The sequence below is a fragment of the Pogona vitticeps genome, chromosome 1 (assembly GCF_051106095.1).
Source record: "Pogona vitticeps strain Pit_001003342236 chromosome 1, PviZW2.1, whole genome shotgun sequence".
NCBI lineage: Eukaryota > Metazoa > Chordata > Lepidosauria > Squamata > Agamidae > Pogona > Pogona vitticeps.
In genome coordinates this window covers 308668606-308776975 of record NC_135783.1, presented here as the reverse complement: position 1 = coordinate 308776975, position 108370 = coordinate 308668606, and the positions used below count along the sequence as shown (strand labels likewise).

Sequence of the window (108370 nt, the reverse complement as noted above, 5' to 3'; positions counted from 1 at the left end):
CCTGCATGGAATTAATAACTGTGCATGAAGAGCTGAGTTATATTTCAACAATAATTTTCTTCAGACTGGTGGGTTGGATGAAAAGGAAGCACGTGGTTGAAGAGAGGTTCAGCCAAAAGCTATTCAGCTCTACAGTATTCTGGACAAGGATTTGCACAAAGTCAAAATCCATGTATGCGAATGAGAGAGACCAAAAATAATAAAATGGGCATGCGAAATTGAGTAATCAGGTACAGAAAACAAAAAAGAAGATAGGAACATGGACTCAAAACCCTTTATGAAAAAGAAGGTCCATCAAAGCAAGATGAAATAGGGACAGTCACAGGACAATTTTTTTTTGCAAACTATTGGTGCCCTCTCCCCAAGAATCTGATTTTGTTCCTGTGAAATCTATTGCAAAATTTTGGTCTGGTGACATTTGCACAATCCTTTCCTTCCTATTGATAGGTGTGTGATGTGTTAAAAAATTAGACACATCCATTTTTGTTATGTCAGGACCTGAAATTCAGTGTTACCCCGTTTCCCTAAAAAGAAGACTTAACCTTAAAATAAGCCCTAGTATGATTTTTCAGGATGCTCGTAATATAAACCCTACCCCAAAAATAAGCCCCAGTTAAGTGAAACCTCCACCATTGTGCAGCAACCAGAGGAAGATAACATGACTGTATTTGAATCAATGTAGATAGTTGTACATGAAAAGTATAAAACATCCCATGAAAATAAGCCCTAATGCATTTTGGAGCAAAAATTAATATAAGACCTTGTCTTATTTTTTGGGGAAACAAAATAGTAACTCTCAAATAACTCTCAACATTTCCTCTTCCCTGTCCTGTCTCTTAATTCTGCAGAAGAGTTGTACAGTGGTCTTTTTGCCAGTAGTAGAAGAAAAACAGATTATAACATTCCAGTTAAACATTTTCCCTCTTTAAACCTTTCTATTTATGAACTGATGGTATCCTTGGTTATTCTCTCCACTCTCCATTACTATGGAGTAAAGCTTACGGGGCCACTTCTACACTCCGTTTCAAGTGTATATGTTTTTTTTTATGACAAGATTTTTCTGAGTGCATCCTCCATTAAAAATAAAAAGATGACATATAAAATATGTTGTTGTGTTGTTATGTGGTGTCATGTCACCTCCAACTTATAGAGATATTATGAATGAGCAACCTCTAAAATGTCCTATTGTTAACAGCTCTGTTCAACTCTTCCAAACTCAAGGCAGTGGTAAACCACTTCAGAATATTTATTACCCTGAAATCCCATTAATGACACAGTCTCTTATATTTTGCATGCCCCCTATAACCCTATTGTGGCTTAAAATGTGTGAGGTAAAAGGTTGCATTTGCCCTATTTCCCCTGTCATCTAATAAAATATGGAAACAACAGTATGAAGAGAAGAGGCTTCTACACCCAAGTAGACTCTATGTGAACCAATCACCCCCAACATCTGTTCCAGAGTTTTGAATTTCTGGTAAATTTATCCTTTTGCTATGCAGTAGAAGCACAGAGATCCACAGAGGAAAATAGCTACAAGTTCCACAGAGTCTATTCTTTTCTCATTAATTGGCACTTAAAGTCTCAATAACTTATTCTGAGACATTGTAGGAGAAACAATAAAAAGTACTTATTTACAGTTGCTTGAAATTACATGTTTGTTTATGCTGCTTTCTTTATAGCACACATACTTAGCAATCAACTGAACAGATCAACAGCAAACAACTGCCACCAATGGACGAAAAGACAAAAAAAGCACTCAGAACAGAGGTTCTTTGAAATCAATGTCTGGAAGGAACAATTAGTGCTGGATAGACAGTCAATCACCCCAGCCTAGAAAAGTACATCCCACCCAGTCTCATAAACCACAGACAGGATGTAAGATTGCAAACAAAAGACCAGCAACATTAGGCTCAGTTGGAGAGGCTATTTAGGCACAGAACTGCTGCTTCCTCAGATTGTCATGTTGCACAGTATTAAAGGAACCACAGGGGACAGGGTGAGTATGAGCCTCTCAAGGTATGAGGGCTCTACATGTTTTAAAACATACCCTAATAGGGCTACACTGTGAACGCCAAAGCAAGCCCTCTTTAGCTTCAGTTAGAGACCTCTTTTTATTTCTTTATGTCATATTATTACATTTGCTTTTGTAGTATTGAGGGACAAGCATATTTATGTCCATGATTGTCAAGTGCAAATTTATAGTCTGTTTTAAAATTCTCTAATTATAACACCCTCCAGAATTCTTAGATGCACCTCATTCAAATACAGAAATCATAATTCGGCGGAACATAAGTGTCCCAAACATCTAGATTCCACAGGACTTAAGTTCCATCTTTTTTCTTCCCATTCTGTTTAAGAAACTGCTTTCCAGCATCTTTTCTAAAGGCAAAAGGGATGAATTATGTGCCTTTTTTGTACTGCTTGTGAAGACATATAGATGCGAAGAAAGATGCCCCTCCAAGCTGTTAAAGAAACTATGAGCAACAATAATAAAAAATTCATTTCCCTTCAAATTCTTAGTAATTGTGTATTACCTTTGAACAATTATTATTTTCCAGTACTAAAATATGACTGACGGCCAAATTAAACTTTGTTACATCTATAGTAGGAGAATGTATGATTCTGAAATGTTAGATTCTGCAACTCAGGTTTTTTCTAAATACTTTCCTGAGCCTGCTTCTTGGGAATGGGGGGGGGGGGGGACTGCCATTTCTACCAATATCAGCTTCACTCCTACAGTAATAGGGAAAAACAGTCTTCACCAGGACCATGTTATGGGTGTAAATAGTAAAAATATCACAGATTTCTATGGACCTTTACCAAAGCACAGTGGGGCACGTAGCTCTGGGAGATACAACTAGACTTGATTTTTGTAGCTCCAGCAAATATTTATTTAATTTAATTTAATTATTTATTTGATTTATACCCCGCCCATTTGGCCTATAAGACCACTCTAGGCGGCTGTATTATATTTTCCTTATTCTCAGGCCTACGTAGGTATAGTAAAGGACTTCTGAGACAGACAGGTTGTTGTTTAATATTTCTCTTCCCCTCCCCTTTTCTTCTTAAAGAGGACCCAAGGTGGCTTGCATCATGGAATATAATGGAAAAACCTCCTAACAGCATCCCAGCCAATCGTATTGTAGCATAGCAATGCCCAATACAGTAAGACAGAGAGGTTTAGAATGCCAGAACTGACAGTTCAACTGCCATGTAGGGTTTCATTAACATAAAATGAAAGATAGGACAAGGTTATGAGAGGAGCTGGTTAGGGTTGAGCAGTGGTTTGGAGTGTGTTAGTCAGCCAGGGCTAATATTTGAATTTCTTCAGGTTGGAAAAGGAGACAATGGAAATGCTAAAGGTGCTTTAGGAAGTGAAATTCTAGGAAGGGCTACTGTTAAGAGCAGTATGTTGAGGCTTCGCATTGTGAGAACGATGGGACTGTGTAATCTTGTATGGTATCAGGGAAGGGTCAGTATAAGTGGTAGTAGCCTGTACTGATGATGTGGCCTCCTGTAGTACCACAGGTGTTGTAGATGGTTTAGAGCGCTTCAGTATCGGTGGTTGAAATAGGTCCTGTGCCAAGACTAGTTCCCTTTTATGATTTACGGTACTTCAGTACCGGTGGGGGGACCGGGGAGTCATCAGAAGTGGAATGCTGATCTCAAGGATGGTACTGAAATGAGTCAGAATCAGAATCTGAGTAATAATAAGAGTATCAAGGTCGTTTAGGTTTGACATAAACTTCCATATCAGGATGTCCGTAGTGGTGTCAGTGGTGTTGATATCATGATGATGGCATTTGATAATAAGTGGGCGGCTCATATAGAGTAACTCTTTTAGGACGACAGTATCGCATACGAGAATCATGCGATGCGAGAAGTCCTGTCGATCCTTGATGGTGAGGGGCATCAACATACAAGTGACCAGTCTCCAGTGTATGATGTGTCTTCCTGGACCGCTTGCACGGATCAGGCAAAGTAGATGTTGAATCCGACTGACACACGGAGATAGAACAACCTGAAGGGCTTGATTGGTCACATTTTGGGAGCATAGTAACGTTAGCCAAAGTATAGGCCCAAGACGGGGGCTGTGCCAACAGAGGTGATGGTGCTTGTCCTGATGGTGGAGATAAATAATCACTGTCGTCTATCGAAATGGAATCAAGGCACATAGTCTGCTGCTCATTAAGTGGTACCAAAGAGACCGGTCTGTCTTTTCTGATGTTTAATAGTCCATGCAGCAGAAGGTGACATTTTGGATTTCTTCAGTTTCGGCTGCTGTTCTGGTACCAAGAGAGATTTCAGTACCGGTGTATATTTGGGTATCGAACCACCAGACTATGTCTTGGCAGGCAGTTTAGCCTTGGACTTTACTGAGGAGGCCACAGAAGCATCTGGAGACGGTAACGGAGGTGGTGGTGGCTGTACGGATTCCATATTCGGTGAAGGGCGAAGAGAATGTTCCCACAAGTAAGAACAGAGACAATGCTGTCTTAATTTAAGAGTCTGCTTAGTAAACTTCTTGCAAATAGGGCAGGAAGCTGGCTGATGGGCCTCGCCGAGCCAGAGGAGACAAGAGTTGTGGCTGTCGGTCAAAGGAATTTTACTGGGGCACAAAGTGCACCTTTTGAAAGGCCCAGAAGAGGCCACAAACTATCAAAAAGGGATAATGAGAGTGAAAATACGGAAAAAGGACGGAGGGGAGCAGTGGAGAGGAGAAAAAAGCACAAAGTCTCTCACAAATTCCTTTTGAACGCAATAGCGAATGGAGCTCGTTGAAGAGAAGAAACCTCAGTGGTGGCAAAAAGGAACTGAAGCACTTGCCAGGATGGGCAGACCACGTGTACTAGAGGGGCGGTCCTAGTGAACAGAGTTAAGCTCTAGAAGATTCTGGAAACCTCTGCGCAAATGCAGATAAAACCCATTAGTGTACGTTAGTAAAGTAGTTTACGTTCTGATGAAACACACTTTGGTGATTCATTGAAATAGGGAAATTGTCAGATCATCATTGTAAGCTGAGAACAGTGGAATTCAGAATAAGAGATATATGAGACCATAATTCCCTGCCCAATAAATAAAAAAATGCCTCTTACTTATTTGGACAGACACAGGCATTAAAAGCATGCCTTGGATATAATCTATATTGTGCACATGAGAATCATCAGCATTAACTCCAGTGAAATTAACACTTTATTTAAGATATGTAGATGTTTCAAATTATTAGTAGTACATCTGCATGTCTTTGAAAACACAATTTTTAGAGTTGTTAATAATTCTGAATCAATAAACATTCTTACTTCATGTAATATATATGTATTAAAAAAGGTTACTTGTGGTAAGACAGAGACAGAAGATGAGTCATAAGGAGCAGCTGTCCTCAACGTCTCCTTTTATTGCATAGTTTAGTCTGACAGGATGCCAGTGGGTGAATGTTGTATGGGTAGGGAATAATTTAGGACAAATGGCTTACCGATGAAATTTGACCAGAGTTAATAATTGAGAAGCGATCTTCTTTGTGTCAGAAGCATCACAGTACAATTAATAAACATATCCTTTGGGGAGAAAGGCAGCATATACGTACATACGTACGTACGTACATACATACATACATGCATACATACATACATACATACAATCAGATAACTTTCGCTCAATAACAGGCAACATCCAGAGCATTTAGGCAGCTAACATCAAGTCTTTCATAATATATGGTCAGGGGTATAGAGTACACTGATGTATGTGTGAAGTTAGCTGCTGCTGTTTTTCCCCGCACTCACAAAGTACTGTTGGCTTGTCTGGTGTGGGCTAAATAGGGTTGCTTTAGAGAAGTCTTGTATGGTATTTGCTATGATCCTTTCTCCCAAATGTCATATGCACCTCAAACAATCTTTAAGAGAATAAGAGAAAAGAAAAATCTCTGTCCTTCCCCACCTCCTATCTCTTCCTGCTTCCAGGAGGAAGGTTTCTAAGTGGTGCAGCCATCAACACTGTCTTAATTTGCTGAAATAAAAATTTGAAAATGTTTCCTCCCTCTTCCCTGTGGAGTGGCCCGTATTTGTAGGTAAATTCAACTGTAGGCAGTTTCGTGATCCGAACCTCCAGGAAATTCACAGAAAAGTACCCACCACCTTGCCCTCTCCTTTCTCCTCCTGGTTCTGTGAGGAAATTTTCACTTTAAAAAAATAATTAAGTGGTGCAATGTGTTGTCTGTTAAGATACTTCCAAGTAACTGTTTTCTGTGTGACTGGAAGCTGGACTTTCTTAAATTTTCATTCATTTTAAGAGATGTTAGTTCTTTCCTCATTATAGTCTTGGCATTCTCTGCTGTTGCTTTGAGATTCAGATGTTCTGAAAAGAATCTTTATTTGATTTCAATCTGAGAGATGTGGGATAGTAGCCATTGATAAAACATGAAGACATAGCATACACAGTATTAAATATACAAAGGTAAGCTGGAGATAAAATAGGGAACATAAACTTAAAATAATTTGTTCAGAAACCAAATGCCCAGAATTTTGGAATGATGTGAATCATTAGCTATCACTGAGTATTTCAAGTCCACATTAAATAAAAGTTAAAATAAATGTTGAAATGAAAATTAAATTAAATAATAAATTTAAAAGACAACAGAGGTGATTGCCAACGTAGCTGTAATTTTTAATGTTATAATGAATCATGGCAGCACTTAAAAGGTCAGATTCACCTACTGTGGCAAACTGACCTCTTTGAAGGGTCTCAGGAAGAGTGAACAGTGATTAATTCATTTTTCCTGTACCTAGTATTTCAGTCAACTGGAATTTACACAAGTTCTACTGGGATCAAAGGAGTGCAGAAAGTTGAATAGAAGTATGTTACACTTTCTGTCATTTTAATTATGAGAATTTTAGGACAAATAAACAATATTTATATTCTTTGTATTGATTGGAATCACTAAGGAGAATACTGTATACAGAAAAAAATTTTTAGATATAGTTGATCGATACTTTTTATTAAAATCAACCAAAGTAGTGGTAGGTCTCCTGCACTTAAAAGGTATAGAAACATTGATGGGAGGAGAGAAGGTGAAATTGATCAACATCTACTTTGCCTCCTGCACAACACCTTCTTCTCCTTTCCTTTGCCAAAAGGACGTTCTGAAAACAGAATAAATGAGAGGTTCATTGCATTATAACATAAGTGAAGAGGTCATATGGGAACACCTAAATGTTCTAAATTATTTCAAGTCTGCAAGATGAACCACATGCAATGGTATCAAATAAACTTCCATATGTAATCTGAAATCCTCTGTCTATAAAAACTTACAGATTACTGCAGTTACTGACTGCTAGCATGGGTTTCTCAAAAAATGAACCATGCTAGGCTATTGACAGAGTGACCCGCTTTATAAATCACAGGAACGTTGTGGCTGTACCACATCTTGATTTTGGCAAGGTGTTTGACAGAGCCTCCCATAAGATTCTTGAGACAACTGAAGTAAAATATAGCCTTGATGATGGGGCCGTTACATGGATTTATCATAGCTTTTTGATGGGCTGTGTTCGAAGAGTGTTCACTGATAGATCAATGTCAGCCTTCAGAGAAGTGTCAAGTGAGGTGCTGCACAGTTCACCCCAATGTCACAAAACTTTTATTGTCATGAAGATCTCTTTAATATTTAGTCAAAATCTCTGCTCCGTAATTTGAATCAGTTACAGTGGTCCCTCAATTTACAACCATAATCAGTTCCAGAAGATGGACATAAGTCAAAATGGTCGTAAGTTGAAGCACCATTTCCCATTGAAATGCATGCGAATGCAATTAAAAAACAAATAAACAAATAAATAAATAAATACTGTAAAACACTGCAAGCTTACCTTACCAGTCCGAAGCCTCCTCTGATTGCACTCACTCACTCTGATCGCCAGCCATGGTGGAGGGCGAAGCCAAGGCGAGTGGCTGGAGCATCCTGGCCAGGCTCAGCCTCCCGGCACCGGGCCACTGCTGCCATCCCCGTAAGAACCTTGTATGAGTGGAAATGTATGTTCCAGTCATGTTAATGGTTGTCTGGATATAAACCACAGGACCCAAGCTTTTGAAGGCTTTAAAAGCCAACCATTATTTGGAATTGTATCCAGAACCGTGCAGTTCTGGATACAAATCCCAGACTGCTCAGCTAGACTAAACCTGAGCAGAATCATCCAAAAATAGCCCTAGGACCATCTGACAATTTGACTAAAGCCATACAACTGTTGAATACAGATAAGAATGTTATAAAACTATCATAGAACAGCTATGTTTTTGATAAACATAATTCTAGAATTGTAGAGATGGAAGGAACCCTATGGATCATCGAATCCATATTGTCAGGAAGGCAGAATGGAGAACTGAATTCTCAACCCAGATACCTAAACCACTAAGCTATCCAGCAGTTTATGTAGCAAGTCATTTTATACTTCTAAGTTGCTCACCTAAACGAATAATTGAAAACACTAGATTCAACAGACTTACTTCTAAGGACTTTATTTTTAATCAGAGCCCAAATCCTGTAGTGTAACTTACACATGAATAAAAGCAATGATACCACCAACATGCAGATTGCTGGTAATTAAAGAGTTCAGGGCTAGCAGGACCTGCCTCCAAGCAATCTCACTGTGTGAGTCTAGTGGACCATAGTTAAAATAGGCCTATTTGAATCAATTGGACTTCTTGAAGAAATTACGCATCAGATTCTCATTGATTAATGAGCTTACTCCAGTGTCATTTACAAAGCTAAGCAACAGATTATGGCCATTGTATACTAACAAAATGTTTATCATGGTGTTGGATAATAAGGAAAGCTTCAGAAGAGGCACAGCCAGTAGAGAAAAATTCAGGATAAAGGCCACATGATTGTGGAAACAATATAAATGCAGGAGCAAGTGATACTTTTAATTGACAATTAAGAATATAAAATAAAATAGTGAGCTTTCAATGATAAATCATCATCTTCAAGGCTGTGCATCAAGTTCTTGTGGACAGTTCCAAACTTAATGTACTGTTCCAAGTTCACATGACAGTGTAGAGGCCAGGTAAGCTTTTTAGACAGAAGCAGCTGCAGCGTCGTGTTGGTTTCAAACTCTTCTCAGCTAGCAATTTGGAATTTATGGCCCATCTCTTAGAACAGGCAGTCTGGGCCCCCTTCTCCCTTTTTGAAACTTGAAGAGTTTCTCTTTAGCTGGAGGAGGGAAGACAGTCCAGTTAACATGGCCTGCTTCTAACAGAGATGGGATTCGGAATTTAGTTAAATCACCAGGAACAGTCAATTAAAGCCAAATAGTTTTACCTGGTGGATGCTCTCTTTAGCATGCAGTACTGCTTCTTTGATGTCAAGAGTCCATGATGTCTAAGAATTCACATTGGTCTTCAGTTGATGTCCTGATTGTCCATTCTATGGCATCTTACAGTTCAGGAAAAGCCAGTACAGTTTATCTCCTTGATGAGATCAAGCTTCCCAGCCTCATTTCAACATCTGAACGGCCATTCAGTTAAACAGGAAAAATTAAAATAGTATGCTTGCAGTCTAAATCTGCTTCATGCCTACTGAAATGATGTACTACATACCTGTGTAAAGATTTGCCTGGTTCTTGTTTACGGTAAATGGGCAATTTTTAAAATACACAAACAAAGGAGGAAGAGGTGTGGGTACTCAGATACAGACATATAGAATTTACACATTCTTAACATCTAATATAACTGGCATTAGAATATTTGTTGCTTTATGCTAACACATTTGTGGCTGAAATCCAGCAGCAAACTGCAACAAGAGTAGTCCCACTGAATCAGTAGGGATTTGGTGATTCAAGACCCATGCAAGTTTCATTGATCAATGGGTCTATACTAGTTGTGATTTACTGCTGTGTATCTAAACCCGAGGCCTAAGTTCTGCACTGAAGAAATGTTTTGTAATTCACAAAGTTGGCACTGACATAAATTGGTTAGTTTTAAAGATGCCAATTTGTTTGTTTCTGATACAATAACATTGAAGGAACAGTCCCTTTAAGTTTGTCCTGCCAGTAGAACAGCATTTGAAACTCTAAACTGCAGCACCCTCCCTATAACCCATTCCTCTCCCTTTACAGCAATTATAAGCATTCTATGCCCCCAGACCATCAACCTAAAAATAGTTCTCTTGACAACAGAGATGTCAAATTTAAGCAGCAGGATACTGAAGCGCCTTGCGATGCATAGCAGGACTACCCTAATTCTGCAGCCTGGTAATTCAGGAATTCATAGCTGATAAATGGGCAAGCCCTGTCACATTTATCTTCAGTTAGGACTGAAGTGCCAAGGCTTTTATTATTAGACAGCTTTTCACCTGGACGCTGTTTAGTCCTCTACAATATGAACACCATGATGACAGACATCCAATCTAATAGCTCAGGATCCCTCTTCAGGTTCTTCCCACAGCAGCTGACACAGCTCCAAAATGTCTAATTGTCCTGAAATTCTCTCACTTGGCAGCATGGATGTTTTATATTCTTCACGATTGGTTCCCAGCCTGCCAAAGTCTGTGGAAGATTCTACAGCAAACATCAGTGAGTTCAACACCTCCATTTCAGTTTAGGTCCTCAAAGAGGTTGGCGAATATCTTCAGTGGCAGTTGCCCCATCAGATGCTAATAGGAAAAAAATGTTCTATAAACGTTCACCCCTTGCTTTGTGCACACATTCAGGCTATGTACTTTTGTTTTGAGACTTTCACCTAGCAATATATGAACATATACGACTAATCTACATATTTCAATTTGCTTCATTAAATACAAGTAACTTCCAGCAGCTTTCCTGCCAGTGTTTGATTTTAAAAACCCACAGAAATAAGTTTTTCGATACCAGAATATTTTTAGAAAATAGGTTAGAAAGCAGACAATTCTTAGCTAAGCTGGTCACATGTTGCCCAAAGGCCTTGTACCATTCATCCCTGATTAAACATTTGAATGTTAGTTTACAAAACTGTATTAAGCTCTCTATCTTTCAGTGATAAGTTAAAAAGCTCTAATTTGTTTCCTCCCATGATGGAACAAATGGAGCCATATACTTCTTAACTCTGTTTTAGTTTATCAAGGCAATCTGAGAACTTCCACACATGACTGAACTATCGAGGCCAAGTAGTATAAAACTTACAGAACAAAAGAATCTAAACTGATTCTGATTAATATCAGGCATCTTTATCCAAGGTCTGATGTTGCCATGAAAGCTTATGGTGTTTTCTACTTTTGAATGCATGTAACATCACTATTAACCCTACTATGAGGAAAAGCCAAAAGAATGTGAAGTAGTAAAGCTCTTTTAATAATAATTTTTGCCAAGCAATTCTGTTGGCTTTACCAGCAAGTATATATCCATGGCATAAATAATTTGAAGCTTTGTTGATAGTCAAGTTTAGATCATATTTCTGCATTTACTGTTATGAAATCACCTACGAAGTGGATGCTGATCAATTTTAAGTTTAGAATATATAAAAGGAGGTACATTCAAAAGTACTTAATGTTTTTGAACTTTTTCATATTGGTAGCCTGTGAAATTATTTAAGAAATCAGATTTAAAAGGATTTTTACTTCCCCCCCCGCCCCAAATTTACACTCATTCCCAATGGCTACAAACCAAAACCTTATAGAGATCTTATGATCATATAAACCCTGAATCCCATGTGCGCATCAGAGATAATGAATGAAGGCAAACATACCCTCTTCAAATGTTTTTAAGAATGTGCATTTCCATTTTTCTCTGTATATTGCATGACAATCACTTTCTACTTAGAAAGGTCAGCATGAAAACACAAGCAGTGCCTTTTTTTGTAGAACTGACTCAGCAGAGTAAATTACCATGAACTTTTTTCCTATAGAGGTTTATGACTTGATTCATATGCCTTCAGTTACAGAGGACCACGTCATAAACCCATTCCTGGAGCATACTACTTCAGACCACGGATACAAGATGACATGATTGAACAGATTTTCAAACAGAAAACTGGTAGAAAAGGAGATTACCCTTTTCTTTTCAAAATGCTGACTTTTGAAAACACAAAATTTAAAAACAAACATGAAAAGCATTCAAATTTGCCACTCCTATTGTTTGCAGTGACACAGTTAAGAAACAGTATTACCACTGGCTTGAATCCAGGCTATTTCATGTGCAAATGGGCTGGCATAAGAGGAAACCCCTCCCTTCACAGCAGCCACCTCTGAATGCTACACCAAGGGCTGAAGGACTTTGTTGAATGGAAAGATCTGTTACCAGGAAGATCTCTGAAACCCAGAAATGAGAGAGCCATGACTCATGGATCTAGAGCTTCAACCCCATTCCTAATGTTTGTGAAACCATATTTAGATATTTTCATTATTGATAACATCTGTATATTTAATGGGGATAAATGTTTATATACAAAAGACTCAAACAAATAGTCTAAAAATGTTTTACTAAATACAGCATATACAAGTAAAAAAAAGAGACACAATTCTGCCTATAGACTTCAATTGCAACCACATCAATGGCTCCTTATGTTTATGTTCAAGATTAGCTATTTAAAGATTGAATAAGAGAAATTGCAAAACTCTTAGTGCGCAAATTGCCAGACATTACCAAGCTGCTCGCTGTGCCGCTCATTAAGAAGCTGCTTGCACTTAACTCTGCAACCGGGTGTGTGATCCTAAGCACAACCAGCAACTGGTTAACGAGCAGCAATTTGCTAAGATTTACTTTTCCTTATGCAAACCGGGTAAATTGCGAATAGGATTCTGGCCAATACTTCAAGTATCATACTATTTACTTCTGTCAAGTAGAAGTTTGGCCCACTGCAAGAGTGGATATGTTAGCAACTTTATATGCAGGTGTTTTTTCAGGCTTGTGCTTGAAAGACAAAAGTTCATTTCTCAGCACCCTCCTCTGTTTCACTGTCTTCACTATCACTATCTCTCCCAGGATGTTCAGGCATTTTCCGATGCTCTTCCTCTCCCTCTCCTGCTTTTTGTTTCTCTTCCAAAGTATTCTCTTCTGCAGTTTCCAATGATGTGGTTCTGATTTCAGCTTCTGTTTCCATTTCAGCTTCCTTGCTCTGAATTATTTCACCTTTTTGAGACCGAAGTGTTTCACTTTCTTCAACAAATGCCGGAGGGGGCAAGAAATCCTGCTAACGAGAAAGAAAAATCCTATATAAAATGGTTTGACTTTTATTTAGGAATTATTTCCCACTGTAACAACCTTTGGGTTGAACTAGCCATACTAGATCAGAAGACTTCAATGCAAAGTCATGGCTGACTTTACAGTGGCTGACTTTATAGCCAATGCATGGCTGGAAAGTCAGATGTTGCTTCTAAGGAATTCCCTACGTATTGCTTGCTTACCAGTAATTATTACTGCTGATTTATATGACAGCCTCAGGAAAAAATTCTTTTGTGTGGAGTTCCACATGTCATTCAACAAGTCAGAGAATCCAAAATGAAAGATACTATCTACATGCCTTATGTTCAGTGTGACCCACTGCCTGGTACTTGTCCATCCTCTGGGTTAGGAGGGATGAAAAGTAACATGGAAAAGGCTCTTATATCAATTTTCAGAATGTTTTTGTTGTTGTTCCTAAAGAGAGCCTCTGACATACTAATCATCCATATGAATGGATGGGAGAAGCAAAGATCTTCCATTTTGACGTTTCCCTTATTTTTCACCTTTATTCCCCTCATGTATGTAAGATGGCCTCACAGTCACTGATATTCCAACCAGCAGCTCACTCACCCTGCTCTTCTCTTTCTCTCTCCTTGCTTCCTTGCTCGGCTAGCCCCCCCTTCCCCCTTTCTCTCCTTTCGCCCCACTTACTGGGAGCCTCCTTGCTCAGCTGAGCCAGCCCTGCTCTTTCACATCCTCTTTTTTTCTCCTTGTCACCACCACCTTTTTCCTGAGCCAGACTTGCTTCCTCTCCTCTGCCACTATTACTACATGAGGGAAAAAAACACAAAATAAACTGACCTGAAAGTGGGGGCCCTTTTGTGGTAAACAAAAAGAGCGGAGCACACAAAAAAAAGATTAAAAAGGCACCACACCTCCAAAGAATATGAGCCAAAAGGGAAGCAAACATATCTCCCATGCCCTAGTTGTGTACAAAATTGCAACATGAATCTTATTGGGACCCAAGGAGCCCATTAATATAAGCTCCCTCAAATATTAAACTTCCCACCCCCATTTATTATAGTGAGTTTGGGGGAAGATCCCTGGTGCCACAATTCCTCTCTCTTTAATGTTCATAGTATGCAAAATACCCAAACCAAGAATTTCCATGTGGATCTCTCACTCTAAGTGGCATCTTTAATGTAAACTGAAGGGAGCAAGAAAAAGGTAAGTGGAACCACAGCGACTAAGTTGCCCCTGGGACAAGAGAACATAACATTTTAAAATCACTTCGAAAAGAGGGATAAACATACTATTCAACTTGCTGACCCAAACTGAAAATAGTCTCAACTAGCAAAATATTAATATTATATTCTCACTTTTCCCCACTTTCCTCTTTCTGCCTCTTTACTGAGAATGTACAGTTTTATCAGTCTGGATACTTAAATGATAGCAGAAAGTCCTATCCTGAATCTCCCAAAGTAATCTGTTCCATTGTTTTAAGGGAGCTCTCTTCTACACTGACGTTAAGCAAGTGATCAAATATTCTAAACTCACATTTCTCACAGCCAAGGAAAGATTTGATTTTACACTGACCAATTTGGATAACAACAATCAAACTCTGAAATTACAGTATCTGGAACTTGTAATATGTGGCCAAACTGATTTTGGGGGAGACTAATTATAGGTATTCAGTAACTCTGAATCTCAAATTAGGGATTCCTTTGTCCTTGGCACAATGTATATTTCATGCTGTCGGAAACAAACTAGGACTCCTTCTGTGATGCAGCTGGGACAATTTTTATCCATGCATGATTACTGTCATTCAATTCTTTTTGTAAGCTTGGAATTAATATGATGCTAAAAATAACATCTTAAGAGTACCATGGAGAACACACTCCAAAGCATTTGCTGCAGGTCTATGGGAGAAAAGCATGAAGTTAGTCAATCACTCTATATTGTTAGCGACTGTTTAAACAGAAAATTCTCTTGCTACTTCATCTTCAGAGATATCAATCACTGGAGCTCCCATTCATAATAACAAGCCTGGCTCTAGCAGAACACTAGAATTATTTTGAAGTAAAGTAATAATAATAATAATAAAACAAAATATAGTACTATCAAAGGATAATAAAAGGCATTAAGTGGTTTTTTTTCCTTTGCAGAAACTTTTAAATCTCTTTCCCTCCAAAATCAACCCTGAAGCTTTAAAAATCAGAAGAAACCCCAAAATAATGGTTTGTGTGTTTGGCTCAATATGTAGGTTTTGAAGGGATCAAGACACTGGTGCAGCTGCGCTCACCTTTAATCCCATGTATCTTCTGTGCATGGGTAAAACGCATAAAGTTGTAGCTGCCATGGAATAGTTGTGTTCCTGCTAAACTGTAATTTAAAATGTGGACATGAATGAACCTAGCCTTTCCCTGGGATTCTGCACTCCCTTTGAGAAGGAGTCAGAAAAACGTTCATTTCCACTTTTGATTACATATAGGCTACCACAGAGATCTGGCTGCCCACTGTGGGACAAAGGGCCCATGGAACTCAGAAAAGCTGTTGGCCATGATGCCCCAAAGTTGCTTTCCTAAGATCTGAGGCTATTAGATTGGCCTTTGGGCAATAGGGCTCGTCTCATATTCTTGAACAAGAGCTTCACAGAATCAGAGCAAATCTTTCTTCACTCCAAAATCCTGCATCCCACAATGACCAACCAGATGAGCTGTTCATTCCATAAGAAAGACATCAAGGTATTTTCTAACGTGTCTCTAGATGTTATACAGAGGCATGCTACTCTTAACACAGAGCTTTTACTTAGGTACCACGTGCAGCAACCTCTTACAGACCTTCAGAATTTTTCTGTTTCCTTTTTAAAGCCATCTAAACTAGTGGCCATTATTTTATCATGATGTAAGTGCTTCCACATTGGAGGAATTCAAGAGAATATTGGACAATCATCTGTCAGATCTGCTTTGATTTGGATTCCTGCACTGAATAGCGTGTTGGACTTGATGGCCTTAAAGACCCCTTCCAACTCAATTATTCCATGATTCTATCTTGTGGCAACACATTCCATAAAGCAACTGTATGCTGGGGGAACCCACTTCTCTGTCACTGTCCTCATACTACTGACTACCAATCAGTTTCACTATATTTTAGTGTTATGGGAGATGCAAGAAATTCTTTCTAGCCAATTCAGACATAAGCTATAATTTTAACATCCCTCCCTCCCTCCCTCCCCTCCCACTCAACTAGTGAAGCCATTACTCTGTGGCTAACAGAACAAGATCAAATAGCAAGATCTCTTGTTTAAGAATCAGACATTTCTTGTATTAATATTAGCATTAGTATCCATGTTAATACTATTATTTATTATTAAAAAGGGTAACTACCTCTCAGCCAAGACTACTGGAACAGTCAATATAATGTAGCAAAAAGCACACAAATCTACCCATTTTTATTCACCCCATAAAAATCTGTAAAACAAAACTGTACTTGATTTTCCCAAGAGGTAATGACAAGCTAGAAGGAACAAAAATTAATGTATTCTTATGAGGAAGTACATGAGTAAGGCATGTAGAAATTATTCCAATTGCTACAAACTCCTGTTTTTATATACCAACGCCTTTCCTTGAGAATGTGAAGTGAAACAGAAAACCCACTGACCTGAATAAAAGGTACACAGATCAGGACTACCCCCTCTGTACTCTTTAGGAAATATTTTTACCCACTCTGTCCCCAGATCCATGGGGTGTTTACTTGCTTGAAATGTTGTGGATATGCTTTATTTGTTAGTTGCTGTTAGTGGCTTTATGACTTTTATTATCCTATTCTATAAAAGCAAATATGAAATTATGCTGAGTGATCTCTTACTGCTAAAGGTGCTGAGATAAGAGGCTTGCAAATTTGAAGAAAAAACAAAATGAAATACTCATCCAGGCCCTACTACATAGTCACGATTTTTTTAAAAAAATTTTCCTTATAAATTAATTTCATTATCAGAAACAACAGGAGTTTCCAATCAATGGCTGAAATCCATGGCTTACTCTAGTTGTGACCGACAATAGCTTAGTAAGTCACGAGTAGGCTTATTTGAATCATGGGAACTTACTGAGTAGTTGGCTCACCGAATCCTCACTGTTGTGCAACTTCCTACACTAAGCCAAAAGATTTCATTGATTGCATTTGTTGTCGAACAATATTTTCCCAACTTTCAATGGTCCTTACCTGTCTGTGTTGACGAGTAGTTTGTATCATATGCATATACATATTGTAGACGAAATTAGCCATTTGGGGCATATTCTTTATAATGTGCACTTGATGAGATGGATGTTCTCCATTCTAGGAAAGAAAAAAGTATTAATATTATCGGTGTAATTCTTTTCAAAATACTGTAATAACGTATTGAGCTTCTAATATTTGTTCTTTTCATACTGTAAGCTGGCTTGGATTCTTTTTAGGAGAGAGGCAGTATAAAATATTTTAGATAAAGAAATATTAAGACAGACCTAAAGCAAAAACCAACAACACAAGAGCTCTTCTGTATTGAAGTAAAAGAATTAATCTTTTCTAAAGAACATATACCATGGAAAAGAATTTCAGTCTTTACACAATAGTCAACAAATTTGAGATAGAGGGTCATACCTGCCGAGCTGTTGGAAAATACTCTGTGGGAATTATATGTAGTTGGAGAGGGCGAGCTGTGAGCTGGCTGAAAGCTGGGGTCAACTCAAAGCAGTTCTGGAACAGTGATACTCTTGCAAAGATATAAAGCCCAAGTCTGGCTCTTGACATAGCAACCACCAGACGCCGAACATCTCTTCAAGAGATAGAAAGGCAACCATTAGTAAAACTATTAAAACATGCTTATGGCTACCTGCAGCTACCAGCTACTTCAGCAAGAAAAACAGTGTATCTAAAGGTATACATTTCCACCTGTAAATACAAGAATTATTACTATTTGTGGATTACCACTATTAAAGAAAGGTATACAAAGCAAAGCTGGATCTTGTCTTACATTCAGTTTGACTATTCACAGAAATCAGGTTAGTACGATTTACTTTTAGATCTGTAAATACAGAGCTCTTCAGGTGTTATCTATTTGTGTATAATCATCATACACAGAAGAGAGTGCTCTCTCATCAGATAGGAAGTTATACTTCCTATCTATATCTAAAAGGTATCATCATATATCTCTAAGGTCCTAGTCAGACAATTCCTTTAATTTCAAGATCTAGTCAATATCTTACACTAATTATTATAGCAGCATTTTTATGCCTCTCACAACTAATGTAATCCCTGAAAGATTTATAAGTGTTTATTTTCATCCTTGAATATTACACAAAATTTCCTTGAATTACTAAGACAAGTCTGCCTTGATATGTTGGTGCTAAGGTTCACAACCGCCTTAAATACATGAAATTTCAGAACATGCACAAATGTATCCAGGTATCCAGAGAGAGTGCTTATAAAAATGGATGAAGCCACTTATGTCCTTAAAGATAATCACCATAATTTCAAACAGCAAAGACTTACAATTACAAAATTTAAATGCTTATGGAAAAAGAGAATGCTTTGACAAATTGAATAACAGATATTAAAATATTTGAGTGTTCAGACTGTGGAAGCACAGGACACTGCCATTGAGACTCAGAGCCCTGTTCTTCTCAGGAGCAGAGCAGAGAGAAAATTCTGAATGGAAATAAGGTAGGCATGCCTTTCCAATCTCCACAGTGGCTCAATGAAGGATAAAACAGGTTCTGTTAAGCTCTTGTGAATCTTCTGCTCATGAGCATACCAGTTATGGTGGGCTTGGGTTGCGGCCTGTAATGACGCTACAATATTACCCTACATACCTCAAATGTCCAACTGCTTTGGTTCGCACAAGGGAGAGGATTATATAATCATTTTGCTGACCTTGAAACCTGTCTACAGTTGTCACCTAGTGGAAAAATTAAGAGAGTGTTAATTCAGTGGCATCTGAATGAGATTTCATGAGAACTTTTGATAGAAACAAAGTGGCCTTTTAGAGCAAAATGTGTCAACCTGAAAAGCTGTTGAAGAGTACTTTGTTATAAACAAAAGGAGGCAAGGGTTCTATGTGATTCTATGAGCTTCCAAACCAACTCCCACAGACCACAGAAATGCATACTGTCTCACCATTAGAACTGATATATTAAAAATAATGTCTTTGTAACTGCATTACAAAAGGTTACCTAAAGGATCGCCTTCTTCCATATGAGCCTGCCCGTCCTCTAAGATCAGGCCAGGAGACACTTCTGAAGGTGCCATCCCTGAAAGAGGTGAGGGGGATGTCATGTTGAAATAGGGCCTTCTCGGCTGTTGCCCCCAACTTTGCAATGCCCTCCCTATGACACTCTTGGCTTTTCGGCGCCAGGCGAAGACCTTTCTGTTTAGTCAGCATTTTAATTAAACAGTATTCCCTAGTTGGCCACATGAGCAGCAAGACTTATTAATTTTAATGTTTTAAGAATTATTTTAATATATGATATTTTATATTGTCTTTTAAAATGTTTTTAATGTTTTTAAGTTTTAATGTTGTATGCCGCCCAGAAGCCACTGGTAATGGTGCGGCTAAAAAATATTGTAAATAAATAAATATAAATAAATTATGAAAAAGATCAAATGCTGTAAGTGGAATTTATAGATATTTGGTTATAAATAAATGTGTTGGTGTGGTCTAGTGCACTGGTTCTTAACCTTGGGTTACTCAGGAGTTTTGGATTGCAATTCCCAGAAGCCTTCACCACCTGCTGTGCTGACTGGGGTTTCTGGGAGTTGCAGTTCAAAAGCATCTGAGGAACAAAGGTTAAGAACCACTGGTCTAGTGGATAGCATCAGACTAGGACCCAGGACATTGTTGTTGTTTAGACCACTGGTTCTTAACCTTGGGTTACTCAGGAGTTTTGGACTGCAACTCCCAGAAGCCTTCACCACCAGCTGTCCTGACTGGGGTTTCTGGGAGTTGCAGTTCAAAAGCATCCGAGTAACAAAGGTTAAGAACCACTGGTTTAGACCAGTGGTTCTTAACCTTTGTTACTCGGATGCTTTTGAACTGCAACTCCCAGAAATCCCAGTCAGGACAGCTGGTGGCGAAGGCTTCTGGGAGCTGCGGTCCAAAACTCCTGAGTAACCCAAGGTTAAGAACCAGTGGTTTAGATGTTTAGTCGTGTCCGACTCTTCATAACCCCTTGGACCAGAGCACGCCAGGCCCTCCTGTCTTCCACTGCCTCCCGGAGTTTTGTCAAATTCATGCTGGTAGCTTCGATGACACTATCCAACCATCTCATCCTCTGTCATCCCCTTCTTCTCTTGCCTTCACACTTTCCCAACATCAGGGTCTTTTCCAGGGAGTCTTCTCTTCTCGTGAGATGGCCAAAGTATTGGGGCCTCAGCTTCAGGACTCAGAACACCTGGGTTCAAATTCTTGCTTAACCATGGAAACTCACTGGCAATGGTAAAACCACTCCTTAAATCTTTCACATATCTTGTAAACCCTATTATGGTTGCTACAGCTTGAATACAACTTGAAGGCATATAAACAATGGATGGAATATTGTTGCTTAGTGTAGTAAGCTACAATTAGAGTAGCCTGAGTGAACTAGTGGGGATTTGGTAAGTCACCTCTTCCATAGGTTCTGTCAATTTAATGGACCTATTCTAGTTGTGCCTTACTAAGCTAAGCAGCAGGACTTCAGGAAATACGCTTGTGTACATTCACATCAAAAGACTTCGATATGCATGTATTTAAAATATGAAAATAATATATACTGAGAATAGGGAAGTGGGTCTAGAATGTAAAAAAGTACTTATTTTTGCTTTACAGCTAATTTAAAGTTCTATTTAAAATACTGTTAAAATTTCACTATCTTCTCTCTTTTATAATAACTTGATTCCTGAAATGCAACCTTGTATTGTTATAGTTTCCTAATTTTAATTAATGTACTCATAAATAACAGCCTCAAGGCAGAAAATGGAACTAATGTGAAAGCCTAAGCAACGTAATGAGACATTATAATTTCCTGGATTAATTTCTCCCCCCCTATTGAATAATTCTTGAAAGATTTAAAAATAGTCCAAAATGCAAAGCTATCCCTTTTATAAACTAATGACTAAAAATATGTATTTGCATACAAAATCTTTTGATTTTGCCACATTATTTCATAGGGTAGACCTTTGGTCTAGATGGGTGGGATAGAAATCCAATGAAATACATAAATGAATAAAATAAAGAATGCAAGAGCTCTCATCTCAAAGCCTATTTTTTCATATCTGTCATTTGACAAGAATATTAAATCACATACCCGGCATAACAGCAGTTCCACCAGCTGCTAATCTAATACGGAGCACAATTCAAAGTGCTGGTTCTAACCTATAAAGCCCTAAACAGCTTGCATCCAAGCTATCTCAAGGACTGCACATACCTTTATGAGTCAACTCAATGTTAAGATCATCGGGAGAGGCCTTCCTCTCGGTCCCATCACCTTCACAGGTGCATTTGGTTAGGACACGGGAGAGGGTCTTCTCTGTTGCTGCTTCCAGACTTTGGAACTCCCCACTCCATCCCACCACAGGAAGACCCCATCTTTGCTGTCCTTCCACAAGTGGCAAAGACCTTTCTCTTCAGGCAAACTTTCCCTGAGTGACTGGCGGTCCGAGTACAGTTTCTAAATGGATTGTTGTACCTTATTGGTTTGAATGTGCTTTGGCGTTGCTTTTGCTTACTGTTTTTTAATGTGGTATTTGTTGATTAGTATTTTTTTAGTATTTGTATATTTACTGTTGTTAGCTTTAAATATTGTCTTTTAATGATGTAAATCACCCTGGGTTCTTTTTAAGAAGAAAGGCAAGGTTAAAATATTTAAAATTAATAAAAGTAATAATGTACAGAATGATATCCAGTATTTTTGATGAAACAAGAATTAAGTAGTTGATTAGTATCTGGAATGTTACCTTGTTTGGTCTTCCAATGATTGGATTATTCCCACAACGCTGATTAATTATATCCCGGATCAGGTGTTTCTGTCCATTGTATGTTGTCAAGATACTTATTTTTTCTGCAGGGTATCCAAGGAGGCACATATACATGAACAGTGCAACAACATATTCGGCCTCACCAAGATTCTGCAAAATTTTACAAGCATGGATTTGTTTAATATGTCTTCTTAGAGAACATTTGTATAGCTATTATGGGGAAAAATACCAAAGCAAGGACAATGAGCAGCCAAACTCCTGTATAGCAACTTTCCCAAGTGACTTGAGTGGGATCCTCTATTTCAAGAAAGGAAAATCAAAATAACAGAGAAAACTGTGCAGTCTGAATGACCTCAACACACTACGTTAATACACCTTGTCTTCCTTTATAGAGATAGATATCTATAACATCTTAACAATAGCTTGATTACTTCCTTAACATCAGCTTAAGCAAAAATAATTGGCTTGCAGTGCAAAAAGAAGTACCAAGTAAGATACTTAAAAGACAACCATCTCCTTCTTTCAATGGCAGAGAACATTATTAAGTGTTTGAATTGTCAAATAGAATTAGAGCTACATCTAGCAAAACACTTCCAAAAAGGAATAGTACCACTTTCAGCCAAGTTCTTTTATGTACAAACACTCTGTTACCTACAAAATTTCTTCTTCTATACAACAGCCAACATAGCTCCTCCTGTGCAATGAAGTGACGTCAGTGGCTGAAGCAGACTGTTAGCTGATAAACTCCTTTTTCAATTTCAGGGTGTGCACAACTTTGTATCATTGTGTGTGAGTTGTGCATACCCTGAAATTAAAAAAAAAGAACTCTGTAAATAGCTGTAATCTGTCAGAGCCAGTGATGTCACTTCCACTGTGGAGACAGAGTGACACAATGGGATACTGGCTATTTGTGTATCTGTGCATGGTGGTGGGGATATGTTGGGGTGGTCTGCTGCTTATTACTTCCAATTTTAACTAGTGTCAAAAAAAACACTATGCTTGGCATTGTTTTCACAATTAATGCTATGAAAAAATAACATCTTAAGGAAAATACATTTAGTATTCATGCCAGTGTAAAGTGGCCAGGAAACAGGGAACTGTGCTATGGAATTGTCCAATTAGTTCTGAGTCCCCGGTATGACCCAGTGTGGAACGCAACAGTAGAACTGCTTCAGGGACAGGACTTCCACCTTAGTGCTAGTACTATAACCTTGAGTTGTACACACATTTTGGGCAATAAGATTTTGTCCCATAGCGTGGACAATTACTCATATCTCTTACCTGATAGAAATAAGGATTGGGTTCTGATTCTCCAACACCATGGAAATCCTCTACATTTATCAGCTGGAAGTCATACAGGAAACCAGCATTTGCCGTTCTGAATTCAGGCAAGAGTTGTACATGGGGCAAGTTACCCAGGTTCTTGTAACGCCAGTTGTAAAGATTACATAGACTTTAAAGAGAAATAGAATGGAACATAGTTATTGATGGGTTCAGTTTTTAAGTACTCACACCCTTTAGTATCTTTGTGCTTCTTTTTAAATTAATTTAAAGATATGGCACTCGTCTAGTATCTCTAATGCATAAAAAGCAAACGCAGCAGTATAAAACAAGCCATTTTGCACTACAGTGACACAACAAGAATGAAGAACATACATTTTCAAAAATCCCAATAAGAGTAGTATATAGGTACCAGGAAAAATGTTAAGTAACAAAATGGAACCTTCTCATTATTTGTTTATAGGAGCTGAAACAGGTCACATTAGGGAGTGAGCAAATACCCTGGACAACATGGGCAGGCAAGTTGGAGCAGCAGATAGCCTGTGGTGGGAACTGTGCCAACAGCAAGGGGCTCAGTACAGTCGAGTGGGTGAGCACAATCCTGGAGTAGCACTTGGAGTAATGAAAGAGGCAGAAGGAGGGGGGCAGCGGACTGAAGCATGGCATACTTAATATGAGCTGTGTGCGCCATTTTCTCTTACTTAAAGGGGACTTCAGGGAAGCCCACCAATGGTAGCAATAATTATTACCTTCAGGAAAATATGTTTTTCTATAAATCCAGGCATGAGTGGTGTGGGCTGACAATTTCCCTCCCTGAGAACGATCTCTCATTGGCACATTAGTTGATGGGCAAGACAGCAGCTCCACTGATGTTTGCCCAGACCTCCCCAAACAGACCCGTCTCAGCCCGGTAAGACAAGGGACCCATCTCTTTTGTTTTGCAGGGCTCCTACATGTACACCTCCACCATGTCTTTCCTCTGGGGGTTGGTGTGCCATTCTTGTCAAGACAATGTTCCGAAAGCTTGCCCTGTTGTTGCAGGGGTGAGGTATTCTGGACTGTAAGCTGCTGCTGGTACTGTTGTTTGGGGGTACTATGAACACTGCTAGTTTCTTCTTGCTCTGTCACCCCTCAGTGCTAGCTGGACCTTCTTTGCTAGGCACTGCATGCATGTAATGGAAAGCTGGTTTGAATTGCATTGTAAAATGGATACATTTGCATGCAAAGATAAAAAGAACAACAAATAAAATCCATCTCAGGGCTAATGAGAAAGGTTAGAGCTACTGCATATATAGCCTTCAAGGCAGACTTTGATAATGGTAGGAATTTTCCTACCGCCATCCAAGAATTTCGCCTATAATCTAAATTTATCCTTACACATTCCCCCTACCTTGCTCTTGCTCTTCCTTGGGCATCCAAGTCAACAGTTGGCACTCCCACACGAACAAAACGAGTAAAAAGAGACTGTTCCATGTTGGAATATTTTTGAAAAGCCATGTTTTTAATGACTGGCGGCAACTGATGATGGTCCCCGATCATAATCCATCTTTTCAATCGGCTGAACCCGTCCTGTGGATTCTAGTAAATGCAACCAAGATGTAAATAAACCACTGCTGATCAACAATCAACCTTGCGTTACAATGACTGAACCAATCTGCTACAGCATGCTTGAGTTCTACATTTCAGCTATGTTAAATGCACTACAAAGACACTGACAGAAAAAATATATATATACTAAGTTTATGTGATCCATAGAAGCATTTCAAAAGTAAAAACATTTAGACCTTGATATCCAAATTTACTCTGACATGGCTGAAAATGTTATATAATCTCATACTGAAACTAACCTTTTCTGGGATAAATTTCAGCGATGATGGGCAACAGAATGAAACTATCAAAGAGTGTAAAGTTAAATAGCACTCTGATGTTATTGCTCAAGTATTATATATGTGACCTTGTCACCCAATGAAGAGCATCACAGATAGCTTACTATTAACTCAGATGTCAAATATGAGATGCATTTTAAACCTATACTGTTAGGTTCCCGTTATAAGGTTCGGAAGACTTCTCAATTTTATTTATAATTATCTCACAATTCCTCCAATAATCCAGGTGGTACTATGGCTTTGTTCCTCTTTGTGTTACTGACACTACAACCTTGTGAGGCAGGTCAAGTTGACAAAGTCTAACTTGCCCAAGATCATCCATGAGTCTTATGGCCAATTCCTAGCCTAATATTTTAACACCGCAACAGCTCATAGGCTAGCCCTACTTGTACATGTCTGTCAACCAGAACACATTTTTTTTCTTTTTACAATAAGTCTCCCTATTTTTATATGCTCCAAGACAACCTGAAATGCAAAGAATAACATAATTTAAATAAAATGACCATAAACTATAGGAATGTTTGTGTTCTCACCTGTAAGAGAAGTGGTATAAAAGTTTCAATCTCTAGTATCTGAGCAGCCTCTTCCATCAAGATGTTATCATACTAGGAAATTAAGAAGACACACATGAGTGTAAGAGCAGACACTATATATAGTGAAAATGGAAATAATTAATCTAGGAAGCTTGTAACCAGCTTACTAGTATACTGGGCATAGTAATGTATTAAAAGAAATATACGCATAATATGATCTGCGTACAGTAAACATGTAAGATCTGACTTTCTGGGTGGTATTGTTCCAATTTCTGACTTCCATAACCTAAGACCACAACTGAAACAAATGGATGTGTCTGGTTTATATAGTGAAGCTATATCTGCTACAAACCTAATGCAATATTCCATGGAACTACTTATTTTATTTATTTCTTGCATTTGTAGACTGCTTCATTACCCAATACGCTGAACAATTCCAATAAAGTTTTTGTATGTTTAGTATTTCTCTTCAATGACTGACAATTTATTTCCATAGATACTCTTAACCTAGCATGCCTGTATTCATACTTCACAATATACATTTCATCTGCTAAAAGATTTCAGAATTTTGCATGAAACAGAAATGGGCCCTTGAAAGCAATAGACTTGCAACAGTTGGAGGCAGCTCATAGGCTAGCTCCCGACCATCAAGAGTTAAACACAAGATTCTGAGATTGTTCTCAGCTTCTTAGCTAATGTAAGACTTGGATTAGAAGAACAATTCTGAATTAGTTAGCTCTGACAAACAGGTTCTATTGGAGATGGTAGAAGTGCTAGAAATGGGATCTCCCTCCACCTATCTGGATGTTGACTTAGGGTGGAGTGGGCATCTAGGGTTGCTTCTTCCTCACTTTCCACTGTTCAGACCTCAATGGACAAAGACGGTGCCACTGTCAGTTTGTTTTGGCTGGAGGTTATTTATTGAGAGAGAGGCAGTGGGGATTCCAAGATCAGTGCCCAACCTGTCATTGCCACTCCAAAAGGTACTCTTTATCATGTTGTTGCTTTTAAAGCCCCCTAAGAAGCTACACCCACTTCAAATCTTTGATACTGTAACTATCTGGGGGAAAGGAGGGGCAGAGAGAAGCTGATGTCCTTGATTCTCATATGGACAGCAGATGACTCTTAAGAAACAAATGGAAATCTCAACCTTCTCCACTGTGGCATTACCTTGAAACCCAACTCGACTAAATCATGACGTTTCAAAGCAGCATGCGTACAAGTCATTGCAATGATCTTTGCTTCTTTTACAAGCAGGTATTTGGATCTGTCCAGCCCACTGCGTAGTAGTTCGAATGCCCTGAATTCCTGCAGAAAATAGATGACACTCATAGTTCTGTTCCAGAATGCAGAACAATATGTAACTGTCAAATTACCGCCCAAAACAGCAGTTGTGATCCAGACAGCTGTGGCTGTTTTGATTGCATATCTGGGGCTCCCACATGAATGCTTCCCACTTCGATTTAACTTGTACAGAGACAAGATTTCTCTGTACAAAACTCTTTATTCATTCAAAAATCAACAGGGTTTCCCATAGATTATCTATGCCTACTGCTCTAATCAGCCCCTCTTGCAGTAGCATTTATATAGATTTACTATAAAAACAGGCATGTTTTGGAAGCATCTCTGACCAATGAAGAAAATATGTAGCTTCCTAATTAACAGACAAAGATTTGCAGCCATAAGGAACAACCACACAAATTCCCTTCTTTTTAAAAAGGCAGGCGTATCAAGTATTATTCCAAAATAAAAGGTTAATATTAGACATGAGATATTTGCATTTGTATCCCAGGGGGTACGAATACGAATATTGGCATCAGAGGTGCCTGGAAAGTCCAGTCCCTCCCCCACAATCTGTGAGGTCTAATTAGTTCTCATTGAACCAGCAGGTCTGGCATAGTTCTCCTTGTGCCAATCATGGAAGTAGCCTGGCTGGTGCTTCCCTGCCTCCCCATGTAGCCAACAGCTCAACAGCTGAGCGGGGAGAATCGTCAGCCCATCTCCTCACTGGAGCGGTCAGCTGTGCAGGGTGATGCCAGCCAAGCTACGTCTGAGATTGGTGCGACAAGAATGACGCTGGCCGTGTGTGCCGTGCAGCAACCAGTAATTGGATCTGTTTGGGGGGCAGGGACTGAAACAGTAAAATGCTGATATTTGTATCCCCAGTCTAGTATACCATGTCTAGTTAAAACACATAACACTGTAATACCTTTACTGTGCCAACTCAAAAACTGCAATACGGAAAATGGCCTTATATTTCACTCTCTCTCTCTCTCTCTCTCTCTCTCTCTCTTTCTCTCTCTGTGTGTGAGAGAGAGAGACAGAGAGAACCCCAACTGCTCCAAGAAAGCACTTAAGCTCCACAAAATCAGAAAATAATATTTATTAACATGGAAGAAGTAAAATTAACACCCATTAGATTAGTTCCAAAAGACTGTCTTGTACTCTTACAGTGTAAGAAAAGCCCAATAACTGTTGATTTATTTTTGCAGGGGATCTTTGAATTTTTTAATTAATATTCTAGTACTTGATCATATGATGTGTGGTCCATTAGGAATAATCAAAACACAGAAAAGGGAGAAATCCCAGAAGCCATAAACAACTTGTCTGACAAAATGATCTACACTAATTTTTTGCCTCCGATCATCACACCTTCCCTATAATTGAGCACTTCAATGCGGACACTGTTGCTTCATAGGTTTTTGCCTCATACATCTTTCTTATCCTCTTAAAATATTACTGATACAAACTTTAATAAGTAGTCTTCTTTATATATGGTGGTGGCGCTGTGGGCTAAACCGCAGAAGCCTGTGCTGCAGGGTCAGAAGATCCAGCAGTCGTAAGATCGAATCCACGCAACGGAATGAGCACCCGTTGCTTGTCCCAGCTCCCGCCAACCTAGCGGTTCGAAAGCATGCAAATGCGAGTAGATAAATAGGGACCACCTCGGTGGGAAGGTAAACAGCGTTCCGTGTCCAAATCACACTGGCCATGTGACCACGGAAAGATTGTCTTCGGACAAAACGCTGGCTCTATGGCTTGAAGAGCGGGATGAGCGCCGCCCCCTAGAGTCGGACACGACTGGACAAAAATTGTCAAGGGGAACCTTTACCTTTACCTTCTTTATATATGCACAGAAATAAAAGCTAGAGCCGTTTCTACATTTTTCGTCAGAAAACTGAGACTTCAAGATGGCATTTAATATCTTTTCTGAAGAGCTTTCAGTTCTTATTTACTATGATCCAATTTACAGGTACCTATGAAAATTCAGTATAGACAGTTATGTCATTTATTTCCATTAACAGAACCGTTTCCTGCTTCTGTAATTAAAAAGATGGGATGCAAGGGTATCCTGGTCTTAGAAACCTTACCTCGAGTTGAGTAAATATCTTCTTGATATGTCTAAAACACCCTTCTGCAATTTCCATGTCTTCAGTATAAGATCTACCTTTAAAAATTGGTTGAGGGGCATTTGCAAAATACTGGTGAAAAGGAAAGAAGCTGCTGATATCAGCCACACCTGGAGGTTTGCTGCCTTTAATTTTCACTTTGCTCATATATTCTTCCCAACGAGACATTACCTGAGGGAGAGAAGTAGGAAATACAATACATCACTGCATTTTGCTATCTTATGTTTCCTTTGACCAAAATCTAGTGAACTCTGTACTACATAAGTGCACTGTTACTTTTGTTCTTTGCACAAACAACACCAGTCTCTTGTGCCCTCTCTCTGCTTATCAGTTTCAGAGGATTTCAATATGGGTGGGATTCAATGCACAGGATAATAAAATTGTATTTATTTAATTAGGGGTCTCCAAACCTTTGAGCATGAGGGCCACATTGTATACTTTCAACATTTTTGAGGGCTGAAGGAACGTACACACGTGCAAGCATATGCACAGCTGCATGCACGCTCCCCCACACACATGCACCCCCAACAGATGCCCACACACCTACCTGCACTCCCTGTGCGTTTGCATGGGCTGAAGAGAATGGGCCAGATAAAACAGCAAGGCAGGCCGGATGTGGCCTGCGGGCCGTAGTTTGGAGACCCCTGATTTAGAAAGTTATAAAGACAGGGGATGTAGTTGAAAGGGAAAAGCTCAGACACCACTGTATAATTATGTCAGCATTTCCCCCTTGCATTGTAATTTCTTGTATTGGTATTCTCTGGACCCCAGGACAATGGGCATATCTTCTCTGTTATTTATTAACATGATTGCACTCTGTAAAATATCCACAAACATACTAGAGGAATATGTTTTGGTAAGCAACTGTGGACCTCTTAACTAGGATTCAAGGAAAAATATAAGAAAACAAAAGATTTTCTTTATTTCTTTCCAGAATGTGTTTTTCAGCATTCAAGGTGAATGAAATACATGATACTATATAATATATAACCAAGACAAAGAACTAAGTAGAAGTCAGTTCAGACTCCTCATCAACTTTCATATAAAATAAGAACACTGGCCTTTCTAATAATGACTCATCTTACACAGTGTGAAAACACTAACAGGAAAAACAAGACACAGTATAATAATACCTCCATTTGCCACTCTATCTTAAAATGAAACACATCTGATTTTCAGTCCAATTCTGAGAACTTCAGGCTAATTCCCATCTCCAGGATTCTTAGTATGTTGTGCTCACATCTGTTTGGGGAATGATTCTAGGTGTCCTGGAGAGCCATAAAGCTGCTAGATGTGGTCAGTGGAGAGGGAAACCCAGCTATGACAATCTTTCCTGGTTGGCAGCAGACAGCTCTGCTGTCCTGACTGTTCTGATAGTGCATTTCTCTAGTAGTGGTTCTACGTCTTCTTTATTGTCCAATTCTTCTAATATTCCACAATTTACACCAGTCCAAGAGCTAGTGTAGTACATTCCTTCTCAATGGAACCAATGGGTTGTACAGAACCAACTGTGTCCCATATCTACTGTTCTAGTAATTAACAGTGGTCTGGTGTTAGATATGGCAATGAACCACAGTGCATGTCTTTCATCCTAGCCTATAAAACTGTTCTATTAATGTCTTACTTGATATAAGAAGAAGTGGCCGGCTGTTTCACATGTATAGGAAACATCTCCTGGGACACCCAAACTCTCCTGTAATCGGCCAACTTCCCGCAGAAGCTCCAGTCTCCGAGCTAGGACATAGTTTACTCTTCCATATCTGCCAATCAGATTAATACACTAATACATGAGATATGTAGTTGAAACCACTTTCTTTGGCTACCAAACAAAGCATGAATTATGATAAAAGGGGAAAAAAGACCTGTGACCATCATGCGCTGAAGAGTTGGAATTTCTCAATTAGCTTTTCATATTGTTTCACAAACTGTTTCCCAGTTCCTCTTTAGCCTGTAGAGCTTCACTTTAACTTAAACTTTCTTTGTGAAGGAGTACGGTAAATAAAACTTCTATTGGATGTTTTTTAAAATATATTTATAAAACACACACATACACACATTCTGAGGAAGTTTCAAAAGCAGTGTGTGAAAAGGAATGGACATTTTCATTGCAATGTCAAAGAAACAACAAATACAGTGGTGCCTCGCATAGCGACGATAACCCGTGCAGCAAAAATAGCTGCAAAGTGATTTCGTCGCTATGCGATTTTAAAAAGCCCATAGGAATGCATTAAAACCCGTTTAATGCATTCCTATGGGATTAAAACTCACCTTAAAGCGAAAATCCTCCATACGGTGGCCATTTTCGCTGCCTGGTAAGCGAGGAATCAGCACGAAAACACAGCTGGTGGCCATTTTTTACCCGGTGGCCATTTTGGAACCGCCAATCAGCTGTTAAAAATCATCGCTTTGCGATGCTTGGTAAGCGAAACAGGGCACCGATCATCGCAAAGCAATTTTTCCCTATTTAAAACATTGCAATGCGATTGCTTTTGCGATTGCAAAATCTTCATCGCTATGCAATTTCATCATTAAACGGGGCACCCGTTAAGCGAGGCACCACTGTATACTGATTGGCTGCATGCCCATGAAACATCCAAGGTTATCGTACAGGTTTAGTTATAGAAGGTAAACTTAAGACAATTATGCAAAATCAGGCTTCTACTAAATGTACATATTGTGAGCACCCTACAGACTTGCATACAAACAATGGGTTTCTTTGTTTGGTTGCACTGAAGATACCCACTGTCCAGACTCAATATAGCCATGATAATTATATCAGTCCAGGAGAGGTAGAAGCAGGAGCAACAGTAGTAGTAGTTATGAGAAAGCTACTGAGATACAGAATTGATTCAACGGATCTAAGCAAATGATTCAAAATGTTAAAGAGGAAATAATGTTTTCAAACAATCGGGCTGAAATCAAAGAGAATCTTCAGCACTATTATTTTAAATTAGTATTTTATTGATATTATTGTTATTTATAGAACACCTTTCAAGATATAGCTCTTTCAAAGATTCTCCATGTAATCTTCCCATCCCCATGTTCTATTTTTCATTTTAGTTTATGCACAATTTGAAGCATATTCCCTTTTTAAAACTCAGAGTAAATAGTCAAACAAGCATCTAACTTGTGAGAGGTGAGGACAGGCTGTAATACCTAGCAATAAAGTGGTCTTAGCTGTACACAGAAATCAAAATTTGACACAACAGAAAATTGTTACTGTTGGAAAAAAGGGAGTTAACCAGTTTTCTATAACAATGTCTTGCTTACATGGAGTGTGTGCAAGAGTAGGTTAAATGTCATGTATTCAGTTTTTCTGTTTGCATAGTTTAGTTTTTTATTAGCTGTATTCTGACCTGCTGAAGTCTTTCTCTGTCTCCAGTTCTTCCTCTCCATGACCAAGACGCAGGAGGTGACGCTCATCAATGTCTAGAGCCATGATTTTTTCAAACAGCTGGTTCAAGGCCTAAAGATTGACAAGAGCAACAGAAGGGAAGATTTTAGAAATCCAGATGCTATTACAGGGAAACCCAGCATGCTGGCAGAACCATTCCTATTTTGGTAAGAAGCAAAACCAAATGAAGGGGATGTTTATACAGAGTCCTATTCAACATTGGAAAAGCCTGCTTTGTGATTCTATGGATCCTAATATTTCAATCTAATTCAGCACAAAATGAAAACAAACAAACAAACCACTACTCAATTAGACCAAAGGATTTTGTGGTCTATCATCTAGTTTTCAAGGGAAGTCAATTTCTCAGAAGCCCACAAGCAGGCCAGTAAGACAATAAGCCTTTTCTTCTTAAAAGCAGTAACTGATATTCAGAGACATATTATCTCTCAACATGCAAGTAACATTTAGATGAAGATGGAGGAACTGATAAGGAACTGATAAAAAACAAAGAGTCAACAAGAACCCGAAGAAAACAGCTGTAGAAGACATGACCTGGAAATAATGTGAAAGCAACTTCAGGAGGGAGGACTTTAAAGATTCAAAACCTTCCAAAAGGAGGGCTGCAGCCCACGGAGAGAGACACCCACACAGATGCATCTATGTTCCCTGTACCCCTTTTTGTGTGTGTGTGTGTGTGTGTGTGTGTGTGTGTGTGTGTGTGTGTGTGTGTGTGTGTGTGTGTGTGTGTACACTCACATACACACACAGATGCAAGTATGAATGAATGGACGTACTGATGTGATTTACTGAGAGCTCAATAAATATTAAGCTAGATAACATTAGAAATCCTACTGGTCTTCATCGCATTCTTTCTCTGATATACCATCCCATAAGCAGCTGTAAAGAACCTTAAAGAATCTGTAACAGAGTCAAGAGTGAAGAAAACAAATCTGAGGACACAGCATCTCCCTTAACATCTTGCTTAATTACTGAACTCTTTGAAGGAGATGTTCTTTGTAGTTTCACAAAGGTCTGAGATGCATCTGGAGTCCATCAGGAGAAGATCCATCAGGGCATCCACTCATCTGCCAGAATGCCCTTCCAAATGAGGTCAGCCATGCGCTTATACTGCCTTAGTTCTGCCTCTATTGAGGAGATTTCTTTTCATACAAGAATTTCCAAACTAACAAAAGCCAGTCACTGTTATATCAATGGAATGTTTTATGGCTGTTGTTTTGGCCAAATGCTACTTGTAAGGACATTTGCACAAGTGGCTGTCCATTTTCCTGGCTGTCTTTTGGCAACTCACATCATTTGCACGACTGTCCTTATATAACTACATAAGCAACAGGACTCCAACATTTGTATTTTTAAAAAACTACTGTACATTAGTTTAAAATCTTGGATATAGATTAGCATATAAATTTTATAAAGAAAGAAATAAGATAATGTCAAGTGAATTTACAGTTTATAAGATGCTGCTTTGAGATGGCAGCATTTTGAATGTGTAGTAGCATCCAGTTTTATAATCAGACTTCTAAGCAATAAGTGGGGTCTCAGGAATGCTATATTTATTTTTAATTACCATATTTACCAGTGTATAAGATGACTTTTTTGGCCCAAAAAACATGCCTCCAAGTGGGGGGGGGTCATCTTATACGTTGGGTGCACTTCAGTTGGGCCAGGAAGGAGCCGCCGCCACTGCCGTTGAGTGAGTGACACGGAGCCGCGCTGGTCGGGGAGGCAGGTGGGCGGGCAGGCAGGCGGTCTGTCCAGACGGAGGGAGGAAAACATAGCCGGCCATGCCTGAGCGGCCAGAGCCCGCCGCCCTGCGCCGCTGAGCCAGCTGCCCGCTCGCCGCCAGAGAGCCGCTTCCCCTCCTCCTTCTCCGCTGCCACCACCTGCCCGGCCGCTTCCCCTCCTCCTCGCCCTCCTCATTGCTGGCCATGAACTTCCAGGGCGGGCCCGGGCAGAGCCCAGGGCAGCTGCCACCAGCGCCGCAGCAGAGCCGTCCATTCTATAGAGTGGAAATGTTGGGGGGGGGGTCATCTTATAAGCCCAGTCGTCTTGTACGCCAGCAAATACGGTAAATGCTCCTTAAATTGTTTTTAAACTTGGTTGTAGTCTTGACAAATGTTTACTTGTTTTAAATATAGTTTTTGTGGTATCTTAAAACCGTGATCATTGTATAGTTTTAATTGTTCTGAGCCATTTTGGGTCCCCAATGACAAAGGCAGCATTTAAATCAAATCAAATTATATAAATCTGGTAGCTGATAAGATGCTAGTTAGTTACATCAAGGACCAGAAGCTTCCCGTTATGAACTACTACATCAGGAATTGGGGGGGGGGGGGAGTTCTGAAAGTCTCACTACCTGTACTGAAGTGGAAATGAAGGCCACTCCAAGGAATAAAGGTATGTAAATTTAGTTACCTGATTAGAATGTGTAACAATAAGAGTCCTCTGTTCAGGGAAATTATGATAGAGATTTGATATGATCTGCACTGCCACATCAGTTTTCCCAGTACCAGGTGGTCCCACAACCTACAAAACAAAGTAATAATTATGCACAATATTTTATGCACTTGAAGGGCAGACACTTGAGGAAACATAACTGAGCAGTAACAAAGCAAAACTGAAACATATGACTTTTCTAAACTGAGGTTCTTTGTAAAAAGAGGGACCTCCCACATAAGCATTTGGAAAGTAGAGAGAATAAACACACAGGCACACAGAGACAGTAAAAAACCAAGTGATGAAGGAAACCAGAGAACCTCAATACGAGGTCTGAGTAGAAATTTTGTCAGCTGGGCAGAGCTCCATCTCAAGACTTTAACGTTTCTGTTTAGGAGCTGAGTCTCCAAAAAGGAAAATGAAAGTGTAAACTGTACACTGGACAGTTTACACAAGATTAAAACTCACAAGCCCTTAGTACCCCACAATAACAAAATATACAATTGTGATACAAAGATATGCATCTCTTTCAAAATGTAGAACTGATTTTATTTAAAGTTATTAGCAGCATCCCAGAGATTCAGGCAGCTTTAAATAATTCGGTTGTTCCCATCTTTCCAACGTGAGGAAAGAAGAAGGCTGCCATATCTATGTCAGCATTTTATTCCAGAGAATAGGGGTTAAAACTGAAAAGGCACAATTCCTTGTATTCACCTTTTGGGCCTTCCTCAATGTAGCAACTTTTAAAAACATGAACTGAGAAGAGGAGGTGGAAGAGACAGCTGATTTCTGGGAGAGACACTCCAACAAATATTGAGGCCCTAAACCATTAAGGGCTTTATAGGTCACAACCGGCACCTTGAATTCAGCACAAAAACTAACAGGGAGCCAATGAAGGTGTGCCAAGACTGGAGACATATGATTAATTTACTAGTCCTGGTAATCATTCTGGCTGTCACATTCTGGACCTGCTAAATTTTCTTCACTGTTTTCAAGGGCAGCCCTATATAGAGAGCATTACAGTAGTCTATTTTTGAGATTATGAATTTGTGAACCACTGTTGCTAGGCATTTCCTATCAAGGCTGGGGTGCAGCTGAGCAATCAATCGAAGTTGATAATAGACACTCCTGACCACAGCAGATATTTTAGTCTCCATAGAGAGGGCTGAATCCAAGGGTACCCCAAGCTGCAGACCTGATCTTCAGGGGAGTGTAACCCCACTGAAGCCTGGTAAATTTCCCTCTTAACAAGTCAGGCAATCCAATTTGTAGAATCACCATCTTATCTGGATTCAGTTTTAGTTTATTGACCCTAGTCCAGTCTATTATCAAAAACAGGCAGAGCCCAAGGACGTGCAGAGCATTGCTTGCAAATGAAAAAAAGGAGAGACAGAGCTATGTATCATCACAATACTTTTGACACCAAACTCCAAATCTATGTATGATTTCTCTCAATGGCTTCATATAGATGTTAAAGGGAGACAGTCGCCTCCTCTGGGACCCTGTAACAGAGGTCCCAAGAGGTGGACATGGCATCCCAAAACTGTATGATCTGGGATCAGCCATCAAGAGAGGACTGGAACCAATGGAGAATGGAGCCCCCGATTCCTAAACTCTACAGCCATCCCAGAAGGACACTGTAGTTGGTGGTGTCAAATGCCACAGAAAGATCCAGAAGGATCAAGCAAGGTTACATTTCCCCTCTCTTCCCACCTTAGAAAATCGTCTTGGAAGGCAACCAATGCTGTTTCAGTACCATGCTACAGCCTAAACCTCACCTGAAATAGATCCAGACTATCAGTTTCTTCCAAGAATGCCTGCAACTTTGTAGTAGTTCTACAATTACTATTTTGGTTAATGAAACACATTGGCTCTTCATTTGGAACAAAAGACAGATCCTTCAGCCCATAAAAATTCATGTTTTGGCCAGTTGACACAACTATCCTTTTCATCAGGAAAAAGTCAAAACTATTTCTTCTTTCCTCCAATTTTAAGTCTTTAGAAAACTATGAAACTACTCAGTGTTTGAGATCACATCATGGATTTGGAACGCAGTGGTGCCTCACTTGACGATTACCTCGTCAGACGAGGAAATAGCTTGACGATGAAGTTTTTGCGATCGCTTTTGTGCTTGCAAAACAATGTTTTAATAGGCAAAAATTGCTTAACGACAATCGGTTCCCTGCTTCGGGAACTGATTTTTTGCTTAACGACGATCTTTACAGCTGATCGTCGGGTCTTCAAAATGGCCACCCGCTATTTAAAATGGCTCCCCGCTGTGTTTTAGGATGGATTCCTCACTTTATAGGCACCGAAAATGGCCGCCCTATGGAGGATCTTCGCTGGACGCTGAGGTATTTCGCCCACTGGAATGCATTGAACCAGTTTTCAATGCATTTCAATGGGCTTCTTCATTTCACTTGATGAGGATTTCGCTTAACAGCGATTTGAACGGAACGAATTCTCCTCGTCAAGTGAGGCACCACTGTAATCTAATTTTAAACATTGCATAGAATAAACTATATGACTTCCAAAGAACTTCTAACACCAAAGAAGATAATGTATCAATAAAGAGTAGTAAGCATGCAATAATGTAAGGCAGTACCATAGTCAACCCAGGCTGCATTCCTGCTCGTATAGCTTCAATCTGAGTGTGGGTGAATTGAATTGTATTGCTATAAATTGAATAAAAATACATTTGGTTAATCCAAGGCATGACACACTAGATCAACGTTATATAAATCTCTACAGACTAAGATCTGCCCATCCCTTCAGTTAGAGACTTGCTAATACAAAACTGTTTTCTTCAGGATTTGGAAAGATGAAAGAATTCACATACAGCAAGAAGAGTAAATTCCTGCCTTTAGGGCTGAGATGACATTACTGTACTCCAACTCATTACACAACCATTCCGAAATTATTAACTTACGGTTTATCATATGTAATTAGGATACCACAAAGCCATTGACCTAACAGGCAATTTAATCAATGTCAGAAATCATATGCTATCACCAAGCTTGAAAGGACAAATGTCTTTTACTGCCGAATGTCTCTTTAGAATGCATGAACAACATATCAGACAAAATTACCCCAACATTCTATCCCATTAAACCATGCAATACTAATTCTCTCCCCCCTCCAGTACTAATTGGGCTTTCCCCCCAATTAATTTATCACATATTTTTCTTCTTTATAAAATTGATACACATCAAGCTTATTTAAATACTTTATGTTGACTGATCATCACAATTTACTATCTACCATTATTGATAACTTAAATTTTGCTACACTAACATTACCACTAGCATTACCTATCCATTTTGAAAGAAATAAACCCTGAGTGCTCCCTGGAAGGACAGATCCTGAAGCTCAGGCTCCAATACTTTGGCCATCTCATGAGAAGAGAAGACTCCCTGGAAAAGACCCTGATGTTGGCAAGAGAAGTGTGAAGGCAAGAAGAAGTGTGAAGGCAAGAGGAGAAGGGCACGACAGAGGACGAGATGGCTGGACAGTGTCATCGAAGCGACCAACATGAATTTGACCCAACTCTGGGAGGCAGTGGAAGACAGGAGGGCCTGGTGTGCTCTGGTCCATGGGGTCATGAAGAGCCAGACACGACTTAATGACTAAGCAACAACATTACCGTTTGGGTTGATTGTATGGGTAAGGTCCTCTGTTGAGAATAACGTGTGGCTCAACAATTAAAGTTTTGGAATCTTCCACTTTTTCTCCATCATTCTCTTTGCGTTTCTTTCCAGCTTCACTTCTGACTGGGAATGTTATCCTATTGGAAGAAAATACTGTTTTTCAAATGCAGATATTTTCTCAGTAAAACTTTCTTTCCAACCAATTACTTGTAGACACTAAATGACCATATTTTTCCATGTATAAGACTATTTATTTATTTATTTATTAATATTTATATTTATATTTATATTTATATTTGTATATATATATATTTGTATATATATATATGTATATGTATATGTATATATATATATATATATATATATATATATATATATATATATATATATATATATATATATATCCCGCCCATTTAGTCAATTGACCACTATACTATTGTCTAAAATATTTAGGTTATAAATTGAGGGTCATCTTATACATGGAGGTAGGGAGGGAGGAAGAATCAAAGCCCTTTGATTCCTGCTTTCCCCATCCATTTTCTTACAAGGAAAGTGCTTTTCCCCTCCACTTTTTTCGCAAAAAAGTGCAAGAAAGTGGAGGGAGAAAGAAAGTGGAGGAGAAAAGCAGGAACCATCAAAGCACTTTGATTCCTGCTTTCCCTCTCCATTTGTAATCAATAAACCTGTTTCTGTTTAAAAGTTCAGTACTGAATGGACCTCAGTCTTTAATAGGAAATACAGTTTGATAAAGAGATCAACTGGTGGCAGCATGTTAAAGGGCGTCTTGGGATAGCCGCCTAGAGTGGTCTTAACCGACCAGATAGGCGGGATATAAAATAAATAAATAAATACTCGGGTGAGCTCTTTGTTTGGTGAAACAAGCAGGAGTCATGGGGTAAACGCCACACGTGTTACAAACAATTCTATTCACAAATAGTTATACACTTGAATAGAGATGAGCAGCTTTTAGTCACCTGAATGGAGGAATCTGCAACAGAGGATCTTCAACAGTTATTTTAATGTTGTATCCGGGAAAGCTGGCTTTCAAGTGATCGATGGAGAGGAAAGTATCATTAAAATCCAGGCAGCTGATCTGATTCGGCATTTTTGAATAATGAGCACTGCTGGGGTCTCCATAGCCAAGGATAATGTCATGCAACCAGTCAGGAACCACACAGTCTGTGTTCATCAAATTCCTTATTGTTTCCAGAACAGCCTATAAATATATATAACATGAATAAATGCCAGATCCCCATCACCACCGATTGTAAACCTAGTGCTACTTCAGTATTTTTGTGTGTTTTAGAGAAAATAGCATATCTCACACTGACAAGTGTTTAGTGTCTTACAGATGGAATCAGTCACTGTATTTTCTGCTGTGGCCACAGAGAACTTGTTTGGTAAAATTCAGCTGTATTCATACAAAGTCTCTCACTATCAAACTGTCTCATTAGTCAGAGCAAAAAAAGTGATTATGTCATTTGCTGCGAAACACAGCTCAGAACAGAATTCTGCCTATACAGCAGAAACCCTCTATCTGCTGTTTCAGTTACCGGTGTTTCACCTTGGTCTGAAATGAAGAGCTGTCCCTTCATCCTCTCCCCTGTCTCTCCCTTTGAGCCAGGGAGTGGTGGTGCATCCTCCCAGTGGCCATTTTGAGGGATGGAATTGAGTCAAAGTGTTTCATCCAATGGGAAAGATCTAACGGCAGCCTTCCTCCTAGAACTGGACTGCTCACCCTGCTGCTCTTGGACTATCTACAGAGACGCCACACCCTTCTTATGGAAGGGTAAAGAAAAGCCAGGGACTGAATATCTTTCTGTCTGAACTTTACTGTTCCTGATGCTCCCTATGCTCAATTTTAAGACCTATGTGATGAAACCCGTGAATAACACCCTCACTCCACTGTTTTTACTGCTAATAACATCAACTTTAACAATTTTGAAAATAGCTCCAATGACATCAAGACCAGTAAAACATAAAAGGACAAGATTAAGAGGTGGAGGAGGACAGACCTGAACTATATGTGGGGGGTAACTTCTTGGTGTTTCTTAATTTAATTTTATATATGGGGCTCTTGTATTGAGATTTTAATTATAATACTGTATAATATTGTATTTGTTTTTGTATTTATATTTGTCCTGCACTTTTCTTTAAGTTGTGGTATTATTTAGGGTTCTGTTCTTTCTTTTGTTTTCTATTGATATGGAATGGAAGACCTGTTTGCCCAGCGAGGGGCCTTTTAACATTCCGGTGATCACGGGTAGAGGGAGATATGGAGTTGGCGCAGTCCCTACTCGTGTCAGAAGAACAACAAACAGATGTTTGAAGGCTGTCTGTTGTTCTGAGACTGTGACCAACCCTCAGTATCGAGGTAGCCAGCCCAGCCAGCCTTCCACTCTAACTCTGGTACTGTTGAATACCAGGTCTATGGCCAACAAGCCCCAGGTGATTCACGATCTTATCCTGGAGGAGAATGCAGACCTGGCATGCACAACTGAGACGTGGATCAGCGGGGAGGGGGGTCCTCCCCGGCTCTTGTTTGTCTGTCCAGTTATGCTGTCCAGCACCAGGGTAGACTGGAGGGGCGAGGGGGGAGAGTAGCTATTGTTTATAAATCCAGCTTGGAGGTTATTAGGCACTCGTCGGTGGTAAAGCCGGGTCTAGAGGCACTCCACGTGTCGATTGGGGCCAGGGATGGTACTGGGATTTTGCTGGGTTACAGTGCTCCCCACGATCCAGCCACTTCCCTTCCAGAGTTGACTGACTTTGTCTCCACAGCACTATTGGGATCTCAGCGGCTTTTGGTCTTGGGTGATTTCAACGTGCACGCAGGGGCAGACCAGGTTCAGGTACATCTGGATGAAACAGATGCCCTGGATCCATTTCAGTCGGGCTTCAGGCTGTGCCACAGCACAGAGATGGCATTGGTTGCCCTGTACGATGACTTATAGAGGGAGGCCGACAGGGGTGAAATATCTTTGTTGGTCCTCCTCGACATCTCCGCGGCCTTCGATACTGTTGACCATGGTATCCTCCCGGGGAGGCTCTCTGAGTTAGGTATCGGTGGCTTGGCTCTGGCCTGGTTCCACTCTTGGAGGACTGCCCCCAGAGAGTGCAGCTTGGGGAGAGTATTTCGGCCTCGTGGAGTCTCAAATGTGGGGTTCCACAGGGGTCGACACCCCCCCATGCTGTTTAACATCTATATGAGGCCGCTGGGTGGGGTCATCAGGGGGTGTGGAGCATCGTGTCATCTATATGCTGATGACACCCAGCTCTACATCTCCTTTTCGCCAACTGCAGGTGATGCCGTCCTGTCCCTCCAGCGCTGCCTGCGGGCCGTACTGCAATGGATGCAGGAGAACGGGCTGAGGCTGAACCCGGACAAGATGAAAGTTCTGAGGGTCGGTGGCCCTGAAACTCCCTCATGTTTGGGGGGGTGGCCCTGGACGCAAAGAGTGGGGTCTGCAGCCTAGGGGTACACCTGGACCCAACGCTCACCATGCAAATGCAGGTGGCGTCGGTAGTCCGCACCGCCTTTTTCCACCTTTGGCAGATTGCCCGGCTGCGACCTTACCTAGACACGGAGGCGCTCACTACCTTAGTACATGCACTCATAATCTCTAAATTAGACTACTGTGATGCGCTCTACGTGGGGCTGCCTTTGAAGCTGATGCGGAAACTTCAGGTGGTGCAGAATGCGGCGGCCAGACTCCTTACTGGAGTGAGAAAATACCAACATATCTCTCCTACTCTGGCCATGCTGCACTGACTGCCCATCCGTTTCTGCATTAACTTCAAAGTGTTAATGCTTACATATAAGGCTTACTAAACGGTTTAGGACCTCGATACTTGGCGGAACGCCTGCTCCCACCAAGATCTACTCGGATCACCCGTATGAGCCAGGAGGTGAGGCTGAGGAGCATAACGCCGAGGGAGGCCCGGAAGGAAAGGACACGAAACTGGGCCTTCTTGGCGGTGGCTCCTTGCCTCTGGAATAACCTTCCTCTGGTTATTCGTGCGGCCCCTACGCTGGGCACTTTTAAGAGTCAACTAAAAACATGGTTGTATGTTCAGGCCTTGCCTCCTGTCAATATTTTATTCTTTCTTTATTTTTTCTTTCATTTATTATTTGTTTTATTATTGTATGTGTTATGGACTGTTTGTAAAATTCTTATGTTTTATCGTATACACCTTATTGGAAGCCGCCCAGAGTGGTCGACCAGACCAGATGGGTGGGATATAAATCAAATAAATAAATAAAAAATAAAAAATCACTCCTCAGCACCTTGCTCCTTGCCTTCTGACTCCTCATCTCAACACAAACAGGCAGCAGTGCCCATTGCTCTCACTCAAGCCCTGACACATTGAGGTGGACTGTGATTCATCAGCCATGGAGGGCCAGAAGAGAGGTAGCGAAGGCAAAGGGCAACTCCTGTGCATTGACTTCAAAAGCAAAGGACCCAGCAGCAGTCCTTTGCTTTTGAGTTCACCACTGCAGTGTTTGCTACTATCTGTGGTTTCTGCCATCCACAGGAGATGAGCTTGAAACTTATCCCCTGCAGATATGATGGTACTATTGTACATGCATTCATCAGAAAAGATACTAATTGTAGGGAATACTTCAGGGCAATCTTCCCTCTCACTGTCATCCCCACTGGGGAAGAACCTTGCCCATCTGTGCACGGGGGGGGGGGCAGGGTTTCATTTAAAACCCAGAAGTAAATAGGCATTGACCCCCACTGCTGCTGCGTGGCACCGATGAAGCTCTGTGTGCACACACGCCTTAGAGGGAATGTTACTTCAGGGTGAATATTCTGTACACACAAACACATTATCATTTGTGCCGTATCTATGTTTCATTCTTCTGAACATCCTGGCCAGAAAAAAAAAATGTAAAAAGCAGCAAAACCAAAAAGAGAAGCAAGCAAAGAAATAAAAATAAAAAATCAAACCGGAAGAGAAGGAAGAAGGCAGAAGGTTATGTTTGTCTTTTTCGGAATTGCTGGCAAAATCCTGAAGTTGTATTTATTGTACAAATTAAATAGTGGAGATTTGTTACAAAAAAATAATAAACTTCTGCTTCCATGTTCTCAACCTCCTTCTATTTCTTATGAGTCATTGTGGCATCAGGAAATTTAATATTCTTTAGCAAATGCTGTCATGTCAAACTTTTTTTAAAAAGTTAATCTTACAATTTAAGACTGGAAGTGAATAGCAAACTTTGGCTTGTAAGTTAGCTTTTTTCAATAAAATATAATTATATTTAAATCACAGTGAGCGTTTGAGTAAGGTGTGGTTAATTAGAAATAAAAGCTTTCAACTTTTTCATGGCTACACTGGAGATGAGCAAGAGGCTTGAAAAGGTTTGTTCTTGTATCAGTATATCAGAGTTCATTACTATATCTGAATGTATCCACTGAGTGCAATAAAGATTTTATTTTAAAATTCAATGGCACTTTCTACCTTTTCCAAAATCCTAAGTTCTTATATCGGGATATGTATTTCACAGCCCACAAAACTGAGGGCTATGCCTGCAGATCCCAGACCTTCCCAGGCCAGTATCCCCTTCCGAGAGGGGAAACTGAAAAAGGAGAGTCACTGTTCATGAAAACCTTCAGCATCAGCAATTCTTTTATGTGTGTACATGCATATTTCTCATTTTTTGTGGTTGTGTTTTTTTTTTTTTGTTTTGTTTTGTTTTGTTTTGTTTTGGTAAACCAGAAGTGAATATCTCTTCCCCTGCGGTTCTGAACAGTTGTGATACAGTCACAGTTTGGAACAAGCCATGGCCTGCAGTTGCTCTTCAGGGATTAAAATTAGTTCTGGGAGTCCTAGAGTGTGCTTACTCTTGTCTAACATTAAAAACAATGTTCAGCACATCAGTGCACAGAATATAGCCAGTTCAATGTTACTTCTCTGCATTAAATGTTGAGAAATAACTGTCCTTGTCTAAAAGGACTACTTTGTCACTTCTACTGGGATGTGATTCAGACAAATATTGATTGCATCAACTAAGGACAGGCTGAGCAGCCTCAGGGAGTACCTATGTGAAAGAAGTAATATCTAAGGTGCTGGTAACATAGTTATTGACTCATGACAGAGATCTGCAAGAGTATAAAGGCCCAGAAATATGCTGCTGCAAATCATATCAACGGATAAAATATTGTTGCTTAGTGTAGTACATCTCCTTAGAGTGAGCACTGAACCAATGAGGATTTAGTGAATCAATTCTCTGCTAAGTTCCACTAACTCAAATGAGCCAACTCTAACTGCTATTTACTATGCTAAGGTAAGTCACAATTAGAGTAGGCCCATTTAAACCAATGAAGCTTACAGAGGAACTGCCTCACTAAAACCTCATTGATTTAACAGGCCTACACCAGCACAATTTACAATACAGTGGTGCCTCGCTAGACGATGATAATCCGTTCCACTGAAATAGCTCTTTAGAGAAATCATTGTCTAGCAAAAAGCATTTCCCCATTGGAAGGCACTGAAACCTGTTTAATGCGTTCCAATGGGGAAGAATCATCGTTGTCTAGTGAAGATCGGCCATAGGAAAGCTGCTTTGCAAACCGCTGATCAGCTGTTTAAATCGATGTCTTGCGAAGCTTAGGTCCCAAAAACACCTGTTTTGCGAGTGCGGAGGGAGCTGTCAAAATTGTCGTTTAGCGAAAATCGGTTTGTGAAGCAGGGACCAAACATTGTCCAGCGAAATTCCCCCATAGGAATCACTGTTTTACAAATCGCTATAGCGATCACAAAAAGTCAATGTCTAGCGAAAAAACTGTCATGCGGGGTAACTGTCTAGCGAGGCACCACTGTACTAAGCAACAAAATTTGGGCAAGTCTCTGGGAGAAAATAGTGACTGTATCCAGTCAGACAGTAAATTCACAGGATCACACAACAGTCCACCTATAGCAATATACAAACCTGGCCTGCAATATTACAGTGTTTGAAGTGTGTAACACATACATGTATTCATTTTAAAAAATAACAACACAAGATCACAGTCCTCTACTAATGAGCACTTGCTGCTCAGCATTACATGAGAAGCTTCTTTGATAAAAAGCAATGAAGAATCCCATCAAACTTCAAAGATTGTGAAAATCGATGCTGCATAAGCCTGCTTTGTCAGATGCATGGAGTATAGCTTCAGTGGGCACAGAATATAAAATGCCACAGAAATGCAAATAACACCAGCACACTGGTGATTTTAACAGTGGCCCTTAAGTACTGTATAACGGTCACCAGGAACTGCCAAGTACACCCAAGCACAAACAAGCAGATCTACTCATGCATTGCAAGAAAAGGCATTTGTCAAATCCAAATAGAACAGAAGAGTTTGACCTCTAGATATGCTATGGGATCTGTCACACTATTTTATGCCAGACCTGAGAGTGGCACAAGCAGTGTGTGCTAATTTGAACTCTTCCAAGGTTCAGTGAAAAGAGGCATAAACTCAAGGGAAGCAAGCATGATCAAATACAAAATGCTCCCTTCTAGTTCTCTGGCAGCCACATAAGACTTCAGGAAGAAGACTACTGCAGTTGACCCCAAATTACACACCGCCAGTAAGACAAGCCAAAATTCTGAAGTACAGTGAACTCTTTTACCATAAGATGCTTCTTTAGTCATGCCCTTCTCCAGTTTAAATGTGCACAGAATCAATAATACTTGAAGACCACTTGGTTTCTACCTCTCAGTCAGACTGGGACAAAGGAATTACTTGAAAAACTCAATCTATTCAATGGCAAAACGATACGGCCATCCCTTGCTTATTCACATACATTAGTGCAGTTCAAAACTGAAAATTAATGTCAGTCAGTTGAAACTTCTGTTTGGTCTATCTAGTTCCTGGTGGTTCAAACTCTTTTAAACAACCAACTCAGGACTGCTGACAAGTTTGTTTCTGCCCTCACACAGGCCTTATCTTAGCAATAGCTGAGGTACGTGGGATGACATGGTTTCATTCCTGCTTTGCTTCTGCAGCACGGAAGCACAGCCAGCATAAACTACTGTTAACTCCTTTCACACTAATCCCTCCTTAGACATGCCTTCAAAGGTCCCATGCATAGAATAAGTTGTGGAATATTCCTTTTAAGAATGAATACCATGGCATACTGCAGCTGTCCACAAGTGAACAGTGGTGATAAAACACCCCTGCTTATTCATGGATAGCTTTGACAAAGATGTTATTCATTCTGTTGTCTGAGCTATGCTCCAGAGGGATGTCAGAAGCACTGTGAGGGAAGGAAATGGTAGGTGTGTGCCACAGGAACATAGACATATGTGCTGGCCAAAGGCAAGCCAAAAACCACTACAGAGAGAACTGCACGGCCCAGATGGTTGAAGCCAGCAATATAACGACAGGTTATATTGCTGGCTTCATTTAGTCCAGTCGTGTCTGACTCTAGGGCAGTGATTCTTAACCTTTGTTACTTGGATGCTTTTGAACTGCAACTCCCAGAAACCCCAGTCAGGACAGCTGGTGATGAAGGCTTCTGGGAGTTGCAGTCCAAAACTCCTGAGTAACCCAAGGTTAAGAACCAGTGCTCTAGGGCACAGTGCTCATCCCTGTCTCCAAGCCGTAGAGCCAGCGTTTGTCCATAGACAGTTTCCGTGGTCACGTGGCCAGTGTGACTAGACATGGAGTGCCGTTACCTTCCCACTGTGGTGGTACTTATTTATCTACTTGCATTTACATGCTTTCAAACTGCTAGCTTGGCAGGAGCTGGGACAAGCAACGGCAGCTCACTCTGTCATGTGGATTCAATCTTATGGCTGCTGGTCTTCTGACCTTGCAGCACAGAGGCTTCTGAGGTTTAACCCACAGCGCCACCACGTCCCTGTAATTGTAGTTCTTCAAGCTCTAGAATCTTCTGATGAGGGTGTGATTCACAGAGGCCACGAAAAAGAACCAAACAGTGGCCTTGCTCCCCAACCACAGCAACCCCAAATACCAAGTCTGTTTGAAGAAGCAAGACACGAAGATCAAAACAATTAGTATTATGAAGACAGTTCTCATATATCAGCAACACTGTTGTCTCTAATAGCTTATACACAACCAACGTACATGTACAAATGGAATAATATGATTGCTTTTTCTTTTCTGTGACCTTGTGCAACTGCTAACAACAATAAACTAAACTGTGCATCTTCTGGGGCATATAAATCATTTAGTTCACAGATACAGAAGGAGACTACAGGTAAGCCAAAGTACCCAGGAAATAGTATCTAAAATGGCTAAGGACTCCTATTCTGTCTTGAATGTGTAATTTAATCTATGAAAAGCTCTATGCAGATTTAACCTTCATTCTCTTCTGCTTTCAAAGTTGTCCGTTGACTTGAATCTGCGAAACTATTTAAGTTGGTGTGTCAGCATACACCTAATACTGCATCAAATGGAGACCATCTAATGATCACAGAAGAAAAGGGACAGTTTTGCACAGATTGGCAACATCTTTCTCATCAATTTTAAGAGGAAGAAAGAGCTGTAATTTTTTTAACGGCACATGATTATGTTAGGTGACCTATAAAAATGGTAACATCCTGTCTTTCAAGAACTCTATTTATTTAATGGGTGATTAGTACAAAAGGAAAACAAACTCCAAAATACTAATGGAGTAGCCATAAGCAATAAAAGGCAAGAGGATGGGTCTACCAGAGCAAAATGCGACTGTCACACTTCGCTATTGCATTATGTTTGTGCTCCTGCCGCTGTCATGTTCATTTAATTTTGGAGACTGCATCAAATTTTCACATCTTTCTCCCTACAGGCTCAACGGAGAAATCAAGCTGTCTGCTATCTGCTTGACACACCACCAACATTTGTCATAAGTAAGACTGTCTTACCCTGTTTTGGATTATGCGAATAAGGAGGAATAGAGCAACTCTTCTCCAGGAAGAAGCTAGGCTGAATCTAATCCATTGGCTTATTGCTTAACATGAGAAAAATGGGAAATTGAAGCGATACCACCACATCATTCCTGTATTATCGGTTTGACTGACTGTATTCTGCTGGTAAGTAACTTTTCAAAACTCTGAAAGCTTGATTTTCATTTTCAGAAGAATACTTAACAGTGTTTGGAACAAGTAATTTCAATCACTATTTGCCAAAAAAGGAAAGGAAAGTAGTGCTGTAACTTACTTTAAAGTTGTTTTCTTTTGGTTTTCTTCTCATTATTATATTAAATGTCTCATAGACATCTTCGGCTCCATTTTGGATGGTATTGGTCATGTCCTGTTGATACTGATTAGGATCCAGGAAGACTCTGAATGTTCTTGAGTCACCTTTAAGCCTTGGTTTGGGTTCTGGTCCTGCTTGTAATGAAAACCAATAAAGTTCAATGTTGCTCAAAAAAATAAAAAAGAAAACAACTTGTACAAATGCATTTGATGCAGCAGTTCAGGTTATCACCAGTCCCCTCTAACTTATTCCAGTTCTTTCCTCTCACCTCCTTCTCTTCCTGCTTATCAGGACTGCCCCCCCCCCACTTTTTATCCCATCCAGTCACTCATGCTGCCAAGAACAGGCTATGCTGACTCTGACAGGGGAAAAAAGATGGGGCAAAGAATAAAAGGAATGCGCCAGGCAAGCCAGTTCCATCACTTATTCTCTGCTCCTTCCTACTTACTCTTCACGCCATCGTCACTCTACCAGCTCGTTTCCTCCACACGTAAAGATGATGGACCAGAGCTTTATTTGAACTTTAAATATTTGAAGCCCCACTAATTTCAAAAAGTTAAGCAGATACAGTAGCCAATTTCTTAAGTCTCATCTTTGGTAGGTTTAAAACAACAACAATTATAGACTGCATGGCCAAAAAGAATAAAGTAAACAAATCTATGGAACTGAAATAAATTACATTCACTGGCAGAGAATCAGCCGATCTCTAACAGAGGAGAGCTATCTCTGCCTTCATGGTATACACATTAAATTCTCCTTCATTCCTTTTTCACAAAAGCCCACATTAGCAATTTCCAAATTAAGTTTCACAATCTCACTATGAGTCTAGTGTACTCTGAGTTATTCGTAGCATAATCTGTCGTGGATTAGACTCCCAGGAGTGAGGATACCCCAAAAGCAGATTCTTCCTGCACCTCTATAAACCACATCACTACAGGAACACACTTCAGGAAGCACAGCTGCTCCGTTGCTAGGGGGATTTCCCTTTCTCAGGTAGCAATGGGTGCCAGCATAGACGCTATCTAGCCAACCACCACTTCTTCAGGGGATCCAGCTGTTCAAAAGAGGGTAAGCAAAGGTGTATCTGTGTGTGTGTGTGTGTGTGTGTGTGTGTGTGTGTGTGTGTGTGTGTGTGTGTGTGTGTGTGTGTGTGTGTGTGTGTGTGTGTGTGTGTGTGTGTGTGTGTGTGTGTGTGTGTGTGTGTGTGTGTGTGTGTCACAGTATGAGTGAAGCAAGCACCAAGGTTTCTTTTTTCACCACTAGAAGATACACCTGAAAAGCTTATGCGATACTTAAGGGTTTTTGTATTTGGCTGTCCTAAACATGTGTGCTGCATGGGGAACATCTGACAAATACCCACTTGCCACAGCCACAGGTGGCAGAACGCATGTTCACATTTCAAAAACTGATTCAAGCAATAACGTACCTTCTTCAATGACGCGTCCCTTATCATCCAACATGCCCTGGATTTCACAACCCCTGACGTATACCAAACCAGTCTGCTCAACAAACGGTTGCCTTCTATCGAACTTTGTACCATAAGGTTGTGTGGGTCGGACAGTAACTAAAAAACACACATCATGCTTGCGCAGACCTAAATGACAAAGTGAAAAAAAATGCATTTGCCTCATTTACTACTGCACAATGTTTTTATACACATAGTTTCAAAGGACAGGCAATTTTGTTCACTGAAAGCAACTACAGACTGTACTAATACTGCTTTTTTAAAAAAAAGACATTTGATGCGGTTACCCAAGAAAACTCCGTTTTGGTCTTCTTAGCTATCACTGTGTATATTCATTTATATATATGTATAGACAACTTCTTAGCTAGAAGTCTCAGCCAAAAATGCAGAATGAGGCATTAAGATGAAGTAAAAAAATACTGGCCTGTTTTAACAGGCAGCTCCTTACTGGTGTCTACCAGATTCCCTAATTCCTCTTGTCCTTGTCTGTCTTCTGCCTCATGAAGAGGAGGTAGGGGCTAGCCTACTGCCATGTTTCAAGGCACACTGCTTTGCAGTGTTTTGTAAAGATGAGTGGATGGTTCTTTCCCTCACGGGGGCTGCACTCAGAAGCAATGAGAGCAATTCCTACCAGTCTGAGAGCCTCCCAGACCGGATAGAGTAAGTAGACCTTCTCACCACACCAGGGCAGCAAGGAAGAAAAAAAAATCAGGCAGCTGCCTCACACAGAACTGGAAGGCATGCAAGGGCAGCAGAAATACCTTGGTTTTCCTGAGGTGAGCCCTGTGGGAGGCAAAAGACTAATCCTTTGTGTCAAGAGAAGAACCAACACGTTTGCTCACAATGTGCAGGCAACTGGTAACAAACGGCAAGGAAAGATTCTTAGCATCTTTATCACGTCCCACTCCAGTGCCAGGTGGTGAATGATCCGGCCCCATCCTTTGAGGTCAAGGGCCAGCTTTTTATCTCCTCTGAAGCTCGAATGCCCTCACAGGCATGTTTCACCCTGACATGAACCGCAAGGCTGACTCTTCCATCCTCCACCTCTCACCTTTTTTTGCATACGCAGGATCTGTCACCTCTCTCTGGGAATGAGACACCCCCCCCCCTCTCAAGGTTGGAGCTCTAGAGGGAAATCCCTGCTAATCTTCAACAAAACAACAAATACCTGTCCTACATCACAGGTTATTATATTGTTTTTAAAGCTTTGTGTAATGGCTTACTATCCACCTTCCAGTCCTTATCACATCCATTACTGGTTCTAGGACAGCAGCCAATTCAATGCGGAGAACAGGGCTTGGAACAGGAATCTTCCCAGGAATGCCCCTTTTTGCCCATCACTTCCGCATTTTCTGAGCAATAAAAATCTTATAACAGCAACTTCATAACAGTTGATTGGTATATCATAATAAATGTATAATGGCCCAAATCCTGTTGATTGACATACTAAATAGCACTGGATTAGGCCCAATGAATCAATGGGGATCTGATGAGTCAACCCCTCCATTAGTTCCACTGATTCAAATGAAATGGGCCTCTACTCTAATTGCAACTTACAGTACGACTCCCTTATCCATGGGGGATCAGTTCCAAGCCATGGATGCCAAAAAATGTGGATTATAGCAGACACTATTTTAATAGCAAACACTATACATAGGGCCAATTCTGGTAATGACTTTATAGAAATATATTTCCCTAGTTGCAGCTGCATGCATAGCCCACCTTCCCATTCATCCTTGATGTTGTCTCTCACATTCAAGTTCACCGTCACATCTGCTCGGACTCTCATGGGCCAATTTTCTCCTATGTTGGGCTTTGACACCTCTATCACTGTGAAAGAGACAATGGGCTGTGCCATTCGAGCCCATCCACCAAAGACGACACCTCCGTATTCAGACTGCCTGAAGAGCAAGATGTTTGGAAAATTAAAGGGAACAATTGTTGTGCTAGATTAATTAAGGACCCAGAGGCGCAAAAAATGACAAACTTGTTAATGAAATCATTTTGAAACAGGTACAGAAAGCTTTAGAAAGTATCACATGGCTACCAATGAACCTCACTGCTCAAAGTCAGGGAAAAACAGCCCAAACAGGATTAAAGAACAACACTTTTGCCACAGTTTTATACTGAGCAGATATTTGAGCATGGGGAAATTCTCTATCGACAGTATATAAACTTGCCTAACACTTTAAAAGAAAGGACACTCCTCCAGCATTCTTCTTATCATGATGATTTCTGATAGACCAAGAAATATTTAAGGTAAACAGATGGAGTGTCAGAGAACAAGCGCAAAAAAAATCATAAGCAGGGGAAAGCCTCCTTGAGTTGGTCATTTAGAAACAAGAGTTGCATTAATTACCATGGCTTCATCCTGCTGACACTGTCTTCAATGTCCTGTCTGATCTCATAAGTAGATTCTAGACGAAAGAGGTTGAAATTTCGCAGGAGGTAGTCATGAAGAGTCAGAAACTGTAAATTCAATTTCGGAAGGGCAAGACAGCCTAAGACGACAAGAAGAAAGACCAAAAAAGGATGGGGGATGAAAATGTTCTCTTTCGTTTATCCTAGGAATTATATTTTTCTATCTATACCACTTATACATGTAATTATTGTTGTTGTTACTACTATTATTAAACTGGATTGATAACACTGCACTTTGCACCTAACAAGCACCTGCAATGATATACAACAGTGATTTTTTCACTTGCTGCTTCCCTGAATTAAGGGGGAAGCATCCAGGGAAAAGGAAGAGTGCTAAGGGGTGCGGAGGGGCGCAGGAAACAAAGAAGCATGAAGAAGCTGGAGCTGCTGCCAGCTCAGTGAAAAAACAAAGAAAAGCGTCCACGTTGCTCCTGGCTGGTTTGGCAGCGCACCAAGCAGCCGCGGGGGCTACGGCGCACACTTTGGGAAGTTCAGATGTACAATAACATTAAAAGCTCACACAAAGCGATTAACTAAAGTATATAATAAAACTAACTAGCAGTGATGAACAGAAAAACATTAAACAAGAAGAGCCTGTTAGAGCAGGATAGTCTTTATTGCCTTAAATGTTCAGTCACTCACAAAGAGTTGATAAGCTTGGAAACATGCCTTTTCTGCAGTGCAATTCCCCAGAATATCCCAGCCAGCAAGCAGTCCAACAAAGTAATTTCCCCAAGCACTGGTTACTTTCCCATTCATGTGACTACTCCAACTCAGAATGAAGCATAAGGATCTGGGAATATGTAGAATATTTAGAAAATCTAAATACTTCTAAACAAGGATACCTTCTCCAGAACAGTATTCAGTTGGAACAATATTTTCATCCCAAATAATCTTCTCGGTGGGATATAAAGGCATCTGATTGAGCTGTTGAATTTGAGAAATTCGACGTTCATGCCGAGACACCTAGAAAACAGAAGCCTTTACAATATATCCTAAGAGAAATTATTGCTGTTCAAAGAGGGATGACCAAGAACTCTGTGACCCTTGATTTTTCACCAGCTTGTATAAGGCACACATTGAAAATTAAGTCACCTACAGCATATCAACAAAAAATCTGAACTATGAATTGTTTATGTCCAAGAAGTAATGATAAGATACGTGTATTGTCAGGTATTTATAATATTAAAAACATAAAGGGCCAGGATCTATTGCTAGTCCCAAACCAGAGTAGATGAAATGAACAAACGGGATTTATGTAAGTGTTGACTTGCCATTCAACAACTGATAGGCCATGGCACAATGTTTCAACTGAAGAACTGCAGTTAAGCCTCCAATCATGACTAGACTTTGATCCCAATGGGTTCAAGTAGCCAGTTCAAGGTCAACTTAGACTTTCATCCTTCCAAGGCTGGTAAAACGAGTACCCACCTCACTGGGGTGAAGGCCGGCAAGTAATTCTTTGTTTTATTATGCTGTGAAACTGCCCAGAGAGTCGAAAACAACAAACAACAACAGGTCTACTCTCGTTGAGACTAGCAATAGGATTTAAGCCTGTTGGCTAAGACCAAAGGCCAGCTTGCTTTACATAGCAGACACAGACCATGTTGGCTAGGGGGGAGCCATGGAGCGGTAGTTCCCCCCCTTGCAAAAAAGTAATTGTCCACACATTAAATGAGCCTTTATTAATCTGTCCTACGTCCTTTTAAAGCCATCTAGCCCAGTGGACATCACCTCACCTATAAATGATATGTCATGTGAAAATGAATACATTGTGTGGAAAAGACTTCTCTTGTGTTCTGAACATTAACATTCAAAACATGTTGGATATTCACTGTCATCTCTTTACATACAGAGGCACACCGACAACTTCAGACATGTTTGTGCTCAGAAACACAATGTGGACATCTAGGCACCCTGACAGTCACTACTCTTGGCTGACTACGTATCATGAACAGCTGGAGACGGGATAGGTGTTTTAAAACTATTTTTCAAGAGAGCTTGTTAGCCAAAAGCCTACAAGTGGTCCAAACAGGGTTTGATCAGGGCCTCTGTGAGCATGGGAAGTATCCAGTGATGCACTAGGATGTAAAGAAACGAAAACAAAAGAAGCACATCAGAGCTTTTGAGACCTGTGGCTCCTCCCATGGTCTCTTTCCACTGTCGCCCAATCCAAACTATTGCTTCTGGCCACAGGAATCACTAGAGCAGCCGGTGAGGGGCAGCTGGAAAGGAAGGGCAACTGCCGGGGTCACCTCAAAGGCTGCTACCTTCCAGACCTTTCATAAAAAGCCTCAATGGATTATTCAGCATCAAATATCATTGTGCAAACAGATATGCAAAAACACTTCCAAGTAAACAGAGGCAGTAAAATAAACCTTAGTGACATTTACCAATAATTCCAGAAGGACGTCTTTTCCATAGCTTGTATCTTCCCCTTCAGGTAGGGCTGGCAATAAGCAGAGATACGAGGCCACCTGGTGGAGTGTATTGGGACTGAACAATGAAGCCAAAACGTAAGGGTCATATATAGTTCTTGTGAAACAGAAGGAAAGCTCTTTAACGTCTTATTTTCACCAAGAAAGTAAAAAAGAAAAGACCAAAAAACTACCCTATGGGACTGGTAAACTAAAGAGTTTAAAACACTCTACTCAAGCTCTTCACCAGGGAACCCAACAGTGCCCACGTAACTCTAAACCAGCGTTCAGCACTAGATGCATGGGCTCGAATGAACTGGATCCAAGCCTCAGGGCTCTATGCTCTGCTTTTCGAGTAGCTGAGGGAAGACTCTTGTTGGCTTGCCTCTCACCTTTCACAAAAACCAACTACTCATTACATTCAAGTCAGAGATCGTGATTTAAAACAGGCTGCAGCAAAGTGTAGCCTGTGCACTGCATGCAGTTCTGTCCACCAGGCCCCAGGAACAAAAAAGAATAGGAAAAGAGGCCCATTTCTGCTCCTTAAACCCTCTAGGAGCAATCCTTTCAGTACAGAAAGTGGTTCTGGGCCCTCCAAGGCCCAAAACAAAACTGAACATTGAATTCTGGAAACCAGAAATGCCTCTTTTTTGCATTTCATCCACGATGCAGGCAGCAGTGGGATCCAGACCCTCCAAATTTGCTCACTCTGATTTAAAATAAATTCTGGTCGCCCACAGTAGCAAAACAATCTAGGGTTTAACCTTTAATTCAAATCTATAGGACAAGCCAGCATTTGTGTAAGGCAAAAGGGAAACATAAAAGTAGTCCTTTCTAGGTGTGCGGAAGGAGAAGAGCTGTGTGTGCATATATGAGCTTTGTGTTTGGTTTGATCTGAGATTGAGTCTCTCAATCGCTAAAGCCTGGCTTAGAATTAGAAATAAAGCAGATCACTATCAATTCAGACTCTTCTTTAACAAAATACAAGTAGAAAAACCTATAATCAAAGATATTTTGTAAAATGACAAGCAAACAAACTATGTAGGGAAATATGCAGTTTCTTTCAACATTCAAAATTCCAAATTAGAGCTGTATGCTTCAGAACAGATAAACATTTACACATACACTAGGAAATTCTGCTTTTAAGATGCTCATATTATCTTCCTTATTTAAAACTCTACACCAACTTGAGAGGAATAAGCTAATAATCTCCCCAAATTTTTGAGGTCGTAGGTAAGAAAATTTATCCACTGCTCACAAAACTGGAGGGCAGAAATATTTACTTCACTGAGCACTTCAGCCAGAATATTTAACAAAATATTTAGGCTTAGTTTAAAAAATCATTAGCACTTGTAACTGTTGCTTGAAGAGCATGATTAATAGGAAATAGACATACCGTATTTTAACGTGTATATAACCTCCCCAATGTATGACACAACCCCCTAATTTGACCCTTGATTGAGGTGAAGGAGCAGTTAATGGGCAACTGTTCCTCCACCTCCGTCTCCTGCTGCTGCTGTCTCCGCTGCCTGCCCAATTACCTCCTCCAGTGTGACTGCCGACTGCCGGGGCTCACCTCCAGGCGCTGCCTTGTCCCCTGCCTTAAGGAGATTGTGGGAGGAGATTATCTGGTGATGCAGGAAGAGGCGCCCAGGAGTGCTTGTTTGCCTCCGCCTCTGCCTCCACCACCGGAGGGGACAAGGCGCCGATGTGAGCTGAGCCCCACTGGAGATGGTGATCGGGCGAGTGGGGGAAGCAGCAGCAAGAGGCGCCCGAGCACGTGTGAATGCTCATTCACCTTTGTCTCTGCCTCCTTCTGCTGCCACCGCCTCAGGGCCACCAGAGGAGACAAGCCATGAGCTCTGGAAGAGGCAAATGGGCAGCAGCAGCAAGAGGCACCCGAGCGTGTGTGACTGCTTCCTTCCGTGTATAAAATGACACTCAAGTTTTCCTCTAATTATTTTAGGGGAAAGTGTCATTTTATACACAGTAAAATACGGTACACAAAATAAAACCAGTAAACACTAGTGGGTGCTGGAAAATAATAAACTTACCTTAGAGGCCCAAAAAGTTTTACTAGGGAATCACGCGTATCTACAGCAGACACATTTGAGAGCGCAAAATTGTAGAGTTCTGGGAAATGCGCAAAAGCAGCTCTCTAGAAATCAACCAAGAATTGGGATAAGAATATAAAGAATCTTTAGCAAACAACTCAACACATATTATGCTCTGCAACATAACAGGCTAAGCACAGACCTTAGGGAGACAATACTGAGCAAAGGCTATGAGATGAGAAAAGTAGGATGGCAATTCCTCATTTTCTGTTAACACACAATAACATACTTCCTTATTATGAGGCACTTTCTTCCTCAAGATCGCATGGCATTCCCATTCCCTCCCTTTCCTCTGCTGTTTCTTTTTTCCTGGATTTTCAAACAATAAGCTGGCTGAGGCAAAGAACTGTCCCTTCCTGTACTTGATCAAGTTGGCACAGCCTCCAAGCACAGCTGAAACGACATGAGCCATAAGCACATCTTCCCATCTTAAAAATGGCCAGGCATTCCATTCCTGTCTCAGAAGTTCTACAAGGCTAAGTCACAAGTCCCTCTCCGAGCATGTAATAACTATGGAGAAGACAGAAGCTTCCATAACGCATATATCATTCCACTTTTCTTCAACATAGCTACTGGTCAAAAGCCAAATGGTGAATCACAAAGACTGCTGAAGCACAGATGTACACGACAGAACTCTCTCAAAGCTAAGATGTGATTCAAAATTTTGGACAAATGACATTTCACTCTGCCTGGCCCCGATCCTTCTGAAAAAAGAAATGTACTTTGTGACAAAGATGCGTGCAGACAAACTGAGTCTAAAGATTAAACCTCCCATCTGTGATACACACATGACTTATATCACATCTGATGCTCACTTGCTGGATTTTAAATCACAGGGTTAAATCCAGTTCCTGCATCCCCTGGACAGAAAGGTCCTCCATATGGAAGGAGCCTCTAAATGATTTTCAGGGATCTCCGTTTTCAGGGTATGGGATGGGCTGTCACAAGGAAATGTTTCTACTAGCATAGATGTGCATGTTATAATCTGGGCTTATCCCCCACAATATGAAGAGCTGGGAGTGATTTTACATGTCATTTCATCCAAACCCCTCTCTCATCCAGCTTCTCTGCATGCCTCTTGTGATGTACAGACCACAGGTTATAGATTGTTGGACTGAATACTATGTAAACAGGACATTTTCAAATGGGCAAATATCAGGAAAGGATTAGTGCATTATGCAGGATGTGCCAGAATGATTCCAATTCCCCACGGCTTATACTGACTGATACCTGCACACCTAAATCTTCAGTCTCATGTCCTCAGTAAGTTGTAGTCCAAGCATGCAAAATTTCCAGGATGATCACTAATTTGAGCTTCATGGTGCAGTGGTTAAACTGCAGTACTGCAGTAAAAAGTCTGCTCATGGTCCAGGTTCAATCCCATGTAGCCAGCTTGAGGTTCTCTCAGCCTTCCATCCTTCTGAAGTCAGTAAACTGAGTACCTGGCGGGGGGCTATGTGTAGCCTGGATAATTAATTTGTAAACCTCCTAGAGAGTGCTTTAAGCACTATGGGGCAGTATACACACAGCATGATTTGATTAATTCTCCTTTAATCACAAGACCAGGCATAATTCCTAGGCTTATAAGTGAGCTGTCTTTTTCTAATTTATCATAGCCCCATATCAAAGTATCCAATATTAGGTCTATGTGAGGCTCTCAGTAATTTTAAATTGAACTGAATGAGAATCTGTATCAAGTACTAGCAATGACATTTTGCAATTTCTGCAGAAGAGACTGAACAAAAGACATGCCAACAGAAGGCTTGGCAAACTTTCAGCTTTTGAAATGAACAGCTTTAAATACCTGGAGGGAAGTAATTCTATCATAGTGAATTGTGGTCATCTCATTTTCTGTCAAGGCATTTCCCGTCTGATCATTAATTTCAAAGCCAGTGTAGAACTTGAGCATGTCTAAAAGCTGAAAGAACAATTTAAGAAACCATTTTTCAGTACAATGTTGTGTAAGAGCACTTTCTGAATTTGTTCCACAAAATATTTAAAGGGATTCTGACAAGCTCGGACCCCTACGCCTCTTCAAGGGACAGGCGCAATTCCTGAAAGGACACAGTACTGCAAAACCAGTCCATGACAGCAAGAGACTGGGCGATGAGCTAATCTCCACTGTGTTGTGAACTCCAATATAATCACTTGCTAGGAAGGCCAGCAAGTGTTAATCCTTTGCCATAGCAATACTGTGGTAGTAGTATCACACTACCTTGGCTAGCAAATCTTTTGAGATACTCAAGGAAGTACCATGAAGGATAAAAGCCAGTCTCACCTGACAGAAAAGATGGCCTTCTTTTTCCCTTTTAGCTAGGCTGGATAAATAACAATGCACCACAAGGTGAGAATCATCTAGTACAGTATTAAACCAGCGTCGTGTTGGAAGCAGAGCCTAGAAAAGAAAACAGTACATTATCACTCAACCTTGAGTGTAACAATGTTGGGGCAGAAAGGTTTAAAAGTAGAAAAATTCTTAGAATCCATTGGCTGAAATCCTACTGCTGTGTTATACAGGTGGAAAACACTGAAACACCCACTTGCTTCCACCAACAGTTGAAGTCGTGCCTTGACTTACGAACTTAATCTGTTCCAGAAGATGGTCGTAACTCGAATTGGTCGTAAGTCAAAGCACCGTTTCCCATAGGAATGCATTGAAACCCCATTAATACGTTCCGGCTGGGAAAAAAACTCCAAAAAACAAAACCACACAGCAAGCGCCATTGGAATATACTGGGGCCGGGGGGAAAAATCACCAAAAAACCACAGCAAACCCCACTGGAAAGCGCTGGAGCCAGAAAAAAAACCCCAAAACAAACAAATAGAACAAACCCCATCCAAACATGGTGGGGCTGGAAAAAAAAATCACCAAAAACCAAAACACAGCAAGCCCCATCAGAACACCCTGGGGCCAAAAAAGAAAAAAAGAAAAAAAAAAGAATCACCAAATAAAAAAACAAACAGAACAAGCCCAATCGGAATGTGCTGGGGCTGGGCGGAAAAATCACCAAAAAAACCACACAACACAGCAAGCCCCATCAGAATGCACTGGATCAAAACAAAACAAAACAAAAAACAAAAACAAAAAAAACACCACACATACCAAAAAACAAAACAAAAATCACAGTACAGAAACATAACCCACCGCCCAGCCCAAACTCACCCTGCAAAACCCTGTATTCACTCAGAACAGGCATTTTAAAAAGCAGAAAGCAGCACCAGGCAGTCCGAAACCTCCTCCAACGCATTCTCTCTAACCATTGGGGCAAAAAAGCTACAAAGAAGCAGCCTTTCCCCCAACTAATGGTTAGTAATTTAAATTCCCCGCCTTTTCCCCAACTACTGTAGAAGCAAAATTTTGCAGCCGGAGCTGGTTGTAACTCGAAATGGTCGTAAGTAGGGACGTTCGTAAGTCAAGGCACCTTGATTGTGATTCTCAACAGGTTTTGGATGGGCAGAACATAGTTACGAGTACTAAACACTCAGTACTGATTTTTCCCCCCTAAAAAGGAGAAACAACTATATTTGTTCCCACTGCAGTAATCTGGTCAGAACTCACGTTTTGTTTTTATCCAAGTCAACATTGATTGGGGACAAGTTTGAGTAGTTTACCCTCTATCATAATATAGATGCAACCAAATAAGAAACAGTAAAATGTCTTGGGGGGAGAAAACAGACCTCAAGTCTATGTAAAGACACTCAGTTCAGATGGGACAGGAGAACCAATGTGATGGCTTTTTATGGCCTATTTCTGGTTTGCCAGTTCTGATCAGCTTCAGAAACTATCTGAACTCTTTTAACTCTCCTGTAATGCCTTCAGCGCTGAAAGAAATAACATGAAATGTTCTTCTGCATGGCATTTTGGCTCAGATCCACCAGCATCCCAGCTGCATACCTAACAAACCCTCTCTCTGAGGACAGAACCCTGTGGCTCACAGCAGCTGAAGTCAATGGCTCCAACTATTGGAGACTTCTATACTGTATGGGTAAAAACTCCAACTATTGGAGGCTTATATATGGGTAAAAACTAAGATTCTTGAACTGAAATCATTTTATTTATTTATTTATTCCATTTATACCCCAGCCTATCTGGTCATTGTGACCAATTTAAATTATTTTAAATTATTTTAAAATAAATAACCAGTATCCTCTAACAGTAACTTTTGGAAAAGCCTGGAGAACACTACTAATATCAGTATTTACACTGCTTCCATTTTAAGAGCACGACTGCTTCTCATGATGTAGACACCACAGGGAAGCTGCTTGAAATAGGAAGCTCTTTCTGTCCCTGACATTTTCCCATCACAATACAACCCCTCTCCCCCTTCTTGTCTGAGAAATCACAATGACAGTTCTGGTTGCCGCGTCTCAAAAGGGGAGTTACAGAGCTTGGGCTTCTGTGAAGGGAAATAATGAGCAGCGGAAAAAAAAAAAACAGGAGAAGCTAGAACATCAACAGAGTTTCATTCAGCTCTGGTGAGCCATTATCTTTAAAGACACATCTTACTGCAGGTGTTTTATTTTGCAACAGCCTTTTAAAAAAATCCCACACTACGATTCATTCTTTTAAAATAGTTTGTTAAGTGTATGCCCACTTCATTATGACATAGTTACATGTTTAAATCTTAATGCTCTTTATTACTATTGAAAGCAGCTTTTAACGCACATCATGAACAATAAAGATGCACAGTTACAGTGCATCTCTGAGGGCCTAAAAACAACATTGTCTATTTTAGTTACAGTTCAAATACTTTGTCTGAATCCTGGACAGCCACTGCAGTCAATGAACAAACAATGCAAAGTGAGGTGGACCAACAATCTGAGTCAGCATAAGACCACCATGAAGCACCAAGGATCTCCAGATAGGGCTAGGAAAGAATTTTGCCTGAACCTCTGGGGAGCAGCTGCTGGTCATCACTGAAAACACTGAGCTAGGTCATACATAGATGGCGAATCTATGGCATGTGCACCACAGCTGGCACGTGGAGCCCTTTCTGCCGACACGCAAGCCGTAAACTGTCGGATTGCTAATCGCCCCCGCCCCCGTGCAGCCAAACCTGAGAAGGCAGCTGTAGCCGCAGTGCTGGCGCCTTAGCAGGCGGACCCGGAACAGCTAGCACTGGTGGCAGATCCAGAGTGGGGTCTCGAGGCACCTCCGTGCCTGGGATTCCCCCTTCCGGTTCTGCTGCCGCCACTCCACCCACTGGGTGTTTTCTTTCCTTTTTTCTTTTTTTCCCGTTTGGGTACGCAAGCCGCCTAGAGTGGGCCGTGGGTCCAGATAGGCGGGATATAAATCAAATAAATAAATAAATAAATAAATAAAAAAGGTTCGCCACCATTGAGCTAGATGGACCAATGGCCTGATTCAGTTTTTAGGCAGTTTCCTATATTATCAAGCAGCCTGGATTATATCGTACATAATTTGTTATTTACCCTACTGTCAACATACCTCCAGATCTATCATGAGTTCAATGAATCTTTCACAATAGTGGACTTTATCCATAGAGACAGGACCTAAAAACAAACACAGTTATGAAGTAATTGATGAATAGTGCTTCCACACAGAACCCTGAATCCAACTCCTATTGCTTTTCAGTTGCTTCAAAATTCTGGGTCCTAAGAGAATTCTGTGTATGGACGACACCTTTACCACTTCCAAATACTGTGTCTTACCAGATAAATCCAGAAAAAGCCTTTCTTCTAATTCTGAAGGATTAGGGATTTCTAGAATCTTAAGCTTTTTGGAATTCAGTCATAGTAGAAATGTCCTCATGTAGGGAATTTCACATCTAAAAGCTATCTCTAAAATCCTATTGCCAGGATGGATTTGATTTAAATCAAACTGATTTAAATAAATATGATTTAAATCAAAATTTAAATTTTAAAAGTCTGAATTTTTGGCGATTTAAATAAAAATGATTTTTTCATTTAAATCATGATTTTAATTGATTTTCTTTTAAAAAAACATTGACTTTTATCCACCCTGCCTATTGCCAATACTGTACAGTGGTGCCTCGCACAACGAGCGCACCGTAGAGCGATGAATTCGCTCTACGGTGACGCTTTTGCGATCGCTAAAGCGATCACACAACGATGGCCCCAATGGGCGAAAATCGCAGAGCGAAGGTCGGTAAGCTGACTGCTTACCGACCTTCGCTTTGCGACCCGCCGATCAGCTGTTCGGCGGGTAAAAAATGGCCGCCGGAACAGCCGAAAGGGGCCGGGGCGCAGCGTTTTCGCGCCCTTGGTAAGCAAGGGGAGCGCGCGAAAATGCTGCGGAAGCCCCGAAATGGCTGCGCGTAACCATTTCGGGGCTTCCGGCAGCGTTTTCGCGCGCTCCCCTTGCTTACCAAGGGCGCGAAAACGCTGCGCCCCGGCCCCTTTCGGCTGTTCCGGCGGCCATTTTTGACCCGCCGAACAGCTGATGGCAGCCATTTTGGCGCCCTCATTCTGCGAGGGGAGGGCGCGAAAATGGCTGCCGCCTATGGAGGAACTTCGCTGAACGGTGAGTTTGAAAGCCATAGGAACGCATTGAACAAAGTTCAATGCGTTTCTATGGTTTTTTCCCTCCCGCACAGCGATGTTTCTCACAGCAAAGGTTAATCCGGAACGGATTAACCTCGCTGTGCGGGGCACCACTGTATATGATTGCAAAGGGAAATTGCTTAAGTCTCGGTGACAAACTGCTGCTCCTTGTTAAGATATTGGTGGCGCTCTTAAATATGTGTTTGATCATGTGTCTGGCATATGGCTAGGAATAGTGGCAGCACCTTGCTAATGAGCAGCAATCTGCCATCAAGAGTTATATGATGTCCCTTACACAAATGTGAATTAGCAACAAGACTCTGGTCCATATGTTTAGATACTGCTTCCCACAATAAAAGCAAACCAATATACTTGCTTATTCCTCCTTTGGGAAGTTCAAATAAAACTTGTTATTTGAAAAGGTAATGTCTAAAGACTGCTAAAGCTTAGTATAACTTTAAAAAAAAACCTTAACAGGTCCACATGATCAGAAAATAATTGTAACAATATGTTTGTGGTAATATGTAGATACATTTCTTAGTATGTTAATATATACATTTGCATTAAGATCAGTGGTCACCGTTTGTTCGCAAGTAATTAGAGATCTAGATACTTTGAAAGAGTAGATCTCGGAAGTGCCAAGTTCAATTCCGTACTGGTACTATCTTGCCTTTCCAGAGGGATCAAGGTGCATTACATTTAAAGAGAACCAACATGTAAAATACTAAATAAGCTTGCTCTTCTTCAACTTTTATGATTAATGAAATTAAAATCTAACCCAGTGATAATACTACGACTCCACTAGTTTCTCCATTTTTCACATTTTTTGGAAAGAGCATCTGGTTTGCATCCCAATGATCCTCAACAAAGCAATAAAAATAATAATCAATGCACCATTTAGACAGGATATTAGGATGAGAGACAATATGGGGAAGCATAATCTACTCTGTGGCATTAGGTTCAAATTACAACAATGCAGAAAAAACCACTGTTACCTACTTTCCCCTACAACTGACATTTTCAAAAGAAAAATTTTAAAAATATTGTAAGAACTATAAGCAGGGATAGAACAGAAGAAACAAGAGGTTTTGTGCGGTAATTCAGTATCAGGCCAAGTGTGTCCATTCTAAAATTAAACCATTTGTTTGGAGATAGTCTTGGGGTATTTGCTTTTTTCTTTCAGCTGTGAGAAACAAATCCTGGCAGGTATTTAAAAAATAATGACCCAATAATATTTAATTTCAATATTTCATTGCAAAAGAGCAATCTGCATTTGGATAATCAGGAAGTCCTTAAGTTATGTATGAACACCACTTCCATTAGTTCAAGATTATTTATTTATTTTTATTTAAAATATTTTTACCCCACCTTTCTCCTGAAAAAGGACAGATATGAAAAGGAATCAAATACCACACTAAAAATGGTCTTCTCGGGAATAGGCACAGCTGATGGGCTAGTTTTAACTTTGAAAATATACTTCTGGCCACTGCCAAAAGCTGGGCATCCAGGTGCAAGAGATGAATCGAGAACTCCCAAGCTGCACACCTGTGTTTTCAGAGGGAGTATAACTCCATCCAGGGACGTGGTGGCGCTGTGGGCTAAACTGCAGAAGCCTGTGCTGCAGGGTCAGAAGATCCGGCAGTCGTAAGATCGAATCCACGCAACGGAATGAGCACCCGTCGCTTGTCCCAGCTCCCGCCAACCTAGCGGTTCGAAAGCATGCAAATGCGAGTAGATAAATAGGGACCACCTCGGTGGGAAGGTAACAGCATTCCGTGTCTAAATCACACTGGCCATGTGACCACGGAAAGATTGTCTTCGGACAAAACGCTGGCTCTATGGCTTGAAGAGCGGGATGAGCGCTGCCCCCTAGAGTCGGACACGACTGGACAAAAAAAAAAATTGTCAAGGGGAACCTTTACCTTTACCTATAACTCCATCCAGCACAGGCTGCATCCCTATTCCTTGAGCTGCCTTTCGGCTGACAAGGAGGACCTCTGTCTTGTATGGTTTATGTTTCAGTTTATTCACTCTCATCCAGTCAATATAGTACATCCAGTCCATTACTGACACCAGATACTGATCTGGAACTGAAACAGCTTCACTGGATTTAGAGGGAAAGGAGAGACAGAGTTGTACATCATCTGCTACTGGTGACACTGAACCCTGAAACTCTTAGCATTTGAGCCTGAATTCAAAATAAATTGTTCTGAATATACATTGACTGCTCTCTGTCCGTGAGATCTGTTTATGATATTCACTGGCATAGTATTAGCAGAATGTAGCTGGATTAGAGTCAGATGAAAGAGTGAAAACTGGTGAAAGAAATACCAATAATTTAAACTATTTAAAATATGAAAATAACACTCTATTCATCACAGGGAGAGCATGTGGGAGGGTTCTCTTTTATATATACAACAATGTACCACATACCTGAAATGGGTATTGATTTTAACACTGAGATGAACTTCTGGATCAGTTGTGACAGAAATCTTCTTTCTTGATATGCCCTTTAGAAGGTTGTGCAATTAATATTTGGCATAAACAATAATTTAATCACCTTCCTATTAAATAAGCAGGTCTCCAATGAAAACGGGTGGGGTAGGGGAATAATTATTCAGTAAAAACCTAGGAAACTCTTTGACTCTTGAATCTACATATTGAGCTCTTCAACAAATTTCTGGGGTTAAGAAAGGTAGCAGTCAAAATGAACTATTGTTAACAGAGATTCCCACTGCATTTTGAAAGAATTCTTCTTCAGGTTGACTACATCTGTTGACTACATCTGTAAACAGCATGACAATTTTCACACTACTCTGAAAATAAGCAAATAACACTGTACACACATGGGCTGACCTTAGTGGAAATGCGCTAACATGGAGGCATTTGAAAGGCTAGATACTATATATTTCTTTTAAAATTCCAGGAGGCAAGTTAGAAGCGATTCATCAAATTCCACTTAAGTAATTCTCACCTTGCAGATCCTTTACCAATGTAGTCAAAAGAAGCTCCATCATCTGTGATAATTATCACAGATCACTCTCCATTTAACACATAAGAACTGGATGCATAAGCCATATATGCCACTATAATAATAATCATGTGAATTATGACTTATGGTGACCCTTTTCATGCTTTTCCAGGTAGAGAATACTCATAAGTGGCTTACTATTCCCTTCTTCTGGGGTCACCCTGCAGCTTGCCCAAGGCCACATAGGCTGGCCAGATACCGAAACCACTGAGCTATTCAGTCAGCTGTACCACTATATTCACATGCATGAATATCTGATGGAACAACTGCATCATACCGTGTCCAACAGCAGATATAATATTCTGTCCCATCTGGTTGAAAGTGAGAACCCAAGTGGAACATACTTCTCAAGTCTTACAGAGAGGTTTAGAGGAATTGAAGGTTTAGTCTTCCTCAGCTGCTGCATGAGAATGACCTAAAAAATTAGCAAAAAGCAAAGTGTGCTGCTTATATACCACCCCATAGTGCTTCAAGCACTCTCTGGGTGGTTTACAAGTTAATTATGCAAGCTACGCATTGCCCCCCAGCAAGCTGGGTACTCATTTTACCAACCTCGGAAGGATATAAGGCTAAGTCAACCTTGAGCTGGCTACCTGGGATTGAGCACAGTTTTGGCTGCAATACAGCAGTTTAACCACTGCACCACGAGGCTTCACTTAAGTTTTTGCTGACTCCCAGTAGCATAGGACACAAATGGGCCCCTGCTCATGACAGCTGTTCTTCACAGTACACAAACATGTGCACCAGATTTTAGACATAATAAATGGCTACTGTTGAACATACTGTGCCTTTGTATTTTCATCCATTTTGTCATCATTCTTCTTGATCAAATTCCAAAATTTTCTAAGCTTTGGTGTCTTTTTCAGTTCAAGTTCTAGACGAGCCTAAAATGGAATACATTCAGTTTTTCAGAATACAGTTAAGTCTTTTGTGTTTTCATTCATATACTGAGTGAACTATATTGTCCTAACAACAGTTTTAAGAAAAATAATTGAGCAGACTAAGAGCATATACTTGGTCATCATAGGTGTTAGAAAGACATATGTAAGAATAAGACGGTTTACAAGAAATCCCAAAATTGCTAATAGGGGAACACAAATATCCTTGAAAGGATATTATGAGACAGCAATTCTTCAGGGTGAAAGAAAACTATGAATTAAAACACAGAGAGATCTATAGTAAAATCCTGGAAGTTTAAGAATCCCCAAGGATATATAGCACACTTGCAAACAAAACAAAACAAATAACCAACAGTATAGGCAGGAAGTTTTCTTCCTGTGCATCAAGTCACAGATATGAACTCCTATTTAAAACTCTGTGTAACATAACAGAAGACCTTTGGTTTCTTTATCTGGAAACACTTACAGGCTGCAGGGCCATCCACATTGGCAGGGAGATGAGTTGCTGGATTTGCCCTCTGATCAAATCTACTTCCTGTCACAAGAAATTAAATAAGTGATTAGGATACTTTACATAAGCTTGGCGCTTAAACAGATGGGGAATAGCAGGCATTGCTTTTTACAGAAGAAAGGGGTGGGGTGATTACAGACAGCTCTCTCTTCTGAGGTACCCTCATCTTACCATTTTCTATGCTCTTTCAAAAAAAAAAAATGTAAAGCTCCAGTCTATGACCAGAAGCCAGCTTGTGGGAGCAATAAAGTATAACACAGGTATACAAAGTACAATTTACCATGCCAAATGCATACCAACACCCTAGTATTACAACTTGACAGTATTTACACAGAGTAATCAAGCAAATGGATGTTTACTGAGACACTGCTGTGAGAACTTATGAGACAGCCCTCTGGTTTTTCTGCCCCGCCTCCTCCAGGTGCTGCCTCTGAGTGGGTGCCTGCCAGAGAAGGTGGGGCTGGGAAGCGCTAAACACCTGTTCAGCCAATAAATGAACATGCATGAATCACTAAACCAGCAGTTCATGCTTATCTCTAGTAGACACTAATATTCTGGGGGTCAAAAATACCACATATTTCAACAAAGTAGCATCACAGCAAATAATCTTACCAAACTATTAAAGCAGTGATCAAGGAAGAGGAGAAGTATGGTTTGCTCTTGAAGAGAAAACTGGCAGTCATTCTCAGCCAAGGAAGCTTCCAGCACACGTTTGAAAAAGAACGGGAAGTGCTCTGGCTTTTTTTTGAAGGTCTAGGCAGAAAACGAGATCAAGTCAGCTCAGATGGAACATCTTTTTGCGAAACAGAAAGACAAGGAAAGAGATACAAGCCTTGTTTGCACCGTGATGTCCACACACTGACTGAAGGCCTGGAAGGGGAGTGTTTCTGTTGGGCACCTTGCTGCCCCCCTCTGCCTACAGTGTAAAGATGGGATCATGCTCTGTGTACCATACACTTCCCATGCAACTGGGAAACTGTTGTAATGAGGATTCCCAACTGCACACATAATTACAAATGCACAAAATAAGTCATCGTTGTTTAGTCATGTCCGACTCTTCGTGACCCCATGGACCAGAGCACGCCAGGCCCTCCTATCCTCCACTGCCTCCCGGAGTTGTGTCAAATTCATGTTGGTTGCTTCGCAGATGCTGTCCAATCATCTCGTCCTCTGTCATCTCCTTCTCCTCTTGCCGTCATACTTTCCTAGCATCAGGGTCTTTCCCAAGGAGTCTTCTCTTCTCATGAGATGGCCAAAGTACTGGAGCCTCAGCTTCAGGATCTGCCTCAGCTTCAGGATCTGTACTCAACTTCTATTGAAGAGCTGGGGGCAGGAGCAGGACCACCAGATGCACCAAGGCTAGACTATGCATTCAGATTGCACTCAACATCACTTTATATATTCAGGGTAGATAACAAAGTTTTAGTGTAAAAGGAATTAAAGCTACTTAAGACTGAAGCATAAGCAGAAAACACTGTACAAACTGACAAGTACTGTAATTTCACAGGAGTAAATTTCCTGGCAAACAACCTGCTCATGATCATCCTCCCTCCCTTCCCACCGAGATTTAAAGTCCTCTGTACAACACTATGCTATTGTAAAACAATGCTATGACATCTAGAAGTTGTCAACATTTACAAATGGGTCATCTAAGGTACCCTCTGAAGTGTATGGCTGTGCGAGCGTACGCGACTCCACCCCCTCCACGCAGCTTTCCTCCTCCTCCACGCCTCCACTGTGAATTATTCCAGTCCTTTTGGGTCTGATCATGGTGGAAGCCCATGCAGGGGGCAGAGCTGCACACAAGAGGGGCAGAAAGCCCTGCCCAGCCGGGGTGAAAATTTGAGGGCACGCTGGCTGGAACCAACAAAAAAAATACTGCTGCTGTAACTTCTGTGTTCCACGCTAAGCAACTGGTAGTATCTGTGTTTCCTGATGAGCAATTTAGCTAAGATCAGATTTCTGAAATTAAAAAATATATACAACAAAGCAAACTGATATACTACGGCAGATCATGAAAGAGATTGTTTTTATCATTAAGATAAAAGCAAGAGCCAGACTAGTTAATATTTCTATTTTAATAAATAGAAAATAACTGGGAAATGCTTGAATATACTACAGGTACACTTAAGGAATAACCACATTTTTCTTACTGTGAAGTTTGTCAGTGGTGGCAAACCAGCATGGTAACAGTTACTTGACTTGCTAAATCCCCACTGATCCCATGGGCCTACTCTAGTGCTATTCATCACATTAAGGAACAGAATTTTTATTTTAAGTCTTAAAACTATAGAAGTGGAAGGGATTCTATGGCTCGTCCAGTCCCTCTCAAGGAGGCACACTGGGTAATTGAACTCCCAACCTCTGGATCCACAGCCCCCCTCACTTCAGCATGGATGCTCAAACATTTTCAAGAGTTTAAAGAACGGAGAAGGGAATGAAAGTTTAATTTTGTTTTTCAGCCCAACATAGTCTGAATAAAAATCGCCTCCCTGAAGCTGCTATTTGTATTTCTAGAGAATCCTCCACTGATGTCTATAGATACATGTGCTGAAATGCAGTTTCAGAAATGCTGTTTCATGGTAGTGAAGACCAGGTAAGAGGGAGGTTGGTTCAGGCTAGAGAGGAGAACCAAAAAAGAGCACCACCAGAAGGAGAAAAGGAGGGCCGCAAGCATTCTGCTGAGAAACCAGCCCGATCAGGCTTCTTTTACCCCTCAGCTATAATCTTGCAGCAGAAAATTCATCAGAAGAGATAAGAAGCAAGACTACTTTACCACTGCTCCTAGTGGAGCAACAACGTTCAATTCTTTCTCTCCCTGAATCACTGAATCATCTCAGTTCAGAGAGTGGCAACTTAATCCTGCTGCCCAAGTTTGATTTTTTTTTTTGTCTCTTTAACCAATCATCTCCTTTTGTGCCATGTTTTACCAACTACAAGCCTGAATACACGGCCAGTTCTATTAGTCATCTTTGTCAGCTCACACTGGGAGACTTTTCCAATTGATGTGGGTGTAAATACAATAACAGTTTGCCCCTGAGTAGAAAATAAGAGTCCACTGGAAAAAAGCAGAAATTTTAAAAGTAGTATTCAAGATGATGGTTACACACACACAGTTACCACTCTCCCTACTCTTCCTGTGTGTCTTGGACTAACTGCACTGGTACAGAAACTTTTACACTCTTCCCGAGTGTAAAGGCAGCCTTCAGATGAAGTTGCTTTTCATTTTCAAATGAAGGCTTTTAACTGAAATGAACATTTTCATACCCTTATCTTTAAACAACATAATAGCTCCATGACTAAATGCTAAACTTTGTCTGGAAACAACAGAAAGAAAACCACTCAAATCAATGAAACAATCTGTTTCATACTGTTCACAAATATGAAACTTCACAACTGTCCACTGCTGTCCTCTAACAGAAACACACTGCTGTTGGAAAGCTATGGCAGATAACTTCAGATGAAGCACAATGACAGCCAGGACCGAACTTTTTGACACCTCATGACACATTCAGTGGACAATGTGAAAATTGCTGCTGGCTATAACTGAAGTCTTATTACCTCCCACGCTGGAACGTTCTCTCTGAACTTTTCATTCACCATGCAGCAGACTGACATCACATAAGCTTTACTGGACGCCTCTGGAGAATAGTTCACCCACAAGTAATTTTCAAGGTACTGGCTGTGAACAGCAAAAAAGAGAATTACGATCCATCTAATGTGTCATACATCAGGGGAGCAGAAGGACAATTACCAACCCTTTTTAAAAACACCACTCCATTCATGAGTTGCTTTCAATGTTAGCTCACCAATGGAAGTCATGGCAGTAAAACATACTCAGGCCACTGAAATCAATCTGAAAGCACACAGCAGAAGAATAAGCCATCCGCAAGGCTCTGCTCATTAAAGAAGTATTGCATGCACTTTGTAGAAGCATTATATTAGACTGAATTAATTGATGCTGATTGTAGAGAGGGAAAGAGGAGATGCATCCGCTCTACTTGGGAGATGCACCTCGATAGACACTTGCCTTACTGCTCAAAGACAAAAGTCTGCTGCTTTGTCAGAGACAGCAAACATGTTCACAGAAGTCATTATTATGCCAAATAAAACATGAGTGATGAAAAACGATTTCAGCAGCACAAATACATACAAACACATTAAAATGTCTGCAAGAAGACTTAGCTCCACAATGTTCATCTAAAAGTATAAATATTAAGTTGTTCTGGATGTTCAATCTGTAGCGGCCCGAACCTCATTTAGTTTCAATGTCCTTAAAAGCTCTTCTCTCTCTGTTGCACACACATAATTATATAATGACAATAAACACATTGCAAAGCTTAAGTGACAGCAAAATGATGCATAAGAATGGCCAACTTTACCAAATATATGAATTCAGATACCACAGTGGAAGGCTAATTTCATTACATTAGTCCTATCATTTTATAAACTTTAAAGCTTCCTACCCCATGCTTCACGTTCAAAGTACTGTATGTGGTAGAGAGGGATCTGCATGTGAGCTCTGCCCCCTGAAAGGCTCAACATCCCACCGCACTAAGACAGAAAAGTGTTTATAGGTATACTTCCCTATAGCACTTAAAGCGTTCTCTGGGTGGTTTACAATTTAATCATGATCATCATCTTAACATCTTAGACCCGCAGAGTGGAAGGGAGCCTATGGCTCAGTGAGTCCAGCCTTTCTCAAGGAGGACCAGCAGGGAATCAAACTCCCAAGTTCTGGCTCTGCAATCAGAGACCTAATTACACAAGCTACACATTTTCCACACAGACACTGCCCCACAAGCCAGGTATTCATTTTACTGACCTTAGTCAACCTTGAGCACATAGGGATGGAACTCAGGAGGTCTTGGCTGCAGTTTAACTACTGCACCATGAGGCTCTTCAATATGCAAACATAAGGTCTGCAAAGAACTCTATAACCACAATCAGCTGAATGCAGCTATTCACTTGCCACGATCACAGACTTCAACCACATACATGCTGTAACCATATATACAATATAGTCAAATCCAGCATCCAACCCACTTCCAGGGGCAGGGCTTACAAGTGCATGCACATCCTGCATGCACATCCTATCCATACTCTAAGCCAGACTTTGGCAAAGTGCGGCCCAAGGGACACATACGGCCCGTGAACCGCTCCTGTCCGGCCCGCGGACAGTTTTGAACATCAAAACCATTTATACTTTTTGTCCAAAGTTGATCAGTTGCTTATCTTTAACATACTGCAAAAAACCTCTTTAGTATTTGTGAAGATTAACGTTTAAAATAAAAAAAATTATAACATCACTGTTTCATTCTATTTTTAAGTAAAGTTGGTTCGCCCCCGAACACAGTTCAGATTTTTCATGTAGCCCCCTATAGAAATTAATTGCCCACCCCTGCTCTAAGCTGTAAATGTTTTCAAGCAAACACATGGCTTCTGCAGTATGAGATGATTTTCTAGCTAGTTTTGTAAGTCTTAGGCATATACCTGTGTACTACAAAGCTTCTGCTGCTAGCTGCTATAAATCTCACCACCACCAAACAGGACTGGCCTGGAGATCCTGTTCCTATTTTTAAGGGATTTTAGTTTTCTTTCACTGAGTAAGAAAAAAAACCCACATACCACTTTTCTCTACATCATCTTATGGCTTGATTTTTAACCAGAAAAAAACCCTTTTCTATATAAAGACTATGTCAAGGCTTCTTCGGGCTATTACTACCAATGTTTTTCCAGGGCACATCCAACTGCCTCATCATCTGTGCTCGCATCCTCCTTCCTTGATTATTAATTTCAAAGGAATTGCTTCAAGTAACTCAGACTTTATTAGGAAAAGGATGTACAAAACCTTCCGATATATTTTATTTTTAAAACTGCAGAGTCTAAGCTCAGATTCCTCACCACTGAAAAGCAATGAAGAGACACTGCTGGAAACTTAAGTTTCATCATAGGTTCATAAGAATTCAACAAGGTCTTCTTGGTACTTGGTAATTTGGTAATAATACCATGTTACATCTCCTACAGAGCAACCTCCCCTCACTTCGTGCCTTCCACTTATGGCGGACTCCGAATGAGGAAAATCATGCTATCGGTAGATAATGGATTTCATTATGCAATACATTTGGAAGATGCAGGTTTGGGAAATGCCTCTATAAGGTTGACTATAGGGATTACACTCCATCACATCACCAAGTAAAGAAATCAATCATAGTGTCTCACACAACCATGTTATGGGATTTCATTCTTAATTTAACCATTAAACAGTCTACCTGATTTCAGATGATATAAAATGTTTCTTATAACTAGCCTACAAAGTACAGTGGTGCCTCGCATTACAGTGTTAATTTGTTCCAGCGAAATCACTGTAGAACGAAAACATCGTAAAGTGAAATTAAAAAGCCCATAGAAACGCATTAAAACCTGATTAATGCGTTCCTATGGGCTTGAAACTCACCGTCCAACGAAGATCCTCCATAGCACGGCCATTTTCCCTGCCCATGCAGCAAAGAATCCGTCCCAGAAAAGAGTGGGGAGCCATTTTTCTTTTACCCGGCGGCCATTTTGAAACCACCGATCAGCTGGCCGAAAATCATCATTTTGCGAGAATTGGTTCCCGAAGCAGGGAACCGATCATCGCAAAGTGAAATTCTCCCATAGGAAAAATCGTTTTGCGATCGCTTTTTGGATCGCAAAAACTTCGTCGTAATGCAATTTCGTCATTAAACGGGGCGCTCATCTTGTGAGGCACCACCGTATATTTTGTTTCATCATCTTTAAATTACAGATGGAGGATACAGAAATCGGGCTGAGATACAGTTGCTCATCAAAGACCATTACTGAGTATTTTGCCAAAGGAAGGTTTTGCTCCAGGAACTTTTCAGCTCACACCAAGCCATGAAATTACACCAGCTGTCCTTATACTCAGATTCTAAACAGTAGCTCTTGTGCAAATGCACTTACCTAAACTCAAGTAGCATAATTTTCCTTATAGCAAACCTGAAATCAAAGAAAAGGCAACAACAGCAATTAAACACTAGCTCATTTAAATTAGTTTCCTAGAGACTATATTTCCAAACACTTTAATTAATCCTAAAGGTGTCTGAGGTTGCTAACAGGAGTGTCCAAAGTCAAGTACCCTGAGTTTTGCAGGATGCTGGATTGAGTGGTGTTCCTTCAGGTGGCAGACGGTCTCCTCTTCAGACTGCTGCTCTCCATGCAAAGAGAGCAATGACAGGAAGACTAGCCCACTTCCCCCTCCACGTGTCTTTATCTGACCCCATTCTGAATTACTGATTATGCTCAAATGTCGTGGTGGGTTTTTAAACAGGTAAATCAATTTGAGCCCCAAAGGTGTCCAAATAATTAACAAGAAGTGTCCAGGCAAGACGTGTCACACAAGAAAAATATACATAACCCAGAATTCACTATTTTAGGAGACGTCTAAAATTTAGCATCTGTAATTTGTGGTAATCTGACAACACATATCCCAAGGATTGACATTGCTACTGTGTTTTTAGACAGTTCAAAACATGTTAAATTTTTCAAAATGAGTTTGGATACTTTGTTCAATGTAACTGTAATACAAATAATGCAGAATACTTACTTTGACTTAACAATTTCCTTTTCATACACATCTTCAATAACCTATAAGAACAAAGAAATATTTGGATTATTTAGCTACTAAAATTATTGCTTTAATAAGACACATTCCTCTTTTTCTACTGCACAAAGTGCTCTAGAAACAAGCTAAAAGCACATTCCTAAAACTACAATAATGCATGTTAACATTTTCATACAATTCCAATCACAGCAATTTACCAGGCTATGCTATGAAAATGTATACATAAACATAGAGATGGGATATTTGTATTAGTCTTCGGGGATGGGGGTGGGGGAGAGAGAGATGAATACAAATATCACCACCACAGATGGCTGGGCCCTTTGGACCCTCCCCCCAGAACCAGGTGATCCGATCAACACTTGCGGTGCAATGCACGTGGCCATCATTGTTCATGACGACCAATTGCAGGGGCTTCCCTACCTCACTGCACTGCTGACCATTCAGCAGCTGAGAAGGGAGACTCGTCATCCCGCCTCCTTGCTGGATTGGTCAACAGCACAGGGAGCTGGGGAAGTCCCAGGCTACTTCCACGATTGGTGCAGCACACACAACAACAGCTCTGTGTACTGCGCCAAAAGTTGTAAGTGAATGGCCCAGCTCGGTTATGTGTTTGTATGGAGATATCCAATGAGCCCGGCCACCTGTGGTGGCGATATTTGTATTTGTTTCCCTGGGAGATGAATACGAATATCCCATCTCTAATTAATAATAAAATTGATTTCATCTTTAAAAAACCTGTTGCCATTACCAAGTATCCACATTCACAAACAATAATAAAAATAGAATTTAAAGACTACAATGCATTATTTCAAAATCAATATCTAAGCTAAGGAAGTTTCCATTCTTTATTTCGAAATAACACATACACACACAATCAGAAAAGTATTTCTACTATTTTTGTTATTTATTTACTCCCTGCATTAAGATAGAACCCCTAAACAACATATTAAGCAATTACCTTTGACTCGAAAGGTAGCTTTTTCTTGACATGTGGTGCCCAATACTTATTTGCCAACTGCAAAATAAAAGACCATTTCATTAAGGCATATATATAGACAGTCTCAAAAGCTATATCCATATGGCCTCCATTATGTTGAACAATACAATAATTGTTCAATATTTACATGCATTTACATTTACAATTGCCACTGTGCACGACACTGAGAGTGAAATGCTAAAAACCAGTGGTGCCTTTCTCTGAGCAAGTACCCTGAAAGCAAGCCTACTTCTTTATTATTTGTTTATAACTTCACATCTTCCTTCTCCAATGAACTCAAGGAAACATATATATCTCTTCTCCCTCTGCACTTGATCATCATAACCATCCTATAACCATAGAAGGGAAGTGTGAGGGAATATGACTGGCCCATGATCATCTGAAGACTTTCACAGTTCAGCATCGACTTAGGTGTCAATCTCCCAAATTTCAGTCCAACACCATTACCATTACAACACACCAGCCCCCCAATTTTGTAAGGAGCTGAAGTTTTTTAACAATTTAACAAGAATTTGCTAGCAAAGGCCTTACAAATGTGGGCAGTGGCAGAGTTATGTTTTGGGAACAATCCTGATCTCTGCCCAGTGAGGACAAGATGAAGGCTTGCTGGAAAAGAAAGAATGCTGATAAGTGATGGGGGAGGAGAGGATGCACAGCATGGATGGGAGGAGACCTACTGCTCCCCACAACTTCCCTCATTTTTTGCTTCTTGATCTGTGGTCCTAATGTGACCAGCCTCTCCTGTATCACATAGACTTAAGACATGGGGCTATCATTCTGCAGACCAGGGTTTTGCAACGCAACTGGCACAGCTGTGGCTAGCAGCAGATAAGATGGCATCTTTTTAGAACTTTCTCCGCACGAATCTGAACAGAGTTTAAATACCAAACACATAAGCAGCAGCACTCAGTTCTAAGCAGAATATACTGTATGCATTCTACTGATTAATGTCCTGCAGCAAACACCCGATTCCTTTCCCTACCTTGCTTTTCTTAGTATCTGCCGCCATGAGGAATGCGGAGAAAAATAATCCCAGTTTTATACTCCCTCTTATGGCTGTTGCTTTGGGAGGGAAAAAAATCTTGTAAATAAATGCAAGTAATTGCTCCTGTACCCTGGGGATAATGTTGAAAATAGGTTAGGTTTATTCAGTGGAACTGCAATAAAATCTAAAGCCTACTCAGAATCTTTCTTTGGTACCAATCTTCAAAAGGGGTGCCTGTGTTAAGTCTACTGATAGCAATAAAAATAAATAAATAAAAAACCCTGCTAGTTTTAAAGTTACCACAGATGACTTTCTTCTATCTCTTCTTTAAATATTTCAAGGTGTGACGTCTGGAATGTTCCATGAAAGCTGAGCCTGAGACACGGCTGCAGTGAAGGAACCAATTTAGGACACCACGCTCAAAGAAATCAAGACACCCACAGTATAATGGTATTCTGCAAGTGTGTTTGCATTATACACACCAGACGTGTCATCCACGGCCTTGCAAAGATGTCACTCAGGGTACCATCTGCTCCATCTGCCAAACTGTGGACAATGCCGTCATTCACTTAGTCAAGGGGCACAACAAGAATGCAGCCATAGGACCTTTAAAGTGATCGTCATTTTTCCCACGTCATTATCAAAATTATTTTATTTCAGTTATTACACGGGGACGGGCATGGCCCTCCAGCAATTAATGGGCAGCACAAGTCTCAGCAAAGAAAGTGGGCCTGCACAAAGGAGTACCTCTGGGAGGCCTTGGAAAAGTTACTTCTTTGGAGGCCATCTCCCAGGATTTCCCTGCCTTGTTGTTGCTTTGTCCAAAAATGTAACTTTTCGAAGGTCTGATCTCTGCATACAGACAGGTGCATTCATTCCCACGATACATGTGCTTCCTAAGGCAGGGACGACAGTGGCCGGAGCACGTGTGTAAAAGGGGGCGCGCGTGGCGTGAAGAAGGGCTTCCCTTCGTCCTCCCCCCCCCCGCCTCCTACACACACACACACACACACACGCACAGTCCCGCCCCCCACGGAGCCGCCCGTCTCACCTGCGTCACGAACTCCGCGTTGATCTGCGACACGGTGGGAGCCACGATCTTCTTGGGAGGCGGCAGAGAGGCCGAGGAGGAGGAAGGCGCAGGGGGCGGCGGGGGCGGCGGCTGGGGTTCCGGCGAAGCGCCCGCCAGGGTCCCAACCGGCGCTGCCATGTCGCTCCCGCCTTGGCTCGCCTCCGCCGGCCTCTTCCACGCCGACAGTCACACACCCCCTCCTAGAACCGCACTTGGTCTCTGCCGCGCTCACCTCACCGAATGGAGCAGCCCGCCCAGAGTGAAACGCACTGGCTCGCTCCTTCCGGTCCTCCTAGAGTCACTTTCCTACACTCTGGCTTCCGTTGGCCAGATTATTTCCGGCACGAATGAGAAACGGAACACATAGAGATACAATTTTAGAGTGACAACTTCCGGTCCGTTTTTTTCTATCTCCATGATATGTCTGGGAGAGATTTGTGGCGGCGGAGAGTTTAGCCAAGCTGACAAACTGGGAGGGAGGCAGCCTTTGTTTTTTCGTGCGCTTTCAATATGCCTTATGTAGTTATTTTGTTTTTTTTTTCAAGGCAGCAATAAAAGATCCTAGGCATCTAGAGCCACGAAAGCAAAAGCTGCAAACCTAAATGAACTTCTTTTGGGTTTTACTTCTAAGCACCCCCCCCATTGTCATCTCACGCACACTTCCCATAATCAGAGTGATGCTATCCATTCCGTTCTCAAAATTAAATGCCAGTTATTCTATAGGGGTAAGTTGTAGTCTCCCACGTATCCATCGTTGGAGCCTTACTTCCGAGTGAAAGCGCTCAGATACAGATTATTATTTTTTCAGTACACAGTTACACGAACTGGGAAAGGCTTACATTTTGGCTACCTCTTCTGGCACTATTGTGGACTACAACTCCCAGAATTCCGTGGCTGGGGACATTCTGGGAGTGGTAGTCCAAAAAGAAAAAAATCTCAGCCCGCACGTGCACGCCGCCAGACAGCGCTAAAGCAGCTTGTCTATTATAGGCACCATACATCACTGCATAAGTCAAGATGGCATATGCAACAAGAGGTTTTTGAGGGGCAGCTGTGGCGAAGGAGCCGAGGGACGAAGGGGCTATTAAACAGGGCTCCCAGCGCAACCGAGAAGCCCCTCCTGCCTCCAGGACAAATGACTCGGTCGACGAACGAGAGACGAGGCGGCTGGAAAGTCGCAACGCCGCAGCACAAGCATCATCAGCATCCGGGCTGGGAAAACCCTTCCCTCGGACCCGTCCAAAGGGATGGATCAAGGACTTCGTGGTCCTCCGGGAAGATCTCCGGGTTCTGCTTGCCGGGAGCAAAAGCCTCCGTGCGCGGAGATAATGCAGAACAAATACATAAACGTGCCTAAAGCAGGCAGAAACGGTTATGAGTTTCCAACCCTCATATTGTTAGTCTGGCGTGGGGTTGGGGAGGTACATGATGGGCAGCAATGAAAAGGGCTTCATCTGTTATTTTCCCGCACTTTTTAAAAAGAGGCTCGCCAGATTCCTTTTCTTGCAGCGCCTTTCAAGCGGTGAGCATCTCTTCCCCTTCCATATTTCACAATATTCCTATCCGTGGCTTTGTGCGGTACAACCGCGTCAGATTACTTTTCCGAAAGCGTTGACAGGCAGTTAATAAAAATGGCTTCGTATATTACAGCTGCGTTATATACGCTGTGGTGCAATTCCATAGCACCAGTTAAAAGTTTATTATTAAAAATTCGGATTTAGAAATTATGATATTATGCAAATTGCTTGGTGGGGAGTTCTGCTTTCTAGTTAATATTAGAAGTAAATTATCAAGCTCCAAATAACAAAACCGAAAGAGTCGTAATAAGTCTTATCTACAAAGCAAGATTGTTTAAAAAAACACCAGTCTATCATTTAGGTATCATTCTTCTGCATGTTTTTGTGGTAGTTAGTCCCGGAAATTCAGCCTGCATAGTGTGCTATTTTACCATATCTCTATGAATGTGGAAAGGTCACGAAGGATTCTTTCCGAGCCAAAAGATATAATGAGCGTCGTGATCCGAAGAGATCACTGCTTCCCTCTAGTGGGCATGAGTCATAATTTCTTTTTCTAGATTGTTTATGGACATCCTTGACCCGGAATTGTCAGTCCCAACGTTACTCTAAATGCAATCCTGAACTCCCATCTAGATTATGGAAGACAGCAATAACAATGAATTATAGATATATGTCACTTTTCCAGCTTAAAAAAACAACATGGAGGGCATAATTAACACCAGATAATATTGATATAAACTTCAATACTTATTTAAAAATGGTTGTCACTTTGATTACCATTTGCAAAGGACCCAAAGCTGTTTACAAACCAGAATAATAGTAAAATAATAGCATACTGCCTCTGATACTATGGATAATACCAGAGATGAGAATATTAGTGGCATAAGATTAATCACATCTTGGAAAGTAAAGTCAAATGAGCCTTAGAAAGCATGGCTAACAACAAGGCCAGTGGAGGTGATGGCATTCCAGTCAAACTATTCAAAATCTTAAAAGATGACACTGTTAAGGTGGTACACTCCATATGGCAGCAAGTTTGGAAAATTCAGCAGTGGCCAGAGAATTGGAAAAGATCAGTCTACATCCCAATCCGAAAGGAGGGCAGTGCCAATAAATGTTCCAACTACTGTATAATTGCACTCATTTCACACGCTAGCAAGGTTATGCTCAAAATCCTACAAGGTAGGCTTCAGCAGTATGTGGACCGACAACTCCCAGAAGTACAAGCTGGATTTTGAAGGGGCAGAGGAACTAATTTGATTACTTTTAGGTTAAACACGGAATTTTTAACAGTTAAGGTAATTTAAAGAGAGCATTTATTTTTAAATTTATGTTGTATTACTATATATAAATCCCAGTAATGCAGTTAAGCCTCTGCTCAGGACCTGAATTCAATCCAGCTCCAGGTTGACTCATCCTATTTTCTGAGGTTGGTAAAATAAGTAGCCAGCTCATTCGAGGATGAAGTGTTCCTTGTCTAATTATGTTGCAAACCATCTAATTATGTTGCAAGCCACCCTACAGCATTACAGGGCAGTATATAAGTCAAAACAATAAATTAATGAACAAACCAGTGTATTACAGTGTATGGGGTGATGGACTAGGACTTAGAAGACCTGGGCTTGAATCCTTGCTCAGCCATGGAAGCTCACTTGAGGCGGAAATTATTCCTTTTGGTCTGCACAAAGTGCTAACATCAAACCATGTATTTAAATATATATATTCATATATTTGTCATTTAACTGGAATTTGGACAGATGCTTATGTACTATACTTTATTTTTAATATTAATATTAAAGTTTATATCTCACTTTTTCCCTACAGAAGTGTACATGGCTCATCTCCTTCCTACTGCGTACTAACAATAAAGTTGCAAGACAGACCAAGAGGACAGAGGTGTCACCCAGTAATTTTCATCAGTCTGTGGGAATCTGAATGTAATCTGGCCAGAGTAGATGAGCTCCCCCACTTCTGGGCATAGAGAAAATTGCTGTTTTTTGATTTTGCATTCTTGATTATTGCTAGAGTTTCCTGGAGAGTGAACACTTAGAAGTGGTTTGCCTTTCCTTTCTGGAACTGGGTTGCTTGCCCAAGGCTACAGAGGCTGGCTTTTCCTGGGAAACACTGTGGGGAATCAAGCTCCCAATCTTTAAGTCACAAAGCTATCCAGTTAGTATTAAATTAAACAAATACATACAGTTTGAAATGATTTAAAACTCAGCCACACCATTTTAAAACAGCAGTAGCAGCAACAGCAATAGCAACACAATTCTGGCAGTTAAAAGGTCCCCATGGCCATTGTTCCTCACCCAGGGCAATGGACAGATCTATGAGGGTGGGGTCCAAATCAGGTATTTGCATGTGAATGAGTGACTAAAGTGATGCCTTCACCATCTTGGCCTCAAATTAAGCAGTAAGATCCTTATTGCTCTGCCTTGTGGAACAATGGGCATAAGCATAAAGACCAATTATTTTTTGCATATCTGCATCTTTCAGCCTCCCCATGTTTGATGCTGTCTTGATGCAGAGCTCTAGTAGAATTTTTTAAAAAATCTTTTTCTTCATAACCTTTAATGATCTCCTACAAGCAGTATGTGAAATGAGAACTCCCAGAAGAAAAAGCTAGATTCCGAAGAGGCAGAGGAACTAGAGACCAAATTGCTAACATGCGCTGGATTATGGAGAAAGCCAGAGAGTTCCAGAAAAACATCTACTTCTGCTTCATTGACTACGCAAAAGACTTTGACTGTGTGAACCACAACAAACTATGGCAAGTTCTTAAAGAAATGGGAGTGCCTGACCACCTTATCTATCTCCTGAGAAACATGGGAAGAGAAGCAACAGTTAGAACTGGATATGGAACAACTGATTAGTTCAAAATTGGGAAAGGAGTATGACAAGGCTGTATATTGTCTCCCTGCTTATTTAACTTATATGCAGAATACAGCATGCGAAAGGCTGGACTGGAGGAATCCCAAGCCAGAATTAAGATTGCTGGAAGAAATATCAACAACCTCCAATATGCAGATGATACCACTCTGATGGCAGAAAGTGAGGAGGACTTAAAGAATCTCTTAATGAGGGTGAAAGAGGAGAGTGCAAAAAATGGTCTGAAGCTCAACATAAAAAACAACAACTAAGATCATGGCCACTGGTCCCATCACCTGCACTTTTGGACTCTTGTTATGAGAGGTGCTAGTTATGAAGTGCATCACGTTGAGCACGTCCATATCCACATTAACCACTAAAAAACTGCCTGCTTATCAAAGGGAAATAAATAAATAGCCAGCCTAGCTTCTTTCTATTCAAAATTGATTCAAAATTGGGAAAGGAGTACAACAAAGCTGTATATTGTCTCCCTGCTTATTATATTTATATGCAGAATACAGCATGCGAAAGACTGGACTGGAGGAATCCCAAGCCAGAATTAAGATTGTCAGAAGAAATATAAACAACTTCCGATATGCCGATGATACCACTCTGATGGCAGAAAGTGAGGAGGAATTAAAGAACCTCTTAATGAGGGTGAAAGATGAAAGTGCAAAAAAATGGTCTGAAGCTCAACATAAAAAAAAAACCCTAAGATCATGGCCACTGGTCCCATCACCTCCTAGCAAATAGAAGGAGAAGATATGAAGGCAGTGACAGATTTTACTTTCTTGGGCTCCATGATCACTGCAGATGGTGACAGCAGCCACGAAATTAAAAGACGCCTGCTTCTTGGGAGGAAAGCGATGACAAACCTAGACAGCATCTTAAAAAGCAGATACATCACCCTGCCCACAAAAGTCAGAATAGTCAAAGCTATGGTTTTTCCAATAGTGATGTATGGAAGTGAGAGCTGGACCATAAGGAAAGCTGACCGCCAAAGAATTGATGCTTTTGAATTGTGGTGCTGAAGGAGACTCTTGGGAGTCCCCTGGACTGCAAGGAGAACAAACCTATCTATTTTGAAGGAAATGAACTCTGAGTGCTCACTGGAAGGACAGATCCTGAAGCTGAGGCTCCAATACTGAAGTTCAGTGCTGAACTCGTGTCTGGACCTGATAATGGACTGGATGAGGGTTAATAAATTGAAACTCAATGCTGACAAGATGGAAGTGCTGTTAGTGGGTGCTTCACCGGACAGGCTGGAGGGCCATTTCCCTGCCCTGAATGGGGTTACACTCCCCTTAAGGAACAGGGTCCGCACCTTGGGGGTGCTCCTGGACCCCAGTCTAACACTGGAAGCCCAGGTGGACTCGGTGGCCAAGGGCGCCTTCCTTCAGCTGCAGAAATTATACCAACTACAGCTCTACCTGGAGGAGCGGAGTCTCATGACAGTCACACATGCACTGGTAACATCACACATAGATTACTGCAATGCGCTTTATGTGGGGCTGCCTTTGAAGATGGTCCGGCGACTGCAACTGGTCCAGAACCAAGCTGCGCGGCTGGTGAGTGGTGCAGCCGCCAATTCTGTATAAGTTGCAAGCCGATTCTATATAAGTTACATTGGCTACCAGTTGCTGCCTGAGCCCAATTCAAAGTGCTTGTTTTGACATATAAAGCCCTAAATGGCTTGGGCCCTGGATACCTGAAGGACCGCCTCCTTCCATATGAACCTACCCAGCAGTTAAGATCTAGCCTGGGGGGCCCTTTGAAAGAGCTGTCCCTTAAGGAGGTAAGAGAGATGGCTTGTAGACAAAGGGCCTTTTCGGCAGCTGCCCCCAGACTATGGAATACCCTCCCGACTGAGATTCGTCTGGTGTCGACGCTGATGACATTTTGGCGCCAGGTCAAAACCTTCCTGTTCCAGAAGGCTTTTAATTGAAATAATATTAGCTGTGGGTCCGATGGCAATTGTTATATATATTTTAATTGTATTTTAATTGTTCTAAATTGTATTGTGTTTTAAATGTTGTAAGCCGCCCAGAGACCTTTGGGTAGAGTGGGCGGCATATAAATAAAATAAAATAAATAAATAAATACTTTGGCCATCTCATGAGAAATAAAGACTCCCTGGAAAAGACCCTGATGTTCGGAAAGTGTGAAGGAAAGAGGAGAAGGGGATGACAGAGGACAAGATGGTTGGACAGTGTCATCAAAGCGACCAACATGAATTTGACCAAACTCTGTGAGGCAGTGGAAGACAGGAGGGCCTGGCGTGCTCTGGTCCATGGGCTCACGAAGAGTCGGACACGACTTAATGATTAAACAACAACAACCAGAAATTATCTTGGAAAACTATTTTAGTGATCGTCCAAAATGAAACCTTTATTTCTATGCATGGACCAGATGGCTTCTTCCCCCTCCCCAAACACATACCATACAATTTTTTTACCCTCTACCGCATTTCCCCTTACTTGCCCTTTGTCTATACCAAGCAGCTCAAAATGACATGACTTCTGCAATTTCATGAGCATTTTGCTTGTCTTTTTCTGCGCCTCTCCCAGTTCTACAACATTTCCCCTGCCAAGATTTCTTTTGGCAATGAAAAATCAGCAAAAAAGTAGGGAACTGGACACACCTTTCCCAAAAGATGTTAGCTACGAAAATGTGTTTTAATGGGTGTAAAGCTCCTGGGGTCTTTGGTTTGTGCCAAAAGGACTGAATAAATTAGTAAGATTGTATTTTAAAAGCTATTAAATTGACATTGTGGCTGTTCATCCCCACCCCCACCCCCGGATATGATTGTATCCTTAACGAGAATGGAAGGAATTTCTAACGAAAAAAGTCTTTCTTGGGTGTAGATAAAAAATTGACTGTCTGACTTGCATGTCTTCAGCATTTTGAAAGGAACTCCTAACATTGTCTAGTAGTTCAAAAGGGAAAGGATATTATATGGACTGAGATTTAAGCAGATTTATCAGTAATGAAAAAAGCAGAGAAAGTTCTGAAGGTAAGTTAAAAAAAAAGTTCTGCCCCTAAAACTACCTGGTTCTAAGTGAAGCCTATATTGATAAAAAGAGCACTCGGATCACACATATGCAACTTCAAGCTCTTTGCATGTATGCTCAACCACATTCAGAACTGAAAATATATACAGGGAAACACTCTGGGAGTGTCACCCCAATCTGTCACACCCAAGCCAATCTTTATCCTAAGCATACGGAACCTGGTATGTCTCTGCACTTTTTCTTACTCTAGTAGGAAGCCAACTTGTTCAGGCCTACCCGTGGTCAAGACCAGGGCTCTAGCCTTGCTGAAGTAGCCTCTGGATTCAAAAGGCACTGAAACGTCACCCCAGCAGAAGCATCAAACAGCGACTATTGCACCATTCTTGAATCACTGGTTGGAGAAGCCACCTCTTGTGTAACAGCATGATTATACCATTAACTGTACATCACTGGTAGGATCCCTTTTGCTAGATCCTTACAGGAAGCCACTACAAATGGATGGAGAGACTAATAGATAGGTAGGGGTTGTCCTGTGACCCACTGGACTGTGGCTATTGTGGTTGCCGTTGAATGTGTCTGTGAGGTCCAGACCATAGAGCCTTTTGATATGTGATTTTTATTTGATTGCATCTTGGGAAAAGCTGCAGGTACTATTTCTTTAAGAACGTTTAGCTGTATATTTAAAATTAAATATAATATACGTATATAATATAATATAAACTTCATTCCCACTGGTTGTTGTGTGTTTTTTGGGCTCTTTGGCCATGTTCTGAAGGTTGTTCTTCCTGACGTTTCGCCAGTCTCTGTGGCCGGCATCTTCAGAGGACTGGAGTAGGAACTCTGTCCATGCTCTGTTGGTGTTTGTTGGATAGTATTTATAGCCGTGGGAACGGCTTTTGTCTTTTTTCAGGAGACAGGGTGATTAGCACGTTTTTGTTTTGATGAGGGACTGGCGAAACGTCAGGAAGAACAACCTTCAGAACACGGCCAAAGAGCCTGAAAAACCCACAACAACCATCAGATCCTGGCCGTGAAAGCCTTTGTGAGTTCATTCCCACTGTTTGGAAATGTAATTCTGTTATGTACTCATTATAGTAGAAGAATATTATTACAAAAAGTAAATACATTATTTTTACCTCATGAATTCCAAGTTTTGGTCAAACCACTCCTTGGCCAGACTTGAACAATGAGCTGGAGATGATTCAACCTGCCCATCTATGTCACCTTAAGTGCACTTACCTTTCTGTTGAACTGCAGCTCACCAAAGCCTGTCTCTAAAATCTGAGCAGAATATATTTTTCCATTCATCATACCAACAATATTGAATGGAAAAGCTGCAAAGTCACCAACTCACATATGTGCGGGCAGTATGCTCTGAATATAGTATAGGAAGCAGAGCAGTAAGGCTGTACTTAATTGTAAGAACTTAATTGAGTATGTTTTATCTTTGCATGTTTAGTCTTTTAAGCTAGTTGGCTCAGTTTCTTGGACCTCGCTCTCCCAGATGAATGGGATTGTCAAATGTATTGGTATGTACTTAAAAAGATACCAGAAGTTCTTTTTTGGTTATGTTTTGTTTTTCTCATTAAACTGTAATGGTAGGTTTTATGCGATGCTTCAGTTCAGTAACAGATGCTTTCTGAAATATTCAGGACTTTAAAAGGAGCCTTCTGTGCTATGTTGGTTTGTGCATAAATATTTATTCAGGACAACTTCTGAAAAATGTTCTATCCTTGATGTCTGCATGTAAAATGCATACTAATCTTTACCATTTTCAGAAATGAACCAGATACATACTTTGAGCCCATTAGAGCACAGGCTTTGGCTGTCTCCCAAACCTTTTAAACTTCTTGTTCAGTCTTACAAACTTCCAAATCATTTAAGCCCAGTGTCCAAAGTAAAGCCACCCTTCTCTCACACATTGTTCTTTCTACTGGTATGTGATGATTCCTGCTGCCACCCCATGAAGAGCCTGGAAGTTTTATTTTTATTTTTTATTTTTTTGGACTACAAATCACAACAGTCTCAGCTAGAGTGGCCTCTTAAATAACTTAGTCCTACATTGATACAGGAGGCATGCAGAATACTGTATAGTCTCAGCAAACAGGAGATTTCATACGGAAAGAAGTCATTAGTCCTTTTCCCAAGAATCCAGTTAGATGATGATGATGATAATGTCAGAACATAAAAAGACAAAGGCTCCCCAATTTGTGCCAATTACAAAGTAAACCAGTAAAAGATCTACTGAATGATGCAAATGTCATTATCAGAACAATCCCAACCAACACGCTAAAGGAAACAAACCAGCTCATGTATAGCACAGTTACCATAATAACCAGAGAACTTGGTCACAAGCTGCAAAGCCCCCAGAAAACTCATGTCACCCCAAAATGGAAAATTCCAAATGGAAAGAAAAATTACATGCAGACATTAGCAACTTAAAACACTTGAAAGATTCAAAACTTAAAAATGAAAAAGTAAAAGCCAGACTTCAAAATATATGACCTACCAGTGGACCCTTGACTTACAGACGGCTTGACTTACAGACTGTTCGAGTTACAGACTTCTCTGGCCACAAAATTTAGGTTTGACTTGCAGCTGGAGAATCGACCTACATACCAGAAAAAAACCATAATGGAACAAAAACGGCCGGTTACGGCATTAATCGGTTTTCAATGCATTGTAGGTCAATGGAGACTCAACCTACAGACTTTTCGACCTGCAGCCACCTTTCCAATACAGATTAATTCCGTAAGTCGAGGGTCCACTGTAGAAAGGAAAACAATAGCTGAAACTATGGAAGAATTAAAACAGCAGGTAACAGCTACAGCAAAGAAAACTGAAAGATATAATGGATGCTTTAAACAATATAGAGAAGACATGCAATTTTGAAATAACCAGTGATTATTTTATACGTCACTAGGAGAAAATGCAGAGCAAAAGAAATTAGATGATGCTCTAAAATTTTGGAAAAAAATGTGGGAAAGCCCAACCGGACACAACAAAAATGCCTCATGGATTAAAGGCGTTTGTAAAGAAACTCAAGGGAAACAAATAGATGATATTGTAATAACAAATGAAATGATCAAGAGGCAAGTAAAAGCTGTGAAAAATTGGAGTGCACCTGGTCCAAATGAGCTGCACGGATTTTGCTTAAAGAATCTAACAAGTTCCATCAACGTGTACCAGTGCAATTTAACCACTTACTTCAAAATTCTGCAACTGAAGACTGGATGATAACCGGCCGCATATTTCTGATAATAAAAGATCATCAAAAGGGCAATGAGCCCAGCCTCACCCAAACTCTGCCTCCAGCGGCCCCCAGGTAAATTGGGTTTGAGACCCCTGAATTAGATGGTTAGTTATATACTGTCAAGTCAGAACAAATTTACAGTGACCCTGCTAGGCCTTTCAAGGTAAGTGAGATATTTAAGGAATGGTTTTACCAGTCTCATTTCCCCCATCAGTTTCTGCGGTCAAGTGGGGATGTGGGCCGTCTCCAGAGTCCTAGTTTATCACTCTATCCACTACACCACACTGGGTACCCAATTAACAATTAGATAGTAAAAGGTAAAGGTTCTCCTTGACAATTTATCCAGTCGTGTCTGACTCTAGGGGGCAGTGCTCATCCCTGTTTCCAAGCCGTAGAGCCAGTGTTTTGTCTGTAGAGAATTTCCGTGGTCACGTGGCCAGTGTGATTACACACAGAATGCTGTTACCTTCCCACCACGATGGTACCTATTGATCTACTCGCATTTTACGTGCTTTCGAACTGCTAGGTTGGCAGGAGCTGGGGCAAGCGATGGGAGCTCACTCCCTCGTGTGGATTCGAACTGCTGATCTTTTGACTTCGCAGCCCAGAGGCTTTGCAGTTTAACCCACAGCAGCACCACATCCCCTAACAATTAGATAAGTCCTATACAATTATAATTAGGCCTGCAATTCAATGTTGCAGTATAGACTGTCCCATCCAGACTGTCCCAAATAGACTGTAATAGTCTCTCAGCAATGAGTCCTCTTCCTATCCAGTTCTCCCATCTGCTTCCTCAGCTTTCAGCATTCCATGGTCTCTTGAGCATTTAGTTCAGGACTAGGCTATTTATTTCATTTAATTAATTAATTAATTAATTAATTAATTAGCTAATTAATTCATTTATTCATTTTTTACCCCGCCCCTCTAGACAATGTCTACTCGGGGCGGCTTACATCAATTAAAACAGGTTAAAATAACATATAAAAATGCAGTTATACTATTAGTTCTAAGCAACAGATTTCCAAGATGGTGATACACGAAAGAAAGAAAGAAAAAAAAGAAAAAGAAAATCACTTAATTGACTGGGGGGTAGGCCTGTTTAAATAACCAAGTTTTTAATTGTCTTTTGAAAACACCCAGCGAGGGTGCCAGACGAATTTCAGTAGGGAGTGTTCCACAGCTGAGGGGCGACTGCCGAGAAGGCCCAGTTTCTACTTTTCTCCTTCCGGGCCTCTCTCGGCGTCAAGCCCCTCAGCCATCCCTGCTGGCTATGTTGGGTGATTTGTATGCTGCTTGTTCTTCAGTGACATTAAACAGCATACATGGTTCTTCTCTTCCACAAGTTGTGGGCAAATTTTGTGGGCAAGTGAGATTTGAACCTACATCTCCTGAATCCTACTTTAGCGCTCTAGTCAATGCATCAACCTGATTGGTATGGCATGTAGACGGACCAGGAGTAGTAGAAAATATATTGGTTGAGAGGCACTCTATGTGTGTCGCGACTGCCACCTCTTCTTTCGTCACCACAAGAGATGACAGGTCACGATCCTTCACACACACACACACAGTACTTCTTCGCTGCCACCAACCACACATAAACCTGACACTGCAGACTTATTGTGGATTTTTTAAAAATAAAAATAATGATTTATTGAATACAGAAATAAAATGTAAATCAATGAATAAAAGAATCACTTGGTATACTATATTAATCAGACCTTCACCCTGCACAGTTCTTTATTTCTTAACACACAGTAACCTAATACCTAACCTATATCTAAACCTCTCACTCTCTAATTCCCCAACAACAACCACCTCCCTCCTGGTACACCCCCCTTATATACACAAGCTCCACCCCTATAAGACCCACCTCCTGTCTTGCCATAGGCCAGGAAACTCCAGCCTTAGCCAAGACAGGCAGGTGACGTCATGGCACACGTGATTGGTATGGCATGTAGACGGACCAGGAGTAGTAGAAAATATATTGGTTGAGAGGCACTCTATGTGCAACACGTGGTGGACTCTGGGATCTGTTGTCCAAACCAACCCAAAGTTTATCATCTCTGAACAGAAGATTATTACAATGACTGCTGAAAGAAAGTACTTCATACATTAGTTCACGCATACATATGAAGTATGTCAGGATTTAAGGGAGCTGGGTGGAGCTCTGGGAGTTTCTGCTCGAAAATAATAACTTTCTTGAGCCGTGCACAGTTCACAACCCTGGAGCACAGGCCCCCTAACTGTCCTTTGCAGCTTGTGATTATTCCTGCTCCACTGTTCCGTTCTCCACAACATTAGTCCGTTTCTTCCAAAATAAGGATCTTTTCCTCTTCAGACAGGAGGTGAAAACTGACTTTAGCATGAAAGAATTGGGAGGAAAGGGAGTGCTCAAGGATTCAACCTGAACACTAAAAAAAAAACCAAGTCAAGTTTTGCTGGTGTATTTCATCATATGTGGCTGGTCTTTTGACCGTAATAAAGTTTTATCTATCTATCTATCTATCTATCTATCTATCTATCTATCTATCTATCTATCTATCTATCTATCTATCTATCTATCTATCTATCTATCTATCTATCTATCTATCTATCTATCCATCTATCCATCCATCCATCCATCCATCCATCCATCCATCCATCCATCCATCCATCCATCCATCCATCCATCCATCCATCCATCCATCCATCCATCCATCATATGTTCTGTGCACACCTAAATACCTGGGTTCCACCTCTTGTCTAAAGGGGAAAGAACTACACTTTCAGAATATGACCTTTTTAAATTTTGAATGTAAACCAATGAAAAATTATAAATCACACTTCTAAAAAGCATATCCATTTCCCAAGCTCATTGTATCATCTTTTTTGTTATAACAGGTATGACCTGTACACATCCGATACACAAAAATCTCCTTAGTTTTCCATAGCAACAGGCAAAATCACTTATTTTTATTTTATTTATTTTATTTATATCCCGCCCATCTGGTATATTCTACCACTCTGGGCGGCTTACAACACAACATAAATAAATTAAAATGACACAAAAGCACTTGTAAAAATGAATGCAGGTCTCTACTGACAAGGTCTGTTTGAGGTGTGTAAGTGTTTCCTTCTCAGGCAGCAGGGAGAAGAGGGATCTAGCCCAAATGCTGTAGCTCTATAAATAGGAGCATCTGGGATCCTGAGTTCAAATTCCCACCATGACTCCCAAGAAAGGAGCTGAGTGAGATCACTTGGAGCATAAGTGGCTGGTGCAGTTACATGCCCAGCCACCTGAGTGAGCTGTCATCATCTAAGGCAGTGGTGTCGAACTGTGGCCCTCCAGATGTTCTTGGCCTTCAACTCCCAGAAATCCTGGCCAGCAGAGGTGGTGGTGAAGGCTTCTGGGAGTTGAAGTCCAAGAACATCTGGAGGGCCACAGTTCGACACCACTGATCTAAGGGCACCATCAGAAGGAGGGATTGGTAAAGCACATTTGAGTACTGTATAACAAGAAAGAGGCACATAAATAATATTGTTCATTACAGTGGACCCCCTTATCCATAGGATCAGTATCTACTGATTCACTTAAGCATAGTCTGAAAATATTTTTTTAAAAAAATTTAAATCCTAAAAATATATATTTCTAAAGATAAAGTTACCAGAATTGGCCACTAGAGGGACCCAGAGATTATGCTAGCTATAGCATTAGATATTAAAATAGCATTCAGTATAATCTGCATTTTTCAGAATTCGTGGGAGGGTGGAGCGAGTTTGGAACCAATTCCCTGTGGATATGTGGGTCCTATTGTGTTGCCTTCTTAAGAGGCTGGGAGAAGGAAGAGCTAGCCTAAATGTTTTGCCTCAAGGACAGCATTCAAAGGGCTGATCTGCAGCAAGTATGGAATAGTGTATTCCATGTTTAGAGGGTTCCTGGAATGCCTTAAGACAGAACTACATTGCTAAAGCCTCTTAAATGCTCTGCTCTGCAGTTTACCAAAGAAGAAATCATGACCACTGTTGTCCATTTTCAGCCTTTGATTTCCAAAATACAAATGCAATGTCTTTACTCTTAGTGCTAAGAATAGATCCCTTAAAGTCCGCCTCCACTTTGATTCCAGCTACATGGTTTGACAGTGATTCCTGAATATCAGAGGACTACAGAAGTGTCTGGGGATAAACCAAGGGCAGTGGAGATTTAAATTCAAAGCAATCTCCCAGATGGCTGACAAGCAAATTCACGTTTTCAGGATTTCACTTGGCATGCAGTGCTCTTACATGGTCTCTTTTCAGTATGGGTGAGCTGATGTCTTTTTAAGTGGGCTGACTGTCTAAACGTCTTCCTCCAAAGAGTACAGCCAAAGGGCATCTGTCCTGTATAAATAAGGTAATGTCTTTGAAGCATTGGAGAAGGGAAGTCCCCTCCCACACACCATATATCACATTTGCACGCCTTGTGTCTATAATGTACTGTATTTTTCGCACCATAAGACGCACTTTTTCCGCACAAAACAGGGGGGTGGAAAGTCTGTGTGTCTTATGGAGCGAAGAAAACAGATTATATTTTCCTGTTTTCTTCTCCTAAAAAATTGGTGCGTCTTATGGAGCGAAAAATACGGTATATTTCTTCTGAAAGATGAAAAACATGCATTGAAGTGTTCCTGAATTATCAAAGAAACCATAATCCACTATACTATGATGCACTGCATTGTACCTGTTTCACACTCTTCCATAAGTAAGCATAGCTTTCTGATTAATTGCTAGCTTGTAGATGTCTTTGTGCTCTTCTGGGAGAAAAACAAAGTATACATCATTTCCAGTGTTTCTTTCTCTCTGTGCGTGACAAGCTTGTTGTGACCAAATCTGATGCAACCAGGTCATGACTTCTGTATTTGCAACTTTTTTTCATATAAAATGGAAACATGTGGCTTTCATCAGCATGATTTTCACTTCCCTCTGGCTCTTCTGATTTGGGCTTCACAGTTCACCAATTTCCTTCTGAAAGCTTAGACCGCCTTCTTCTGACTGAGGAATGCCACTCTTTCATTCAGAATATTGTTTGGACTCTACAGACAAAACTGAACACTGGACAAAGGGAGTCCCATCGAAACCTCTTAAAGGTATAATATGCTGGTTGTTGTTCCAACATCTCAGTTCCAGGTAAGTATGCTTATCTGATCAACTAGCTAAAAATGCAGCAATATCTTTAAACTGAAAACAGGTAGATGATCTATTTCCCAAAGGTATTTCCCTTAATCAACATTTATATTATAATTATATACAGATAGATTGAATGTACATAGGGTGCAGGATATATAGCAAATGTGTTTGTTTTATATAGAGAATACCAAGTGCAGTATTCCTCCTTCAGACCATGAGATTCCAGAGGTATTCAATCCATGCTGTGCAATTCCACTCTAGCACAAAAACAGAATTGCTGCTTCAGACAAAGCTGGCCTTCGTTAGCCCTGCCTTCTGATTCCTCAATGCCCCACCAGATGTTTGTTAAATGCGTTGTAACACCATAGGGAACATAGTAGGCCTCTCAAAGAATCATACTGCGTCTGATACCCTTAGCAGTATATTGCCACCATGACTATTGGTAATTCGCAGTCCTGTTTCCAATGAATTTGTCTAATCTCTGTAAATTTGTCCACAACAGAAGATGGAGAAAGAAAAAATGTTAAGGGATTTTGTATCCTGACTGACACGGACTGAATATTAACAATTGGGAGAAGCTTCTTAAATGGTAACAACTGCTTGATAATATAAGCAGACATCCAATTAGAGTAGGCTTGTTGAAAAGTAGGATTTATATCAGGCAAAATCCAAAGAAACAAAACAAAACAAGAACAGGTGGCACCTTGAAGACTAAGTGTTGTATTTTAATGTGAGCTTTCGTGGACACGTCCACTTTGTCAGACTGTCCAAATGTTGTATGAAATATCAGTTTCATATTAAATAGTAATTGGCTCTTGGATGTATGTTGCATTTATATGCAGTAATTTATGGCTATGTTGTTTTAATGGTCTGTTGTAAAAATTCCTCAGGAGACAGAAAACAGACACCAGGCCTGGGCAAAGATGGAGGGGCAGAGAAGAAAGAGGAGTTGTGTGGTTTTTGTTTTTGTTTTTGTTTTTGTTTTTTTTTTGTTTTTTTGAAGATTGGGGATTCACTTAAAACTCAAGAGAAAAAGAGAATATTAAATATAATCACCCTGCCCAGCTCTTATAAACTCAAGGCTATGGTTTCCCCTATGATGCCAATCCATTTCATATTTGGTCTTCCTCTTTTCCTGCTGCCCTAGCATTATTATTTTTTTCCAGTAAATTGTGCCTTTTCATGATGTACCCAAGGTATGACAAAATGCTTAAAATAAAATGATAAGGATCACTTAAAATTTGCCATTTGTAAGAAGCCAAGTGCCTCTCTGCTGCTTCACTGAAGCTACTATAGGACATAGAACTGATGTGTTCAATTCTGGCAGGCCACCCGTGGTCCTCCAGATGTTGTCAGTCTGCAATTCAATGCGTCTCAACCCGCATAGCCAGTTTAAGGAAGGATGAGAATTTCAGTCCACCAACATCTGATGGTCCATACATCTGTTAAAAAGGTAAAGGTTCCCCTTGACAATTTTTGTCCAGTCGTGTTCAACTCTAGGGGGCGGTGCTCATCCCCATTTCCAAGCCATAGAGCCAGCGTTTTGTCTGAAGACAATCTTCCGTGGTCACATGGCCAGTGCGACTTAGACACGGAACGCTGTTACCTTCCCACCGAGGTGGTCCCTATTTATCTACTTGCATTTGCATGCTTTCGAACCGCTAGGTTGGCGGAAGCTGGGACAAGCGACGGGCACTCACTCCGTCGCGTGGATTCGATCTTACGACTGTTTGGTCTTCTGACCCTGCAGCACAGGCTTCTGCGGTTTAGCCCACAGCGCCACCACATCTGTTAGCCCAGTTCTAAAGAATGGTTCTTTAGAGGCTTAGATCCTAGACCATTTTCAAAAGCATATATATTGCTGATGCAGTGGAAATGTTTCTACAGTAAGAATAGAATGCATGTCACCATATTGACCTATTTTAGGGAATGCTTGTCAGATTTGCAGATTATACCATATTGGGCAAAATAGGTAATACCCTAGAAGACAGAAACTAAATTCAAAATGACCTGGGCCGAAAGCAACAGAATGAAATCCAACAAGGATAAGTGCAAAGAACTGCACCTCAGAAAAAGAATCCAATCCCACAGTTACAAGATGGGGAATACCTGGATCAGCAAAACGATGAGTGAGAAGGACCTTGGAATTGCCGTAGATCACAAACAAAATATGAGCCAACAGTGTGATTGGCTATAAAAAAATCAAATGCTATTTTAGGCTACATTAGTAGAAGTATAGTTTCCAAATCCCACGAGGTGCTAGTCCCCTCTATTCAGCACTGGTTAGGCTTCACCTTGAGTATTGTGTCCAGTTCTGGACACCACACTTTAAGAAGGATGCTAACAAATTCAAACAAGTTCAGAGGAGGGTGACAAGGATGATTAGGGGGCTGGAAATCAAGCCTTATGAGGAAAGGCTGAGAGAATTGGGCATGTTTAGCCTTGAGAAGAGAAGACTGAGGGGTGATATGATACCACTTTTCAAATATTTGAAGGCTGTCATACAGAGGGGGGCTCAAGTTAAAGGAAGCCAGATTTCAGTCGAATATCAGGAAAAACTTCCTATGACATTGGAACCTCGGGAGTTGGTGAGTGCTCCAACACTGGAGGCATTCAAGAAAAACTTAGATAATCACGTGACCGATATGCTTCGATTGTATTCCTGCATTGAGCAGGGGGTTGGAGTTGATGGCCTTCTAGGCCCCTTCCAACTTCACTTCTCTATGATTCTACGAGAAGCCAGAGACTGAGAATTTGATTCCCACTGGGCTTTCCAGATGAAGAGCCAACCTCGGGCAAGCTGCATAGTCCCAGAATGTCCCCAGAAGAAGGTAATGGTACATCACTTCTGAGTACTACATACCTAGAAAACCTTGGAGAGGGATGCCATTAGTCAAAACTGCCTTTAGGCATGTAATTATATCTACTATTAATTGGTGCCAGGTGCTCAAGGGTATTCAAACCTGGATCAGGTATCTTATAAGGAAAAGAAAACAGGGACAGCAGGTAAATAAAGGAAGCATACACCCAGTGAGTCTCTTTACATTGTACGAAGCCACAAACATGTTGTCAGCACTGTAGCTTGTAGCTGAGAATTCCCAATAGAAAAGTGAGAGAGGCCAGGAAAAACCTATAGGTATACTTTACAGGTCTAAGCATATGGTAATGATCTTTTAAAAATTCAGAAGTCCCATCTCCCGAGAACTGTCCTCAGCAGGTGTTTGCAAAGCATGGAATTTACTGCCTGTATACACTCCCCATTCTTTAGTTTGACAATATTAGAAATCAAGTCAGAAGCTCTTGTTTGCAGAGAATTTAAATAATGACTCGTGCAAGGTAGCAGAACATACATCAAATGGCAGCACTGTCTCCCCAAATTTACTTGCAGAAGAATTTAAATTAGCAAGAAAAACAGGCAAAGATATTTATGAGTACTTTAAATACAGGGAGTATATCTTCATTTATCTGGGTTGACAAAAGGGCATTGGGATTAAAAGTAACAAGATAAACAAGAGCTAGAAACCCAACCCAGATACTGATCTAACAAGGTACCCAGCAGTTGGTCATTAAATATATATATTAAGTATATATTAAAATCCTGCTGTTTAAGGAGCATGTATATCTGATGAAGAGCTTGATGAGAGAGTAATAGAACTAATAAAGTGGACGGGTCCATCCCAAGAGGTTCAGTGCTTCACTCCCAAGTACTTGCGAAAGCTGCCACCTCCTTGCTTGGATCGCAGGCTGCGGGTGGTTGTGTCTATGGAACTATGTGTGGTGGTTCCATTACACAAAAGCTAGACCAAACAGTGCAATATGATCACTTCATGCACAAACCATAGCTATGGATAGCGAGGTTATTTCCAACGAGATCAAGCAATTGGACTTTACCACACAGGATAACATCTATAAAAACCTATGTGCAGAGGAAATGTAAACAAATACAGTGGTGCCTCGCTTTACGATTGCCCCGCATTATGACGAATCTGCTTCATGGTGATCTTTTTGTGACCACAATTGTGATTGCAAAATGATGGTCTAAATGGGGGAATTTCGCTTTGCCATGATCGGCTCCCTGCTTCGGGAACTGATTCTTCGCAAAATGATGTTTTTCTAACAGCTGATTGGTGGTTTCAAAATGGCTGCTGGTTAATTAAAATGACTCCCCGCTGTGTTTAGGGATGGATTCCTCGCTATACAGGCAGCAAAAATAGCCGCTGTATGGAGCATCTTCGCTGGATGGTGAATTTTTACCCCATTGGAAAGCACTGAACGGGTTTCAATGTGTTTCAATGGATTTTTAAATTTCGCTTTATGATGTTTTTGCTTAACGGTGATTTTCCTAGAACGGATTATCGTCGTTAAGCGAGGCACCAAAATAGTGCTCAGCCACATTAGGTAAACATATATAATATTCAGGAGGACTTGAACACAAAGCTAAACATGCGGCTAGGAATCTGGGTCTCAACTGTTGCTTGTTAGCATTTCTGCATTATAGGCATAGCATGTTTTCATAGTGCTGATAACGGCCAAAATGCTGTTGCTTAGTGTAGTAATCAGACTAGAGGATGCCAGTTAAATCAAGGGGAGTTTAGTGAGTCAACTGCTTTGTACGTTTCATGAATTCAAATGGGCCTATTCTAACTGTGTCTTGCTTTAGCATTGCAAGTTGCAGTAGGGACATATGAAATGTATGGCGAGATTGACTTTGCTGAATCCTAAGCATCATCTTGCCAAAGTTTTAAGCTCCAGGGACAGCAATGCCTTATTCCACTGATTCCAACAAGCTGATGAAGCAATTCATGGTTTTCTTTATTTGTGAGGGTAGAAGCCTACAAGCAATGAGATGCACTGTACCTGAAAGCTCTCCTTCCTCCTGTGCCCTTAAATCTAGCAAAAATACAGTAAAATATAGCAGAGATAAGCTACACGCAGCTCTCTGCACCAATATAAAATGTGTCTACAAAGCATCCTATGCTTCAGATTTCATATTCTTCCCTACCTCATGTCAGAGAAGCATAACTATGCATTGCCAAGGGGACTGTGGCTATTTAATGAATCTTCAAGCATGCACAGTTATTCCATATATATGCCTCGCTGTGTTACATTCAAGTGTGCCTGATCTTCCTGGCAAGTGTTTCAGGGAATTCTCCCACAGAGGAAATACCGAAAGTAATACATAAGGCAAAGAGCTGAAGTAGTAAACACATATGCTATGCATTTGGGAAGTGAGCATTAGAATGTTAGTTACAGAAGATTAGGCATTGTTCAGTAATCTATAGAATCTATATACAATTTAATATGGATAAAATGGTGTTGAGATTTAATGCAGTATCTTTCCAACATAAACACAGCTGTGTTGGAAGGATGGTGGAACAAGTGGCTTTCTTGCTCTGCCAATGGGAGGAGCTGTTAAGGACATACTTACCATTGGCTCCTTGTAAGGTAAGTAGAATGTTGGGCACACAAATCCTAACACTAGTGCAGTCCTGTGTAGTTTGAGAGCCAGGCCCGACTCTACCATTAGGCAGCTGATACCTGATGTCCTGAAAAGACAGGATATTGTTAGCCATGTGATTTGTTATTGTTGCTGGAGTGGCAGAAGCATTTGTGGGATTTTTTACCGCTAATGTCAACGTAAGTTGGCCAGTTTTCATTCCTATGCACCTTGACCTGAGTGAATGGAGAACACAATTTAAAGTGGCAAGATCTACCAGGTAGATCTTAGAAAACCTGTTTTTACAAGAATGAGGACCAAACTATTTAACTATGCCTACTTTACAGAAGAAATCACAGTACAGCAGAAATTTCTGCTTGTGTTTATAAAACTCATTTCTCCAGCCAGTCTCTATGAAAAGCTAATGGGGGTGTTATTGCCATAATATATATATATATATATTAGCTGCCACCACCTCCCCCCTCCTTTATCCATCTCACATGAACAGAAACCCTCATTTTCTAAAAGATGCAAATTATTTTGTTGAGGGTTTCTCTCTACTTCCCTGGATCTGAGAAGTATAGTAGGCAATCAGCTCATCCTCATGGTCAATTCCACAGAGAAAGGTCCAGGAGTGGACAAAGGAATCACTTACTGGATATTTAACAATCCCTCCATTGACCTGATTGGCGGATACCTGTGAGTCATCATTAGCATCACTACTGATATCACAAACTATCTTTGGGTGTGAATTCCCTCCAGTCTTTCCTGTTCTGCACTTTTGTACACCTGCAACATGTACAATAGACTCTTGACTATAGTGCTCTTTATGACATTTAGCAAATCCCTAGTCATGCTAACATTACAAATGTGTTCAAGTAGTCAGAAGTGCTAGAGAGGAATAGGCTCAAAGTTCTATTCAGGCCTACCTCATGAAAGTGGTGTAGACTTATGGAGGACTGAGAGACATAACTGGCTTGGGGCCCTTGGAAGACGCAGGCAGGCAGGCAGGCAGGCAGGCAGGCAGGCAGGCAGGCAGGCAGGCAGGCAGGCAGGCAGGCAGGCAGGCAGGCAGGCAGGCAGGCAGATAGATAGATAGATAGATAGATAGATAGATAGATAGATAGATAGATAGATAGATAGATAGATAGATAGATAGATAGATAGATAGATAGATAGATAGATAGATAGATAGATAGATAGATAGATAGATAGATAGATAGATAGATAGATAGATAGATAGATAGATAGATAGATAGATAAGAAAGAACTGCTGGATAGCTCAGTGGTTAAGGTATGTGACTGTGGAGACAAAGGCTTGGAGTTCGATATTCCATTGTGCCTCCTTGGGGCTGGACTTGATGATCCATAAGACCCCTTCCAGCTCTGCAGTTCTAAGATGATGATGATTAATAAAGAATTATCTCAGAATAATGAATTTAGAAGGGGCCTATAAGGCCATCAAGTTCAACCTCCCTGCTCAGTGCAGGAATAGAAATCAAAGGATATCTGCCAGGTGGTTGTCTAAATTTCTCTTAAATGCCTCCAGTGCTGGAGGACCTACTACCCCTTGAGGTAATTGGTTCCATTGCCATACTGCTCAAACAGGATTTCTTTCCTGATATTCAACCGAAATCTGGCTTCCTGTAACTTGAGCCCATTATTATGTGCCCTGCTCTCTGGGATGAGCAAGAACACATCCTGCCCCTCCTCTGTATGGCTGTCTTTCAAAAGTGTAATCGTATCTCTCCAAAGTTTTCTTTTCTCGAGGCTAAACACATACAGTATTATTAAACATGTACAGTACATGGATACATACATGCATATTTGCTGAAATAACATTCCCTTGCCCATAACCAGAGATTAGAAAGGCTACTGTTTTGGACTCCAACTCCCAGGCCCGTCCAGTCAGACCAGCAACTTTTCCAAGCACACCCCAGCAAGCAACGGAAAGCCTCTTCATTTGGTCTGTTGCATTTGGCTCCCACAGCAATCTATTTTGAGAAGAAAGCCTCTGAGGACTGCGAGGCCTTTAAAAGTGTGACGTCTGTCACAGATAGTTCCAGCACCAGTCCCCTGTCAACAATTTATTTGCTATGCCTGCCTATTGAGCTCTCAAAAGAAGAAGGCAGGACCCATATCCGTTAATCTCCAGAATCCCTGAAGGGCCCCTGCTTTGAAATTAGTTGCAGGCACTATCAATTATATCTGTTTAAACGGACACATTTAATTACTACAGAAGAGAAATTGATTTTTAAATTACCACTGATTGCGCTGTGGGTAGCTCAGTGGGAAGACAGGTACATCCAGGCTTTCAAATGTAATGAGTATATTAATTAATCTCCCATTGGCAATATATGTGTTTCTCTCCTGCTCTGCTCCTGGATGTGTTGTTTTCCTTTTAAAATAAATGTGGGTATTATGTTCTTCCAAAATCTTGAATCGGCAGTGATCCAGTGGATCACAGAACCTCACAGGAATATCCCTTCTACAACCACCACTCTCTGAACCGAGAGATAGGCAGTGGCACTCGCATGTGTGGTGTATATATCATGGACGATCCATATCACAAATGCATTTAGAAGCAATATTTTTAATAGACAAGCAACTTGAGTTACTGAGGGGGATGCTGACACAGAGAGAAGCAATGCAGCACTTCAGTTAAGGATTGTCTAAAGTAAAGGTAAATGTTCCCCTTGGCAATTTTTGTCCAGTTGTGTTCGACTCTAGGGGGCGGTGCTCATCCCCATTTCCAAGCCATAGAGCCAGCGTTTTTGTCCGAAGACAATCTTCCGTGGTCACATGGCCAGTGCGACTTAGACACGGAACGCTGTTACCTTCCCACCTAAGTGGTCCCTATTTATCTACTTGCATTTGCATGCTTTCGAACCGCTAGGTTGGCGGGAGCTGGGACAGTGACGGGAGCTCACTCCATCGCGTGGATTCGATCTTACAACTGCTTGGTCTTCTGACCCTGCAGCACAGGCTTCTGCGGTTTAGCCCGCAACGCCACCACGTCCCTAAGGATTGTCTATTATACTATAAAAACCGTTGTACAGAAAAGATCATTTAGAATAAATTAATGTATCAATGAATTGATGAATGAATAAACAAATACTGTAAATAGTTTTTTTTTGGAAAATTTAAATGAATTGAAAATAGGACAGGATCTAACCCATCCCAGTGATGTTTTCCGTTAGGACACGCTATCATTTCTTTTCAAAATGCTGTTTTGCTTTAAGGTCTCAAAAAGGTCAGCATTCTGCACTGGTCATTGTCACTGTGCTACAGTTATATGCGCCTAAATTTAGTTTAACTACAAAATGGTAAATAAATACGCACGTCTAGATGAAGAATATCCCAACCAAAATATTAACAGAGTAGGATTTGGTCCTAAGAAATCAAATACGCCATCAGCCTTTTCTGTAGCAGTGTAATTAGTCCAACCCATCCATTCCAGTTCTATTTCTTAATTAGACCAATATGTCAGTGTAACCCATAAGGGACTATGTTCATGATCTACATTCAATAATCACAATTAATTTCATTTCTTGTTTATACTTTCCAAGGGCAACTTTCTAAGGCAGTTTCTAGAATAAAAACACAAATAATAAGTGTGAAACATCAGCTATTATATAATATTAATAAAACCCAGTAATAATAATAAAAGAAAAACATTTGATCCTCAAATCCATACCTGAGCTGATTTGCCAGGAGGGCTTCAGTCCTTTTTGTTAATTGAAGTGTGTCGTTTAGATGAAATTTACATAATTCTACATTTTCATTTGCTTTGCTTCAGCACCTCAATAATTTCTAATGTAATATACACAGAGAAGAACTCCTACATTCAAGGGTATTTTGGATCTATAATTACTCCTGTCAGCTGATAGCCCCTAAGATTCGGCTGCCAAGAATTTTTCCTGGCTTGACCTCTTTTTTTCGCTGTATTGGTCTTGTAATGTACTGTTTCCATGTTCTATGAGACTGCATCGAAATTCAGACAATTCTAGGTGCACTTCATTGCCTTAAATACCTCTACAGAGGAATTCAATGTTTACAAAAAGAGCGCAGTCTTGAAACAATAACTGCCTTGTCTCATCAGTCCATGGCCCATCCAGCGAAATTCACAGGCAGTATCATCTGATAAACACACAACCAAAGCATATGCCATGGCAGCTCCTAAACCTGGAAACTTGCTGCTGAAAGAGGCTTCTTGTTGTTTAGTCATTTAGTCCTGTCCAGCTCTTCGTGACCCCGTGGAACAGAGCACGCCAGGCCCTCCTGTCTTCCTCTGCCTCCCAGAGTTGGGTCAAATTCATGTTGGTAGCTTCAATGACCCTGTCCAACCATCTCATCCTCTGTCGTCCCCTTCTCCTCTTGCCTTCACACTTTCCCAACATCAGGGTCTTTTCCAGGGAGTCTTCTCTTCTCATGAGATGGCCAAAGCATTGGACCCTCAGCTTCAGGATCCATCCTTCCAGTGAGCACTCAGAGTTGATTCCCTTCAAAATGGACTGGTTTGTTTTCTTTGCAGTCCAGGGGACTTTCAAGAGTTTCCTCCAGCACCACCATTCAAAAGCATCAATTCTTCTGCGGTCAGCCTTCTTTATGGTCCAGCTCTCACTTCCGTACATCACTACTGGAAAAACTATATAGCTTTGACTATGTGGACCTTTGTCGGCATGGTGATGTCTCTGCTTTTTAAGATGCTGTCTAGGTTTGTTATTGCTTTCCTGACAGGAGTCAGGATCACCTGACTGTGTCCTGTGAATGGATAAAAAGATTGCCTTCAGTGGAACACATAGAACAAGGATGGCCACCCAAACATCTCCCTACTTAAAAGACACTAACTTGTCTTATATATGTTTGTGTATGTGCATGCAAATGGAAAATCAATACTTTTTAATAATGTAAACCAAATTATGACATGTCTCACCTGAGTGTAGGATAACCTATGTTCCTGAAGAGTCAGCCGTTCAGGAGCTACTAATGGTCATGGCCAGCTCCAAGGTACCCGATCTCCTTCCAAGTGGTTCTCTATCTTTAAATTTGACTCTGACTGGACAGTCCTTGAAATAGGAGAGACCTTCAGAAAGAGAGCTGTCCTGTGGCAACCTTTTAAAGAGATTGTCGCATCTTCTGTAAGGAAGGACACGTGGTTACCCCATATAACACTGTTCTTTGCCTTTCTGTAACTTGAATCAGACACATATGTCAACACATATATAACTGGGCATTAAAATGGAAGGGGCTGTGACCATTTTCTTCAGTGGCAGTGATTTTATATGCAGTCTTCTTATATTTTTTGCATAAACACAATACTCTTTAAATGGTTAACACAAAACTTCAGACCTGATTTTTACACGGAGTGGTCTTACTTTCAGAATATCCTACAACACTGAAAATGCCACTAGACACATCCTGTATTATTACAAATATTCTTTTGTGGTGTATGTATTTTTGTGTACTTCTAAGGCAGACTGTATGAAACAACCGCTATATAGGGGATGTCAATGACAGATTTGCACTGGAAGTGTGACTGCAATAATAAAAGACCTTTTGTCTTCACTATAGCACTTTCTACCTCCTCACATTCACAGCAGCTTTGCCAAAGCAAGAGTCATTCAAAGGAATAACCATTGTAGTGAGGGTCTTTGTGACAAGATGCTGCCTTTGTGAAAACCTGTTTCTGTACTAGAATAATGCCTACAGCTTAGTTAAAAAGACCAAAGGCAAGGTGGCACCAAGGGAAGCAAGATAGAAACTGTTCCCACCCACATCTGGATTCCCGCAAAGCTCTTTGAATTGATGCTCAGTCAAGTAGTAGCAGAATTCTCAGAAGAACTGGTAGAGAGCATAATTACACCATCAACCATATTTCCCATAACCAATGCATAGCTAGAGAACAGCACAAAACATTTTTAGCTGAGCATTGTCTTCAAGGAGGAAGGCAGGCAACCTGGTTGCTTTCCTTTTTAGCCAATTGTTGGTTGTAAGAGAAAGGAAAGGAGTCTAGATATCACTGGATATTTTCCTTTATCTGACATTTCAGCCACCCAGAGTGGTAGAATATACCAGATGGGTGGGATATAAATCAAATAAATAAATAAATAAATAAAATAAATTTCAGTAGGAGGTGGCATCTTCATATATGGCAGAGGAGACAATGCAGTTGCTTTGCATACCATTTGAGCACCAGTTTCTAAAAGTTATTGGGAGATTTATGAAATTGTCTAGTAAGAATACAGATGCTAAAATGCAAAGGCTAAAGTCTTATTCCCTTCCATGCAAAACCTGATCTGTATAAAAGTTTTTTTTCCAGGCTCTCCTTCATCCATGGGGCAGTTCATGTTTGAACTGAACTTCTGTTCCCATTCTTTCAGGCAAGGTTCTTGGCATGGTTGCTCTGAACTCCAAGCATTCTTTGATTTCAGAGTCAAAATTCCAAGCTCAGCTCAATGCTGAGTCAAACACATTGGCTCCACAAGTACATGCTAAAGAGGACAATAGGAAAAAAGAAAAGAAAAAGAAAATATAACAAAGACAAAAATAAATGTGGCGCTGCAAGCAAAGGGGAGAGAGGAACCCGCCTCCTGCCTGTCCCCTCTATCATTGAAAAGGGAAGGTTAGACCTCCAAACAAGAGTTGGAAGACATCAGCGGGGAAGAGAAAGACATTAGTGGTGAAAGTCAGAGTATGAAAGAAAAGATGGGAAAAGAGAAGACAGGGAAGAGGGAAGGGAAGACTCAGGAGTAAAGATATAAAGATGGAATAAGAGAGAAAAGGGTGAAGGAGTCTGGCTGAACCGAGAGTAAGAAGGAGGGGGAAAAGATCCTTCCAGAAAGGTGGGACTTTATAGAGCTACAGAAACCCTGGACTGGGGACTGGGAAAAGTTGACAGTACCCAGAGAAGAAGTGGACAGGAGGAGGATAGAAAAGATACCATGGAAATCCTCATATTCGGGGGGGGGGGGGAGGAGAGAAAAATGGAAGAGGGAACAAGCTTGGGCTCAAGAGAGGGCAAGGAGGGGTAAGTGGAAGAATGGTGACCAGGGACCCTTGCAACGTAGCCATTTGACCAGGCACCTTCTATATACACTCAGTGCCCTTTCCCCCCAAGGATCACACCTTGGTAAAATATTAAAAATTATTTATCAAGAATTATTTACCAAGAATTCAAAAAGGCAGCTTCAAAGCAATGTAAAACCACCAAGCAAATTATTCAGAATAATTAAATTAGCTTATATGAAATCAAACTCCCCAAAATAATAAAAGGCGGCTATTTCTAACTAAAACTATTTTCTAGCTAAGTAATCATCACTGAGTCTCTTCTACAGCATCTGTAGGCCTGATCCATCATCCGCAGGCATACAGAGTTTCTGGTAACGAGACATTAAGAATGGAATGCGGTGTTTAGGCTCTGCCTGGTCCGTCTTTGAAGCTGTCTGGAGCACAGCAAAATAAATCTTCTTCCTCATGCCAATCAAGAAGGGACTGGAGAAGTACGACATAATCCATCTGATTTCCTCACAGCCATATTATAAATGGACTGATCCCTCCTCCACCTGCTCTCTAGCCATCTCTCTGCCAGCTTCATCCCCCAAAGCCTTCTGGTATATCGGGGGAAAGTGAGCTCTGAAGCAGTGGGGGAGTTTTGGGTGATCATGTCAGTGCCCGGGTCATCTCCTGATACTGTTGTGTGTTAGCAGTTTCTTATTCAAGAAATGTGGAATACAACATTTTGTCACCAGTAATGAGGTCAAAGCAGGGGTGGTGGAGAGGTTTAACAGAACAGTAGAAACAAAAATGTGGAAGTACAGTATTTCACGGCTAATAATACCTACAGGTATGTGGATGTATTACCACAGTTCTTCCAGGGTTGATTTCCTTCAGAATGGAGAGGATTGTTCTTCTTGAAGTCCAGGGAACTCTCAAGAGTCTCCTCCAGCACCGCAATTCAAAAGCATCAATTCTCCAACGGTCAGCTTTCTTTATGGTCCCCTCACCTCCATACATTTGACTATGGAGCTTTGACTATATGGACCTTTGTTGGCAAGGTGATTTCTCTGCTTTTTAAGATGCTGTCTAGGTTTGTCATCACTTTCCTCCCAAGAAGCAGGGATCTTTTAATTTTGTGGCTGCTGTCCCCATCTGGAGTGACCATGGAGCCCAAGAAA

General features: G+C 40.8%; 1 protein-coding gene and 1 long non-coding RNA gene across 4 annotated transcripts in view; one reads left to right on the top strand and one right to left on the bottom strand.

The window, feature by feature from the left end:
• Positions 1-12418: 12418 nt before the first annotated feature.
• On the bottom strand, positions 12419-79240 carry AQR (aquarius intron-binding spliceosomal factor). 3 transcript variants are annotated; one of them, XM_072986317.2, is made up of 35 exons: positions 78945-79240; positions 76870-76926; positions 75894-75934; positions 75251-75286; positions 71849-71969; positions 68900-69040; positions 68243-68311; positions 67661-67761; positions 66280-66356; positions 62771-62835; positions 59600-59716; positions 59126-59239; positions 57262-57365; positions 55184-55286; positions 53636-53756; positions 52729-52870; positions 52092-52270; positions 50331-50498; positions 48866-49035; positions 39686-39927; positions 38708-38848; positions 37670-37739; positions 35044-35154; positions 32573-32682; positions 30841-30976; positions 29178-29387; positions 26977-27114; positions 25807-25878; positions 24778-24965; positions 23388-23559; positions 22086-22256; positions 18968-19053; positions 17757-17931; positions 17340-17453; positions 12419-13146 (listed from the first exon to the last, which is right to left on the bottom strand). In XM_072986317.2, the coding sequence occupies exons 1-35, from the start codon at positions 79101-79103 to the stop codon at positions 12883-12885; spliced, it is 4485 nt and encodes a 1494-aa protein (XP_072842418.2). In that variant the 5' UTR covers positions 79104-79240; the 3' UTR covers positions 12419-12882. The 3 variants fall into 3 exon arrangements, with proteins under 3 accessions (XP_072842418.2, XP_072842419.2, XP_078248081.1); XM_072986318.2 differs by having other exon boundaries at positions 12419-13143; XM_078391955.1 differs by lacking the exons at positions 12419-13146; positions 17340-17453; positions 17757-17931 and adding an exon at positions 19328-19405 and having other exon boundaries at positions 18927-19053.
• A 15357-nt stretch (positions 79241-94597) lies between these two features.
• Positions 94598-108370, top strand: part of LOC110076867 (uncharacterized) — a 45888-nt gene continuing 32115 nt past the window's right edge. Inside the window, exon 1 of the long non-coding RNA XR_012082579.2 lies at positions 94598-94756. This is a non-coding gene — a long non-coding RNA (uncharacterized LOC110076867). The remainder of the gene's footprint in view (positions 94757-108370) is intronic.

Excerpts from the sequence above, each read along its gene's own strand:
- AQR (XM_072986317.2), bottom strand. The coding sequence starts at position 79,103 with ATGGCAGCGCCGGTTGGGACCCTGGCGGGCGCTTCGCCGGAACCCCAG. Across the intron at positions 37,740-38,707 it reads CCATACAATCAACCCAAACG|CAATACAATTCAATTCACCC; the intron begins GTAATGTTGTTG and ends TTCAATTTATAG. Across the intron at positions 17,932-18,967 it reads AAAGCAGTTGGACATTTGAG|AGATGTTCGGCGTCTGGTGG; the intron begins GTATGTAGGGTA and ends TATCTCTTGAAG.